The sequence below is a fragment of the Myodes glareolus genome, chromosome 7 (assembly GCF_982192425.1).
Source record: "Myodes glareolus chromosome 7, mMyoGla1.1, whole genome shotgun sequence".
Classification (NCBI taxonomy): Eukaryota; Metazoa; Chordata; class Mammalia; order Rodentia; family Cricetidae; genus Myodes; species Myodes glareolus.
Window position 1 is genome coordinate 23966688 of NC_142032.1, and position 115349 is coordinate 24082036.

Consider the following 115349-nt stretch of genomic DNA (forward strand, 5'->3'; position numbering starts at 1 on the left):
TGTCATTCCAATTGGTTTAATAAAACACTAATTGACAAATAGCCAGGCAGGAAGTATAGGTGGGGTGAGCAAACTAAGGATGATGGGAAGAAGGGCAGAGTCAGGACCTACCAGCAAGTCATAAGAAAGCAGGACATGTAGAAATGAGATAACAAACCTTGAGCCACATGGCAATATATAGATGAATAGAAATGGGTTAATATAAATGTAAGTGTTAGCTAGTAATAAGCCTGAGCTATTGGCTGAGCATTTATAATTCCCATTTTGCCTCTGAGTTGGTTATTTGGGACCTGGTGGTTTGGACAAGAAAGTTCTGTTTACATGGCATAGACTTCTGGTACCCCACCCAGACTCACATTCCCAGTTCACCCACACATTCCACAGATACTGGAGTCAATGATCAGTGACAGCTCATGGGTACCATTCTCGAAAAGACTATCCTTAGTTGAATGAAACCTCTTCTAAAGTTTCCTGTGAAGTGATACTCTGCAGTCTTGGGCTAGTGGTACATTCATGCTCTTGAGTCCCCATGGAATGCATCCCCATTGGGATGATGCTGATGTCAGATATCTATCTTTGCCCAACATCCTCTGCTTCTCTATATTGCTCCTCTCTCCCTCTTGGAAAGCCATTCTGTTTCTAGAAACCCTGATTTAGGATTATCACCTTGCATATTTGGTGCCTGTGCTAAAGGCCCTAGTCTCTGTTGTCCTGGTTCCAAACATCCAAGAGGTATACAGTTGCACACCTGGACAGAGAGTGCACCCAGGTCTCTGCCATCTGTGACCAGAGGGGCTTGTATAGGATACTGTAGACATGGAGCATGGGAAAAGCTGGCCTATGTCTATGAAAGACCTCAGTAGGGTCTTAATTTTATTTTCTCTGTCTCCCCACTCTTTTCTTGCCCTATCAATAGTACCATATTTAGGCTGGAGAGTGAATTTTTGAAAGATAACACCTTGCAACAGGAAGTATCTAGGCCTGGCTGGCAGTCTGGATTCGACCAGCTCACCTCCCAGCTCCATGTTTCAGGCTTTAAGGTAAATTACTAGTGGTCAGCAGACTGTGGAGGCACAGTCTTTGCATCCTGAAGCAATGCTCAGAACAAGGTGAGAACATCGGTGTGGTGTTGATAAAAGTAGCTGTCCTTTGAGAGGTAGAGTGGGATCCAGAAGTGTGCAATGTGCTACAAGTCAGAGCCTACCAGGCCTACTGTGCAGAGTGTGTTCACACAGGCCGTTCTGCTCCAAGTGTTTCATGTGTCCTCTGATGGCGGTCGTTGTACAACAAATCACCACAAACATATCCATTTAAAACAACCACTTTATTATGCTCATAGAGTCTGGGTCACGAATTTGGACAGGGATATCGTGGATGGTTTGCTGCTCTCTAATGACTGCCCTTCTGCTGGGAAGGCCTGATGTCGGGTAGTGACTTGATAGCAGGATCTGGAGTTTTAGGCTTCGCAGGACTTGTTCTTGATGATGGCTGTTGGCTGTGACACCAGCTGGGCCTGTTGACCAAAGCACCAGGAGGTGATTGCTCCACGGGGTTTGGTTTCCAACACAGAACCATGGCCCCTGGTTAGTAAGACTTCTTATGCAGTGATTCGGGGTTGTGCAGTCAAGTGTCCCAATTTACAAGGCAAGAAAGAGTTCATGGTTTTTACAGCCTAGCACGGAAGCCAACCTGTATCATTTTCACCGTAGTCAATGAATTACAAACAAGTCACCAACCATTCGGACAAAGGACAGGTCAGCTAAATGCTGCCTCTTAATGAATTTGGGGCAGGGTCTCACAGAGCATGGGGCGGGTGGTAGAGGCTGTATTTGGGAAATGCCGTCTGTTGCTCATGTGTTTTCTCATTTGACTCGCTTCACCTTGGAAGTAGGGATTATTGCCCATCTTTACAAATGAAGAAGTAGATTCAGATGGGTTAAGTCCCTTGCCTGTTGCAAATCTTATGCATGGCAGAGCTGAAGCTCCACCCGGACTGTACAAAGCAAGAATTCTCTAGAAGCATTTGATGTTTCATATCAGAACAGAGGAAGAGGTGTTCCACAGCCAGTTCTCCCAGGTGCAGGATCAGGAGTAGTTAAGCTATTTTCTCCTCTGTAACCCTGAAGCCAGACCTAATATCTTTCCTATATACGTAAGAAAATCTGGTTCTTATGGAGACTGTGTCATTAGTATGGAGATCCCTTATGACTCAGTCTACCAAACTTATACGGGTCCTGGGAAGCTGTTATCTACCCACCTCCACCCAGTGGGGAACATAAGCTAATTCATAATCCCCCCATAAAGGCAGCACACAGTTAGTGCCCACAATGTCTTCCCACACGATCTCCTTTGGAAATTCCATCTTCCCTTAAGTCAAAGAAAGAGTACAGCTTCTGCAAAGTCACACTGACTGTCCCGATGACACACCAAATCTAGACTGTCCTGATGAATCTACACACTCACTGCTTGATCTATAGGTCCTCCTGTACTTTGGCTCACTTCCATTCTTTTTCCAAGACTGCAGTGGACAAGCATCACACCCTGCTCCTGTATCAGTTTCCCACAACCACACTACACTCTCAACAAGTACTCGGAAAGTACCAGGTGGGTCGGAGGGGCTCATGGAGTTTATTATAAGAGAAGGAGCCACGTGTGTTTTCAAAACTGCTTTTGTTTGGTGCCAGGGACTGAACCCAGAGCTTGACACATGAGGCCACACAAGTAGTTTTCCATGAAACTGTATACCCGGTCTTTGACAAACAGTTTTTTGAGAACCTAGCATGTACACAACAGGCAGTGTGCAAGGTACTAATGACTCAAGTAATCCAGAAACAGAATCCTAGACAACCAAGCATGAGCCTGTAGGCACTGTGTGGCAGGCCAGTTACAGAAAATCCACTGTCTAGAAGCAAAAAGTTCTTCACCATAGAGGGGGAGAGGCCTCCAGAGCCAGCACGTCCTGTATGGAAAGCTACAACCTAGCAGCTGTCAGGCGATGCTAGTTAGATATCTAGAAAGTCCTGGATCAGGGGCTATTCAATCCTAAGTCTTAAGTTTCTTCTATAAGATGGCTGAGCGGCACTTTCAGCCAGGGCCATCAGATGGCAAAGGACGGCCCTCCTCCACATTACAGACTAGTTTAAACAGAGCAGGTAAACTCTCTTCCTCCCATTTAAATGTGTTAACCCTCTCATCTCAAAGTGTCCCTAAAAGTCGTGACTTCTGAGTGTTTAAAACCCACTAATAGAACCCGGATAAACATGTTTATAAATTATGGGAAATTATGTTCATTTTTTTAAAGTTTACTCAATATTCATACCATAAATCCTTGATCCAAATATAATCCTATTATATAAAACTATTTCCTCAACATACAATCAACAAGAATCAAACAGCTCTTGTAAATAATTACCTTTGGGATATGAAAGAAAATGTAAACATTTTATTTGGCAGTTGTTTCTGAACACGTGAATAAATAAATGGAAAAGTACATATGAATATTTCTTTTTCGGAGGAACGGATACCATTAAACGCTTATTTACACTTCTTCACTGCAAAGAACAGTTACATAAGGAAACTTTGTCTTAGAAAAGGTAACTTCCCACACCACTGGATTGGACAGTTAAGGACGGTGATACTGGTAGTATTGGCTTTAGCAGTCTCAATGTTGAAAGGCATTCATCTGCTAGCGTGGTAAGAAGAGTCATCATGCATTAAGTTCATCCAGGTCACATACTGTAGAAAGTTTCCGATGGCAGCCATGGAGTTTGGTGTCTCATGCGCTTAAGTCAACTATGACATGTTTATAAATCTGTGTGTTTCCCTTAAAACTGGAAGCAAAGAGGAAATTACGCTTATTGATGGACACGTGTGTGAATGATCTGGGGGCCTGAACATTCAATTCCTGAAACTTCACAAATCTGGCTTTCTCCGCGTCCCAGTTATACACTTGCGTAAAGGAGTAATCACTTCCGAGGATTGCATATTGGTAATTATTTATCTGCAGGGGCTGGAACACCATGGAGCCCCGTGATGGCATCCTCTGAATGTCCTGGAAAGAGGAGCCACCCCACTTCATGACTTTGGAGTCACCGATGAATCTGGTCAAGCAGATGTACACGTCACCTTTTACAGAAAAGTGCTTCACTGCGTACACGTCCTCCATGTTGGGAATGTCAGTTTGGTTAATGAATAACTGTGTTGCTTTGTTCCATTGGTAAATGACAGGGCGCTGGGAACTGCTGGACAGAATTAAGTGAGGTGTTCTGAGGGTCAGTGGTGGTCGGGCTATTTCTAGGTATTCCACATCAGTATCCCTGTACCAGGCATGTAAGGATTGGTGGGAGTAGAATCCATTTCCGTTCCATTTGTAAATGGTGGTAAACCCAGCTTTGGAACTGTCAGCAACGACAAAGTACCAGTTGTTTTCGATCTTGAATGTTTCGATGTCATTGGGTTTTCGGATTTTGAGAACTTCGATATCCTGGATTTTTATGAATTTGTTTGCAAAACCGTCTCGCTTATAGATATGAGAGCCACCAAAGAGCTGGGCCACAATGACGTAGAGCTGGGTGTCAATGACTATTGGCTTGCACACCACGGTGGACGTGCCTGGGGAAAGACAAGGGAAGTGTTAGTTGTATGGCCATCCTCTTTGGAACCTGTAAACACACAGGCTGGGGCTAGACAGCCTCCACAAAAATCAGCCTGAGAGGAGAGATCCCCTTGGTTTGTCAGAAAGGACCAATCTCCAGGGCCAAATAGTGATGTCTTCGAGTTCTGGGCCTTTACACCCATGGGCCTTGTTATAAATAATGAAGTTGTCATGTCACATCCAACCTGCTCTAGACTTTTAGGGTGCAGAGATACGACCTGAATACTTCCCTATCACTTCCTGTAGCATGTACTGTTCTCCCTGACATACCTGAATTAATTTTCCTAATTGTAATTAAAAACCACCATTTCTGAACTTCATCAGATCATTAAATTATCCCAACAACCTTGAGATAAATGTTATCTTCCCCTTTCTTATCTTTGATTTTGTGTATCTTTTTATTTTATTTTTTTAAAAAGGAAAAAAAAACTGTCTTTTTTTCACTTTACATATCAATCCCAGTTCTTACTCACTCCCCCTCCTCCCATTCCCTCCATATTTCCTCCTACCCCACCACCTATCCACTTCACAGAGAGGGTAGGGCACATTGCTTTGAGAAAAGACCAAGGCCCTCCCTACTATATATAGACTGAGCAAGGTATTCAAATAAAGAGAATGGATTCCAAAAAGGCAGTACAACAAGTACAAATCCTTAGCTATCAGGGAAATGCAAATCAAAATGACTCTGAGATACCATCTTACACAGGTCAGAATGGTTAAGATCAAAACCACCAATGATAACCTATGCTGGAGAGGATGTGGAGTAAGGGAAACACTCCTCCATTGTTAGTTGGGAATACCAACTTGTACAACCACTTTGGAAATCAGTATGGCGGTTTCTCAGAAAACTGGGAATCAACCTACCTCAGGACCCAGCAATACCACTCCTGGGCATAGACCCAAAGGATGCTCAATTATACTACAAGGACATTTGTTCAACTATGTTCATAGCAGCATTATTTGTAATAGCCAGAACTTGGAAACAATCTTTATGCCCCTCAATCAAAGAATGGATAAATAAAATGTGGTAGATTTACACAATGGAGTACTACTCAGTGGTAAAAAACAATGACATCTTGAAATTTGTTTGCAAATGTATGGAACAAGAAAAAGTGAGGTAACCCAGACCCAGAAAGGTGTTCACCACCATGCCTGCTCATTTTTCTTTTTTAGATAAGCAAACTCTTTTAGACTCAGAGGGACTATCTAATACCAAAAGACAGAGTTGGGATTCAAATATGGGCCTATCCAAATCTTTGGATTATTTATTTATTTAGACAAGTTCTCATTATATAGCCCTGGTTGGCCTGGAAACCTTTACTGTGTAGACCAGGTTGACCTGGAGCTTTAGAACACTGGCTGTAGGAGAAAATAAAAAGGCAGAGGAACCTTTGTGAAAAGTGAAAGAGAAGCAGGCACTGCCATGGGCAGATGCTCCTTAAAGTTATTTAGGGAAAACCTCAGATAAAAATAGGTCTGCCAGTGGCCTACGTTGGTGTCTGGGAAGTGACATTTAGAAATACAGTATTAACTCATAGAAGGAGTTCTGAACTTGGAACTCTAAAGACCTACAGAGTAAATCTACCCGAGACTTTTCTGACTACAGCTCTAGGGTATTGAGGGAAGAAGTCCTTCCAATAATTGAAAATAAATTTGAAGTGCCTATGTGTGTGTGTGTGTGTGTGTGCGCGCGCGCGCACGCGCGGCACACACACATGTGGAGGTCAGAAGACAAGCTCAGATGTCATTCCTCAAGTGTTGTCATCTTGGTTTTGGAAGCAGGGTCTCTCACTGGGACCTGGAGCTCCCTAATTAGAATAAATTGACTGGCCTATAGCCACAGGGATCCTTCTGTCCTCAATGCTGGGATTACAGGTGCACACCAACATGCCCAGGGTTGGGTTTTTTTTCGTTTGTTTGTTTTGTTTTTCTTATGGGTCCTGGGGATCAGACTCAGATTCTCTTACATACTCCCACAACAAACCTGTTATCAACTAAACTATCTCCCCTGCCCTTACTCGAGACATCTCTCATAGCTAACCTGATTGTGTAACCTACAGAAGATGACTTCTCTGGGATCAGTTTTCTCTACTGCACAGTGAGGGCTAAAATATGTGAGAAATGGCCCTCAGATTTCATCTTTGGTGCCCATACAGACTGATGGAGCGATTGTGACTGTTTGCATTGAGAAAAAGGAGGTTCTAGAAGAAGCTCAGTTTCGATAGATAGTTTCACCCAGGGGAACTTCAGTATCAAGCAAGGACTATCTATTTGGATGGTCACTGAGAAAATCTAATTAACAATTATGACCCATTGAACCTTGTCTAGTGGTAAGCCTTCTGCCCTCATTTGCTGGAGACAGAGTTTCACTCCTTATCCCAAACTGGCCTTAAATTCATAATCCCCTTGCTTCAGCCTCCCAAGTACTAGGATTACAAAAGTATGGGAGCCTGCCCAGCTAATGAAGGCAAGCGTGTGCCACCCTGCTTAGCCAATGGTGATCTCTCATGAGAAGATAGGCATGTTCTTAGGAGCAGGGTTCAAGTGTCAGAAAATAACAGTTTTCAGGGCTATTTGATTGGGATTTTACAATCTTAGAAACTGTTGAAATGGGAACAAAACTTAATAGAGCTCTCAAGTAGCATTTTTCATGGAGAAAAAATAGATTCTATAAATAAATTAAGAAAAACATTGACAATAGGTTTTCACACAGCAGGATTTCTCATAATTTCTAATATATTTATTATGCGCCTCCATGAGGCAGATATGGCTTATAGATTTATTGGACCACAAAACCCTTTTCGTTTCAAGGAATACATTAACATTTTATTAGAAATGTGCAGCAGAGTTTGAAGGTTGATCTAGAATAGTCTTCTTATTTAATTCACGTACTGTGAATTCAAGCAGATTTAATTATGATAACCATATTTTTGAGCTGTGTCTATTCGTTTATGTGTTTGTGCCGATCACAATTGTGTCCATACAAACTCTTTCTTAGAGCTAGAAACAGGAAACTGTTTATTTCCAGTTTTCTTTCTTTTTAAAAAAGTTCTCTCCCCCACCCCGTGTGTGTGTGTGTGTGTGTGTGTGTGTGTGTGTGTGTGTGTGTGTGTGTGTGGTTTGTGTATATATGTATTGGGAGTGCACTCACCCATCTGTACATGTGTGGAGGTCAGAGGCCCATGTTTGGTGTCTTTCTCAACTGCTTCTCCACTGATCTGAGATGGGGTCTCTCACTGAACCTGGAGCTCACTGATTTGGCCAGACTGGTTAGCTAGTGAACACCTGCCTGAGCTCTCGAGTGCTGAAGTTACAGATAGATATTTGCCACTATGCCAGGCTTTCTACCAGGATGCTAGGGACCCAAGCCCAGTTCTCCATACCTGTGCAGTCAGACAGTGACGCACACAGAGAGCCTTCTCCCCAGCGTGTACCCCCTTTGGTTTGTGGCATTTTGTTTGTTTGTATGTTTTGGGACAGGATCTTCCTATGTAGCTGGGCTCAGTCTCCTGGTCCCCCTGCCTCAGCTTTCAAGCGCTGGGATGAGCACCACCAGGCCCAGTTTATTTTATTCTCTTATTTTAAAGTCAGGGACAATGAGAATGCAGTGAAGGCGATGACCTTGTCTCGCTAAATGGTAGCAGAACCTCGATTAGAATGTAGCGCTGTGATTCAGAGCTTTTACTCTGAAGCAGAAGAATCCCCCTTTGAAGTATATTTAGTATGCTCAGTACTGTACTAAGTTTCTTAAATAAATGATCACATTTCATTATTAACAACCCTTGATTTAGGTACTGTTCTTATTTACAGATAAAGGAATGAAGGATTAGCTACAGTTTAGCAAGCAACCTCAAGTCAGGGTTAACACCGCGAAGACTAGTCAAGGCATTTCTTCATAAACTCCTCTGTTTCTGTTGTCTTGGTCAAGGCAGTTTAATGCTGTACTCAGTATTGTTAGGTTCATCATACCCGTAATGTTGTCATAATTCCGGAAGGTCTTCTCCACATGGTCCCATTCCAGGAAAATGCATTTTCCAGTAAAAGGCTGAGCAATGACCACATACTCATCATTCATGTAGGAAAAAGTGTCTATGGACAGCGACTGATAAGGTAGATCTTGGGATTTTGCAAATTCTGCAAAACAGGAAAGGAGGATGAACAAATGTGAGCTAATACTAGAGCCTCGTTCTTTGGCTAGATCCCAAACACTCACAAAAATACATTTATTTCAGAGAAATGGCATAATGGCAATTCTGCTATTTAAAAACATGTAAAGTTTTAAAGGTTCATAATGTTTTACACATTAAATTTCTCAGATGGTTCTTAACATATTTTAAAAAATCAATTTTTATACTTGCAAAAGAATGTAGCCCTTTAAACAACCTTCTGCTGTAAAATGGGTTTCAATACATTACCTGTAATGATACAGTCAAAATCCTTGGGGGAGAGGCTATTGATTTTGCGTTTCTTATATTCCGGGGGGCCTTCACAGAAGATGTCTTCCACCGTCGCATTGGTGTGGCCAAGCCATTCGACCAGCCACTTCAGTTTACAGTCACAATTAAACGAGTTCCCTCTCAGGTCCCTGAAAGAGAAACCTCGGCTGCATTTGCAGTACATGGGGTCCTGTCACGACCCACGCATGACTTCAACTTCAATATTAGCCTGTACATGTTCTATCATCTGTGTTGAACTTGCCGGACTGTTCGTCCACTTTGGGCTCTGAGAGATCACAGAGCATCCTTAAAGCCAGCCTAGTGCCTCATGACCTATTCATGTTTGGAAGCAATGGTGCCTTACACTAAAAGAGTGGACTCAAGGGAAATAATGTATGAGTCATATGTGTAAGTTGCATTTTTTCTATAAGAACCCTAAAGAAATGTAAAAAGAAACAGGTATAATTAATTGTAATGTTTTATTTATTCCAACACATTCAAAATTTCATCATCTGGCTGTGTATTCAATATAAACACTATAGAGATAGTGAATAGATTAATACTCATTTTCTCTTTTTCGGTATTATCTTTTAAGTTCTCTGCATAGTTTATACTTATATCTCAATTTGGATGCTAAATTTTCATCAGAAATTTCATCAGAAGTACATGATCTGTATTTAGAGTTCATAAAATTTAAAGTTCAAAAATAGATTCATATATCTAAGTTGTTGCAAATGTGATTATTTTCTAATATACTAAAATGAAGGGGAAAAAGTCAATTCAAATCTTTAAAAAATTAAGGCTCCTGAGTGTAGTTGTGTATGCTTAGCCTATTAAAAGGTCATGGCTCAATCCCTAGAACAAAATAAATAAATAGATAGATAAACATCAAACTTAAAACTTGGAGCCTCATTTGTACTACCAGGACATTCTGGGAACTTCATAGCTATGAGCGTCGAGCAGCTACATTATTGAGTCTAAAGGATAAAGCGTAGAGATTGCTGTATAATATTAAATTAAAACCAGTGAGCCACTGGCTTTTCTTCTTCATAGACATGGTTAATCTTGACCCTATTCTGGGGTCTACAAATTCCACTTTAATGAGAAACGACTTTGCCATAGGAGAGTTAATGCAGACATAATACCTACAACAGTCCATGCCTGTAATAAACTACATGGCAGAGTTTAAATTTCCACGCATGGCCTTGACTCTCGAAGCTCTCTGTTTATTTACTCTGCCTCTGTGCAGATCTTCCATTTCTTTTCTGGTCACACAGAACTCATAAGATAAGTGATGCCCATTCTTCACGAAGCACATAAATAATTTTAAATACATGTGTGTTTAAACATGTCTTAAAGAATATGCTCTTTTAAAAAATCAGCAAGAAATCCTCTAAAAGAGAAGCTATCATGAATCCTTGTACTTCTGAAATAATCCTTGATTTTGGTTAAGCTCATTCTGGGATTCCCTGGGAGACTGAGCCAAATTCTAAGTGTTGCATTGGCACAACATGAGCTAGAGGGCCCACCATGAACTAAGTAAGCGATGGGCATCATCTGATTTTCAAAACATTCCCAGAAGTGACCTCATCCCAGAGTACCAGCCCTTCTGGACTATTGTAAGCCAGAGCAGATAAGAAATTTGTCGGGCTCTCAAGGCAGGTTCTTGATTTGGGCACTCGCTTGGAAAGAAATCAGTTTCCAGGAACTGAGAAAGTAGGCATGTTAGAGGAAAGTAGGCATTGGGGAAAACTGCAAAGAACAAAGAGGATTTCATTAGCTTCTTCATTTGAAGTTAAATTCTGGGCTTAGGAGGAAATTCTTAACTCTGATTTTTTGTTGCTGTTATTAGAGAAAGCTGTTTTGAGATATCAGTATAGATATATATCCTCTCTGTGTTATTATTTTTACTTTCTCTATTGGTTCCATCAAAATCTTAAAAAGTTATTTAAGTTTCATAATACATTTATAGTTATTTAATTTTCTTTCTATATATTCAATAACAAAGTAAGTATAAAAAATGTTCTCATACATCTTTTCATTCATTTCTATATTCTGCTTTAGGGCAATGTAAATGCCCTGCTAATGTTCTGGAAGAGATTTAAGGACACTAAATTGCTTTGGGGAGGATCGGGTATATAGAACTTGCTTTGCTTACCACAAAGAATATACAAATTCCTTGCAAGATCTTTCACTCTGAAGCTTAAAAGTCAAAGTTTGAAAGCTCTTTTGTTTGAAAAGGGGTCAAAAATAATTAAGTTCATTCCCTTCCTGGGGCTTAAGCCAAATTCCTGGGGATTAAGCCTAGAGTTGTTGTTCAGGCTAATGAGTGAAAGGCAAGCTCTCCTCCCTCCCCCCACTTCCTGCTCCCTTTCTGTTGCCTGACCAACCCATGGGTGTAACCTTTCATCTTATTCTGTCAGTTTCCCAGACTCCTTTATGTTTTTTCTTTGTAGCCCTACTTCCTGGACCTCATGAGAAAAAAGAGATCTTGAAATTTTTGTGGAGGTCTCTACTTTCCCGGTTCCCCCAGTGACCTTATAATCACTCTTTACCGACCTGCACACACTTTTTCAAAGTAATGCCTGAGTACTTGAGTAGTTGGGATTTCCCATGCTGAATCATAAAGAATTCTAACATTTAATCTACATAGATTCAAGAGTGAAGTCAATTAAAACATTCTAATTTTAAAGCCAATTAAAAATATTAATCATCAATATCAGGTCTCACTAATAATTTTAAAGCAGTTAATTAGTTATTTCTTAGGTCCTCTTACACATTTGTTAGAGAATCCAGGCCTTTGAAAATGTCTTTTGGGAGTGTCTGGAGATTGTTGTTTGCGAGACTCCTGGAGAGACAAAAGTGATACAACAATGTGGTGAAAATTCTAATAAATGCCATTAATAATAAAGTTTCTTATAAGTTCCTTTTAGTAATCATTTTCAGTCTCTTAAATTATATGTAGTACTTTTCTTTTCCCAAGGTACTACTCAAATTTCTTTTGTTGAATTTTTCAATTTCTGACCTCTTTGCAACAACATCCACTTAGCATTGACATAGCACTTGGTACTGACTTGAGGCGAAAGCAACATTAAACCATCAGCAGAACGATGCTTGGGCATCTATCCCTCTTTGAATTTATAAGCCGAGGCTCACACAGGTCCAATCTAGAGGATGCTTCCCAAGTGATGACTGATGGACCACACTAACGTTCACCCCCCCAAATGCCCTCCCTCTTTTGGCTGGGACTTTGACTTCCTCTTGGCACCTCCTCTTGCTTCAGAGAACAGCTAGACTTCCAGTTCCTTTGTCTTCATGTCCTTCTTCTTTCTGAAGGACATCCCCTTGTTTCTGGCTTCCGCTTTTTCATTTCAATCTTTCCATCTTGGCAAAAAGCTTGCTCACTAATGTCCCCTCATCCATCCTCTTTAATTATTCCTGTCTTCTGATTCTTACCCCATTATCACAGAATTATTTTCTTTCTTTGCCTAGCTACTGTTTCACAGATGACCACAATGAGTGTGATAATAGTTAACAAATAGGAAATAGGTTTTTTTGGTAACAAGGTAAGAGAAATGTATACACACTACAGAAAACTGGATATGGCTGAGCACTGGAAAGGGTACCAGGTACCGACGCTTTCTAAGTTTTGCCAGTGCATTTTATATATTTTCCACAATAAGATTTAAAGCCAGAGCAGAAGAGCCTTGTGTTGGTCTCAAAGGTCTTTGAAAATTCTCTCAATGTCCTTTTAAAACATTCTTCAAGGTTCCATCTTTTACCTCCTCTACTTAAATATGAGCTCCTCCATATTTAAACATTCATGAGTTTTAGAACTTGCTTTAAAATTGATTATACTGTTTTGTTAGTTTTAGGAATTACTATTAGATGCCAAAATGTTTTTTCAGCCATGGGAATGTAAGAATGGGGAAATGTAACATGTTGGGCCTGCTTGTTTGTGTTCTCTGTCCCCACCTAGTACCCCACAGCTGGCAGGCCCCAGGGAAAATCAACCACACAGATCTCTATAAGTTATAATGCTGATTGGCCCATTAGGTCAGGCTTCTTACTGGCTAACTCTCACATCTTGATTAACCCATTTTTCTAATCTATGTTAGCCATGTGGCTCAGTACCTTTTTCAGTGGGGCAGCTCACATCCTGCTGCTTCGGTGATCTGGGCAGGAGTGGGAGGAATCAGCTTCCCCCTCCCCAGAATTCTCCTGCTCTCCTTGCATCATTTCCACTTCCTGTCTGGCTTTCCCACCTATTCCTCCTGCCTGGCCAATCAGTGTTTTATTTAAAACATGATTGACAGAATACAGACAATTCTCCCACACCAGGAAAAGAGTCAGAAAGTTCAAGTCCCCCTGACAATGGGTTTGGTAATGAAGGGCATGGTTTTGCAGTCAGCCTGAGCTGGGTAGAAATCAGTACTCTACAGGTCACCCAAAGGAAATTCTTAATTTCCAACCTTTATAACCTGCCAGAGTAGAACTCAGCCCTCAATAGATTTAATAAGAGGCCCGAGTCTCAGTAGTTTACCCTGAAGCAATACCTGGTAGCAGGAAGAACCATAAACGGAGATAACCCGACCCCCACCCAAGAGCAGACCATTCAAAGGAAACGCCTGGCATTCCAAGCACTGTAGGTAGAAACACCTGCCAGCACACATTCACCAGGACACCCTAGACAAATGTCAGCCAATCAGGGGTCCTGTACCTCAGAGACCCCTCACCCCCACCTTTACTACTATAAAAACCCAGTTCTAATTGAGCTCGGAGCCCTCCGGTTATTCCAGTACGTTGGACATGTGGAGAGACTGAGTTTGCAAACTTGATTAAAATAAAGGCTCTTGCTTTTACATATGTGACTCTGTTTCCTTGTTGGCCTTGAGGGGACTTCGCGGATATGGGCATAATAGTTCCAGGACAGGCTTCAAAGCTACAGAGAAACCGAGTCTCGAAAAACCAAAAAAAAAAAAAAACAAAAACAAAAAAAAACCAAAAAACAAAAATCAAAACAAAACAAAAAAAAGCCCCAAAATCAATTGTGCTACACCAGTGTAGAATATCTGCTCCAGGCCCATGTGTTAGAGGCTTGGTCCTCAGCCTCTGTTTTGTTACTGGGAAATGGTAGAATTGTTAAGAAGTGGGAGATGACTTGGGATGTGTCCTTGAAAGATCATTGAGTGAAATGACAAGGTGAAGGGTTAGCACAGAATAGGATGGTACCCCGTGTCTAGGTTTTATGAACAGTAAGAGTGAGAAAACTGCCTGGCTAAGAAACAGACTAAGAGGAGATATGGTGGAGACATGAAGAAGGCGTCATGAAGAAGACATGATGATTCCTGCGCCATCAGCCTTGGCCTGGAATTCAGACAGCTTCTCTGGGTCTGGGGGCAGCTCCAGTGCCATTAGGTCGCCTTTAGAGGAACAGAATGCCGGCAGGGGGTGTGAGAAGAGAATAACCAAGGGAGCAAAGCTGGCAGATCCTGGGAATACTCTCGGAACACTGAATGGGTTCTGAGAAAGGGCATGATTCTAGTGCAGGCTGACAGGCAGGTGTAGAAAATCCATCTGAGGCACAGGAGGGGATCGGGCAAGCTATAAATGTGAGGTGGGTTAGAATTAGGGCCATGGGCCAGTGAAGGGTGTTCAACGATTCTTGAATGAGGGGAATTGGAAATACTAGCATTCCCTTGTACAAGCAAGGGAGTGCTTTCATCTGCCATGGCCTGTGGCTGTGAAGAATTGGAAACAAGCAACAGCTCTGTTAATAAGCAACTATGAAAATAAGCAATGTTTCACAATTGACACAGAGATTTACAAAAGGGGGCAAATTCTGATGCATTATAAAATGCCTAAGTGAACGTAAACTCATAACATTACGGACTGAGCTTATCCCACTGAGACACTGAGACACTGCTGAGTCCTGTGCCGTGATAAAGCCGACAGTGAAGGGGGCTTGGGGCCTCCAGAATCCATCACAGGTACCCGAGGCCCACAAAAGAGAGATGCCTAGGGCACCAGACCAGGGTTACCAATGGGAAAAGGCTCTTTGCAGCTTGCTCAACATTTGCTTTTTACCAAAAGATGAAGAGAATGGGACCTGGGGCCCATCGGGCAGCTGGGACAAATGCACAGCTTGCCACAGCACTGTTGGCTTGAAGATTAGGGCTCCGCCAGGGTTGCTGGTGTTATAGCATCCTTCACGTTCCTCCACAGCATCAGGTTCTCCAATCTGCATTACTTTTCCTCAGCCTCCCATGCCCCCGCCTGCCAGCTTCACAGAGAAACAGTTTCATATTATTCTCCTCAGTAGAAGCTCAGCTGTCGCTTCAGCTCCCTGTATCCCTTAGTTCAGGACCAGTCTGACCTTATCAGAGTACACCCCTGCCAACCTACCCTCTCTAGGGGTCTGTTATCCCATCTGAAGAAACTGAGAAAAGAATGTAGGTCCCATTCACAGTGACAATTAACAAACATAGCTACCAATGGCCTTATACCTGCTCCATTGCAATGGATTCTGGGAAAACTGCTGTGTCTGCAGGTGAATTTTGAAGGCTTATGTGTGTCAAGACCCCAAAATGAACCTTTCCTTCTTGCCATAGAAACAAGTGATGCCTACTAGCTGCACACTTTCAGAGACGTACTTTTTATTTGTGTGTGTTGGCGTGCATGCCCACGTGTGTATGTGTCTCTCTGTGTGTGTATGCCTGTGCGTGTGTGTGTGTCTGTGTGTATATGTATGTGTGTGCCTATGCGTGTGCATCTGTGTGTGTCTCTGTATGCTCGTATGTGTGTGTGCCTGTGCACATGCCTATGTTTGCGTGTGTGTGTATCTGTGTGTATATGTATGTGTGTGCCTATGCGTGTGCATCTGTGTGTGTCTCTGTATGCTCGTATGTGTGTGTGCCTGTGCACATGCCTATGTTTGCGTGTGTGTGTGTCTGTGTGTAAGCCCTCTGAGGTCAGAAGAGTGTGTCAGATCCCCTTGGACCTAGAGTTACTGATGGTTGTAAGATAGTTACCCCAAGAGTGGTGGGAACGGCATTCCTGTTCTCCAGAAGAGCAACAGATGCTCTTAACTGTTGAGCCATCTCAACTTAGGAGGGTGAAACCATCTTTTCTCTCTTCCTTAGGAAGAAAACCCTGTGGCTTAGTAGTCTTAAAAATCTATTTTTTGCTTTTATTGACACATATACCAATACATAAATCTATATACTAATTATTCACCACATTAAGAAATTTTTGAAACTACAAAAGCTGTTTTTAAGAGAATGAAGGAGAAAAATAATCATCATGGTGAAGCTTTCTTCCCATCACTAATTCAGCCACCTGAAACAAGGGATTCTGGGAACCACATCACCGGTCCTGTGCTCCATTTTCCCATCACTAACACAGCCACCCAGAACAAGTGATTCTAGAAACCACATCACCATTCCTGTGCTCCAAGATCTCTAGTATCTGCTCTCTTTTAGAGCAATGGCTTGTAGGAATGGAACTATGAACTGGGGTCTAGACCTCCCTTCTCTCCAAAGGTCTCTTCATTGGGCTACTCTGGTAAGTGTAAGGGTTAAATCAGAGCCAAGTTTTAATATTAACCTGAGAACTCTTATTAGAAACAAGAGGAAGAAAACTTGAAAGTTTAAAAGAAAAAGTGGTCTGGGGACATAGGTGGCCTCTTGAGGTATCAGGTGGCTTTCAACTGGGGTGAGCTGAGGAAAAGCAGCACCTGGCCTTGACCCAAGCCAGCCTCTCTCAGACTCACTATCAGGTCCTACAAACTAGCTCCAGAGTGCACTGGGAACCGGTGTGAGCTAGGAATGGGAGGCAGGCTCAAGTTTTGGCAGTTTTCTATGAAGTCAGTTCTCTTAGGTAAGAAAGTTTTCCAAGTTCTAATCTTACTCTTAAATCACATCTTCATACTTTTCCCTATGAGAGGCTATGGCTTCATCTTTGATAATCAGATTATTCTGGAAGCAGTACCTTAAAGCCACATGGTTAAGAGCCATTGCCTCTGCCAAGGGGCTTTTCTAGGAAGTAGAGAGACGTGGACTATCAGCTGGGGCTAACGGAGGGTTGAAGATAGGGCAGCGAGAGATGAGAAGGCATTTCCTCGCTATTCACTACTCTGAAGACGGTTCTGCTTGGAGAATTTGAAGAATGTGTCAGTGCCCTCAGTATATACTTCCAAATGAACAAAGAATGTGAAAAGCTAGGGAGGAAAAGAGGGAGGGGCAGTGAGAGGGGACGGGGCAAGGAGAGGGAGAGAGGAAGGGAGACTGGGAAGGAGGAAGGGAGAAAGCAAGAAAGGGAGAGAGGGAGAAAGGGAAGAAGGGAGAGAGGCAGGCAGGGAGGGAGGAAGGCAGAGAGTCTGAAGTAGGTAGAGGAAGATCTCTTATCTAGACACAGAAAAAAGCAGGTGTCTCTTCTCCAGGAGTCAGTCATGGGAGCTTCAGCCCAAAGACATTATTTAAACTAAATCATTTCCCCAAGATACCACACTAAACATCAAAACCAGGCTAATTTTCCACCTTTTTAATACCCTTAGCATAGGACTTTGGGGATTAAACTACTGGTCGTTAGCTTTCTTGTTCCCAGATTACTCACATACATTACTCACATACAACTGATGATGAGGGTCAGTTCACAGCTCGGAAAACAGAGTGCTTGCCTAGGACATAGCTCAATAGCCAGAATGCACAGTTGACTAGCATGCACAAAGTCTTGGGTTTAAGCCCCAGCACTGCATTAACCAGACAGGGTGACACGCCTGTAGTCCCAGTACTTGGGAGGTAGAAGAAGCAAGATCAGAAGTCAAGATCATCCTTGGCCACATAGTGAATCTGAACCCAGCTGGGGCACATATGCCCTTGTCTTGAAAAGAGAGAAAGAAAGAAGGAAGGAAGGAAGGGAGAAAGGAAGGAAGGAAGGAAGGAAGGAAGGAAGGAAGGAAGGAAGGAAGGAAGGATTGGCTTGGTACCTGACTGATCACAGAGGATCTTGCTCCAGTGGAAGGGACAGTGAGCAACACTACAGTGGGTACTAAGTGACAATTGGCACTTCTCGGGTATGCCTAATCAAGAGGAAAGGAATCACCAAATCAAATGACGAGGGCTATTAAATCTCAGTTAACTGAGCTCGTAGAGAAAATCGTAATTGTTAAAAATGAGTTTATCTTAGCTGGGTGGTGGTGCCACAGGCCTTCAATCCCAGCACTTGGGAGGCAGCGGCAGGAGGATCTCTGGGAGTTCAAGGCCAGCCTGGTCTACCAGAGCTAGTTCCAAGACAGGCTCCAAAGCTACAAAGAAACCCTATCTCAAAAAAAAAAAAAAAAAAAAAAAAAACCCAAACAAATAAACAAATGAGTGTATCTGCACTGACAGTGACAGCAAGGTACTCGGGAACTCACAGCTCCCAAACTTGTTTGGAGATGAAATGAGTGGATAGCTACAAAGTGCTTGGAAGGGAGCCTGGAGGGCGCCAGTGCCCAGAGAAAAGCTAACCTCCGGTCGAAATCAGGATTGCAAATGCTGCAGTGTTCTCCTGCTCTCTCTCTCTCTCTCCAGTTCCTAGCAAAGCCCAGTGTCAGCCTGTGGAGCTGCAGGCTCCTAGAGACACAAGCCCAAAGTGAGGATGTTTGCGGGGTGGGGTGGGAGCACCCCAGATGGCTGTGGGTGTTGCTTTCGTAGCAGCACAGCCCCGCGGCACTGAAACAAATGAGCTGTCTGAGCCAGCCTAGTCTGCCATCGCGGCGATGTCCCAATGGGTTCCACTGCCATAATCAAAGGTTGTCTCAGGCAAACCACCAGAGCACCAAGGTGGATGCAGTGATGGGAAGAACGGCTGCCTGCCTTCGGAATGCCTGGCCCTAGCCACTAGTCTCCCAAGCAGGTGTTCCGTGTGGGCAACAGCCCAGGAGTCCTGGGGGATGAGCTTCAAGGAGCATCTGAGCCGAAGCTGCACTTTCAAGAGCCTCTGTTGTCACCATGGAGGAACTGGGAAGAGTGAGAGCAGGTCCCTAGGATGTGGAGGTGGTGGCCCCAGTTATGAAAATTCACAGTGCTGTGTGATTTTTCTCTAACTCTGTATCTTGGTGCACAGAAACATATACATGATGTCATATGCTGCTGCCTTAGAATTCTGACAATAAAAAGGCCATCACTAGAATTGAGCCTATCCCAGTACCCTACCCTAGGATTTCCGAAAACTGAACTAACTCTGCCAGTATTTAATTAGAGTTGTAAAAGTATGCCTGAATGATATCAGGGTACTCAGAATAAAGCAATTCAGAGAGAGTCTCGGTACTTAACAGCTTTTATAACGGCTGAATTGTAAGAGTAGGCCACTATGTCTGGCTTTGTTGTTTTTTGTTTGTTTGTTTTTAATGTGCTTTCTGGGGGCTTGAACTCAGAAACTCATGCATACAAGGCAAGCATCTTACTGAACTAAGTTATCTGTAGTGACTTTCAAATTGTCTGTAAATGCCCTTTAGGAAGTAAACCCAGCAAAACAAATCTATTTTAAGAAGTGATAAAAAATGCATTGTTTCTAAAGGAACAGACCTAGTCTTTACAGCAGATCTAATATCAAGCCAAAATGGAATGAGTTTGGTTTAACAGTGTGCATTCAATTCCAACTCTGCAACTGGAAAATGGGAGCAAAGGTGGGGCTCTTCAGAATCTCCTTCAGATTTTATTATGGGTATTTATTTGTGTGTATCTGTACAGAGCTTGTATGTGTGCATGCGCACACCACAGTATATGTGTGGAGGTTGGAGGATAATTTACAAAGAGCTAGTTCTCCCCTTCCACCATGTGGATCCTAGGATCCAATTCAGGTCATCAGATTTAGCAGCAAGCACCTTTACCCACTGATGCATCTTGCTGGCTCTAGGATCCCTTTCTTATCTCAAATCTACATCTTAAATCATGTGCCAGGATCTGTTCAGATTTGATGAGGGTTCTCTGGTTCTGCTTTAACTGACACAGTGGAGCCTTCTCTGGATGATTTCCTGAAGACCTGAGCAACTTCCGACTGTTGGCGATGAGAAGAGGAGTAGTGTCCTCTCTGGGCATAATTTACACATTCATTTTCATGCCTCTAGGAGAGCAAGGTCACTGCCCAGTCCTTCCATAAGGTCACCTGGAGACTACAGTGAGGTAAGGGTGTGGAACAGCTTTATAAATTCTTCCTGTGGTGTACACAGGCCCGAGAGCTTGCTGACAACTCCTCGCTGCTGGAATGCTTGCCTTTCAATTGGAAAGAACTGGTCAAAGGTGGAAAAAGTGCTCTTTGAAGCCTAAGACCTTAAAGAAAAAAAGCTTTAATGGTGAAAAAAATGCCAGGCTTATTTATAAGCAGTAAATATAGTGGGAAATGAACTAGATGTACTGAGCAGGCAGAGACATTGGGCTTCAAAGGCTGCCTGCTCCATCCCTAAAGGGAGCAGGAAGTACACCTTCATAAAGAGCGTTAATAGAAAGGAGAGCAAAACCTGAACACAGCACATGGAATGAGGAAATGTTTATTTTCCAATTCCTCTTCCTGTTTCTTCAAGGTGAGACGGATCTCACTCGTCTTCACGGCTCTTACTCCTTGTAATGCTTAAACTGCCCCCTAGCACTGACCTAGCAAGGCCCATGCATGGTTTCCACTTTTGTAGATCAAAGTAACAGTATCATGGATTAGGTAAAGATGCAAAAGACTAAGGGTTCCATTTGTTTGAACTAAGCCTTCCCTCAGAGACAAACCTCCTCCAATAAAGTCACACCTCCTAAGTCTCTCCAAACAGTCCCACCAACTAAGGACCAGGTATTCAAATGTATAAGCCTATGGGGGTTATTCTCGTTCAACCCACCACTACATAAGGTAGTAAATAGCCACTTTACTTTTTATGTGTTTATTTAGTTTATTTCATTTTGTCTGAAAAACATTCTGCAGAACTAGACTCTATGATAAACACTGCATAATATTAATTCTGCTCCAGAACCATCGTTATATCATAAACTGGAAGGGCATTGCAAATGGTGTATTATAATGTATTCTATGACCATAGACAAGCCTTGAAAGAATAGAATTGGATTATATAAAATACCTTTGACTTTCAGCTTCCTCTTGTTGCAATCCTAAAAGCAAGAGATAATGGGGCCTGGTAGGTATAGCAGGATGACCACATAGACACACTAGAAAGTAGGTTCTAAGAGCAAGTGTTACTCTGCTTCATCGGGGCTTAGAACAGAGCTGAGCACTTGTGAGGTTAGCTCAAGATCGACAGAATGAGTATGACACATAGATTTCTTACATCATCAGCACAGATGAGGCTCATTTTAGGTGTTTAAAAAATCGCCACTGATTGATTGAGTGGTCAATCCAATTCAGAGACTGAGATGGTATTTTTATAGTTACATAAGAAATCATTTCAATAATCATGTCTCCTGCTCAACATTCTGTTTTGGATCTGGGCCTGGTATTGCAGGCCTGTGATCCCAGATACTCAGGTATTTGAGGCAAGAAAATTGTAAATTCAAAGCTTATCTAGACTACAGAACAAGCTCAAGACCAGCCTGGACAACTTAGTAAGATGCTGTCTCCAAATAAATAATAAAGCTGGGTGGTGATGGTACACATCTTTGATCAGCATTAGGTGCTGGTCACGTTCCCACGTAACCAGAAAGCATGCTTATATTTCTTCATGTTTCCCAGGAGACAAAATTGTCTGTAGATGGAAGTTTCTCTCCCACCAGTTCCACAGTGGTTCAGTCCCAAAGAAACACACAGAGGCTTATATTAATTATAAACTCTTTGGCCTATTGGCTGAGGCTTATTATTAACTCTTATAACTTAAATTAGCCCATAATACTTGTCTATATTTAGCCACGTGACTTGGTACCTTTTCTCAGTGAGGCATTCTCATCTTGCTTCCTCTGCATCTGGCTGGTGACTCATTTTCTGCCTTTCCTCTTCCCAGAATTCTCTTAGTCTGGTTGCCCTGCCTATACTTTCTGCCTGGCTACTGGCCAATCAACATTTTATTAAACTAATATGAGTGATAAATCTTTACAGTGTACAAGAGTGTTTTCCCACAGTAATTGTCCCTTGTTTAGAATGACTGCTGTATCTTTAATCACCAACCAAATAATTAAGTTTTTCAGGTTATAAAATAGACCATCCAAGTACTACATAGACACTGCCTATGGCTACATCCTGTTTAAATACATATAAAGTCAGGACTTATACAGTGAAAAGATAACAGTGAATATCAAATTAAAGGATATAGTCAAACTCACAATTCTCCAATATAATTCTCCAATAAAACTTATTTCAGTCATCTTATTCCCCTACATTAGATTGCTTTTCTAATTATGCTCCATCTGGGCTAAAAATAGCAACCACAATCAGTTTCCTCAGTACTTGCTGACAGATGACAGAGAGGACGGCGAGTGTGCATGGAGAGAAAGAATTTGAGTTCTTAAACTTTCATGGGCACGTTTAACTGTCCCACGCTATCGTCTCGCCAGCAAGAACCATGCGGGACATTAGGATTCTTCTGCAGAAAAGCTTTAATGCGTCCTGAGAGAGAGAGCATCAGCTAACATGGCCGGGGACCCCTAAATGAGGGAACCCATCCTTTATATAGGAAACAGTCCTTGCTTCGGACATGTCACCCTTGGATTGGCCCGCTGCCCATTAGCCCAGGTGAAGCCTCGGGAATAGGCGGGGACAACAGTGAAAAGTTACCGAGCACATGTGCGTTCACCTGACGATGAAACCGGATGCCAGCGCCATCTTATAATGGAGAATATGGATGCGGCCCTTCACATTTAACCTTAGGAACCAAACTAAATTCATGGCTCAAAAGCAAAGGTAGGACTATGGCTCAGTGGTAGAGTGCTCACATAGCATGTACAAGGCCTCAGGCTTGATCCCAGCACTGCAGAATCACAAATAAACCCAAATCAGCCCAACAAACAAGGCTTGAAAAATGATAGCAACAGCTATACTTACAGGTGAATTAGAGACTTGAGTCCCCGGAAAGTATGTCTTGAAATGGACTTGATGTTGTTGTTTTCTATGAATCTGCAAAAGGTGACAACATTTTTGGTCAGACAGCCACAGGAGCCGAGGAGTGCCTGTCCTGAGTCAGCGCTGGGGCGGGGGGAGGGGGCGGCAGGTTGTCTTACTTACAAATATTCTAGATGTGGAAGACCAATGAAAGCGTCATCACTGATCACATCAAAGGAGTTGGATGTGAATAACCTGCCCAGAAAAAGTGCACAGTGAAAACCGTTAAACTGTCAGCCTATTGGTCTTTACTGCTTTCGTCCCTTAGAGAAACAGCTGGAAACAGCTGGAGCTTGACACAGATTAACGTCTGTTTTCTATAGTGTTGTTGATACAGAAAACCATGGCAGCTTTTCTCACTCCTAGCTGTCCCCTCCTGCGATGCTCACTGAAGGGGTGCTTGTAGCACCTCTCTTCAGGTCATAGGCGTCACATGTCCTAGGAAGCATTTGGAGACACAAGCCAAGCAAGTAGGTAGCAGGTACAGCCAAATCTATAGCAAAGACACTAGGGGTCATTTTCATGAGAAAACAAGCTCTGGAAACTTCTGGGATGTTTTGAAAGGCCAAAATAATGGAGCAGTGGGAGTTTAATGTTGTGAATTGTAGGAGAAATGTGGCCCCATTATGCTATGATAGCTCACGGCAGGTATAGTGAGTGGACAGTGGTCATGAATAGCAAACACCAGATAACCTTCTTTGAAAACACAAGAGGCTGAAGATGGAAAACAACAGCACTTAGGAGGCATTTGAGGCCATTTTATTACTAATTAATTAAAAGAAACACTTTTACTTGGACAAATTTATCAGCATTTTTTCAAAATCACTGAGGAAAAAGGACATCAACAAATCTATCACCACACCCTGTTGAACTCTTTAGAGAAGGTGCCAGGTTTCTAACCAAAAACCTAAAACCAGGCATTTTTAGGCTAAATAATTGAATTGTGTACCAGACAATTTAATAACAATGTAATAAGTCTGCTAGTAAATTTTGTAATATTTTTACTTTGAGAGTGTAGGTTAAATGTAACTGCCAGTAATTTGTTAAGCGACATCCCTCTGAGCCCGTTAACCAAGGAGATTAAACCAGGAGATTTTACTTTCTGGAGTACTTTGAAATGAGTAATTTATGTGATAGAATAATCAGGGGAGGGTTAGACATGAACTGAGGAACCAATAATTTTCAAAGCTGAAAGGATGGGAACACAGGTGTGAATTTTATGGTCAGCCCTATTTTTAGAGACTTGAGATTTTTTTCCACATAAAAAATGGAGGTGGAGGATGAACCAGCCAAGTGAAACAAAATGACCTCTTCTGCTTCTTTCCAAACTATCAGTCCTGGAACGGTGTTGAGTTCACTACTAATCCCTCTTCCCTCTAGCGTCATGACTTTTTCAAGTCACTCACCGGACTCTGCAAAGCCAAGAGCAACTAATCAAACACATACTACAGCCTGTTCTTATTAAAACGAAGCACGAGGTTCATGCCTCCCATCACGACTCTGGTAATTGTCTCCTCTCATTTTATGGTTTTGGAAAGCCACACGATGCTCAGCCTCACTCCTAGGTAAGCTGACATCCAAAGGCTTGAGCAGGCTTTGTTTTGGTCCTTAAGGGCAGCACAGCAGGGATGAGGGGGTAAAGTACAGCAGCGACAGATACTGTCGAGCCTCTTGGACTCGACAAGCCTCCAAGAGGCTCGACAGTTTGCAAACTGCCCTGCGGTTCACCAGGGACTTCCTCATCCCACACTCCAAGTTGCTGGAAGAAATAACTCTTTCATTAGTATCACCCCATTACATTAAAACAGAAGCAAGACAGACTGGGAATGGGTACCAGTGGGCTTCCCTTGTCTATGCATTGTCTATGCGTGGCACAGAGATGAAAGACGGGATTTCATCTAGAATTTCTGTTGGCCTGTGCAGTTCTTATTCTTAGTATAAGGATATGTGATAGTAACTGCTTCATTGTGAAGACTGGACAAATATTTGTCAAACAAAGTGGCTTTCACTTTATAGCACATTGCTAGATTACAACACTGGATGTAATCTTGGAGCCAGGACTTGCCTTTATTTGTTTTGGTGCCCCCCAACTCTATCCCATTTCCTGGTTTTGAAAAGAAAAATGTTTGCCAAACTAAATTTCAAAGATTAAAACCTCTGGCTAAAACTATAGCTACAAGCAAAATATCCTAAGAAAAGAGGTCAGAACTTGATAGAGCCCATGCTACGTGGTTAACAGAGAAAGGACAAAAGCCAGCTGAACAAATCTATACAGGTAGACATCAACACAGTGGTTGTTCTTGGAGGGTGTTCTAACTGAAAGCAAGCACAAAGGCTGTCTCTAGAGTGATAATAACATTTGATTTCTTAACCTGGGTGCTGGACCCAAGGGTGTTTATTTGTAAACAAACAAACAAAAAGCCATTGAGAAGTAGTGTACTTGTAATGGTGACCATGTCTTTATGTATAATTATACTTCAATTTAAATTTTTCTTAGAAAAGATGAAAAAGTTCCTCTGGCTGAGATAATAATGAATACCATAGTTTTTGGATTCTAAAATTCAATAGTGGTTTCTATGAACATGGGATTGTAAAATTGTATATATATATATTCTAAATCTACTTGAATGGTTTATTTATTTTATTGTTCAATATAAGCTCGAAAAGACTCATGAATAGATCACATTCTATGAGGAAAATAAAATTCAAATCCTTAATTTTTATAGAGTCTTAGAAATACATTTTATTTCACCCGATGATGGTGGTACACACCTTTGATCCCAGCACTAGAGAGGCAGAGGCAGGCGGATCTCTGTGAATTTGAGGTCAGCCTGTTCTACAAAGCTAGTTCTAGAACAGCCAGAACGAAACCCTGTCTTGAAAAAAGAAAGAGATATTTTATTTCAACATTATGATTTGTAATTAAATCAAATAAATCAAGTATTCCTCTAACTCTGTTAAAGGAACTAGTACCCGCTGTAGCCCGTGTTCACGCACAGCAGTTCTGAGGTAAAGCAGGATGGTTGTGTTCTATTTTACATAACCTCTGTCCTTTTCCATGGATGGTTAGGGTAAGAAAGACATAGTTTTTCCCCCTGACTAGCCAGTGCCTAGATTGGGTAGTGTTCCACCAGCCAAATGGCCTGGCTCAGAAAAGTATTGGCTAAGACAATAATACCCTTCTTCAGTCTGTGGAACTGACAGCTGAAACAAAGTCAGCCTGCAGAGGAGCTAAAGGGGAGCTCTTGGATCACTGACAATTAAGATGTGTGTGCAAGGACCACATAGGAATTGACCGCATATGGAGCCCTCACGAAGGGAAGAAGGCTGCACGGGGAGATGCCTGAATCTGTCAACTCCAAAAAGTGCTTTTCAATCTTGGACGCACTTGGAATCACCCAAGGAGCTTAAAAATACTGACAACTCATTCCCACTCTCACGGATTTTGGCTAAATTCTACACTTGGAGTGTGGCCCGAGCTATTTTAAAGCTGCCTGAGTGGTGTGTTCAGCCAGGATGCATAGGGAGAAGCTTCTGGGTCAGTTGTGATACCCCATGTATTCGTGGGGACCAAGAATCTTCCGATCCTTGTAGCAGTTGATGTGGGTCATGGAAGGGTTATGGGTTTTCCTGTCCCCCAAATACACATAATGTGAGTCCACAGTCATATGGATCAGATGGGACAAACGTCACCACAGGAGCCATGCCCTAGAGTTGTTTGTGGGGGGACACAAGTCTGAATGGCCTTGTTACCCCGAGCAGAATCAGAGGTCGATACCCCAGTCTGTAGAGGTCACCTGTGGTTTGCCTCTGTCACAGTTCCATGAGACCTCTGAAATCTCTGCCACTTCTCTCTTTCTGCGGAAGGGAAAAACCAGGCATGTTCCCACTAATCTTGGAGGGGATATATTAGGGTAGGCCTTGACCCCTCTAGTTCCCCTCAAGGGATAAGCATATTTTAATATGTCATGAAACAGGCTGTGGGAGGAGAGAGAACAATTTTTTAAGCCAAGGAGGTGTGTTTCCTTACCAGGAGGAAGACCTAGAAAGACTGCATAGAATGGACTGAGAAAAAAAATCAGAGAAACAATATCCTTTACAATAGCCACAAATAATACAAAATATCTTGGAGTAACCAATTAAACAAGTGAAAGACCCGTATGACAAGAATTTTAAGTCTTTAAAGAAAGAAATGGAAGAAAAGAAGAAAAGATATCAGAAAATGGAAAGATCGTCCATGCTCATTGAAAGGTAGGGTTAACCTAGTAATAATGGCAATCCCATCAAAAGTAATCTACAGACTCAAGGCAATTCCCATCAAAATCCCAACACAATTCTTCACAGAGCTTGAAAGAACAATACTCAACTTCATATGGAAAAACAAAAAACTCAGGATAGCTGAAACAATCCTGTACAATACAGGAACTTCGAGAGGCATCACCATCCTTTACTGCAAACTCTACTATAGAGCCATAGTAATAAAAGCAGATTGTTATTGGCATAAAAACAGACACATGGATCAATGGAATTGAATCAAAGAGGCTGACATAAATTCACACATCTATGAACACCTAATTTTTGACAAAGAAGTCAAAAGTATACAATGGAAAAAAGAAAGCTTCTTCAACACATGGTGCTGGTATAACTGAAGATCATGTAAAAGAATGTAAATAGATTCATGTCTATCTCCCTGCACAAAAATCAAGTTGAAGTGGATCAAAGACCTCAACATAAATCTAGTTACTCTGAACCTGATAGATGAGAAAATAGAAAGTAACCTTGACTGCTTGGGCACAGAAGACTATTTCCTGAATATAATATCAGTAGGACAGACACTGAGAGCAACAGTTAAATGGGACCTCCTGAAACTGAAAAACTTCTGCAAAGCAAATGACACCTGTCAATAAGACAAAATGGCAGCCTCCAGAGTAGGAAAAAATCCTCACCCATACCCTATCTGACAGGGGGCTGATATCCAAAATATATAAAAAAACTCAAGGAAGCTAAACATCAAAATACCAAATAATTCAATTAAAAAATGGAGTAAAGATCTAAACAGAGAATTCTCAACAGAAGAATCTCAAATGACCAAAAGACACTTAATAATTGCTCACCATCCTTAGTCATCAAGGAAATGCAAATCAAAAAGACTCTGAGATACCATATTACACCTGACAGGATGGGTAAGATCAAACACACTGGTGACAACTTATGTTGGAGAGGATGTGGAGTAAGGGGAATACTCCTCCACTGCTGCTGGGTGTTGACAGAGGTTTCTGTCCCATCAGGTCCCACATCTGTTTAGTCCCAAAGAAGTCACACAGAGGTCTACATTAATTATAAACTGATTGGCCTAGTATCGCAGGCTTTTTATTAACTCTTATAACTTATATTAGCCCAAAATTCTTGCCTGTGGCTTGGTACCTTTTTTGGCAAGGCAGTCACAACTGTGTCTGGCTTCCTCTGTGTCTGGATGATGACTGCAGACTGTAACTTTCCTCTTTCCAGAATTCCTGCTGCCCCACCTCTATTTCCTGCCTGGTTGCCCCGCCTATACTTCCTGCCTGGCTACTGGCCAATCAGCAATTATTTAAAATACAAGTGACAGGGTACAGAACATTGCCCCACAGCAGATGGGTGTGCAAAGTTGTACAGCCACTTTGGAAATTGATATGGCAGTTTCTTAGAAAATTGGGAATCAGTCTACCTCAAGACCTAGCTATACAAGTTTAGGCATATACCCAAAGGATGCACACTCATATATACTCAGTCACAGGTGGATATTAGAAGTAAAGTAGAGGATAATCAGCCCACAGTTCATAGCCCCAAAGAGGCTAGATAACAAGGAGGGCCCAAAGAGGGATGCATGGATTTCCCTAGGAGGGGGAAGTAGAAAAGATCTCCTGGGTAAACTGGGGTGGGGGTTGGGGGCTGGAGGGAAGGGAAAGAGAGCCTCCCAAGTGCTAGGATTACAGGTGTGCACAGCACCCCAACTTAATATAGTTTAATGGATGACTGGGTTTTGTATTGTGGCATGCTATAATGCAATTGTCTAATGAAAATTCCAGTTTTTAACTACACACCCCCTTTGGATACAAACACTTTTCCTGTCTCTATTTCCCTAGATGGATAAGAGTAGATTTCCACTGGATTAAGGACGTTTTTAAGTTCCTAGCTTTTATGCAAGCTTTGCCAATCACATGATCAACTCTGGAGTACAGGCCTCTTTCATCATCTCCTCACTAACATTTAATTTATCACTTTTTCCCTATGAAAAATGACTTCTTAATTCACTTGGGACTTAGTCCCATGTATAATGTAAAGTAGGTCATTTTCTTGGTTCTTTCCTAAACATTCTGTTTTTTGTTAATAATTAAAGAACCTCTAAATTGTGACTGTCGTTCTTTCCAAATGGCTACCATTTTCCTAGATTTTTTCCTTTCAATAGTGAATTTTGGGCTGTTTCTTAATATAAAAATTATTTTATTTTTCACTATTACTTATTTTATTTCCCTCTGTTATCTATTGAATTTAACACTCAATCATATTTTTATTCTTTCTCTATAAACATGAAAACATATAGACATATGACTTCACCACTGTGTAAAATATCAAGCAGGTTTTGATTAGTAATAAACTTTAGATTACATATTTTAGTTAACCATTATTTACAAGAATGCTTTCTTTCCTTTCTCTTTATTTCTTTATTTCATTCTTCTCTTTTCTTTCCTTTCTTCTTTCTTTCTTTCAAGACAAGTTCTCACTATATAACCCTGGCTGGCCTGGAACTCACAAAGATCCATCTGTCCCAACATCCTGAATATTATGATTAAAAGTGTGTACTACCATGCCCAATTTAGAATAATATTTTTGAAACTGCCTTTTTAAAAACAAGCTTTTGTAAATTTATTGACAATATGCACTGTGGCGAGAGGATATGATTTGATGTACTAAGGGCTGACCCCACCCTGCAGTCCTTTCTTCCACTTGCCTCTGGGTGGTTGTGTATTGAGCAAGGCACACTCTTCATCAACAGAACACTTTAGTGCCTTGGCTATAATGTTGTTGGTGGCTGGAGTCCCAGTTGGATGAAAGCTAAGATCAGCTTTCAAAAGAAGAGTAGGCAACGTCATCACCAGGGACCTTGGATTAAATAGAACCTGCGGTCAGCAGCCGAGAAGTAAATGAGGTGCAGGGGGTCTGAGAAGCAAGGACTGGCTGTAGGCATTCAAGGCTAAGGCTGCCCTAGGAGCAGCTGACAATACAGAGACAGAGATCCATTCAGAGAGAGGACAGGGCAGGCACAAAGAGTCCAGAAGTGACTTTTTGCCTGGTTTCTTCTTCCAAAGGCTAAGAAAGGAACAGCACAGAAGGACCAAGCTTACATCTTGATTTCCCATTTGGCCATAAATCGCCTGTGTATCCTAACGCATTCCAGTTCTCGGTCTTATTAAAGGAAGGGACTGGTTGAGATAGTTTCAGAGGTTACAATTAATTCTGAAGACTTATGAGTCTAGGTTTGTGACATTGCAGGCAGATAAGCTGGGATGGAGGTCTGTCTGCAGATGACAAAATAGGGGAGTGCCATGTCTGTGAGCAAATCTCATTGTCGCAAGACAGGCTGCTCACTTGGCCCTGTCCCGGGCCCCCTGGCCCATTGATACTCACTCAGAACCTCTGTACCGCCTGAACATCTTGACTGCCATCAGAACTGTCGCAGGCCCCTGAGAGGCCCGCCCCCACTTTTACTTAGAACAGGTTCTCCTGGCAACAGAGGAGAAAAAGACTTTCCTCGCCCATCCCTCTGCTGTAATGGATGAAGGAGAGCAGGACCAGCAGTGGCATCTGGTTGCCACCTGGATGTGGATACAGAACCAGACTTCAAAGCATGTTTCTGCCACTTATTATTGCATGTTAACAAATTAAGAATGAATATGCTCGCACTCTGTTAAAAACGAGAATTATAATAACAAAAGGACTCCCTGGATGAGCCTACAGAATCCTGGGAGAGAATGTAGATGAGCAAGCCTATCTCCGGGGCTTCTGCCAGGGAGCAGCTACACAAAGAAAACTGGGATGGGAGAAAGTCAGTTCCAGGGAAGTCATCCTTGCCAGATAAGATGGATGGTTTGGTCCAAGCTACTAGGCGCCCATGGGCAGTGTATGGAAACACACAGTACACATTCAGGTTCCTATGGGTCGCGGCATATGTGTACTATCCATGCATTAAGGAGAACAAACTGCATACGTTACAGCTGTTGGGGGCTATGACAGCCCTGCTGGTGGGACTCAACAAGGCCTTTAGAGCCCTGCTTAACCAATTCAGACTCTCTGGTTGTTGGTAACTTTCATTATCCAAAAAGAGCAGGGCTGACTGAAGAAAAATTAACAATAGGCCGGTGATTCACATCAGCTAAGCGCCCCTGCTCTGAGTGCATGTGTCATGTGAATAATTTACATTAGAATATTTTAAAATATGCTCTTAAGACAGAGAAGTGCTCACGTGGGAAGCATTGATGACGGGCACATTATTTGACAGTTATTTTTGACTCTCACCCTTGAAAAATATTTTCAGTGTAATTCAGCTGATCCTTAAGTCGTCTGCCACCTTTCCAATAAGGGTGTGTGTGTGTATGTGTGTGTGTGTGTGCTCTAAAGACATAAACTCTAATACCACTTTAGACAGGTGAAGAAACTGAGACTGGCAGAGGTTAAGCAATGTGACCAAGTTGTATTTTTTTTTTCTGTCACTCGTGGGCCAGGATTAGAATATAGATTTCAAATCTGTAAGAGTTCCCTGGGCACAGGCCCACCCCTTTGTGATATAGTTCATTAACTCTCACCGCAGTATATTCAAAATGCGTTCTTTCTAGAAACTGGCACAGCCAGCCAACAGCTCCCTCTCCCCGTGTTTATATGATGCCATCATCTTGCTCCCAGGAACACCAAGGAGTGATTTAAATTTTATCTAAAGTCGGATCTGTGCCAGGCCTCATCGTCAGCAGCTCAGCATCTCTTTTATCTTCAAATGCATTCAGCAATATGGGTTTTATAGTCTCCACTTAAAACCTAAAGAAAAACCGAGGTGAGAGGGAGTAAGATAATTTAAATCTTGTAAATGGTATAGGTACAATTCTGCAATTCCTGCATGATTGTCCCACGGGGACTGGTTAACGTCCACGAGCACAGCTAGCTTCCTCACCTTGGTCCCACCAGCTCTGTCCAGTAGCCCCAAACCGGAACAGCTGACCAATATTTCCCAGGCTGCATAAGAACTTCCAGGTACTGAGAGGGTCACACCCAGAAGAAATGGCAGCTGAGCTTAGTAGAGTGGGTTGGAGAAACTCATCCGGGTTTTTAGCTCTGCAAGTCCTTTCTTTCCTTAAGTAGAGCCTCTTCAAAGGGAAGTTAAACATGCAAGTTCCCAATCTCATTGGTAGCAGGACCTGTCAATCACGGAAATCTACACAAACTGAGTCTCCCATGGAATGTATCCAGGGCAGCTCTGGCTCAGAAAACTCACTTCAGTTAGAAACAATGCAGTGAGAGTACATCCAGGCTACGGAGCCTTTCACTTGACCATTGAGCTGCAAGTCATTATCCAAGTAGATGAGTTAGACCATCGACTTGGAGGTCCCTAAGGAAAAGACAGACATATGCCAAGCTGCTTGACCAGGTGGATAGGCTGGTGGTGAGGCACGACTCTAACAAAACCACTTGAGTCATCCCCTTATGGACCAGATGGCTTCATTTCTCCGTTAGAATGATAGACGTGACCTGTCCATGGTTTGCCACCATGACTCTTCAGAACAAAGTGAGATCTAAATAAGTGAGCTAATAACTGAGTTTTGTGTCTGGACATTTTCAAAAGACGTTCCATAGAACTTGTGTTCTAGGGGGAGGTTGAGAAGAATAGAACAACTTTAGTTACAGAGTCTCCTCTGAGTCAAGGTGCGCTGTGAGTAGTCAGTCAGGGATGGAGGTGCAGTTGTCCTTATTGGAGCATCCAACCCTCTCCTTGCAGAATAATGGTTCCCTTGGCCACAGGCTTGGATAGCACTGCATTAGGATGGAGCACCGTGCGAAGGAAAGAAGGGCCTTCTCTTTTACTGTTTTATTTCTTTTCCTGTCAACTTGCCAGCCTCTCTTTTCAAGCAGGGAGACCAGAGCTTAACCATACAAATGAGGGCTGAAACCTAGGCAAACTAGGAAGTCCCTGCCAGCGATGCTGCTGTTCTTTTGGAGAGCATTGGAATTCCTTTGCAGCCATTGTCCCCAGGAATCGGGGCCCATTTCCCCTGAATAACCTTGTTAATGGCAGAGGTTGACCCTTTGAGAGGGGGTTTGGTTTGGGGAACAAAGCTCCGCAAAGTCAAACCTGCCCGAGATTATTCATGTCAGAAGGAAGTAAACAGACGTGGTTAACAGCAAGGGCGAAGGTTTCAGCTCCATTTCTGCAGCTTATTAGGGTTCAGCAGACAGTGAAGGAGGCTACCTGGGCTTATACTCATTCTGTACCCCACAATACTTCCTCCAGAGAGAATTCTATGCACTTTGGAAGGTCATGATGATGAGATAAAAATTAAAATACAGAGTGAGCAGCACCAGGCAATGTAAAAGTCTCTAGTCAAAACTTGACCGGTTTTATTGTGTGGCTTGTAAACCTCCAGGGAGGCCTCTTAAAGAAGAGCAGAGACATTTAGCTGTGGAAGCATGGGATGAATCCGTTTGTTCTGACATTTTAGCTTCTGTGTTTTAGAGATTCATTTGATTCTTTTTTCAAAAAGTGTATATGGGTGTAAGCATGAGTGTGTATATGTGTGTGATTGAATGTATGTAGATGTATCTGTGCATGAGTGTGTATATGTGCATGTGTGTGTGCACATAAGCGTGTGTATGACTGTGTGTATGTATGTGTATGTGTGTATGTGAGTATATTAGTATGTGTATGTGCATGAGTATGTGTGCATGAGTGTGTGATTGAATGTGTGTGTATGTGTGTGCATGTATGTGTGTGTGCATGAGTGTGTGTATGTGTATGTGTGTGCATGAGTGTGTGCACAAGTGTGTATATGTGCATGAGCATGTGTACATTAGTGTCTGTGCACATGAGTGTGCATATGTGTGTATGTGCATGAGTATGTGTGCATGAGTGTGTGTGTATGCATGAGTGTGTATGTGTGTAGAGGTCAGATGTTGATATTGGGTGTCTTTCTTTATCTCTCCCCTCCTTTGTTTTTTGAGATAGGATTTCACATTGAATGCGGGACTCACTAATTCTAAAAGATTAGCTGGCCAGCAAAATTCCCAGGATCTCCCCGACCTTTTCCTTCCCAACACAGGTATAAACCACCATGCCTAGAACTTTTACCGATTGCTGGGGCTTAAACTCAGACCTTCATGCTTGAGTGACAAACATTTATAGACTGAGGCATCTCAGCAGCCCCCGTGCATGCTGTTTCATTGCACTTTACATAGGCAAACACCCGCCATCTTGTTGTGTAAGTGGATCCAACAATTCCTTCTTGATCTTAGACCCATGAGAGAGATACTAAAATACTGTTTCTTTTCAACTGCCACACAGAAGCCCAGTTAGGCCCCATTTCACTACTTAAGGGACTGGGAATTATATCATTTATTTTGACTTATTTTTGGTATAGATACTGGGGACTGAACCCAGGGTGTCATGAAATCAATACATTAGTACTATAAAGCCAAGTCTATATCAAGGGTTCTTTTCACTACCAATCTAATTTGCTGGTTTGTGAGAACTGATATAATAATTTTATGTTAACTTAACAAAGTGATTTTCTGTGATATTATAAATTGTTCATAGATTAGAATAGAATAGATTTTTTAAAATATATTTGAATTTGTATTTTTATTAGATGTATTTATTTTGTGTGGATGAGTATGTAGGTCCACCATGTGTGTGCATTGCCCGCAGAGGTCAGAGGAAGAAGGTGTTGGAGCCCCTAGAACTGGAGTTATAAGTGGCTGTGGACAAAAGGTGTGGGAATTGGGAACTGAACCTGGGTCTTCTGCAAGAGTGAGTCACCTTAACCACTGAGCCATCTCTCCAGCCCCACAGAAGAGAATAGAATTTGAAGACTGGATGACGCCTAAGTATTACCATGAAGGCCCCTAAATGCCGACTCATGCTCTGTTTTGTCCTGATCCTGATTAGAATCTGCTTCCAGGTTCCTGCTTTCCCCTAAAGGTTAGGAGGATAATGACCACATGTTCATGTACCACATTGCCATTAGCAATAATCCATGGGAGACAAGGAGGTCACTTTTAAGTAAGTCATATCTTCTCCGAGTTGCCTGTCCCTACTGCATTCTATTGTCTCATACCCAAGTGTTTTCTTCGTTTATCTCATCACCCCAAATAGCATTTGAGTTTTAAAGCCATAACTTATGTTTCTGTTGGTGTTTTATGCTTATGAAAACTGAGGCCCGGCAACATTGTGTGCCCTACCCAACGTGACACAGTCCCTTTATGGTCAAAGTGGACTTTAGACACCCATGTCCTAAATCCTAGTTTAGACCTCTTTGCATCCTACTTTGGGGGCACTCATCTGAAGAATAGCTCACATTCACTATTTTAAGCAAAATGGGGCATGTTTTACAAACTGTGGTTCTGCTTATTTATTCATGAGGAAGAAGTGAGAAGGTTAGACATTTTTTATAAATAAACAACATACATTTCTTATTTAAAAGAAATTGAAGGCAAGATTTTTCAGCACATCCTGAGAGAGACCTGTGCATAGTACCACAGAACCTTAAAGCTGGGGTTGTAGATTGACTGAGATAATACAACAGGATCGTAGTGGGAGGCTATGATAGGTTCAAAATAAGAAAAGAAAGAAACCAACCACAGTCATAAAGCTAGGTTTTGCTGATTTTAACCCCTACTGCTACCCAATGCAATAGTAGGTTCTATTGCATAGTACACATTTCATACTCATAGTATCAATGCCTTGCTGTTTACTCCAAATCATACAACTAGTAAGCATCGAAGAGGGGACTGGTAATCAAGAATATCTGACCACAAAGCTACCAATGCTTGCCTCATTGCCAGCTCACCAGGGAAGCAGTGGCGACTTCGTGGCTCCCACAGAGAAGCCCCTGCAACAGTACCACTGCCCATGTTGGCGTCTCTACTATCTGGCATCACCATCACCACCACTGCCAAATATGGTTCTGATCGCAGATGATCAGGGTGACCTTGCATGCAAAATGGTTCTGATCACAGACAACCAGGAAGACCTTGCGTGCCAATCCCTTTTGTGCCCCTCAAAATGTCCAGCCTTGTCCCTGCTGGACGGGAGGATCCCCAAACCCATTTACTCCAGTGAGAATCTCTTGTCCTGGCTTTGTTGCTGCTTGCAGCTACACAATAAATACTTATCTCCCCCGGTCCCCCGGTCGCCAATAAACACTGATTTTTCACTAAGCAGTTACAAATAAGCTAGAAAATTATGTGTTCGTGATTTTCTCATCTTAATAATGCATCTCTGCTGCTTCTGTTTGGGTGTCCCTCTGGACAGGGTAAATGGGCTATTTACCCTTCACAGAAGAGAGAAACGTTGGCACCTGCAGGCAAGCGAGGAACCCAGGAAGCTAAATGCGAAGCAAAATGAGGGGACAAAAAGAGGTTAAAGACAAAGTGGGTCTCAGAGAGGCTAGATGCTTTGTCCCGGAATGCTGGCGACCTCTTTAGAAGAATTTTGAATATCTCCTCGCATTAGTAGTGTGTGGGTGGAGGGGCGGGGTGGTTTGTTAGGTCACTTGTCAGTGACTACCATTTCCTGGTACTCTACTCCATTAATTTATGTCAAATTGGGGTATATAAAACTTTAGAAAGGCTGAAAACATGACCAAGGTAGGAAAACAAAATGCTTCCCCATTGGCTGTGGGAATTGGCCTCAACACATACATAGGAAGCAAAGTTTGGCCTCCTATAGTGCCAAGACTCTTCCCTAAGCATGGCTCACGGCCGACCCTGGAGGTCAGTCACAGGCTAGATATAAGCACAACTAAGAAACAAATTTCAGTCAGTACTAGAAGCATCCAGAATATGAGAAACCAGGCTAGGACCGAGACTCCTCATTCTCTCGCGTGGTAGTCCCTGGTGTATATGGGGAGGGAGAGGCTAGGGTCAGTGTTGTGACTGATGGTCCAGAACAACAGGAAAGAGCCAAGTGCTATTAGCATCAGCTCTGACACTCTGTTTTTCTCCTTTCTGAGGAACCATTAAAAGCTTCCAAGCACTTGGGTGGCACAATGAGAGCTATTGTTGCAAAGAAGGTAACACTAATGGAGAAGGCTCTGATCGAAAGCTGGGAGGTGGGGGTGGGGGCACAGTGCTGCAGAAGCCTGAAAGTCCCTAGGCAGGAAAAGTCTGGGTGAAGAGGAAGAGGCAGGTTCTCGGGTTGGGGTTGCTCAGAGGGGGATTTCCCAGGTGAAAGTGGGCATCAAGGGAGGAGGGGCAGGTCACCATCAGGCTTCCGGCCTGAGTGACTGGAAGGATAAAATGTGCTTTCAATGAAAGCACTCCTCCCTACAGAAGTGCTTTGCACAGACAGAAAGTCAGCTCATGGGGCTGGGGTGTGGTAATTTAGTTGGCAGAATGCTTTCAAAGCACGCATGAAGCCCTAGGTTTGATTTTCAGCACCACATGGTAACAGAGTGTTGTGACCCAGTGTAGTGGGGTGTGTGTGTGTGTGTGTGTGTGTGTGTGTGTGTGTGTGTGTGGTGTGCGGCAGGGTGTGGCGACAGATGCCTTTAATCCCTGCACTTGGGTTGCGAAGGCAGGAGGATCAGGAGTTCAAAAATCATCCTTGCTAGACTGAAGAGCCAGGAGTACATAAGACACTGTCTCAAAAAACAAAAACAAAAAACAAACAAAAAAACGAAAGAAAGAAAGAAAGAAAGAAAGAAAGAAAGAAAGAAAGAAAAAGAAAACATTGTTAAAAAGCTAAAGAAATCAGGGAAATTTAGGGTTAGCCAGGGGCGCTTCATAGACAGAGCTGCAACAATGGCTCCTGCTGGACACAGACCAAGACATGCTCATCCACATGTAACCAGCGAGGAAAGGGTCCTCATACTCTTGAAGCTGATTGGTCTAGCTTGAGTATGGCCACATTTTGTTCTTATTACCTGTAGTAGGGCCAGAGCCCCCATGGATATTTGCCTCATGAAGAACAGTGGTAAGAATAGGCTTATTTCTTGTTCACGATATTTGCTTTTCTATTTGTTTCGACTTTTTGATTTCTTATGGACTATGTATCCATGGGTTGATTGTGGAATAATTTTGTTAAATTTTAAATAATTTAAAAAAAAACAGAAAAACTTTTCTCTCTCTATCAAGGTAAATTATGTGTTCTACCCAAGACTAAATCTCATCAGGGAAAAAAATTGGTTATTTTTTTCTGGCCTTATCGAATTTGTACAGTTTTTGTTGTTGTTGCTGCTGCTGTTGTTCTGTATTTCTGGAATTCATTGCCAGAAAATAGGAGTGTCTTAGGAGTTGAAGGGCCTTAATTCATCAAAACATCATAAACAACTAGCAACGTGGCCACATTTTATTCTCTTAAATCTGAGTCTCCCATCGTGAGTCTTCATCCCTGGGGATTTCAGTCTACAGCTAAGAAGGAACAGGACCATAATGTGTAGAAACACATTTCTCCAAATTGCGTTCACTGAAAGTACCACTTCAGCACTGAGAGCAACCAGGAATGCATAATCATACTCATTGGTTATGCTTCAAAATTGGCCCTGTGAAAAATATGAAGAAAATGACATTTGCTTAGGAGCTTTTTCCCCCAGAAAGGATATTTAAAAAGAATGTTTTGTACAACTGATCTGATAAATTTTTATTGGATCATTTTAATTTTTCTCTCCTCCCTAGCAGAGTGTGGGTTTTATTTTCTTTTTCTCCAGCACAGCTTACTGCACAGTCAGCCACAGTTTACCAGCATATTTCCCCCAAATACTACATATAAGTTGGGGTACCTCATTTGTTTCTGGAAGCACCCGTGGGTGACATTTTAAAAAGAACTTCTCATCACCCCTCTTATGGAAGGTGTGAAGAAGCGTGTGGGACCAGGAGCGCACAATCAGATTATTTATGGTGGGTGCTAAGGATGGGACACCACATCACAGACACCCTTCTTTTTTTAGAGGGTCTCTCTGTGTACCCAGGATGGCCTCAAACTCCAGATCCTCCTGTCTCAACCCTCTCGAGCACTACTAGAATTGAAGGGGTGCATTACCACACCTAGCTGGAAGCAGACATTTCTTGTTCTATTCAAACAGCAAAGAAACCAACTGCCTTCAACAAAGATCAAACAGAATTGATTCTAAAATTTTTCTCCGCAGACATATATATGATTGATCTAGAGATCCATGGCCTAGAATTCATCGTCAAGCCCTCATGATGCTGGAGGCCCTGCGGTCTCCCTGTTCCAATGGCATGTTAGTAGCAGGTAGGGTTCTCAGGGCACAGGGCAACACTGTCCACAAGACAACTTCTGTCTGTGGTCAGGGCATTCCAGAGCCATTTATTTCTTCACTCAGTGAAATGATTTCATTTGGCCTTTTCTTGAGACAACAAGCAAGTTGCATGGGAAACAGTCCTTAGAAGCAAGGTCCTAGAGCTTATGGACAAACTTTGACTTTTGATGGTTTCGCGTAAGGCCAATGTGGCCAAATCTGCCCTGCTGAGGTCAGCTAGAATGAGGTAGCTGAGGGCATACAGGGCAGAGCTACCGGCTCCTTTGTTATTTCTGAAACCTGAACTGCTTTTAGAAAGAAAGGCTGGAATGTTCCATAGGAACTCAGAGCATGGGACGGAGGAGCATGGTGCACACTCGGTGTGGGCTATTTAAAACCAGTCCCCTGGCTTCCCTCTGTGATTCTAAATAGGTGAAATCACATTACCCCGCAGCAGCCGGTAACTATTTCCATGACACTGCCCAGAGTCTGTGCTCAGTGTGACTGGGTCCACCCAGTGAAAACAAAGTAGACTGTAGTCCGGGCGCTCAATGTCCAGCTAGTGTCTACCTAGTGTCAGAGTGACAGACACTGGGGGATCAGTGTCCAGCTAGTGTCTACCTAGTGTCAGAGTGACAGACACTGGGGTACTGAGAATGCTGGAAATTTAAAGGCTGATCTATTGAACTATCCCAGGAAGAGGCAGGTGCCTTAGCACATTAAAAACAAACAAACAAATATTTATTTACATGACCAATAAACAGCATAAGTAGAGCTGATCACTTTCTCAGGACCAGCACAGACTTATAGACATTGCCCCTCTGTGTCTTAAAAAGAAAAAAAAAACCCTCCTAAAATTATTTTCTTTGACATGTTAACACTTCCTTTAATCAAACAGAGAAACCCATAGGAATTCTGAACTTAACTGGCAATCGCTCAAAGGCACTAGCCAGGGCAAGGACATTAATGAACCTTGTTATATAATGTCAAAACACCCGATAAGTTTGTAAAGGTAATGGAACAGTCAGGCCAGTGTTGGGATTTCCTGCAGACCACACGAGATATTAAGGAACTTTTAACATTTTATCTTGATGCAAAAAATTTAAAGCTGTAGCACTTATAAAACATGCACGACTTTACCACATCTAAAGCTGCGTGTGGTGGTTCCCACCTTAGATCCCTGGCAGTGCAGAGGTAGAGGGAGGAAGAGCAGAAGCTGACAGCCAGCCAGTCAAAGTCGGCATGAATTATGTGAGACCCTTTCTTAAAAATAAAAAAAAAAGTTTTATATACTTAAATTTCTCGCCAATTACAGCACTACAAAATATGTCCTATAACTTCCATTTTGTAGCTAAGGAAGCTGAGGGAAGGGGACAGTCAGTCTGCACAAGACTACATAAAAGTTCCAAAGAATGGTGGGCTGAGATTAGTGGCATGAAATTTGAACCCAGGATTCTCGGATTTCAAATGTACACTGTTTGCCTACGTCTAAATAAGCTCAACGAAATGGCTAAGCAGGGAAACAAATACAAATCTAGAAAGCAAATAAATCAAAGTTTGCACAGTTAAGGTACCTCAAATTCAGTGTATTGACAACTGACTCTACCTTGGAAGTGTCTATCTGCCAACCCAAAATTGATTCTGCGGCATGGAAGACCCCTTGACCCTCATGTGATACCCTATTAAGAACTAGAGTCCAATTGCCAAACATTACACATCAGAACAAATTATACATATTTCATTACGCCTGTGAAGAGATCTGATTTCCTAGTCCAAGGCTATTTTTGAATATTTTCAGGCATGGACGGAATATGTGGTTCCCTTGTGGCCAACTCAAAACACAGAGCATGGAGTACTGCTGTATTAAGATCATCTTTCCCTCACTGTGAGGGGACTGGTGATAAATTAGATGAGATTAGAAAGCAGTCTCTGGAGAATTAGTATTTTAAGGAATTACCTAGAAGGAACCAATGGTGTTTTTCCCCCTTCTCGTTCTCCCCACATGGTAAATCATACAGAGGAGCAGGCTGCCCCAGATCCCCAGGAAACAACATCTTGAGTGCATATGTTATGGGCTCTGCATTGACAAATCCAAGAACTCCAGCGCAAAATGACCAAAGTTCCCAAGTTAAAAATGAAAGCAATTGCATGAAAATTGGTAATCTTGTGGCGACATCCCAACAACTTCATAAACAGCCATTAAAGAAGACAGTGTTACAGGTTAGAGAATTTAACCTGTGCGAGAATCAACCTGCATTGTGGGTGTGAAGTTACAAACAGCCCCATCTACCTCCCACCTCACTGATAGTCTCCCCCTTTTCAGAAGCATCACCACATTCAACAGAAATAATATTAAGCTTATTTAACGAGAAGGCTAATCCAACTATATGCCATATTAAAAAGAGTCGTGATATAAATATTTCTCACAAGAGCTGCAGCGATGGTGTGAATAAAAAACTCCCTTCTGAGATTTCAGTAAAGCCAGATCTCACAAAGGATCTGAAAGAAAACAGAACACACACACACAAACAAACAGACACACACACAAAGAGACACACACAGAGAGAACAGACCTTATGTTAATCCGATTGATCACAACAGTTGCTGTTTCCACAGTATTTTATAAAGTAGGATTCTCTTCCTTCCCAGATGAAGCAAGAGAGAGATCAGCTGCTCCAGGTACCTCAGAATGATGTTTAGGGTGGGGGCTAGCTAAGCGTGCTTGGTAGCAGCTTATGGAAATCACAAATTTTAAAGACAGCAAAATCTTAGTGCTGTCAAATGGCCAAGCATGCAAGAGGAATCTCTCGCTCGCTCGCTCCATGCCCCCCTCTCAGAATACATACAAACCCCCAAATCCGCCAGCTGGAATTTTTTTCAATTGTAAATTAGATATCAAAATGCTTACGGGCCTTACAGGGAGATAACGTCAGGAGGAACGGTGCGCGGAATGGACCTGGCATTCTCACATAGAGCGTTATCTTTGGTACAAGTACACACGGCAGGGCATTTTGGCTTCGCTGGTTTCTTCCCCTCAGTCAGCAACACCACAGAAAAGAGGCATAGGAAATAAGCAATTCTTTTCAGGGGGATGCAGGCATTTCCCATCCTTCTGCTTCTTTCTGATTCCATGCAGTCGAGAAAATCTCCCCACACATGAACAGGGCTTCTGGAATTCTGCTGCGGATTGTCTCGCTCTAGGAACAGGTCACACGGGAGTCCACCCTTCTCTGCCTCTGTATCTGCTTTTTCAAAACAGGGACCTCCAGCTGATTCGTGAGCTGTTCCTCGCTCAGGCAGAGCACTGCTCGGGGGAAGAGACCTGTGAGGTGCTGCGAGATGGGAGTGAGCCAACTGCTGGAGGAAGAGAGCCGGCTCGCATCACAGAAAACAGTCAGCACAGACCAGTCTTCGAAGGCAAATGAAGTGATGTAACAGAAAATAAACAGCTTTCTGCTTTCACCGGGAGGCCCTTTAATTGTTACCAAAAATAGGACAGCATTATGTCTTATTAGTGGGTGGGTGGGCGGGCGGTGGAGCAGTCATCCCAGCATAGGATGTGGGCAATCTGGGGAACCTCTGGGAATTTGCTTTTCACGTAGCAAACAACCTCGTAAGAAAACCTAGCTTGGGGGCCAGTCTTGGCTGGGGAAAGGGAGTTAAATGAAACTCCGTCTGCAGCTAAAACCGTTCCTCGCAGAGTCCACCTGGCTGATGCCACTGTTGAAAGATCAACCCGAACACATGGAGACTGTCACTTGCAGAGGAATGCATGTGAGTGCATACTTTCCTGACACTCATCAACTAGGATGAATTATTATTTTTTTTCATAATCCCCCACCACCATACACAGCCTGCTTCTCCTTGCATGGTGAGGGAGGTGACAGAATTGTAAACCATCTCTGTGTATAATCCATTCTCCTCCCTGCTTGCTCTGTCCTTTAGGCAGAGTTTGTTCCAAAAGGCTGGGACGAACTCCCTGCCAGCAGGAGGCAGCCAACTCCAGCTTCCTGGGGCTTTGAAAAGGGGCCTGGCTCACCCAGCCGACTGTGGTAAAGTGTGGGGAATGCAGGAGTAAGCAGGAAAGCAGGCTCTGAGAGCTCAGGTCATTTGGAAGCTAGCTGATGTCACAGATAGCAGAGCTAGCACGTCTGTGAAATGGGGATGCTAGGGTAGATGGGCTTGTCATGGCTAAGAATCAAACAAAACCACAGGCTCTTCCCAGCATACATCTCAGGAAAGAGGACACTCCCTTGGAAGAGGAAATTGGCTTAATGACAAAATTAGGATGACCTGGCCTTGATGTGGGGTTGTCCAATCCAAAAGGGTGAGAAGATCCTTAGGACAGCGGAAGAGAAGGTCTTCACCACTCTGATGACAGCCATCCCTCAAGGTGGCCACCCACTCTGGTATGTAAGGCATGGCTCTTCCTCTTCTGGCTTCTTTTTTGTTTGTTTGTTTGTTTTGTTTTAAGTTATTTTTGAGACAGGGTTTCTCTGTAGCTTTGAAGCCTGTCCTGAAACTAGCTCTTGTAGACCACCAGGTTGGCCTCGAACTCATAGAGATCCACCTGCCTCTGCCTCCTAAGTGCTAGGATTAAAGGTGTGTGCCACCACTGCCTGGCTCTTTTCTGGCTTCTTAAACCGAACATATGAAAAGGATTGTTCGTGTACCTGTACCATTATGAAACAAACTCCACCCTTACCAGAGGTCCATGTATTGCCGTTCTCTCCCATCTTGACCCTAGGCTAACTCCAGTGACTTCTTTTGTTTGTAGCCTGTGCTGATCTTGAACTTTCATTCTGTCTCCACCTCCCGAGATGTGGGCTTGCAGGTAGGTGCCACCACCCCGGGCTCAATTGTTCCTTTAACTCATTGGCTTTGTGAGAAGAGCGTGGCCGTCCTGCTCACTGTCTTGTTGGATTGCCGGGTGATGGTGGTGATGATGGTGATGATGATCCCATAGGATGGAAAGCTCCATGGAAAACACTCCAAACAGTGTTAGCACAGAGGGGACTGCATTGGTCAAACAATGAATGACAGGAGGGAGGAGGGACCCGTGTGGGCAAAGCCTGGGCTGCTCTGAACAGCTGGACGATGCTTATGTGGGTTTAAGCAGTAATTTTTTTCCTGGTGCATGTTTCCAAAAGACCATCTCAGAGAAGCCCTGGCTTTAAAATGGACTGTAGTACTGTTTCACTGTAGACTGCGCGGGAAAGGACGCAAGAGACTGTTCTTAGAAACCCGGGCCCGCGGGCGAGCCTCAATTAAGCAGTAATTGTCACTTAAACGTTGGCCACAGGTCGAATTTATTTTTTTAATTGAATTCTTCTGCAAGTGCATGATGGGATCTCTCTCTATAATGTGATTACACTGTGAAATTTTGTGCAGACTCATTTTATTCAGACAGCTGCCCTCTTGAGTCCCTAATTTCTAATAAGTGTGGTAACTCCAAAACAACGCCCTCAAAGACATTCAGGGATCTTGGATTCAATCCCTTGGATCTGGATGGGGACACTGAGGTACTGAGCCGCCATATAGACACCTATTGACAGAGCCACTACCCTGCATGGGGCAAAGCAAACGACAAATATTTGGGTCAAACAATCAAGGTAGCCAAACAGGATATCTGCTCCCTCACATTCGCTCTCAAATAAAACTGATTATCAAGACCGAAAAGCCTTTGGCTTGGGGCTGCTGGACAGCCACACAGTCTTTCTTGTTTGGTTATGGCAAAAAGCTAGGAGGATGATGAATGAAAGCAAGAAACTATATCCCTACCATTCACTTGCAGCTGCTCAGCTCAGTTTGCCAGTTCAAGCAGAGAAAGAAACATAGGGTGGGGGTTGGGGGGCGCACTAAGTACCATTTACAATGGATGTTTTGAAAAGACAGTAACTTTTTCTTTTTGGATGGCATTTAAAGCCCAGACTTGAATTCCTTATTCAATTAAAACGCCCACCAAGATCAGGCACAGTTTAAACCATGCTATGCAGGATGCTGACAGCCTTTCTGGGAATAGGCTCCAGAAATGAATCTGAGGAAGGGCTTAGCAAATCTGTAGAGACTTGAGGTCAGACAAGAGACCACACCGCTGGTGATGCCTCCCATCCTACCCTCCTGGGAAGCTCCCGGAGAGTGCAGAGCAGATGGCCACGTGGAAATGCGGTGCTAGAGAAGACTGGTAGCCCACCTGTGCACCGTGGTGGCCTTTGGGAGGGAGGTCTCCAAGAGGTGAAAGCAGAGCTGGCAGGTGGCCCGGGGAGGTGAAAGGCCCAGGTGAAACAGTCTGAGCTGCAGAGCAGCAACTGAGGAGAATCTAAGGCTGCCACTGCAACACAACAGCAGTGTGACCACGGACCTACTTGATGGGGACAGTCAGGGTACATAGCACAGAGAGTTACTGAGAGAACTGAGTGAGATCACATATCTAAATGCGTGGTGTTGATCTGATACATAAGTAGGATTCATCATCATCGAAACGAAACGTAACTTCTGATCATGTGACTCTCAGTACTTAGAAAGCAAGGTTTTCATATAAATCTGAGGCCAGTTGATGACGATAGTCACTCTAGGAAGCTGACACTTCTCTCAGATGGCAGGTTGATGACTCTTAATGGTGGCATTAAGAGTCTAATCACAGGAAGGAACCTGTGGAAGTCTAACCAAAAGGAACTAAAAGGAACCCACCAGTCTGGTGAGAGCTACCACACCTAGAGTTGACCTAGACAGGAGAAAGAGAAACTTGAGAAAGAGAAGGGTACAGAGAAGTGGTTGGGTGGGGGGGGTCTTCTTCCTAACCCATGCTCTTGAACATGTGTGGGCTGAAGGTGAGAGGGCTCTGTGCTGAGATACTTGTACCAAGGGGTTTCCTCTAGTCAGAGGCACCACAGTAGTGGATGTGAGCCCCTGAAACCACTGCACTGCGTGGAGGTGCCAGGCGGCTATGGAGACACGAGGCAAATAGCGTCTTTATCTGGGCCAAGGCTGAGGTGTCACCAGTCACCGGATTCTTTTCTCTGGGAGCAGCTAGGTCAGCCTTGGTGGCCCAAGCCCCACAGCCATGGGAGGAATTGGCAAACCAACCCAGCTGAAAGCCAGAGCCAAAGAGAAGGACGCCACAAAAGGTTTGGGAGCACGGGTGCGGCGTTCCCCGGCCATCCTCAGAATGACTGAAGTGGGTCCCGGGAGTGTGCTGGCGATCTAGAAGAGCTGACGAAAGCACAGCAGAAAGGAACAGCCTGTGCTGTGGGTAGGACCCCAGTTTTCCCCTCAGCCTGGCGTGGCCTAGGAAACCCCACATTAACTGGGGTAAACAAATCATTAGGAGCCTTCAAGAATCAGGCCTGGCCCCACCTCCTTCTGCAAACGCTGGACTAGCAAGTCAGTGTTATTTTAAACAGCTTCCTTACCGAACCAGGGGTTTTGAAGCTGAGCATCAGAAGCAGTAGTTAGCTGGGAAATCAACCTGATGCAGATTTTGAAAGTACATGATTCTGCATACAAATTGCAGTGAATAGCTCTCATAAGGGTAACTTGCCTCCTGAATTAGTGTGTGTGAGTCCATCATGCTAATATGAATTTTGTTTCTTATAAGTGGCTTAAAAGTGGAGAGAAAGAATGCGGGGAAGGAACGAGGGAAAGAGATACCCCCTTTCCCTCAACAACAACAACAACATATCAGAACATGCTAAGGATCTTTGGCCGCCCCAGGGTCTGTGAAGCAGCAGGAGCATGCCCCAGTAAGCTTCACTTGTGGACGGAAAGCAGAAATTGAACCTGATGAAGTATTGCTTCTAATACTTACTAGCTATGTGACTTTGAGCACATTGCTTATCTCCTCTGTGCCTCATTTTCTACATTGATCAGGTCAAAATAATACTATGTTTGCATGATTAGCATTAAAACAGACTATGATGTGTGTGTGATGAAGGCAGGCTTCTGCCAGAATTACATAGGAATTGGGGTAGTAAGGGTGGCTAGTGGACAGGCCAATCTCTGTGGGGATTTAGGAGTAGTACCATTTAGGACTCTTTGGTAGCAAGTGAGAGACTCAGCTGCCACCTCTGCCAACCTAAGCATACAGGAACCTGTTTCCATGGTGATAGAATGCCTCTAGAATCCAAGAAAGGGTTGGTCAAGCAGGGTTTTGAGATAGAAAAACTTGTGAGAGCTTAGGGACCGTGGTGGCATTTCAGATGAGTCCTTATTCTCATGCGTCTCCTCAAAGGAGTCTGAAGACCGAGCTAGTGTCAGGTACCCATCATCCATTTGTCATGAAAAAACAAGCCTCTTGACTGGCATTCCCACGGAGGTGTGTGATAGGAGAGGGAGGGGTTCTGATGGAAAGTTTGGTGCTGCCCCTAGAGGCACAGGAATGCACACCAGGCAGGCGAAACCAAGGAGCATGTACCATGGCGCCAGGGTCTGCTAGCTAATGTTCACCTTTTCTCTGTTCTGTCACACCACACCCAACTCCACCGTTTAACAGAAAAAAGATCAGAAGACAGTCTGGACAAACAGCTGTGGATCATTTCTCAAGGACAGCTAAGTTTGGTCTTCTAATGATAGAATCAGCGGAGTTTTGTTTCCTCTGGTCCAAGAGAATAAAGCTTGGCCCAAGAGGGGAGGTGAGAAACAATAAAAATGAAACCAGAGGCTTATATAATGCCCACTACATGGCAACTGGCATTCTAATGCACAGTCCACCTACGAACTCACAACAATTCCGTGCGCTGGGTGTTGCTGTTATTCCCATCCCCATTGTTTCCAGAAAGGACTATCATTGTTTACCCTATACTCACAGGAAAGAAGTACAGGAGGGAAGAAACTTGACTGGGGCCCTGTAGCTAGTGACACGGGTGTTGGGCTCTAACCTGGGATTTCCGACCCTGATATCCATGGTACTTGTTGCCTCTCTGATGAGCCATGGGGGAGTGGGATATACTGTGTACTGCTTTGGAGGAGTACAGTACCAGCACCTTAAGACATTGCCATGGAACTACAACTCCCAGCATGCAGCTGAGCTAGCTATTATTTTAACTCCTTCTTTACCAAAAGTTCCTCACTGTCTTGTGTAAAATTATTTATTTTTCAATGACAAGATCCAACCTCTTTATGGAATGATTGTGCAATTACATGGATGTAGACTAAGAGGCAGTAGATGGTGGAATGGGTGAGCTTCTAGGTTAAAGTACCTTCTGCATTTCTAGTGTCTAAAAGAGAAGATTGAAGACTTGACACAATAAAGATTCATAAGCTTAGACATCTACACTGTGAAAACTCAATGTGGTCCTCATACTCGGTTGATCTTTGAAGTTACAGGAGGAACTTTTAAAGCCCATGATGCATCTGCCACATAGAGGTTATGATTTATCTGTTATTATTGTTGTTTTGGGACAGGGTTTCTCTGTGTAGCCCTGACTGTCCTGGAACTCACTGTGTAGAGCAGGCTGGCCTTGAACTCGTGGAGATCTACTTATTTCTGCCTCCCAAGTACTGAGATAATAGGTGTGCAGCACCATACCCAGCTATAACTTAGGTGTTTTTTAAAAATTTCCCCCATGGAAATCTAAAGAATCATGCAGGAACATAAAACAGAAGGCATAGCTTAGTACCTAGGGAGGTGTCAGGGTTGGTAAAGAGTCCAACAGAGCAAGGAGAAAGTACCTCTTCTGAAGAAACAGGTGAGGCAGAATAAGGCTGTTCCTGGGTATCTAGGACTTGACTGGAGTGGTCAGCAGATGATGCCTGGAGTGTGAGAGCCCGACAGAGCAATGCTTGGTAAGGGGTGGAGTCTGGACTGATTGATTTGTGTGTGTGGAAGGCACAGCCACCTTGGTAAGTCAGCTGCTATCTCTGGGCACTGGCCAGAGAAAGGCACTCCCTCCAGGTCAGCCTGGACTCAGATGCCAAAACACTGGAGTCCAGGAAAGAGTACACCCTGACTTACAGTTTTCTGCCCACTCTTCAATGTGAAGTTTGTCAGGCCATGTAGAACCAGAGACAAGTTGGAGACTTGAAGATCACCCCCGTAGGAGTCATGGTCTCCAAGAAAAGGACAAGGAGAAAGTCAAGTGAGGGCTTCTGTCCAAGCTGGGACAGCCAATACCCCAAGGCCCCCCCGTCCAGTGAGAAGAAAGACAACAAATTTGACTGCTTCAAAATTCATCTTTGGATGCAGGCCACACAACTTACTTCTCTGTCCCTTTAAGTGAATGGTCAACAGCCAGGAAAAGAAGGTAAAATAGTTTTGTAGAAAAGGAAAGTCGGTTTAGAAGTGTGAGTTTAAACTTTTACTCAGAAAACGTTAAGTCACATTTTGCTAAATTTTATCACCTTATTTCTTTATTTTTGACTTTATACATTTTCATGTTCCTATTCAAGGCTGAACAGGAAGCAAATGGTGGTTCTTGCTTAGGTCTTCAAGAGGAGAGCTACTCCTAGCCCCTGCCAGCAAAAATCGATCTACCCTTGCTTTTTCTCTGATCCACTTCCTTCTCAGAGAAGGAAAAGGAGTGTTGTTCTCATGGGGATGAGAAATAGTGAGATAATGATTATGACAACCTATATCATTGCCATATAGTGTTCCAAACTGGTTATGTGCTTTAGAATCTTCTGATTCTAATGACTTAGTCATTTATAACACAGTTTGGTTATTGAGCTCCAGCTTCTAATACAGGAAACCGAGGCTCACCAAGGTTAGGCACCTTGCTCAACTTGTCTAGCTGGCTTTAAAATAAAACATACAGACCTTAGGTTCTATGAACTTGATAATCTCTCCATCTCCACAGACTCGACTCCTTGCATCACAGTGGCTTCCTGGAATAAAAGTGGTCCCTCTTCATTCACACAGGAGCAAACAAAAGCTGTGTAAGTGTAGGACCTCCATGAGATGGTGAGTGTATGGCCTATATGCTGGTCTAGTTGCTGGCCAAGATTGGGTCTTGAAAATACTGGCATATGGGAGGACTGACTCTGAGATATAGAAGAAAAGCAATGGACCACAGTCTGCCTCTGCCACGGGTGAACTGTATGATTTGGATACCACTCTTAACACTATGCTCTGACTTTTCAAGGAAACTCGTGGGCTGAGTAAGGTCTAACAATGTTCTCAATATGAATTGCCTGTGCCAGCAACCAAGGCAAGGACAGGGTGGAACAGGTTTTTGAATATTGAAAAACAACAATGAGCAGTTGCTTGAATGTTCTAGATCTCTGAAAACGTTAGGTCTAGTTGCCCTTCCTTCCTTCCTTCCTTCCTTCCTTCCTTCCTTCCTTCCTTCCTCCCTCCCTCCCTCCCTCCCTCCCTCCCTCCCTCCCTCCCTCCCTCCTTCCTTCCTTCCTTCCTTCCTTCCTTCCTTCCTTTCGGGGTTGGGGGGGCGGCTATGGACCTGAAGCTAGTGAACATTCAAACCCATTCATTTGTGGGTATTTCTGGATACTCAGGGAACTTTCAAAACAGACTAATGATTCTTTAGCAAGGATAGCACTACAGAATCTTATGGGAGCAGAGGATAAGGAGACATGTGAGGACTTATTTGTTTGGATTCTAGAATTCCCATCTTGTGTTTTCAGTTTCAATCCAGAGCACCACTGCCTTTCTAGGAAATCTCTGGAAACAAGTGAAGACAGTGTTGCCATCAACCTAGCTAGAGAATTCCATTTGTGAGTGTTGGATGGAGAATGCTGGGACTAAAATTTTGGCTCCTTCATACATAATGTCCTGTCCTAAATATTCTTAGATCTCTGGCCAAAAAGGAATAAAATAGAACTGCATGGTTGGAAACATAGCAAACCTTTTCGTATAGTTTTCTGAACATTGATTGATAAACTATCCATTAACTCGGGGAACCTGAGTAATGCTTATAGAAAATCTAAAACAATCTGATAAGAACTGTGGAGGGGCCATGTGACATTGGCCAAAACTTGTCGTTTTCTTAGGCGTCACTGTCCCCGTCTTTACAGTGCTAATATCTTTGACTTCTCTCTCTAGAAAAAAAAATGCTGTGTTAAAAAAGCCAAGGTCTAGAGGAAATGCACAGTATATGTGCACTCTTTTAACCAAAATGCGTAAGTTCAGACCAAAACCAGAGCAGGTCATATAAAAATGCCACAGTGAAACCCTTAACATATACAGGTTGCATGCAATAACAATTACGATAACCCATACAAGGTGACCCATGTCTATAATCTGACCTGTGGAAAGGGGAAGCAGGAGGAACATAAATCTGAGGCCAGCCTGAGCTACATAACAATTTCTAATTAGTTCAGCTTAGGCTACATGGAAAGACTGTTCAGAAAAACGACAACAGAGAACAAGAAGTAAACAGGACCAATTGATCTCAGGCAATAAATTATGATCTTAATTTTTAGTATTTTCTCAGAAATATGGATGAATATTTTAATTTTATCAGACTTGAGTACCTTACCCAAGGGCTATAGACATCTATGTCACAAAGGAAGGGTGTTTGGGAATAAAGCAAGGATAATTCTAAACCATGGGCAGAGTGAAAATAGCATATCTGAAATATATTTGGGGTGGTGTTATGGAAGAGTCATGGCCCTCAGAGGTGCTAGCTACCCCAGCATGAGGTTGGGTCACTGAAGTATGAAACAGAAAGCGCCATGCCTCTCCGCCCTGCCTGATGCCCGACTGAGTCACTCCGAAGATGGTTCTCAGCAGCCGAGAGAAAGCGTTAACTGTTCTTTGAATTTTCCTTTTTTAAAAATTTCATGTTTGTGCTTTGGTTAAGATTGTGAAATTAAGTGGAAAATCATACAACTAGACTGTGAAAGCTTCAGAAACTTGGCCTGTGCTGCTGGGTCTTGGGCTTTTGTCTTTTGTCTTATCCCTTTGGAAGGCTTCTGTTTCATTTTGTTTCACTTTATACTCTCATTCTGGAAGAACTAAGTGTGTTCTATTAAGGCTATGACTTGCGGCCTCTATTTTACCCCTTAGTTTCAGTATGAATGGTGACCCAAGAAGCAAAGAATTTGACCCCAGAAAATAGCAAGGGGATGAGAGAACTGGCTGCGACCATAGGATTAATGTCCTGTGGGTCCAGGGCAAGTGTGAGTTGAGGCAGAGACTGCTCATTTGTTTCCCTACCTCCCAGACCTGAAATAAACACACAGAAGCTATATTAATTAAAACACTGCTTGGCCTATTAGCTTAGCCTTCTTATAAACTAACTCTCACATCTTAAATTAACCCATTTCTATTATTCTATGTATCGCCACAAGGTTGTGGCTTACTCGGTAAAGTTCTATCTTCTGTCTCCTTCAGCAGCTACATGATGTCTCTTTGACTCCGTCTACTCTCTCTCTCTATCTCTGTTCGGGTTTCCCACCTGGCTTTATTCTGCCCTGCCATAGGCCCAAAGCAGATTCTTTATTAACCAATGTTAGTAAAACATATTCACAGAATAGAGAGGGAATCCCACATCAGTGAAGTTTCTGGGCCATGCTTTAGCTGGGCCTCACAGGCAGCAGTGCCATGCTGCTCTCAATCATGGAGACAGGAAGATGGAGAAAGCCAGACCTGGGGCCTCCTGCAGGCCTAGTGCTTCCCATAGGTAGTCTTGATGGCTGCTTCACCTACCTTGGACACAAGGCACTAATGTACTCATTGTACAGACGTGGAACCGGAATACAGGGGAGCTGCAACAGTAGGCCCAAGAACATATATATTTTTTCTGACTTTGGTCAATTTCCAAAGGGTTCATTGTGGAATTCCTAACTATGGGGTCTATGAAATCTTGGGCAGTTCTTTTCTGTGTGAGCTCTCCTGCCTCCAGAGGCTCTCAGAAGACACCTACTGGCTCCCAGGGCTCTGGGGATAGCTGAGGGATGCGTCTAGTGTGAGGGCTATGACTCAGACCTTGACTTTTCCGTTTAACAGCAGGCATCTGGTCAAGTTTGCTTGTTGTGGTTATTGTTAATTTTTGTTGCTTGGGGTTTTTTTTTGTTTGTTTGTTTAAGACAGGGTTTCTCTGAGTAACTGCTCTGGCTGTCCTGGAACTCACTTTGTAGGCCAGGTTGGCCTCGAACTCACAGAGATCCGCCTGCCTCTGCCCCTCCTGAGTGCTGGGATTAAAGGTGTCCGCCACCAGGATTGCTGTGACAAAAAAAATACACAACAGAGAGTTCTGCTCATGGTGAGTTGTTTTTGTTCTAAGCCTGCCTCCTGTTATCCAATGTCTCCTCACCTAACATGCACGCTTCCTCCTGAAGCTGTCAGAAGGTCCATGGAAGGAGAGGGTTAGAGAAAAAAAATGTCTTAGGAAGAGACCAGATCTGAAAGTCTATGATCTTGATCTGGATTAAGACCAGCCCCACCCCACACATACACACTGCTTCTCAGAATCTGACTAGCATCAAGTGAACATGGAACCCACTAAGCCTCCAGCCTGTGCTCCTGGGACTCTCCTTGCAGTGCAGGGGTAAATCTCAGAGCCGTGAAGAGGCATAGCACCAGCCTCTGTTTTGGAGTTTGATGTGTGAATCCCCTCTGTATGCTGTGACTATGTATTATTACCATTGGTTAATAAAGAAACTGCTTTGGCCTATGGCAGGGCAGAATAGGTAGGTGAAAAAAACCAAACTGAATGCAGGGAGAAACAAGGCAGAATCAGGCAGACGCCATGTAGTTGCCAAAGGGGAAAGATGCCGGAATTTTTCCAGTAAGCCGTAGCCTCGTGGTGATGCACAGATTAATAGAATTGGGTTAATTTAAGATATAGGAGCTAGCTAGGAATACGCCTGAGTCATCAGCCAGATAGTGTTGTAATTGATACAGTTTTTGTGTGATTATTCAGGTCTGGGCAGCCAGGAAACCACTGCACAGTCTCCTTTTACAGAAGCTGAGTCAGCTTTAAGAATGGTTATTTTAATGAATGAGCCAGGACTCTAAGATATTAACAGGAAACTAGGCCTTTTCATTCCTCTCCTAGGCTAATATTAGTGGTAGCACAGGACTCCAGTGAATGGTTGGTTGATACCCTGCCTAACATTCACTGCAATTATACTGCTTAGATCATAGCTACACAATACTGAATCTGTTTAGTAATTTTTACTATGAACAGATTTTATTCCTCCATCACCTCTTTCAAAAAATGTATGCCCTCCATGTGAAACAGTGTGTCACTAGACATTCAGATATAAAAAGACCTATAGCATTCCTGCCTTCAAGCCCTATATGATCCTGATGTAGAGGCAAGCAATTAAGCAAGAAGACACAAAGTATAGGGAAGGGCTGGACCATTGAGGGGGCAGCAACAGCCCCACAGGATCCTGACTAAGTTGGGACTGTTTATACTAAACTCAAGTCTCTGAGACTGTCTTAGTTCATCCAAGGGGCTCTATCAGGGGCTGTGGTCTTTCTGTGCACAATAGCTGTAGGCATCAGTTAGCTGCTGTGGCAGTAGACACACAGTCCCCTTTCAGACTTCTTACTCTAGAGAGAGCAGGTCCCCTTTCAGACATCTTGCTCTAGAGAAAGCAGGAGCAATCATTCCTGCTTCACCTTCCAGTCCTCACAAAGATGATATGAAGGGTTTCAAGTCACAGAAGGACAAGGAGAAGAATGACAAACAAGGGGGAAAGGGCAAGGAAAAGGTGCCATGCTCATTGCGTCTCCCACTGAGCGCTGAGTGAGAATCTCAGAACACCGTACACTCCATCATTTGTTTCTCACAACAGCCCTCTCGAGGCTGTGCCCAAGTTCACAGTCAGGAAAACAGAGGGGTCGTTCATAAACCTGGCAAGGGCAGAAATAAGATTGGAACCCAAGGATATATAATTGGACACTTCTTTTAAGACAACATATCTTTATTTCTTTGTATGTGCGTATGTGCACAGGTGTCACAGTGTATGTGGGAGGAGTCAGTTCTTTCTACCTTCTGCGTCCCAGAGATTGAGCCAAGGTTACCAGCCTTGGTGACAAGCACTGTTATCAGCTGAGCCATCTTGTCAGCCATGGTAATCCCTTATTAAGGCTATTTTTTTCTTCATTTTTTTCTTTTTTCTTATTAAATCTCCCCAAGGACAAGAGTGAGAGGCACTATTCCTGGAAAGGGTCCTTGGGTGAAATAAAGACAGAGATCATTGGTAGGAGTTCTCAATGACAAGAAGAACACAGGGAAATAAGCGGCTTGCTCTGGTCTCTCTCACCTTGTCAGAGCCTGTCCTGGCTTTTGTCCAGTCACAGGCCAGTGCCCATACCCCTGTGTCTTCCATCCTGCAGCTCCAGGACTTTGGGCCAATCTGCTCAATGGTTCATTTCTATCCCGTCTCTGTTTAGTGTGCTCAGAATTTTTAGTACTCCCGTTGTGACTGGGACTCAGCCTTGGTGATATTGCCTTAGAAAACAGTTCTCCAGGACCCATTTGTTGTAAGGAGTGCAACCATGAGCAAATAACAGGAAGCACAGAGATTGCAGAGCCTGTCAGTACCTCTACAAGATGGCCAGAGTCTTGTTGCTTGACTACCTCTGGGCATTTATCAGTTCTCCCCAATCACATCTGTGAAATGCATCTCAGGATGGGGTTGAGCATTCAAAATAGTTGTATGCTTAGAACCCTTCACCAGAGGAAAAGTTTATCCACTGAAGAAGACCTCTGATGACACTTTATTTGAAGACAGCATTTTAAAAAAGGTAATTAGTTCGAAATGAGGTCACAAGGGTAGGGCCTCATTCGGGAAGCTGTGTCCTTGAAAGATAAACCTTCACTGACTGGTGGTGGTTTAGTAGTTAAGAGTACCTAAACTCAAGTGGTGTGGTGGTAGCACAAACTTTTAATCCCAGCACTTGGGAGGCAGAGGCAGGTGGATCTCTGTGAGTTCGAGGCCAGCCTAGTCTACAAGAGCTAGTTCCAGAACAGGCTCCAAAGCTATAGAGAAATGTAGAAGGAAGGAGCAGGCCGCTTCCTGCCTGGATCCCAGCTAGCTTACCCCCGAAATAATTACACAGAAACTGTATTCATTTTAAACGCTGCTTGGCCCATTAGTTCCAGCCTCTTATTGGCTAACTCTCACATCTTGATTAACCCATATTTAGTAATCTGTGTAGCACCACGAGGTGGTGGCTTACCAAGAGGATTCTAACCCGTGTCTATCTTGGGCAGGAGAAGCATGGCGACTGCCTCACTTCCTTTCTTCCCAGCATTCTGTTGTGTCTACTCCACCTACCTGTGTTCTGACTTATCAGGCCAAGGCAGTTTCTTTATTGACCAATGAAAGCAACACATAGACAGATAACCCTCCTCCATCAGAGAAACCCTGTCTTGAAAACATAAAACAAAACAAAAACAACAAAAAAGAGCACCTAAGCTCTTGCTGAAGACCTGGGTTGAGTTCCCAGCATCAAACAGGGCAGTTTACAGCTACCTGTAATTGCAAGTCCAGGAGATTCGACGCCTCCTTCAGGCCACAATGGACACCAAGCATGCACATGCTCACACATGAAATAAAAACAAGTCTTCTTTATTTAAAGGAAAGAAAGAAAAAGAAAAAAAGAAGGAAGGAAGGAAGAAAGGAAGGAAAGGAGGGAGAGATGAAGGGAGGAAGGGAGGGAGGGAAGAAGGGAAGGAGGGAGGAAGGGGAGGGAGACATTTTCTCTTGCTACTTCTGGTTATTCTTTCTTCTTCCTGGAAAGCTGTGGATCAGCTAGAGGGCCCTGCTCTACCATGCCTTCACTGTGCACGGTCCTTCCCACGGGGCCAGAAACAACACAACCAGCCACCATGGACTAAAAACTCTGCAGCCAGGAACTAAGTAAACCTGTCGTCCTTTAGATTGTTTATACCACACGCTCAAAAGTTCAGGCCTGGAGGTCACGCCTCAACTTGATTACCTGAGTTCAGCACAGATATGCGTGGCTTTGGAAAGCTAACCGGTGACCTGAGGTTTGGTTCTGTTGCCCACATATGTATTAACTAGTCTTGGAGAGCTGTTGTTGTGATGGTTTTTTCTCCAGCTCCTGCATGATGCAGGTGCCTCTAACTCTCCTCTAAGCCACCTTTACTGTTTTGCACTAACCAAATAAATCCCTGACACTAACTTGCATTTGCATAAGGGTCAGACAGTTGACTTTTTTAAAAAGCATTCAAGGCTTTCTGGAATTTCTAGAGTATAAACACCCTTTAAGGGAAGATAAGGCCTCTTGGGTTGGGATTGACTTTTCTTGTGAATTCTAGATTATTTTTTCCCATTTCTACATTAACAAAGTTTAAAAGCATCCATGAACAGAACCATGAACTGCTCTAGCCAGAGATCTTGGATCTTTCCACAGCAGATCATGTTGTGCATGATTCTTCCTTTCCCCGTCCTTTCCATTTTATTTTATTCTGAGATGCTTAAGCTGTACCCGTTATTTCATCTCTTCCTCTCACATTTTAATCCCATAGGACACTACAGTGGCTCATTCTAGGCTATTTGCATTTAAGTAAAGGACTGATGTTTTAACCTCATTAGCTTCTGAACTTGATTTCTTGGACTTGCCTCTAAGTTCCTAAATCACTAATACCGGAAAGAACCCAGTTGTATGTTAAGATTTGGGAAGATTTTTGTTTGAATGATCAATGACTTAGCAAACATTTAATCCCAGGGAATGAAACCTTAACCGTGGTAGGCTCGAGTACAGTAGAAAGACAATGAACTCTGGCTATGTGGACAAGTTCTTGCTTTGCCCTTTCCTGACTATAAAATCTTGGACAGATCCCTTGATTTTATGGAGTCTCTTTGTCTGTGACTATGACTTTGCATTGCAGGAGAATTATGAGGGCTAAGAAACATCAGGTATATAATTTTAGCCTTTGGAAGAATGGGAGCATGGAAGATTGTTGAGTTCCAGGTCATCCTGGACTATATAGCAAGAACATATCTCAAAAAAAATTATAAAGTGGCATATGATTAGGGCTGCTGTGAAAAACTCCAGGCTTTGCCAACTTGCAGTGAAGGAGACATCTGAGGTCCTCCAGAAAGCAGCCCTGGAGCTGCTCTATTGTATTGACGAAGCGCCTCCATCACCCCCGGTTACTGGTTTTAACCTCAGTCTACGAACACTTGCTCCCTGGTTACCTTAAATTCCTCTTGCCACCCATCTGCGCCTCCTGTTTCTAATTAAAAGTTGGAAGTTGCACGAAAATTCGACAGGAACGGTTTCTATGAAATGTTTTCCCCGGAGGAGCAGATTGCGCTGCTCGTGGACTCAGCTCCCAAACTAATTTAACTCTCAGCCCTAGCCTGGGTACAGAACTGTGGAAAGCAGAAAAACCGGAGCCATCATGAACCGTGCCAGTTGGACCGCCTCATGCTTCTGACTCATTTCAGAATTATTATTGTGTCAATAGGAACAGCCCCTCTGCATCCTTCCCAGGTTTTTGCAAGGAGATGCAGTAAGAAACTCAAGGTCTGGAGGGAAGCTCTGCATTAAAATTGTGATCAGGCTAAAAGGCAAGGCAACACTGCCCATTCAGAGGCACCGTGGTCACGTGAGTGAGTGGAGGCACTGTGGTCACGTGAGTGAGTGGAGGCACTAGCAATGGGGAAAATCCATGTATCTCAAGTGAGATAGAATCGTGCTAAAAAAATCACCCTTGCTTATCAAACATTTAATATGTGTGATATAATTGTTACCTTAGTCAAGGTAGGTTATTGATATTAAAAAACCCAAAAATTCAAAATTTAGATGACTTACTATTATAGCAACTGATTATTTTGTTTTGTTTTTCAAGACAGAGTTTCTCTGTGTAGCTCTGGCTGTCCTGGAACTCGTTTTGTAGACCAGGCTGGCCTCAAACTCACAGAATATGCCGGCCTTTGCCTCCTGAGTGCTGGAATGAAAGGTGTGAGCCACCATTGCCCAGCTGAAGCTGATTTCTTCTTCCATAGTATGAACAACAGGAAGGAAGAAAAACTCAGGTTGCTTCTTGAGAAACTTCAACCTCTTTAAGGCCCCTGGAATCATTTGTATGTTGCTGGACAAATTTGCAAAGAAAGGAGGGAAGATGACAAAGACTCCAGAGGGGGTTTCATAAAATATAGGCCTGAAAGGCAGATTTCATCTCCATCCACATTCTAAGGGCCAGAACTCAGTCGTACAGTTGAGTTAGCTGCAAAAGAAGCTGGGAATGTCCACTGGAAATGACCAGAAGGAAGAGGAAACAGAGTTTGGAGAATGTATCATTTCTCCAAACTACTCACTCTTGCCCCCATACTGAAGACAAAACTGAGCTTCAGGCAGGTAAAGTAACTTGCCCAATAATCGTACACGGCAAACAAGTGGCAAAAGCAGGCCAAGTTCTGGTATGCTGAGTTCTTGGAGGGTGGGGACCAAAGAACCTGACTGCAGGTTATGGTGTCTTGCAGCTAAAGAAGAAACTGTCATTGCTCCTGAGCACACTCTCCAAACATGGGCGTTGTCTGACGTTTGAAAGATAACATGTGAATGTTACAGTCTTCAAGACCACAATAGAGAGACCAAAGTGGCAACAGTGTGAGGATAAGGCAATCCAGGAGTGTGCACCTCTAGAGATCTGATTCTCCCCACAGGCATCATCCTGGTTGCTGGCCGTCCTCCCTTAGCATTAGAAGGCAGGCTGAGCTCACCTTGCAGCATGGCTATATACTTAATTGTTGCGCCCTTCTTCTAGGTATCTTCGATTCTCCCTTTAACGCCATCTGGTGTTGTATAACTCCTAAGAACTCTACCACATTCTAGAAATGGGACATCTTCCTTGCCACGTGAATGCCCTACAGAGGAGCAGTGGCCCCCATGGATCATCTAAGACCTAAGAGTTTATATCCCAATTCTATGTTACAGCTATGTAGAACTGTGAATAGCTTTCTAAACAGCCTGCCTTCTTACCCCCAAGCTATTATATTCCTCTTTCCTCTATGTGGCTTTAGAATCGCTGGTGTGGATCTGACCATCCACTGATTTTTAGGAATTGGGAACTTATTTTTTAACCTCCCAGGTGGTTCTATTTTATGGACACAGTTGAAGACCGGGGCAAGATCAGCTTAAGCCAATCAGTTGCTCATATTCTTCTTGGTCAGATGGAAAAGTAAAAGGATTTGTTAGTAACCAAGACAGATGGGGCTTTAAGAGGGCCCACTCCCCTGATCTGTCATCTTCCTGATTATCTGGACCCACTCCAGTATGTTTTTCAGGCCTGCTAAAACATCTTTAGCCAGTTCCCAACATAAAACCAGTCCATGTTATGCCGATTTGCTTTGGAGATTCCCCTCTATGGATGTGAAAGACTGTCTATTCCATGTGCTATTTTAAGTCACTAGGGCCACTATGAGGCCATCACTGATCTGTCAGATACTGAAACCATGGCAGTGGATCTATTTTTCTTCCTGAGCTTAGAATTGATATAAAGAGTAACACTCTAGGGCTTTTTGGTCATACCCTGAGGCAGCGGAGACTGCTTTAGATTTCGATTCCTCTTTTTCTTATTTAGTCCATGATGATGTTAGAATCTCTGATGGCCCTGCCTTCCAGTAGCTCTTACCTGTCCACCACTGAGTGATATGTTCAGACAAACAAAGGCTGTGTATGGTCTGGGTCTCCGTTACTCTGACTTGGGTCAGTTTCCCTTCCCTACATGCTCTCCCTCTCTTTCCTTTTCATTTCCAACCTTCTGCTTTAGTGTTAGCCCCTTGAATTTGAGCACAGGAGCCGCAAGTTTTATAGGAGGGGGATTAATAAGAGGAATCTGAGCAGTCAGTAGTGTGGTAGTCTGAATTATTTTGTGTAACTGGCCCCCACAATCTCATAGGGAATGGCTCTATGAGGAGGTGTGGCTTTATTGGAAGGGGTATGGCCTTGTTGGAGGGAGCGTGTCACCGTGGGAGTGGGCTTTGAAGTTTCCTATCCTCAGGATACCACCAGTGCCTCAGTCGAGTTCCTACTGCCTATAAGATGTTGAATTCTCAGCACTACATTTGCCTGCACGCTGCCATGCTCCCCACCATGGTTATAACGGATTGAACCTCTGAAGCTGTGAGTCACCTCAATGAAGTGTTTTCCATATAAGGATTGCTGTGATCATGGTGTCTCTTCATAGCAATAGGAACCCCAAGACAGGTAGGCTAGATGTTGCATCGGCTAATCCAGCTGTCTAGGCACATTTGGGCATGCCTAGTTGTGCTTTGAGGACAAAGCAGCTCTGTGTTAGTGTGTGTGTGTGTGTGTGTGTGTGTGTGTGTGTGTGTGTGTGTTGGTGTGTTAACTCATACGCGTGTGTGTTCAAAGTTCTGTATTCCATGGGTGATACAACCAGAAGCTCACACCTGTTTGGTCCAGGCTTTCCAAGGGCAGCCAAAGAAGGAGGGAAAAGAAGGAGAAAGAGTTGGGGAGAGAAATGGGAAGAAAGAGGAGTGAGATGGAAGGAAAGAGGAAGAGAGGGGGAGAGAAAGTGAAAGTGTTTAAACCCTTAAGCCTTTAGACCCTAGGACTCTGGGCTGACCAGTCTTAATGGTTTCTTTTGCTAACTGTTAACTAACTATTAGTAAATTCACTATTCTAGATTCTGCTTCCAGAACTCTGGGTTTTAGCCACAAGACAAATACCTATTAAGAACAAGATAAAGTGTCCCCGTCAACAAATGAAAACTTCATAGCTCTTGTAAACAGCAAGAGAGACTGTGGCAGGTGAGCGCCCATAGGCAAGTGAGGGACAGACATACCATGCAAGAGAGCTTACGTGGGAGTTTTAGTGAGATAAAGGGAGTGGAGGAGGGAAGAGAGAAAAGGGGGAGAGGAAGAAGAGGCAAGGACCAGCCTGCCTCTTCAGAAGAACGGTGAGAAGAGAGCTTGGGGGTGGGCAGGGCTCATCTCTCATTTTTTTAACCCTTGTCATTTTTTGTAATTTTTAAAAATTATTTGTATTGAGGTATATAATTTTCTCCACTCTCCTCCCTTCCTCCCCCCTCCTTTTCTACTGTCTCCCATGTTCCCCATGCTCCCAATTTACTCAGGAGTTCTTGGTTTTTCTATTTCCCATGTAGATTAGATTCATCCATGTATGTCTCTCTTAGGGTCCTCTTTGTTGTCTAGGTTCTCTGGGATTGTGAATTGCAGGCTGGTTTTTCTTTGCTTCATGTCTAAAAGTCCCTTATGAGTGAGTACATGTCCTATGATTGTGCATCCTTTGGGTATATACCCAAAAGTGGTATTGCTGGGTCTTGAGGAAGGTTGTTTCCTAATTTTCTGAGAAATTGCCATACTGGTTTCCAAAGCAGCTGTATCAGCTTGCACTCCCACCAGCAATGCACAATCATAGGACATGTGCTCGACTATGTTCATGGCAGCATTATTTGTCGGAGCCTGTCTCTTAAAGGGACCTTTTGCACTGTGTACATAGTAGTGATAGCAGCCGCCATAGGACCCTGAGATGGCCAGGATACTGCCTGGGTGCATCCTGCCAGGTGACAGAGACCAGCATAATGCCTAAATCCTAATAATAGTCGCAATTTAAACAATAAGACAAATGTGACTCCATGTCACTCTCAAAGGTGTGTGAAGCAGGGCATGCCAATGAAGTTGGCATAATAAAACAACTTTAGTTCCCATCCTCAGCTCCTCCCTCCTAGCCCTGAAGCACTGGAATCAAGCAGTAATTGTACCCTGAATGCTACAATGTGGGGAGCATTCTGGAAGATGCTGGGAGATGGGGGGCAGGGCAGGTAGAGTGCTTCCTGTCCTCAGGGAACTGTGAGACTATAGCCAGGAGCTCTGGTTGTGTTCTCAGAATTTCTCCTGGCTGTGTTAGGAGGGGAGAAAAAGCATTAAAATAGTTCCCCGAGCCCCAGGGGACAGAGTAGTATGAATCTGAATGGAGAGAGCATTATTAATTTGACTTTTACTAAGGACAAATGTGTATTTGTCTCACATTTCCTTAGGGTTAGTTTTCTCCACGTGAGGAGCCGCCAGCACCACTGCTTGTCAACTGTGGATGGCAACCTTTCCATTTTTCTCTATTGAAAATGTGCGATTTAATGTGAAGTGTCTATTAGTGGACTATGAGCAGGAGGAATTCTCGGGATAATGAGCTTGATTTTCCATTTGAAAAGCAATTCACAGTCACAAAGTATCTTTTATAAAGGAAACTGGGAGCAAAGTGGCTCACATAGACTATCTCAACTGACCTCACAAACACCTCTGAAGTGAGCATCATTAGCTAGCTTTTATAGACAAGAGGAGGAAATGGCAGCTCGGGGTTCGTTCACTTCTGCTAGATGAATAACTTATTATCTTATTCCCTTGGGTTGAATTTTTATAAACATGTTAATATTAACGCCTTCCTTACCTGCTTACCATGTGCTGATAATATCTGCAAGCCCAAATCTCTGCAGCCCAACTTGCTTTTGTTCTAGACTAAGTCAATAGCAACCTAGCCTCCAGAAGGCTAGCCTATTTCTTCATTTGCAGGGTATCGCTGGAGGTGACGCCGCTTGGTCAGACATGGGGCACTCTCATGTCGAAAGAATTACTGTGGTTACAGCAGCCTCAGGCTTCTCTGAAGACTCAAGGGTTTAGGATGTAGGTGCCTTTACCACCTGCCTTGCCTGGAGCTGCCTGCTGCTCTGTCGTTGGAGACAACGATAGACAAGAGAACCTAAGAAACATAAAGAAGGGATTTTCAGATCTGTATGCCTGCACAGTGAGTTGCAAATATTTTCAAAATCCTCAGGAAGCAGCCCAAAGGGACCAGGGAGGCGGGGGCAGTAGATGAAGCTGGAAGCAGGTGCTTATTTAATTGCTCCAGCTGCTGCCAAGTGTTTGGCACAATTTCCCCCTCGTTTTTCAGTTATTGGCACGGGCACTTGTTTCATTTTTCAGCTGAAGCATCTAGGAGCCCTCCCCTCTCTTCCTCTCTCTCTTTTTTTTTCTTCCGGAAAGCAAGCAGGCAGTTTTTCTTTCAAAAACTGCAAATAAACCCAGTTCCTTAGATGTATTATTATTATTTGCCTCAAAACAACACATTGACTATAGAAAGGGGAATTAGCTTAAATGTAATTTGATTTGATTTCGTCAGTGTTGCTACGGTTGAGATTTTAATTTCCCTCAGCAGGTTTGATTCAGCGCTTCCGACTAAGCTTGTGATCTTGATTTCTGAATTGTGGAGCTGAGCTCACTGCCTCCTCCTCTTTTATCTCTCTAAGATGCAGTTATTCCCCCACTGATGTGGCACATTCGTTTTGCTGTCTGGCTTCCCTTTAAATCTGGAAAGCGAACATTGCAAAAATATTGGCTTCAGGTTCTTTTATGTCTTATCATCCTGCAAATATTTATGAAAAGGAAAAGCCGTGTCGAAACCTTAGTAGGAACTATGTGCCAAAATCAGGCCAAGCAACCAGGAGGAATGCAGAAATATGTAAGATGTGGTCTTTCCCTTTCAGCAGATTTGGTCCCTAAAGGAATGTAAACTGGGAATGAGGGAAGCATGGCACAGTTCAGAAAGAAGAACCATGCCCACGCATGTTGATTGCTGTTGATAGCAGAAATAACGTAAAGAATATAAAAACTCTTCATTGTCTTCCCTTTCTAAAATAATTTTCCTTGGAGAATGCTATTCAATTATTGAACTGATGGAGATGTTTGGATTGTGGTGCATCTTGGGTACTTTTAATCTGATGGGGGGTGGGGGAGTTGAGTGAAAAATATTTTAGTTTTGGTCTTCTGTTTGACTCTCTTCCAAGAGGGAAGGAGGAAGCTGGTGTGAGGGCATTAGGAGACCTGAGTCTGGTTTTGTTTTCATGGGTGCCACTTAAGGTTTTGGTTCCCCATGGCCTAGCCTAATTGATTCCCCTGGTTCCCTTCAGTATGAATGACCTGAGTGTAGTGTCTCAAACTTTGTCCTCAATGGGTTTAGTGCTCCCCCACAGGGAGCAATAGAAACCCAAAGCCTGAGGAAGTGTTCCAGGCACTAGGAAGAGTGAGGGAAGAAAGAATATTTGGGCTTTTGAGTTCTCAGCTGTAAATCCCAAGCCCTCTGTAGAAGGTATGGAGGTCAAAGCCACTCAAATTTGAATACCTTCAAATTCCCAGTGGGTGTGGCATTGGCTTTGAAAAATATTAATGCACTACCTGGGCAAAAAATGCACCTATATTGAAAAGATCGACAAGCTGGTTCAAGTTTGTGCACAACTGTCCACACATATGTCTTGAAGGTGAAGGGAAGCACATGCTAAGGAGCTACCTGGAGAAGGAAGTGGCACAGGATGCTGAGGGAGGAGGGCTCTGTTTCCCTCTACGGTTCTTTGCTGTGGGTATTTGTCTTGGTATTTAGAGGACGTTTCCCTCGATATCTGACTCCTGAGTTTTATTAATAATAGAACAATATAGGTAAATGCTTCAGTTCTCTCGTGTTCTGTTTCATATAACTCTTATAACCTATATTAGCCCATTATCCTTGTCTATGTTAGCCATGTGGCTTGGTATCTTATTCAGCAAGGCAGTCACATCTTGCTTCTTCTGTGGCTGGGTCACGACTGCAGAATGTGCTTCCCTCTTCCCAGAATTCTCGTTGCCCCACCTCTACTTCCTGCCTGGTCACCCCGCCTATACTTCCTGCCTGGCTACTGGCCAATCAGCATTTATTTAAAATATAAGTGACAGGGTACCGACCATGGTCCCACAGCATTCACCGATCTTGGTATCTAGCAGATTTTTCCCTCGATATCTGACTCCTGAGTTTTATTAATAATAGAACAATATAGGTAAATGCTTCAGTTCTCTTGTGTTCTGTTTCATAGGCAGCAGTGATCCAGGCCCTGATTAAACACAAGCCCATAGGTTGCAGCTGGTCCCCCAATCATACCCTCCCTTCTAAATCTTCTTGTCTAGCTGAGGCATCCTACCTCTTCCACAAATCCTGCTGTCACCTTGCTGGTTCCCTAGGAAGTCATTTACCGTGTATCTCTGTCGCCTGTCACTTTCCATCACAACGCTATTTTTTGTTTGTTTGTTTTTTTGAGAAAGGGTTTCTGTGTAGCTTTGGGGTCAGTCCTAGAACTACCTCTTGTAGACCAGGCTGGCTTCAAACTCACAGAGATTCGCCTGCTTCTGCCTCCTGAGTGCTGGATTAAAGGTGTGTGCCACCACAGCCTGACCCCAACGCTAATTTTATTTATACATATATAGTTTATGTTTTGTATGTGTGTATTGTGTGTGTGTGTATGTGTGTGTGTGTATGTGCAATGCACAGGATGTTTTGTTGTAATTATAAATAATTAGCCAAAGTTAAGAAAATTCACACGTTCACACCTGCAGTTATATTTTTATGTGTGAGTTCATATGTATACACCAGAAGAAAGTACCTAAAAACTGCATTTTTACCCAATTTTCAACATACAGTAGAATATAATTGGTACTATAAGATCTGTAAGATCAAGACAATCTAAAATCTTGAGACTTAGAAAGTGAAAGATTTCTGCTTTCGCAGCTGTCCCCTAGCCCAGTAGGTAGTTCTCAGACTTAAGGTAGCCAGGGATCACCTAGGAGGCTAGGGCAACTACTCACTATATAAAGTGCAAGCTGCACAAGTGTGTGGATGTGAGCCAGGCATGGCAGCGCACGTCTGTGATCCCAATATCTGAGGGGGAGAAGCAGGCCAGAAGCAAGCAGAATCCCTGAGCTTGCTGGCCAGAAAGTCTACTCAGTGGGCTCTGGGTTCATTGAGAGACCCTGTCTCAAACAATGAGATGGGCTTCTAGACTCACATGTGTACATATGCATGGGCACACACATGAACATATATATACATATACAAAACCCCCAAACAGTCTCCCCTACACAAATTGCTAGACACGCCCTCCAGGATTTCTGATGCAGTAAGATTGGGGTGCTGCCTTAAGTGCATATCTAACACCTTCCAGGGTGGGGTTTGCTCTGGGGTCACACTGTGGGGGCTTTTGCAACAGCTCCTTCCTGGATTCTCAAGGACAGAGCAGCTAGCTTCTCAGAAGCAATCTAGTGTCCATTCCTAAAACTTCCCTCTCATCCCCTCTGTGAGCTAGCTCTCAGTCCCATTTGCTTCCTTCTGGTGTCTGCACCACAGAATCTTTACTGGTACTTCTGCCAATCACCCCCTAGTCCTTGCTATTTAATTAAACTTCCTCTTACAAGTGTAACCTTCTCTATCAACCTAGCCACCTTTTCTCTGATTGCAAATTTTCCCTTTGAATTGATAATCTTCATCTGCTCTTTTGAGTATTTATTCATATTATTTTCATTTTAATTCCTAGAAAATCTCCTCTTCTTCTCATCCCCAATGGGATTTCTTTTTTAATTAAAAAAGTGTGTGTGTGTGTGTGTGTGTGTGTGTGTGTGTGTGTGTGTGTGAGAGAGAGAGAGAGAGAGAGAGAGAGAGAGAGAGAGAGGGAGGGAGGGAGGGAGGGAGGGAGCATGGTATCACGGCACATGTATGGACGTCAGAGGACAGTTTTATGTGGGCAGTTTTCTCCTGCTCTCTCCCACCTTTACCTGGGTTCCAGGGATCAAACTCAGACTCCAAAGCTAGCACAGCAAGCTGCCTTACCTGTTGAGCCCTCTCACTAGCTCCCAGGGAATTTCTTTACTATATAATAACTTTTAGTTCTCTGACTCCCAGGTATGTTGCAGGCATGTGCTAAGCACTGCATAGATTGTATACAAAAATATTATATGTGAAGAGTTTGTAAGTCAACCTTCTGAATGAATTAGGTATTGCTTTATGGATGAAAAAAAATAAACCAGGTTTAGGGAAAATAAATAATTTACCTAATATCCCAGTGTTTTAAAACATTTCAGTGGCATGAATTTTCCATATCCATGGAAGATGGGTGCCAAACCTCCTGTCAGTGACTAAAACTGTACATAAGTCTCAACCTTATGTTTGCTGTGGTTTTGCCTCCTATATACACACTATGGTAAAGGTGAATTTAAAGACTGACCCATTAAGAGACTGACAATAAATAATAAAATAGAGTAACCACAGCCATCCTGTGGAAGAAGAGATACGCTTATAAACTGAGGGTTTCAGCACCAGAGATATAAACTGACAAAACGGCAATGTCAAGTTATGATTGAGCAGAAGGGTTTTTGTTTGTTTGTCTGGTTTTTTTTTTTTTATTGTAGATAGGAAAGAGGGTACAGCCAGAGTCGTCTGGAAGAGTCCAGAACAGAGACAGAAAGCAATAGACTGGACATGGCCAGCAGACTAGACCTGAGAGACAGAGAGAGGGAGAGAGAGGCAGGGAGAATGAGAGAGGAAGACAGAGAAAGTGTGGGCGAAGGAGACCAAGAAGAGAACATAGCTGAAATAGCAGGGTTAAAAGGAGAAATGAGCACAGGAGGCTGGGAGGAGGGAAGCCCAGGAGCTGGAGGTGTTAAGGTAAGGGACAGGGTGAGAAGAGCCAGGATGCCAATATAGACTCTGAACTGTGTAACAGGTACTTAAAATACTGAGGAAGCCTAGAGGCCAGCATAAGCTTTCATATGCAAACAGAGAGCCATTTGTCCCTTTTGCCAGTGGTCAGGTAGAGGGCGAACCAGCTTTACAAATTCCGGAAATATGGCTTTTGTTTAACTGCCAAAATTTGGACCTGACAATGGAATATAGTCTCTCATTTTCAAAAACTCTTTTTTTGACTTCAGTATACATTTTCCTTACTTTATTAAGAATTTTTACCTTTTTACTTAAAAGAATCACTTTCCCGCGTCCTGTTGGAGTGTCTGTATTGCCAGCATCAATATTATTGCACTTTGGGGACTTTTTTGTTTTGTTTTGTTTTTCGAGACAGAGTTTCTCTGTAGCTTTAGCTGTCCTAGAACTTGCTCTGTAGACCAGGTTGGCCTTGAACTCACAGAGATCAGCCTTCCTCTGTCTCCCAAGAGCTGGGATTAAAGGCGTGAGCACCACCACCCAGCCATTTTGGGGACTTTTGAAGTAAAGCAAGGTTACTTGAACATAAAACACTCTGATCTAATATTTCATCTGATAATGAGGGCCAGGGCTCCACTCAGTGATTTAACATATACAGTGTGCACACACTGGATGTAGGAACAGCTCATGCAACCGGTCTAGATGGAGCCTGTGAATGAAATGAGGACGTGGCAGCTCCAAGGTACGTCTGAGGAGAAGTATTTTATTGTAGATAGAGGGAAAGCACAGCTAGAGGCATCTGGAAGAGTCCAGACTGCACTGGGCCACCAGGTAGGGGAAACTAGGGAGAAAGAGAAGGAGGGTGGGAGCAAGTGGACCAAGAGTGAGCAGAGAGAGAGTAACCGAGAGAGTTTGTGGCCAAAATGGCAGAGAATCTGGGGGGAAGAAAGCAAAGTCCCTGGGCTGAAGATGTGTATGTAGGGTAGGGGCCTTGGCGAGAAGAGCCGAAAGGAGCCAGGACCCTGTAACCAGAACGTGTGTTGTCATGGAGCCTGGAAGTCAGAACATACTCTGGCATGCTAATAGGCACCCTAGCCATTTTTCCTGAATTTTTGGGGGACCTGATAGCCAGGTAGACTGAGATTTGGATACTTAACACGACACACATTTTAGGACTCATTTTCATTATTTGTTTCTGGGGGGTTTCCATTTAACATTTGCACGGAAGCTGATGGAGGTTAGTAAAACCATCAACCGCAGAGCGCTAGGGGCAGCAGGAGAGCAGAACTCCTCCGTACCTATTACATGGCTCAGTTCTGGTTCCAAGGGCAGAGGTGCTGAAGCAGGCATTGCCAGCACCCACTGAATTCTTACCAGCCCCGAGTGGCTCTACTGGGGGCGTTCTCAGAACCACATTTTGAGAAACAGTCCTCTGTATTGACATAATTGGCAGCATCCTCTCTTTAAACACTTCCCTTCGGTTGCTATGATACAGCCCCCCTCCCGAGTTCTGTGGGCTCTCCAATTCTGTTCTCCATCTCCCACTTCCTTTCCTGCCTATACCACTGCCCCCAGACTCTCCTGCTCCTTCCTCTGTTGTCTGTCCCCTGGGGCAACGCTCCAACTTGGGCAGATGGTTCCCAACCTTGGCCTTCTAGTGCCAACCTTCTGGTGAGATCCGTGGAGCCGCACGGACTGGTTTTGGACCCGAGCTGCGCTTCATTCAGGTCCAGGACTTAGCTGTGAGGCAGGTGACATTGACCCTGCTGCTCCCTCACCCCCACCCTGTTCTTGGTCTTTCCTCTTCCACTAAGTCCTTGTGCCTCGCAGTTTTCTGATGGAAGTTCAGCGGGGGAGAGCTAATCATTTCACACCGTTACACTAATGTGCCAACTCTCCCGGTTATTTGCATTTGTAAAGCCTTTTATGGTCTTTGCGGTTTCAACCCTGCAATTTCAGGATTCCCTTAGCAGATAGGGGGTCCAAAAGGTCACTGACCTAAGGGAAAGGGAAAGGGAAAGGGAAGCTGGCTTGAGAAGGGTTGGCTCTTCTCTTTGACATTTTTTAGGAGCATAGACTGAAAACCAGACAGTCAACGTGCCGGGAGGGCAGGACTTGGCCCTTCTGGGTCTTGGACCCAGATAAGGATAAGCAGTATGGGCAGCCTCTGCGGGCCTGTCCCTAGAAGTATAGAGGGTGAGGACAGACTATAGCGTTGGCTGCCGGCTTGACTTCCTGCCACGCCTACCCAAACGCCTCTACTGGCTCCTCTTCACCTCTCCCGTCTCAGCTTCAGTGTTCTCTCCTGGAAGCAGCCTGTCTGGCAGCCAGTTAGAGGTCCCTTTCGTTGCGATTCCGTGTTGGCAACTGCTTGCCTTCGTTGCATTTATCACAGCTTGTAATTATTTGATTTACTTCTTCCTGTCTCCATCTGGAGAGTAAGGCTCACAGAGATGAGACCAAGCTGCCTCACAACCCTTCTCGGGCAGCGCTGGTTCTCAAAAGCTATCGAAAGCAGCCGGAAGGACTGCAGGATCAAACTCCACCCCCTCCCACACCCACCTCCTCCCCCGCTGTCGCTACGCTGAAGCCAAGAGTCCCCAGTAGCTATCCTGGTGCTGAACGGCAGAAGCCATGGAGAGCAGTGTGTTCCTGCTGTGTGAGGTGTGGAAAGCGCACTGGAGGGCATAGGGTAAACTATGAAAGACTTTGGAGTAGTCCTCCCCCTACCCTACCACACTCCCCCTCCCTCCCCCCCCAAAAAAGAAAAGAAAAACCTGTTTCTCTGATACACTGTTGAGTTGTTCCGATTTTTTCTGTCTTCGAACCATTTTACAATGCTGTAGAAAACTGAGAGTCCTACAAACGATCCACGTGTGTACAGATGCCAGGACACTGCCCACCAGAGAGGCCGTGTCACTTTCCCTGTGACTGCCAACCAGTTTGGCATCGGTGTCTGAATGCACAGTAGCTTTTCTGACTGCCTGCGTGTGTGCTCTTAGAATTCTCCTTTGAGCCAGTCCTAACAGCTTACTGACGGCCTCATTCGCTAGCAAAATAAAATCTCTGACACGTTAGTTTCATATTTGTACATGAGCCACAATTCTAGATTCTTGAAAGTATTTTTGTCATCTGAGCTTCATGAAAATCACGTATTTTGTGTATTAAAAGGCGCTATCAAGAAAATGAAAAGTCCTCCTACAAAATGGAAGGACAATATGCAAATCACATCTAGAATGTGTCCAGAATTCATAAACAGCTAAACTTCAACAGTACCAACAACAGCGGTGGCAGGAACCAACTAAAAATGGTAAGGTTTGACTAGACAGCTCTCCAAAGAAAATGCAAAAGCCTGTGGAAATGTAAGGGTCTTAAGGGTCAAAGCCAGTGCTCTCCTGGCAGAGTAAGGACTGGGGACCACAAGAAAAAAGCAAGCCGACAGAGGACGGAAACCCTTCCCCGTATGGCTTCACAACCAAACATCAGACTGGAGAAAAGCCCTTGGCATATAAACCAGAGGCAGATGTTATGTAGATGTCCCACAAAGGGGTGCACACCTTGTAGCCCAGAGCTTTGCTTTGCCCCTCCCACACCCCCATATCCTAGCCACTCCCATCCTCAGGAGTGCTTTTCCTTCTGTCTGTTTCTGCCTCTGCCCATGTGCCCCAGGTGGACTCCTCTGACGGAGAACACAAAAGCCTGGGATGGGTGCCCTCTGAACTCAGATCTACAGTCTGGCATGCAATGCATCCCTTCCCTTCTTTTCCGATTTGTTTCTAACTAGCCAAAAGTCTAAGCAGGCATTCCCTGACACCTTGGGCTTCCCCGCTCTTTCTCTGAAGCCCCCTCCTGCCTGCCACACAGCTGCTTGCTGACCGACTGGTTTTCTGGGACCCTAACTCAAGAAAGCATGCCTTTTCCTTTTCCTCTTCTCACCTCCTTCCTCTCCGAAGCTACTGAGATTCACAGACTACCTGCTTGTTTTTCTCTCAAACCCTAAAAAAAATCATTCCTGAGCCTCCTCCTGATTGTTTTAATATTAACTTATTAGCAAACTATGAAGCCAGAAGAAAATACCATACTCTGCGGACACCCAGGCAGTCCTCACATACTCAACCACAGACTCTTCTCCTACAGGCCAATTAGAAAGTCAACCCCTAGGAGAGGCCCAGGTAGGATTTACTGGATGTAGCTACAAAGGCCATCTTAAGAGTCCTGATTGCAGAGAGTAAAATATGCAGAGCTAAGCAGTTCTGATGGAGTCAGAGTTTCACCCTTCACTGACCCGGCTTCTCCTGCAAGGTGTTTTGAAAAGTTCTTCTGACAAACCAAATTCCTCCTCTGGCTAGCAACAGGCTTCAGCAAGTTCCTGTCTCAGCACAAGATTCCAGAGGAAATTCCAATTCCCTTTTCAGTGTCGTATAGTCAAGAGGAGGAGTATGAATGTACTGTGTCTTAGCTAGGGCTTCTGTTGCTGTGAAGAGACACTATCACCACAGCAACTCTTAGAAATGAAAAAACAATGATATTTTCAGAGATTTAGTCCATTATCATTATGGTGCGGCATGGTGGCATGCAGGCAGACATGGTGTTGGAAAAGTAACTGAGCGTCTTACATCTTGATTTGCTGGCAACAGGAAGTGGTCTCAGTCAGTGGCCCCTGGCTTGATCATATATGAGACCTCAAAGCCTACCTCCACAGTAACACACTTCCCCCAACAAGACCACACCTACTGCAACATAGTCATACCTCCTAATAGTGCCACTCCCTTTGGGGGATATTTTCTTCCAAACCACCACATACTTATCTAGAATATACTTCTCCTTCAGAATGATCTCAATAACATGTTTGGTATGTATGTAGTAATCAAAACTGTGGTGAGAAACCTCTTACACCTGCTAGGATGTCTATAATGGTCATTTTAAAAATGAGGAATAAATGTTGGTGAGGGTGTAGAGGATGTGGGGCTGTAAAATGGTTCTGCTGCTATTGTAAACAAGTTGGTAGTTTCTCAGAATATCAAACCTACAAGTCCCATATGACTGCAGAGATTTGACCAGATATTTGATGACCATACCCATAACAGTGTTACTAACTAAAGCCAAAGGTAAAGTCATGTGAAGCCCAGGTGAGGTGGTGTATACCTAAGATCTCTTTACTCGGGAGGCTGAGGGAGGAAGATCATGTGTCAAGGACAGCCTGGAAATACTGTCACAAAATAAAAGAAAGAAAGAAAGAAAGAAAGAAAGAAAGAAAGAAAGAAAGGAAGGAAGGAAGGAAGGAAGGAAGGAAGGAAGAGAAAGAGAGAGAGAGAAAGAAGGAAGGAAAAAGAAAGAAGGAAAAAGAAAGAGAAAGAAATAGGGAAGGAAGGAGAAAAGAAAAAAGAAAGAAACGTTTGGAGATAATCTTTGTGTGTGCTGTAAAGATATGTCTCTGCCTAAGATACCTTCTGATTGGTTTGAAAAAGAGCTGAATGGCCAGTAGCTAGGCAAGGGAGAGTAGGTGGGACTTCTAAAGAGAGAGAGGAACTCAAAAAGAATCTGAGGCATTTGGATTTTGCCAGCCAGAAATGGAGGAGTCAGAAGTACAGTATGGAGGAGATGTAGGAAGCCTTGTGGCAGAACATGAGTTAATATAAATGGTTGAATTTAAGTTATAAGAGTTTGTTGTGAACATGCCTGTGGTAATACCAAGCATTCGTAATGAATAAGAAGTCTCTGTGTCATTATTTGTGTCTGTCTGTCTAAGAATTTCTGATGAGAAAGTTGACTACCTAGGCACCCAATGTGAGACCTTGCATATCCACATAAGGCCTGAGACAACTGAAAGAAGAAAAGAATCCAGAGCCAGACATAGCTGTGTCATACAGAGGTGCTGTTCCTTTAAGTGATGCTGCTGTGTAGCCTAACACTAGGTAGAAATGCCTGCTACAGCATGGGGCCCTACATCTTCTCAATGAGGATTAGGTGTTGCTGAAATTGTTGTTTTTGCCGCTGCCTGCAAACCCGAGAGGGGTGAAGTCAGCAGGGTGTGTTAACTGGAGTCATTTGCCAGATGACCTGGCCATCTAAGGTTTGACTCACATGGTCAGAGAAGGCTGTAGATGCACAGAAAGTCAGATCCAGACTAAGAAAACGTATGTACAGGTACAGGATGCTCTTGGAAATGTGCTTAGATGCTGAAGAAAGAAAAGAATATGGGTATAGACAGTAATAGAAAAAATAAATAGTTAAACATAATAAAGTCTTTAGAGAGAGAGTACAGTATTATATATAATATTTTATATAGGCATGGGGAATATTATGATGCAGGAGGTCTGTATCCTATATAGTAACTCACTAACTTTAATTTTTTTTAAAATTCTAATGAACAAAAAAAAACCAGCTACTGAGACACTGGATTGTGGGAAACTGCTAAATTATACCAACCTATATGTTTAAGGATATCTTAACTTCAGAATGAAATCTGGAAATGTGTTGCATTGGGGGAAAGATTAAGCTTTTGTTTCCACAGGAAACAAAAAGCTATAGATCTCGTCAAAATTAATAAAGATCAGATTTGACCAGGGGAGATCTCTTGGAAATCTTGGCTGAATGGACTTTGTCTTAGAGTTTCTGGTTCTGTGATGAAACACAATAGCCAAAAACAACTGGGGAGGAAAGGATTTATTCTTCTTACACTTTCAGGTAACCGTCCATTATAATCAGGGAAGAAACTCAAGCGCTGAAGGCAGAAGCTGATGCAGAGGCCATAAAGGGGTGTTTCTTGCTGGCTTTTCTATAGCATCCAGGACCATAAGCCAGGGTTGGCACTACTCACAGTGGGCTTGGCCTTCCCCCATTAATCCCTAAATAAGAAAACTCCCTACAATCCTGCCTAAAACAATATCTTGTTGAGGCATTGTCTCAACTGAGGTTCTCTCCTCTCAGATAAATATAACTTGTGTCAAGTTGACATAAAACTGGTCAGCACAATTGACCCCATGTCAATTTGACACACAAATACATCACTTTAAAGCCATAACCTTACCTTTCTTGTTCTTCCCCAAGATCACATATTAATATCAATATCTCAATATAAAACATTTTACAAACTAAAAAGTCCCACAGCCTTACAAAACCAAATGCTTTGAAATTTGTCTGCTTAAAAATATCCAGTCTCTTAAAATCCAAAGTCTCTATAAAACTCCTAAAAAGTTCACAGTCTCTCAACTGTGGGCCCCTGTAAAATAAATATTGTCTTACTTCAAGAAGGAGGAACCAGGGCACAGTCACAATCTAAATGAAGCAAAATCAAACTCCAACTGTGTCAATATCTCAGTGTCCAATAGCTGGATCCATTCAGGAGCTTCTGGGCTCCTCTAAGAGCTTGGACAGCCATCCACAGCACACGAGTTGTATCTTTTAGGCTACCGACTCTGCTCCATGGTGCTGTGGTCCTTGGTGGTTGTATTAGTCGGGGTTCTCGAGAGTCACAGAGTTTATGGAATCTCTCTCTCTCTCTCTCTCTCTCTCTCTCTCTCTCTCTCCATATGAAATTTATTGGAATGACTTACAGGCCGCAGTCCAACAATGACTAACTGTGAACGAAAAGTCCAAGAATCTAGTAGTTGCTCAGTCCCATGAGGCTGGGTGTCTCAGCTGGTCATCTGTGGATGCTGCAGTCCCTGAGAAATAGACTCCAAGGGCAGTGAAGGAGTGGATGTGCTGGCAAGCTGAGGGCAAGCAGGCGAAGAACAAGTGAACCCTTCCTTTTTCCATTGTCCTTATAAAGGCTTCCGGCAGACTGTATGGCCCAGATTAAAGGCGTGTGTCATCCCACCTCAAGGTCTGGATCAAACTTCCAAAGCCTTTCAGCAATCCTCCCGTAAACAACATAGTCAGGTGTGCCACAGCAGTACTCTGGTCCTGGTACCAGGTTCTGTCTTGCCATGAAGTTGGAGGTAGCTGCAGAGAGATGCTGCATGTCGAGGTGATTGTGTGGGTCCGGAGCTCAGTTCTGAACTAGAGAGATGCACCAGGTCCTTTGGGCCACAGGAGTGGCTAAAAGACAGAATATCTACCTCACCCCAATCCCAAGAAACAGGGTCCCCAGATGACATAGACTCCAAGGAAGTGGGGGAACTGGCTGTGGTGTTGTGGAAGCTACCGCTACACAGGGAACAACAATGATCATACTCTTGACTGCTACTAACTCTCCAGTGGGGTCAACCCAGTGGATGCTTGATTCCCACTGAGATAGTAGACACCCTAGCTATGATCTGTGTCCTGAAACAGAACTTTCTCAATAACACACTGTATGTCCGGAACATACAGATTAGCACACATAAAGACACTGCTAAGAAATATGTCAATCTGACCTTAACAGGGGAGACTTAATTTAAAAAGATTACAGCCGGGGCAGGAGGACTGTTGCAAAGCGGAGGAGGAGGGTTGCAACAGAGAGAACACTGCTCCGGTAGGATCTATGAGGAGCTGGGCGGAAAGGGGATTCTCTTACAAAGATGAAGAAACAAAGCTGGAAGGGCAGGGTGTGGAGAAATAGGACAAAGGGTTTGTTGGGATAGTATATCAGAATGTCTCACTCAGAGATCAGCCTGCTCTCAGGAGAGACTGTGTGCTGCCTAGCCCGAGGGTGGTCCACATGTGTGTGGGGGGGTCTAACGACAGGAGAAATGCTAACCGAAGTCTGGCTAACAAGCACTTTAGTTTTTCAGTGGGGCAGAGGTATAAACAGTTCCACCCGTTATTTATAAGAGCAAGCGAGAGAATTTGCTGAGTCTGGGTGGATTTGCTTTTATATTGCTTTTTCTCACTTTTGTGACAAATGCCTGATATAATCAATTTAAGGAAGGAAGGATTTGTTCTGGTTCAAAGTTTGAGGGCAGTCCATCTCATCAGGGAGGGCATGGGGCAGGAGTATGCGGAGGCTGGTCACACTGTGTCCACTATCAGGAAGCTCAGAGGAACTGGGACGCTAATATTCATCCAGTCACGTTCTCTGCTTTGTTTGACCCGGGACACCCAGCTCACTGAATGGTGCCATCCATATGCAGGATAGATCTTTCCACTGCAGCTGAATCTCTGGAAAGGCACTGACAGGCATGTCCCTGGGTTTGTCTCCTAGATTGACACCCAAACACATCACTTTTATTCCAGTCAAGCTGACAATCAAAATTGTCTATCACAGTTTTTCTGTTGTCTTCTTTAAGTTCAATAGGAAAGAGAGATTCTTTATGGTAAACTGTTTTCCAGAGCACAAGAAAAGATAGGGTAAGGAAGAGGATTCCTTTAACGCTTACTCTGTCTTACAGCATCCAAGGATGTGGCTAAACCCTAATGTCAATGCTCAGAGATGTGAATTGTATCTCTTCAATCTGGGAGACAGCTTTATCTTCTGAGGCAGTACAGGCTTTAGACCAGGATTTAAGGACCACCCTCTTTTTCTTGAATGCTTAAAACTTTAGATTTTTATTTTATGTGTGTGGGTGTTTTGTGTATATACACATCTACACACCACATCCAAACTAGGAAGAAGAGGACATCAGGACCCCTAGAAGTAGAGTTACAGATGGTTGTGAGTTGCCATGTGGATGCTGGGAATTGAATCTTGATCCTCTGGTAAAATAGCCAGTGCTCTTCTCTGTTAAGTTATCTCTCCAGTCTTTTTGAGTCTTCCCTTGAAGGGATCCCCATACCTGGTTCACCAGGCAGGCCTTACACTCAAAGTCTACCTTAAAGGCCCAGTCCTGGACTGAGGGCAACGGATTGGCCATTTGGCGGGAGAGTTGTGTCCTATGGATAGAACTCAGTTTACCTTAGTGTTCTGTTCCCATAGGACTTTGCTTTGATTTGTAAACTTGTGTTGAAAAGTCCATATCAAGAGTATTGATATGGACAATATCCAATATCAAGGATACTGAATCTAAAAATCCAGATTTCTAGCTTTTCTAGAAAAATGGATTCTCTAGCAGTTCTTGCCTGTGTGTATTGTATGTTTTCTACCTGGTTAACAAAATGCCAGACAATGAAGTATGATACTGAACACTTGCTCATGAAAACAGTCATTACTTTGAATGCTGTTGTTTTTATATGGTCAATGCGAAGAGAAGCAGGGGCCCACCCTCTCCTTTCTATGCATCTCTTCAATCTCTTCCCCGACCTGTTTGTCCTTCATGTTTTCTGCATGTATATCCATTTCCTGCAGCCAGCTGCTTCCTCTGGTACCTCCATCATGAGGCAAAGGAAATTTGCTTCAGAGACTTTGCTAGTCAAGACACCGGTAGGGGGGAATTGCATACCGTTTATGATGACTCATCTCATAACTTGATGCCATTAACTTAAGGTCTTCTGTGTCCTTAAAGGCTTACCTGGTCCTCTTGTTCGTTTGGACAAGTGCACTGCCTCATGGCCAACTTAGAGCTCATAAAATGTGAAGGTGAATGCTAGTGGTGCTTACTGTCTCCTGTACAGCAGGAGGGGCTGCTGGGAATCCTTTGTGGATGTGAGAACATTCCCATACTCCTTTTCTTTAGGACACAAAGCTAACTTAACTTGGGGGCACAGACTTAATTCCAGTAGTTTAAGCATTTCCAACATGAAGTATTTGATCTCTGAGGTATTTCTGGTTTCTCCTCTTTCAGGATAGGCACCTTCCTAGCATCTCCATAACTTTCTGGGTCTGTTCCTGTTCTTGCTCACCATAGGGTACTAAATAACCTGCTACTGTGCTCCCCTTAGAGGAGACCCATGTCCAGAGCCCCAAGCCTAGTCAGCCTTTGAAGAAAGGGCCAGAACCCAGCACACATCCGCATCTCCCTCCATCCCCACATTAGCCTTTCCCAGAGCAGTTCCTGGGTGAGGCTTGAAACCTTGATAACCTTAGTAATCTTGTAACAGAACTCAGCTCATCAATTTTCCAGTGACATTTAGTGTTCCTGGGCTCTGCCTTCTGTCTCATCTGTACACTGAGTAGCCTCCTATCTCTTGATCACAAGGTCCCTCAACCACTACTGCCTCACAAAAGGGTTTTATAGACAGCCTGTCTCTTCTCTCGTCTCCTGGGAACAGACCTTAGTTAGTTGTGTGCAGCTGTCTCCCAGTGCACATTGAGATTGCAGTATTTACTCACCCCAGCCTGAATGGCTGCTTCCTCCAGGCTTTTAGAGAAGTGAACACAAAACCTTTGACCAGCTGGCAAAGGGTATGGTTGCACCCTTTCTCTCTAACCAAGGGCTGAGTTTTACTGCCGAGGTTCCCTAGATACCTTCAAGATCTGGGCTTGTGAAGTCCAAGCCGACTCTGCCAAGTTGAAGGTCCTCTGGGTACTGGCTGTGTCGTCTCAGCATTCACAGAGCTCCCCACCCCACCCCGCTTCGTCTTGGTGACCACAGGATGTTTGTTTTTGATTATGTGAGCATTTGTGTGGCATGATTTCTGAGGACACTAAATTCTAAATTCTACCTATCCATTCTCCAATCTGTGTATTCATCCTTGAAATTGCTTTGACAAAATTTTCATTTTCAATTAAGTTGTTAAGAGCCATAGATAGACATATACATACATTATGATATATATCATATATTATTACAAACATATTATATAAGTTTTCCACTGGCTACAATACATATACATGGAAGTATATCAATCTCATCTGTAACAGAGACCCTCATATCATGAGCACCAGGGAGGATAGACCATTCCAATTCTCAGAGCTCTCACCTCCTGTCTTCCCTTTTTAGTCTTGTTCCTTAGACCTCACCAGTGACTGTCAGCAAGACTGTAGATGCATTTCCCTTTTTTTTCAGTTTGGTGGATAAAATTTCTTTCTACTTACCTTCACAATATATTGCTTTGAAATATATTTACAACGTGGAAGAACTAGATATAACTAATTAACACGAGCATTACTTTACATAATCATCATATTTGTTGCTTTTGCTCTTTATGTAGATAGAAGCATATATGTATCATCTGACATTTGCAATTTTTCTGCTGTACATTACATTTTTTTAGACTCATCCACTCATGCTGTATTTAGTTGTAGTTTCTTCATGGTTTTTGCTGTATAGTATTCTGTTGTGCACTTAATCCAAAACTTATCCAACTACCTTAGTTGGGTTGCTTCTTCTAGCTTCCTTCCTTCCTTCCTTCCTTCCTTCCTTCCTTCCTTCCTTCCTTCCTTCCTTCCTAATAGATTGTTATGAATATTCTAGTTCAGGTTTTTTAATGACTGTGAACATTCTGTTGTTAAAGAATCAAATGGAACATTCTATGTTTATCCAACATTAGTCAGTGTCATTCAGCACTGTTTCCAACGCTCAGCACCAGTGTGTAGAAGCTGAGGTCAGGGCCCCTCTTCACCATCACTAGGTCAGCTGCTTTCTCCTTGTCCACTGTGGTGTGCATTCACGTGTTCTGTGCTCACAACCTGCATTTGTCCAGTAACAGTAAAAATGAGTGTGTTCCTGTCTATGCACCAGCATTTGTTATCTTCTGTGAATGATTCCTTCAAGTCCTTTGCCATTTTTTTCCTACAAGACTTCTACTTTTAATGTAATACGTTTTTCAGTGTTTTTAAAAGCAAGTTATTTCTTTTTACTTTTATCTGTATGACTGTTTTGTCTGCATGTTTGTACGTACATCACATATGTGAAGTGCCTGTGGAGGCAGAAGAGAGCATTAGGTACACTGGAGCTGGAGTTACAGATGATTGTGGGCAACATGTGTGGTGCAGGTGAATTGTCTGTATTCTGTCAATCATGTTTTAAATAAACGCTGATTGGCCAGGCAGGAGGCGTAGGCGGGAAAACCAGACAGGAAGTGGAAATGATGCAAGGAGAGCAGGAGAATTCTGAGGAGGAGGAAGTTGATTCCCCCTACTCCTGCCCAGATCACCGAAGCAGCATGATGTGATCTGCCAGCTGAAAAAGGTACAGAGCCACATGGCTAACATAGATTAAAAAAATGGGTTAATCAAGATATGAGAGTTAGCCAATGAGAGGCTAGAGCTAATGGGCCAATCAGCTTATAATTTATGGAGACTTTTGTGTGATTTTTCTTTGGGGCTAAACAGCTGGGGGAACTGGGCAGGACAAAAACCCCAACAAGCAGGCCTGGCCTTCTCATGTTACACATGTGCATGTTGGGAACTAAACCTGAGTTCTCTGCAAGTTGTGCAAGTGCTTGTAACCTCTGAGCCATCTCTCCAGCACCTAGTATAATAGTATATATATAATATGTGTGTATACATGTATATATTTCTCTAATTTATTGTCTATGTATACTTATTCATATATGTGTGTATGTATGCATTTGTGAATACATATGTGACTTTTTCTCCCAAACTGTAACTTAACTTTTCAGTTTCTTAATAAAAGATTTTAAGTGAACAGATGTCTTAACTTATTTATGTTTCCTTATGGTTAATTCCTTGTGCGTTCTATTTAAGAAAGTCTTTCTGGCTCTAAGAAAAATATTTTAAAATACCATGAAGATGTTTTCCTGTTTTATTTAAAACTAACTTGTATATCATTTAAGGCAGGAATCAGGCTTAACTTTTTAAACCATATGTTGTGCAGCACTTTCTTCCAAATTGAAAGATTTATTTTCTTCTTAATTATGTCTATAAATATCTGGGCATGTGCATGTGGACCAGGTGTTGGAGGAGGCCAGAAGGGGGCCCTGGATCCCTTGGAGCTGTAGTCACAAGTGGTTGGCAGTTGCCTAAAGTGAGTGGGGGGAACTGAACTCGGGCCCATTGTAAAAGCAGCATGCATTTACCAAACAATCTCTGCAGCCCCAATTTCCTCCAAATTGAAATATTCCACCCAGGAGGGAACTCAAGTATCTGTAAGTTCTGAAGGAAGACTCCTTAAGATTCAGGCAGTAAACAAGTCACAAGTCTCAAAAAGTCCCTGAAACTTATCAGATTCACAAGGCATCTCCCTCCTCAAGGCTATATACTGTCCATAACAGGAGATACTGACCTCCTGAGTTGTCTGTAAGTTGTGCAGAGAGCTCCAGGAGTTATGGGGTGAACTTTTGGCATTGTAGCTGTCTTTGGGTTGTCTGTGTTCCTGTAAGTGATTACTTACCCATGCTCCTCTGACTCCAGAAACTCACTGGTTTGCTGATTTGGACTTTGGTGGTATTGTTATTTTGGTCTGTTGCTAGTTCCCTATCTGGAATGAGTAACAGGGTTGAGTATCATGCTTCCCCCAAGAAAAAAGGTCTCACACAATATTATTTTATTCCATTGACCCAGAATTATCTATTGAACAGACCATACTAAATCTTCTGCTGTTAACCACAGAACTGGGTATATATTCATCTATTTCTGGGGGTATACTGGAGAAGCAGTTAGTAGTTAAACTTATTCTTTGTTTGTATTTGGGTTCTTTTTTCAAAGAGCGCTTATTATAGTCATTATTGGCAAGGCATCCTTTGGTCTGAATCACTCCTTTTAAACTTCATCAATCCCTGTAACACAGATACACATATAGTCCCATTTTATCAGTGAGGAAATTAAGATTTAGGCAATAAAATCGTTTGCTATGGTTGCCTAACTTGTGTGTGGCAGGAACATGACATCAGGGAAATTCTAATTGACTCTGAAGTCAGAGACGTTTTTGATAGGGGACAACAGTGGTGATATTATGTTCTCAGGAGAAAGATGGAGAGGAGAAAGGCTCTACAGGAAAATGAGCAGGAGAGATGGTTCAGTGGTAAAGAGCATACAGCGCTCTCACAGGGCATCTTAGTTTGGTTTCTAGTATGCACATGGCAGATCACAACTGTCTGTAAGTCCTGTTCCAAATGTTCTGATTCCCTCTTCTGGCTTTTCTGGGCACTGTATGCATGTGATGTATAAACATACATGGAGGCAAAACAATCATACACATAAAATAAGAATGAGTTAAAAATCTTCAGAAAAGAAAAAGTAGTAGATAATGTCTAAACCAAAATGCGCAAATATCAAAGTTTTTCACAGAAGAGATAGTTTAATATTTTTGTGAGCTTTGCTAGTTTCCAGTCCCCCCCAAAGCAAATTTATTATTTCACCAAGGACATATTGTTTTTTTAAATAACTCTCCTGGCTTCATTAAAATGCTTACAATCCTTCAATCTTTTCAACTTTAGATACACCTTTCATTCTTCTATCCCTCATCTTGTGCACTCAACTGGCCACAACATCTACCATTATTCCTTCAACTATTAAATTATTTCTCTCAGTTCCCAACACTGCCTGCCATCTGTCCTGATGAACTCCCCACTGCCCCTCCTGCCTCCAGCCATTCTTGTCTTTCTACTTTCCACTAAACAGAAAATATATCACTAAAACACTATACAAACTATCTCTTTTTCAAACAACAGCGAACATGTATTAAACCTTACTATGAGCCAGGAATGACTCTGAACCTTTTAAACACCATCTACACTGATTTTCATATCCTTCCCGAGCCAAAATACCACCATGTATTTTAGAACTCTCCTTTAGCACTAACCAAACACCAAAGCCTAGCTTCCAAGAACATTGTCAGTCTACCCTCAGGTTCTCTCAGCAACCTTTCCCTCACTACTCATTTTTTAAAATTCTGAATTCATAGTAGGTATTAAAAACACAACTTTGGTATTTTACCACCACCATAATCCATATTCTCCCACCATTATCTCATATTTACCATAGCATTTTGTTGCTTTGGGTTATATAATATCAATGCATATTTACATTTTTGCAAATATCAATAACAGATCTTAAAGCCTGGGTATTTCCAGATATCTTCTACTTATGGTGTATGATAAAATGCATTAGAGCTATTATTTTACATGCTCTATCTTTCCAACTAGCTAGTCTTTGAGATAGGGAAGCAGTTTTTACATATCTGTTTTCCTAATGACTGCCCAGCTCCAAGCCCTCATCGACTTGCAGAGTCTCAGTCCATGCTTCTCTCTCTCATGTGTAAAACAAAGCATGTGTTGGAAAGATGGGGTCTTACACTTCCATTGCTGTGCAGAGACACCATGAGCAAGGAAACTTATAACCTCATATTTAACTGGGGGCTTACTTACAGTTGTGGAGAGTGAGTTCACGACGATTATGGCAAGAAGCTTGGCAGCAGACAGGCATAGTTCTGGACCAGTAGCTGAGAGTTCACATCTGATCTACAAGTTACAGGTAGCAAGTAGTGGAGAGATAGAAATGATAGGTAGATGATAGATAGATAGATAGATAGATAGATAGATAGATAGATAGATAGATAGATAGACCAACCACATATCTTAATCCTTACCAAACATTTCAATAAATGGGGACTAAGCATTCAAATATATCAGTCTATGGACGCCATTCTCATTCAAAACTACCACAGTTGGCAAAGCTGTTGAAAGACTTGCTGTTCTTTTAGAGGACCAGTGCCCACAACAGATGGCCCACACCACTCCAACTACTGTTCCAAGGGCTTCCTACACAGTGTTCTGTCCTCAACATGTAATGGAACACAGAGAAGCAGACACACATATGTACGCCTAAACAAAAAATTTTTAAAATTTAAATGCAGGTCCTATAATAGCGGTACAGAGTTGTTAGGCAAAACGAAGTTAACAGATAAAAGATGCCTAAGAAGAAACAAGAATTCTAATATATGTCAAACATTGATATAAAGGAGTTGGATATAAGGTACAGATGTTTTTGACTTTATTAGCAATATATATTAAAAAACAAAGTCTTTGGTATTTAGATATTTATCAAAAATAACTGCTCCACAAAATAACTCAATATGTTATAATAGTAAAGTATGAGGCTTCCTGTTGTCTTTAGTTTCTTAAGGAAATATTTTTATCACAGTATAGTTCAAATGCATCTTGAAATACATGAATTTATAATCATGTAGCTAACAAGATCACACTTACTGCTCCGGGTAAATCAGGATGTATCTATAATTTACTGCCAGGAATGAAAAGAAGTCTTATACTGATTGACAGAGATATTGTTATCTACTGTTTAGAATGAAAGATGTAAAAACAAAAGAGTATTATTATATGCTAGAAATGTTCTTAAAATGGGCCTGCTGTGAAAGCCAGAGGCACGCCAGTCCTATTCAAGGAATGCTTTTGTAGCTCCTGTGATTTCAAAGACACTGTGGGTGCGAAGGATGAGATGGATCTCCTGGAGGGAGACAAGATCTGAATCCAGTGGAAAGCAGAATGAGACGTCACGGTGTACGAGCACAATGCAGAAAGAACTGGTGGGGGTTAGAATAATTTAATTTTGCCCCTCCCATTCTAAATTCTATTTTGGATGCCCTTTCGCACGTGCCAGGTCCCTTATTGGCCGAGAATCCACCACCCTGTGAAACCTCTCCCATTCCTCATGTCTTCCTTTCCTTGCCAATTCGATTTCTTCAGCCGCCAGCACTGCATTTGGAACAGTATCTATTGTGTGGGTGGCAGAACGCGGAGAAGCTATTTTTGTTCTAATTATGAGCACTGTTTCTCTGGGGGAAGAGGAGGGTAATAAGGCAGATCTGAGGCTGAGCCGTTTTCTGGGCAAGAATGCTCAGTGGAGGCGTTACTAAGGTTACTAGAGAGAGGACCGCAGGCGACAGGCTATTTCTATAGCGAGATATCTTTTCCAGTGAAGGACGTGGGCAGAGCTGCGGGCAGTGCCACATTGTACTACATGTTGGATTCCCCAGAAGGAAAGGGAGGTGGCCCAGGAGGTAATGGAAGACCACAGACTCCGCTTCCTCTCCGGGCCTTTACTCCCGCCGTCCTTGTTTCCCCCGAGCCGTTCTGACTGCCGCACCAGGTCAGAGCGCCGGAGATCGGTGCTTTGTAGCTGTGACACGCCTCTGAGCCGGCCGGAAGCTGCTCCCAGCCGGTACCCGTAGGGACGGGTTCGCGGCGGGCGCTGGCGGCGTCGCTGCGCGGCTCGGTAGGACCGGCGCGGAGCTGCAGCGGCTCGCTGAGGCCGTGGGTCGTCGCTGCAACTGCCACGACTTGGGACGAACTTGCCAGACAGAGAGGAGCGGAAGGGAAGGGGTGTGTAAGGAGGGCCATGGGCGTATTGCTTGTTAGAAGGGACTTTGAAACTGGTTCCTCATAGTTGTTGGTTGTAATTTTTATTTTGACAGATTCTAGGGGCAGCCCCCCCCCATTCTCTTTGCTTAACTCTAGTCAATTGATAGCATGATTTGAGTGAGAGGATTTTAATGAAGCTACTGAGTTAAGGTAAATTGGGATTGGTGAAGCTGCCAGAGGAAAGATCAATAGGGGAGTCGGAGCAGGGAAGTGGTGTCGGGGACGGGGGTCAAGATGATCTACTAGTTCATATTTACAGGGTTTACCGTGCCAGATACCATTCCCAAACCCTTTAAGCTTGGTGGCTCATTTACTCCTGCGAGGTCCGGACTTATGTTAACCTTTATGTAAGTGGGGAAGCCTAGGCTCAGAGAGATTAAGGACTACTCTCTTTGAAAAAGATAAGATAAATGAAAAGCATCTGCCAGACCTTGAATTCGGCTAAAGCCCCAGGCTCCACACTATGGTTTGTCCACCATCAAAATATGAAGAAAGTGAGGATGTAGGATTAGAGGAACAGCTGTGATATTATGTTGATCTGCTAAAAATTGTGAAGTTTCGATGTATAAGGCAGTGATAGATGTCATTCAGGGAAGGTGGAAAACCATGGCATGCAAACCTGTGCCTCCGAGCTTGACTGTGGTCTTTAGCAATTGGTGGGATAGGGAAGAGAGGTGTGTATTCACACATCCAAGTTTGGAAGTGGAATTACAGACTCAGACTTCAGCAACTGGACACAGCTACCTCATTTAACAAATGAATGAAGTCCCAAGAGATGCAGTCACATAAGGAAGGTCGTCAAGATTGGAAGCATTGTCCTAGCTATACTTGCCTACACACAGGCTAAAGTTAATGTCAGTTTGATTGCTCTGGTTCCTTTCAGCTGTAGAGATTGCAACCCACCCATACCCTATTAATGTGTATCCCAAGTTCTGTGCACTTGCTGACACAAATGCTGGCTTCCTTCAGGTGTAGGAATTGAATATTGATGACACCCAATAGTGAGGCAACCCATCTGTACCCCTGCTCATGTGTGTTCCAGGTTCTATGGAATGCTGGAATCAGATGTCTTTTCAGACATGATTGACAGCTGAGGTTTCTCACCAACTCCAAGAATGTCCATCTAAAAATAAGCAATAAAACTGACTAAGCAAAGGGGTAAGGTAATTAATTTTGAAGAAACCTCAAGTAAAACAAAACTCATGTTTACAAAATTAAGGGGAGATTTTTAATCATTTGATAGTGTACTGTTTGCAAACACTGATTCTGGTTAGTTGTGACTAGTCTTATTCCTGAGACATGGTTTAAACTGGGGCCGTAAGAATCAAGTAGATCAGGTTAGCTACTTGCTTTGTAAAATTGGTTTTGCCCCTTGACCCTTCTCATTCCTGAAATGTAAGTACTTGTTTTTATCTTGAAAAATCATAAGCATTGTTTATAAAGACATTGTCATAGAACAATGTCTATGACATAGTGATTAATTATGTAGTTAGTTCTCTGTCTAATAAGAGACACTTGAGAAGTACATCTTCTGGCAATTTCTTCAGTGGTCAACCATCACAGAGCATGTTTACTCAGTGGTACAGCCATCACACACCCACACCACAGACAGCCTGGAAACTAGTTTCTTCCTAAGCTATAACCCTATATGTCATGTTGTAATTATTACTGTAGATAACTGTAATATAATGCTATTTGCACAGTTAGCATAGCTACACATGTAAAATGTGTAGTTGAAGTGCTGGGCAGTAATGCCTCAACTTTATAAAAATTTTCAGGGGTCTGTCAGTGACTGAGACATCATTGGGGGTGCACACTAGACAGTAACTTGCCATTGTGAATCAGATGAAGGTGACACCTACAGCCGTTTTGCAGCATCCAGTCTTAGGTTTCACCGGAAAGGCCAGCGGCTAATTTTCTTAACAGCAGTTAAAGGTGGAAAACGTTTGTGCATTTCTGAACTCTCAGTCTGTTATTTCAAAGGCAATGAAAGGTTTAGATAGCTACATGGCCATAGACAGCGATCTGCCTACCTCGTCTGATAAATCTTGTGGCTGTTTGAGATCACTTACTTTTTACGCTTGTGTTTCCTGAATATTTGGCAGCTGAGGGTCTACACAGCTGACTTTGTAATCTTTTGCAGATGCACGGGCATGGAGGTTACGACTCGGATTTTAGTGATGATGAGCAAGGTGGAGAATCCAAGAAAAAGAAGAAGTAAGTCTTTATTGGTCTGTAGTTCACATTATTTCTGGACTGACATGAAGTATACATAAGTAAGTAATATTGAAAGGTTTAGGACTGAGGTGCGTCTGGAAATAACTGCTGTAGCAAGTGGGCTTTATTCATTACACTGTAATAGATGGATTTACATTTGGAGGTAGTTGTGGGAAAAATAAAGTTTTGTTGTAAAGGGGTTTATTGAAAGGGATGGCGGGAAAAGGAAAGATTTCACTATTGCATGTGTTTTGTTTTATTTTGTTTTTCGGTTGTTAAGACTGTGTGCCTGAAAATGTCACAGCTTAAAGGGGGTTTAGTTGCTAGCGCTTGCCTTCCAAGTGAGGTCCGTGTGGAGGATGAATTGTAATTCACAATAGTTGTGATGCTTTCTTGAATGAGCAGGTCAATGGAGGGAACTCCTGGGGAGCTTTATTGAATTGGAGGGACCAAGATCCAGCACACAAGCCTGGCTATCACAAGCAGGACATGTTCTTTTGTTGTCATTTTTGTTTTCTGGGGCAGTGTTTATGTAGTTGAGACTGGCCTGGAATTCCTTATATGGCCCAGGCTATCCTAAACTCACAGTCTTGCCTTAGCTTCCCAAGTGCTAGGATTCCAGATATGAGCTGCCGTGTCTAGCTAAAGGCTATGTCTTCAAGTTGCTGTGTTTAGGGGCATTGTTCTTAGCTTTTGGTGCTTAGAAACTTAATGACATTGACATTGGAGTGCTTGATTCATACTAATGGAGCTTAGAGAAGTTGGTTTATTATTCCACAGCGAGATTAATATGTTAGGTTCACTAACTAGGACTGAATGTTTTTATATGATTGTCAATCTTCATGAATTACCAAAAGAAAAGTAATAATTATGAAATATTATAACAATGTATGTTTTTTAGATTTTCATTAAGAAACATTACATTTTGGTCTGAGGAGGTAATTAAGTTGGTAGAATGCTTGCCTCAGATACATGAAGCCCCAGCTGCAGTATACGAGAATAGAATTTGACCAAATTTAGTTGGATACTATGGTCTAGGGTTCCATTTATCTGTATCAATAAGGCTGCTCATTTGTGGTTAGTGTCCTTTATAGTTAACCTTTCTTTTCCATAATTTTTTTTTAATTGTTAAATCATCTTTATTCCTACTTTACAGTTAAGTAGCCTAATAATTAGATTAGGTGGTAAAATGATTGAGTCAGGAACTGTACTAGGAACCTGCTAGTTCAAACCAGCCATTTTGCTTTGTCTTTTCCATTTTACAAGTATTAAGTAGAAATAAGATGCAAAATATCTTGTTAAAGATCAGCGAATCATTTAAAGTTAAATCTTTAATTCTTTGAATTGATGTGTTAAGTTACTTTTCTTGTTGTGAACCAGAGCATGATGAGAAGCAACTGAGAGGGGTACAGTCAGAGAGGGAAACTCCTGGAGGTGGGAGCATGAAGGGGTACAGTCAGGGAGAGGAACACCTGGAGGCAGGCGCATGAGACCCAGGTTATAAAACCGCTGTCCTTCTGCCTTGTTCCACTACCCAGCAAGGCTCCACCTTCCTAAAACAGCGCTGCCAGCTGTAGTTCAGGTGTTCAGCTGTGGTTACAGGAAATTTTCCTTCAAGCTGCCATGGCTGAGATGCAGGTCACTAATGGAACACTTGCTGTGCAGTCATGAACGTGCAAAGAACTGGTGTGTATCCTTCAAGGAAAACTAACTCTTTGGATATTTTTTTTAATACACTAGGACAGTTGAAGATGAGTTGCTGCTTACAAAACCATTTCAGAAAGAAAACCATGGGAAGGTCCACAAGCAAGTTGCCGCGGACCTGCTGGACAGGTGTGGTGTTCTGGTGTTAGGACTTTCCTTGGTTTAAGATGTTTTATAATCTTGGGACAATAGGATTTTGTTATGTTAATAAAATATGGATAATTGAGTTAAACTTTTTTTAAAAACAGGGAAGAAGCAAGAAATAGAAGGTTTCATCTCATAGCTATGGATGCTGTATCCTTTTTATAGTCCTGTTTTTATAACCAATAGAATATTTCAAAATCTGCTTATTAACCGTGTTTTCTAATTTTTAAAAATCAAAATCTTGTCAAGTCAAAAGGACCAGTTTTATATTTACATGCTAGTAATTATTGATATAGATATTTGCCATTTATTTTCAGGTATAATTCTCTATTGCTAATATATAGGAAAAATTTAGAGGTAAAAATAATGAATAATATTAGTTTTGTTCTATAAATAGACTTTAAAAAGTCCATGAACTTACAGATGTTCCAGCCTGTTCTTATTAATCTTTCAAAATTTCCCTTCTCTGTTCTTGTCTTCTGTAGTATCATTTTAATGTATTCCCTTCATACCTGGTTCTTGGCTGTTTTAAACTTTCTGCAAAACTTCTGTTTTAAAATTAAATCTGCCTGAGTGCCATTCATAGACCTGCTGTCACTCTGTTCCTCAGGTGGAACTGGAGGCCGTCTGGTCTGAGTTCATGGCACTGCTACACTGATGTCACACTGCTGTGGGGAAAGTAGAGAACAGGAGAGGTCAAGCAAGCCCCAAGGTGTTCTGGGTCTGCTCCAGGAGACTGAGAAAGGAGGCATCACTCTAGAGTCATCTGACTCACTTTGTGTCATTCTCTTCCTTTAAGTTACTATGTCCTAGATTTTTTTTTCTCTCTTACCTCCTAACCCATTGGAAGCTTGGCTTAGCCTCCAAATGGGTCTTACCTCCCATAAGCTTTAAACGTATGTTCTCCCTTCTCTGACACCTTCATTGTGCGTGTTAGGGCACCTAGCAAGAATGAAAGTATAGGTGCTGTTTTTCTGGCATGGATGGTAGAGTTGTTGCCAGGGGTCTCTGTTGACAGAGATTTCTGTCCTGCCTGATCCTGCAGCCATTTAGTCCCAAAGAAACACACAGAGGTCTATATTAATTATAAACTGATTGGTCTATTAGCTCAGGCTTCTTATTACTTTTATAACTTATATTAGCCCATGTTCTGATTAAGTGTTCTATTAGAATACATCATGGCCAGTGAAATAACTGTGTCTTTAAGAATGTGGTCACAGGAGTTGAGACAGCTTAGTTTGCATGTGCTTGAGTGTGGAGGGTGCTGCCAAGGCTTCACAAACACACATTAAATGTTCATGTATCTTGTTACAGTGCGTGGAAAATATACATGGTTTTGTGGATTCTTTGAATTTAAAAAAAAATACTGTGATTTATTTATTTCGTTTCTTTTCTTCTTGAGACACTGTCTCACTCTGTAGCCTAGGCTGGCCAGTGTTGTAGGAGGCTGCTTGTTTGTTTCCCAACCACCCAGACTCCTGAAGAGCAGGCTGAAACTGTATTAATCATCTTGGCCTATTAATTCTAGCTTATTCTAGAATTAACTCTATTATTCTAGAATTAACTCTGGCTAACTCTTACATATTAATTTAACCCATTTCTATTAGTCTGTATATTGCCATGAGGTCATGGCCTACCAGCAAAGTTTCAGCGCATCTTTCTTCCAGCATTCAGTTTAGTTTTCCCAGGATAGTTCTGCTCTACCCTATGACAGGCCCAGAGCAGCTTCTTTGTTAACCAGTGATATTTACAACATGCAGAGGGGAATCCCACGTCAGACCAGGAACTCTTGTTGCTCCTCCTGCCTCAGTCTCCTAAACACTGGCATTATAGGTGTTAGACACCATGCCTGCCTTCTGATTTCTTGTTTGCTTTTTGAAACCTTAATGTTGGTGCGACTTAATTTTATGAACATTATATCCCATTTTTATATACTTTATCATTAATTATTACATTGTGTAATAATGGACAATAGATTCTACTTCTTACCTATAATTTAGAAGCCACAGTTTCTTTATTTGTAATATTATTAGACTGGATAAGAGAATGGGGTTATGTGCAGTCTAGGACCAGAACGGAAAGCTCCCTCTTCTCCCTGATAGTTGTACATTTTTATGACAATAATGTATGCATGAAGATTCCAGTTACAAGTAATACACACTTGAGCTGTTTTCAGCAGAAAGTGAAAGTCTGTCATACAGTTGTCTGCCTGACATTTGAAAATGCTGGATAGACTCTTGCCATTCTGTCTTTTCATTTAGTAATGTATCTCTCATTTAGTAATGTATCTCTCATTTAGTAATATATTGCAATGGAACAATTCTTGAACAGTTATTAAAATCCTTAATGTTTTGCGTTTCAGTATCAAAGGCACACAAAGTTTGTAAATGACTATATTTTGTACTATGGTGGCAAAAGAGAGGACTTCAAGCGCTTAGGGTAAGTGTTGTGAAGCTTACGTAGGAGGTAGGGCAAGTATGGATGGTTTTCTAGGCCCTCTGTTATATCCTCCTTGGCAGCAGGCCTGTCGAGGCAAGAGTGCTGTGGGAAGTACCAGTGTGTGAGAGAAATACACTTGTGTCTTCTTGATAAGGAAACTGTAGTGTCCAGGATTGCTTTTGCAAAAATAAGGCAATGTCCAAGAGACTCTCCAAACACTAAGGCTATTTCTGTTGTTCTTGGTTGCTCTCTGGAGGCTAAAGGTAAGTCCCTACTGAAGACATCAGACACTTAGGACACACAATTCATAGAGGGATCTGAAAGGGTCCTTCCCAAATCAGAAAGTGTATGCAAGTGTCCAAAAGGATGAATGCAACCAATAATTATATACATCTGTGTGTGTGTGTGTGTGTGTTTATGTGTGTGTGTGTGTGTGTGTGTGTGTGTAACAATTGAAAAGGTGGCCATGAATTTGAATAAGAGCAGTCGGGAGGGCATCTGAGGGGGGCTGGAGGGAGGAAAGGGAAGAATAGAAATGATGTAATTATAATCTCAAAAAAGTAAAAACATTAATAAAAAAGTAAGACAAACTAGAAACTTCACTCTAGAATTTCCACACAGAAAATTTTTCCTGTGTCGAGGCTCTTGTTCTTGCGTGAATTTCCTCCTGAGTAGTAGGCCCTAGACTTCAGCACGCTCTCTTAGCTGTCCCACTCTGACCCCTATCCACTGAGCACACACTGCTCAAGTGTTTCTTCTGCTTCCATGCTGAGCATCTATTTCTCTTTCTCCTTTTGTAACATTGCATGTTACCGAGGGCTAGTCTCTTGGGTCTGTTCTCACTTGTTATTCCCATTTCCTCACTTAGAGTCTGTTCAACTTTCTCGTCCTTGCTTTGGCGACATAGCACCATTTGTATATTTAGACCCCTTATGTATAATTAGACCCCTTAGAGATGATTGGATTTGTTTCTCTACTGAACTTGCTCCTTTCTTGCATTTTTCTTAGTTTCTGAAAACATTGAAGTAGTTGTTTTATGTAAAAATTTCCAAATAGAACTATACTTTTATCTATATTTTTATTCAAGGTTTCAAAAATTTTAGCACTATTTAATCTAAATCTGACTTATTTTTGTACTAAATGAAAATTTTTGTTTCCTAGGGAGAATGATAAGACAGACCTGGATGTTATACGAGAAAACCATAGATTCCTATGGAATGAAGAGGATGAAACAGATATGACTTGGTAACTCTATTACATTTTATTTATTTATTTTGTGTGTATATGTGGATGGAGGTCAAATGACCACTTGAAAGAGTTGGTTCTCTTCTTGATTTGTGGTTCCAGTGTTCAGACTCAGGTCAGCAGGATTGGCAGGAGCTGTCACTGACTGAACTGTCTTGCCATTCTGATGGCTTAGAAATTTCAACCATTAGCTTCTAGTGAAGCAGATGTTTTAGTCTTGTCTTTCTTATTCTGTTTTCTCATTACTTATTAAAGATGTTATTATTTTTATTTGTGTGTGTGTGTGTGTGTCTGTCTGTCTGTCTGTCTGTCTGTCTGTGTGTATATACCACATGTGTGTGGGAATATACTGTGGAGGCCAGAAGATGCTGATTCCCTGAATCTGGAATTACAGGTGGTTGTGAGCTACCCAACATGGTGCTGGAAATTGAACTAAGGTCTCTTGAAGAATAGCAGTGCATTCTCTTAGTCTCTGAGCCGTCTCTCTGGCACCAGTCTACGTTGTCTTAGTCATCACTGATTCAAGGCATTCAGCTCTTTATAGGACAGTTTCTAAGTCAAAAACTTAACATTTAAGACTCTTGACTCTGGTTTGCTTCCTTCGGTAATCTTTGGCGATATTAATTCTAATTGTTTGACCCCCATCTTCAAAAATAATTATTTTATTGTTGTCTTATAATAAGTTATTGTGTTTCTTATAAAATGTTTTGAATACTTTGGGAGAAAGAAATCATGAAAGTGATTTTCAAAGTCCAGATATCCCAAAGGGTAATGAATGAAGAGTAATTCTCTTTCTCATTTCCCCAAGTCCTTCAGTTTCCGAGAGACCTGCCATTAGCAGTTCATCTCCAGATAGTCAGCACATCTGTCTGCGTTAGGCCTCTTTTAACATTAATATTTATATCATATGCTATCTATTTGATAATGTTTCAAAGCAGCAAATTGTGGTTGGATTTCTAAATGTATGCTACATACTTTTTATGGATTTAGGGAGAAGAGACTTGCAAAGAAATACTATGATAAGTTATTCAAGGAATACTGCATAGCAGATCTCAGTAGATACAAAGAAAATAAGGTATGTCCTGTGAATATTTATAGCTAGAGCTCTTGTTCAAGTACAGCATTAATTTTTATTAACCACTATGACCCACATTATTCTTTCATGGCACTGATTTGAATCTGTTATCTTGCACTTTGGAATATCATTTTGACTGCTTAACTTGTGTAATCATGGGACTTACAAAGAATCTATGGAATTTATGAAGGGTGGGGTGCTTTTTGTTTGTGAGATAACCATAAAAAATCTAAAGTTACACACAGCTGGCAATTGGATCCCACATGGGATCTCATCTCGAGCCTCTAGTGACTAAACTGCTGAATGATGTCTCATTCACAGTTCATGTTTAAAATGAATGGTTTGATTGACTGACATTTATGGAGTAGCAGATGCACTTTTATTACATAAATATTTCTATTTTGGTAAAATTCACTTTCAGTCAGTGCTAATTAGTAGTTACAGATTCCCATTTCTACTTTCCATTTTTAATTAATTTTAAAGCTATTTTTATTTCTAGCTCCACTTCCACAGGAACTAGAAAAGGTATTCCAGGAACGGTAATCCCAGTCGGAAATGCAAAAAGAAGGAATGCATGTTGGGTAGTGCATATTTCTGTCTACTAAGAAAACAACCATTGATAAACAGCTATCTTAAAAGAAACTCTAAGGAGTTCTTTCTCATTTAGTTTGATCTCTTCAGTGTTTTTAGTTTGTAAGTTGTTTTCTAGTTCTGTACAGACAGTAGCAACAATTATTTGCATAATCCTATTCCAGACCTGTGGTTGCTGTAGCCCAGAGGCTGCTGGGTTTCTTGTGTGTTAGTTGTGGGTGCTGTTGCAGAGCTCTCGTCTGTGCCAGCCAATCACGGTAACTAATCTGGAATCCCCACAGCACTGCAAGTCAAGTCTGAGGCACCTTCTTTCTAGGAATGTATGGCAGTGGCTTTTCAGCCATGGGCTTTTTATGAACCACTCCAGTGTTTGTAGAAATTGAACTGGAAGCAGTATATAGTGACTGCCCCTCACGCAGAGCTGCAGTCTAGTCAGATGTGATAGTGGAGGACATAATCCCAGCATTCAGGAGGCAGTGGCAGGGTTTTGAGTTCAAGGCGAGCTTAGCTGCAAAGCAGATGTGAGGGAGATCCTCCCTCAAAACAAACAAATAAGAAAATGAACTTGTGGTGTAGTTGAAAACAGATATACACAAATAAAAGTTAAGTGTTTAAGGTCTCTATTTAAAAATTATTATGAGATGTATCCTGGCATACTATGTTTGAAGTGTCTTCTCTCCCCGCTCCTGTATGTGTATATGTCTACACATACATATACATGTCACTAGAAGTGCCTACTCTCTTACTCTGTGTGTGCACACACACGTATGTATGTGTGTGTGTATATATATACACATATATATATGTGGGTGTGTGTGTATATATATATATATATATATATATATATAGAGAGAGAGAGAGAGAGAGAGAGAGAGAGAGAGGAGGCACTTCTACTGACTTCCTTTGTTCCACATTCCTACACCTTTCTTTGAAAAAAATTTTCATACCTTGTGGCGTGCGCATGCCTTTTATTCCAGCACTCAGGAGTCAGAGGCAGGCAGATCTCTGTGCATCTGAAGCCAGCCTGGTCTACATAGCAGGTTCCAGGACAAGATAGAGTTTCTGTCTCAAAAAAAGAAAAAGAAAGGAAAACTTCATAATTCAGAATATATTTGGATTAGTCTGTCATTTAGAATTAGATTCAGACCCAAGAAAAAGAGAACTTTTTTTTTAAGGAAAACATTCTTTTCCTTAAAAAAAAAATAAAAGGAAAGAAGAACAGTGCCCTAAATGAGCCAAATGCTATTTTTCTTTCACAAAAATTTCAAGTGTACAGAATCTGTGTTGCAGGAAGCAGGATTCAGGACCAACCCTTTAGTAACTGCAGCTTGAATCCAGCAAGAACTGGTGTCAGCAAAGGGTATGAGGATACAGAAGTTACCTCATGATAGTGTGGTTCCTCATTCCCCATAGATTATAATTTTCCTGATGACAGATATTGCTTTGTAAAGACTTACTTGTTTTTATCTTATGTGTATGAATGTTTGCCTGCACATATGTGTACTATGTGGGTGCCTGTGGATACCAGAAGAGGGTGCCAGCTCCCCGGGACTGGAGGAACAGATGGTTGTGATCCACTCTGGATGCTGGCAACCAGACTTGGGTCTTCTGCAGCAGTGCTAAGCACTCTAAACAGCCGAGCCATTTCTTCAGCCCCCTCCCCCAGTTTTTAAAAAATAAGATTTAACAGACATTATTTTTAGAATTACCTGTTATCCTCATTTGAATACCAAGTCCAATAAATGGGTGCTTAATAAGTATATTTGTTAAATAAATTAACTTAAGGAAAGGTTTGGGAAACCCTTGCTAGTAATGCATTTGATTTTGTGCTTTAGCAGACAGTCCAAGAGTGTTGAATGGCACACAATCTCTGCACACATATATAAGCTTAAGCATAAAGTGAAAGGGGGTTATCCTAAAATTGTTACTTTGTTTTTCTCTGCAGAGGATTTTATTTTTATTTGGGGTTTAACTAGAATGTTTTGACGTTCTTTTGAGTCTTCATTTGCATTTAAGATATAAATTTGGCAAAAAAGATTAAATCTTAATTGTTCCTTTTTCCTTTTTTTTAAATGTGTATGACTGTTTTGCCTGCATGTATATCTGTGCAGCACATGTGTTCTGTACTCGAGACCAGAAGATGTCAGATCCCCTAAGCTGGAATTGCAAGCAGTTATGAGCTACCGCATGGGTGTTGGGAGTTGAACTTGGTTCTCTGTAATTGCAGCCAGTGCTCTTAAGCGCTGAGCCATCTCTTGAGCCCCTGGATTCTTTCTCAGTACATGATCCTACAGGGTCAACATGTTAAAATACTGTCCTTTGCCGTAATCACAACCTCTTATATAAATTAGTGTTTTCCTGCCTTGACACCTGTAACTTGTAGTGTATTTTAAAAGTCGTTTTTAACAGAGGTTGGTGATTGTTCAGAGGTATTTTCAAATTCCTGTAAAAAGATAAAAAGCCATCACCTTGAGAATTAGGTTTATTTTTCAGGCTGAAATGTCGTCATCCTTGGCTTTATGTTTAGAGTGAATAGATATGCAATTTAAATTTTATGCTTGCGTTTATTTTCATGCCAGTTTGGATTCAGGTGGAGAATAGAGAAAGAAGTCATTTCAGGAAAAGGTAACTTTTTTAAAATTACTTTTTAATATAACACAGCTTATTTTGTTATCATTGAAATCATTGGGTCAGATTTTCCCTGTTATAGACAATAAACTATTATCTATAAAATAAAATTATGGAATATATATTTCTGATAAATACATTATTAGCAAAGATCAAAATTTAATGCTTTCATGACTTTTCCTTTAGAATTTGACCTTGAGAATATGTAGAAAATGTTATGAAAATTAAAGACTTAATAACAGGGAGCAAGTGAGTGTTTGATTACCAATTATTATAATAAAATATTGACAGTACTCTATTCCAACAGAAATCAACATTCTGAAAGTAGAAATTAAGTATAAAATGTGAACCCAATAGAAGTTTTGTACAGACTGGTTCTAGATTGAGCCCAAATGTTTAGTCTAGTATCAAAAGATGAGACGTTCAGAGCAGTTGAAGAGCACCGTAGTTCCCGGAGACAGCCCTTCTCTGACGTCTCCCAGGCAAGCCTGGGGTGCACACGTATAAATGGCAGGGATGTTTTCTGTAGAAGAGAAGGAAAAACAATTCAACAGCTCAGTGAGTGGCCGGTGGGTAAAGACACTTGCCACACCAGACTAGCAACTTCAGTTCAGTTCCTGGAACCTGGAGTGAAAGGAGAGAACAGACTCAACCGAGTTGTCCTCTGACCTCCACGTGTATCACACACCACACACAGGCACCACGCTCGCACACATACACAATACTAACAAACATTTAAAAATAAGGTAGTGTAGATGTTTTCTGAAGATTACATTTTCTTTTCTAGTTTTACCTAACGTAATGAGAGATCCTGAAATGTCTTTCACTAATAAAATGTCTGTGTTAATTTTGTCAAGTATAATTTTTAGGAGAGTAGATAAAACTGCCTTTTAAAAAGTTGGTGGGCATTCTCTAAGGTCATAAGTGAGTGTAGGACTAGTTGGGGTGGAGGGCAAGCTGTTGCTCTGTTGAGATAGAATGTTGTGGTTGTTTAACAGCCATTACTAAACATACTAAGTAAACATGTGCATGTTTAATTTGAAATGAATTTTAAAGTCGTGCTGTGACACCCTTATATATGCCATGGCATAACATGTACACACACACACACACACACACACACACACACATACACACATACACACACACGATAAATAGGTAGGTAGATAAACTAAATAAAAAATGTGTATTAAGTTCATCATCCTCTGCTGCACAGTAAGTTTGAGGTTAGTCTGGGCTACATGCAATAGATTATGTTTCAAAAAGCTGAGTTATAAATTAGCCTTTTAGATGTTAATGTTATAAATTCACTTTGGCAGTCTTGCATTTTATAAAAAGGATTTTGTGGTTTCTGTTTGTTGCTTAATGTAAATTATTGTGGTGGGAATTGTTTGTTGTATAAATCATTTTTAGTTTTTTTCTGACAAAATATATAATTTTGAGTTGTCCCTCCACCTCCAGATCATCAGCCTCTGTCCTGGTTTAAAAGTCTCAGATATATGATAGAGCCATCAGGTGTTAAAATTTAGTATGTCGGGTTTAAGTTTTTAAAATGTTTTTCATGAACATTTTTGCTAGAACTTTAAGTAAAGAATGTAATAATACTTGAAAACATTAATTTTAATATTGCCATTAAAGACTATAAGGACTCAGATCTAAGAAAAAACATTTTGGGAATGATTTCTCCTTCCAGGGTTTTAGTGAGCACACTTCGTGTTTTCACTTTTCCGAGTGCAAGATTTTCTAATATGAACTCACTACATTTCTACCTAAATAAACAGTTTTCATCAGAAGTTCTGTGACTGTGTTTTGTTTGTTTATTTTTTTGTTTTTTTCTTTCTTTCTTTTAAGAGTTCAGCTCTTGAGGTCTGGTGACACAGTCTGGTGGTTCCAGCTACCATTTGGGTGATAAGACAAGATGTCTATAAGTTCAGTTTTGACCTATAGAACAAGTTCTAGGTCAGCTAAGGCAATGTCACAAGCAAACAAGCAAGAAAAAAGAAAGAGCTGGGATGTGGCTTAATGGCTGGGATGTGGCACATGCTTAGCTGGCACAAGACCCTGGGTTCACCATTGCAAAAGGAAAAACCCAAATCATCTCTTTGATTTCATTATGGTCACTTATGTTTAATAATAAACTTGTGTTACAATTGATTATATATTCTTGAATATTTATTTTGCATCCTATTATATTTATTATTTATTTCCCAAATTTTAAAAGAAGGTTTTAGAGGTAATGGGTCTGTAGGGTTAAAGTTCAGAGGTCATAGGTTTGCATGCCAATAGGTCACGTGTCCTAGCTGATAGTCCTTTCCTTTTTGCAGGTCAGTTTTTTTGTGGAAATAAACGCTGTGATGAGAAAGAAGGCTTGAGGAGCTGGGAAGTTAACTTTGGGTATATTGAGCACGGTGAGAAGAGAAATGCACTTGTTAAATTAAGTAAGTTGAGTTTAGTGAAGATGTGGGGGATTTCTTCCAAGATAATCTTTAATTTAGAATTGGAAAATGTGTAGATTATTTACAGTTCAATCTTAAAAGATTCAATGTTTTTTTTCCCCCTGAAAGTACTCTTTTTCCATGTAGTTTCCCCAAACCTCAGAGAAATTTTGAGTCTAAAATTTTTAGCATTTTGGTAGCACTTTGATAAAAACAATTCTAATGTCAGATTCCAGCAGGTAACTTGTAGAGTGAGGATCTCACGAAGTTGAGAATGTCACTGGATTGTGTGTCTGCGTGACAGTGTCCGAAAGGTGGTGTAGGCCCTGTGGCTGAATGTGTAGCTGTCATGTGGCTCGGACAGAAAATAAGCTCGCTCTTTGACAGTGAGTCGAGATTTTTAGGAAAGAATCCTTTTAAAGAAGTTTTCACCTCACATACAGTAATTTTACTTAATAATAGGTCTCACAATGACATTTTCATGCCTGTATATAGTAATATATGTTGCTCATCCCCAAACCACTCACTCTCTCTTACCCCTCACCTATTGGCTGTCCCTTCTTCATTAGTCCTCCTACGTGTCTTTTTGTTTTGTTTTTTGGTTTTGTTGGTGGTCCAGTGAGTGTAATTGTGGTTACTTGCAGTGAGGGATTATTTATAGGTGCATGGGCAACACTTAGAAATCTTGAGGAAGGTAAGAGCCTCATGTGTCTCCCCCACCCTCACAATGATGGAATGTTCACTTACCTGGGGCAGGTTTTCAAGTAATCACGACTGCTGAGCATTCAAGAGTATAGTAGCCATGCCATGCTCAGAGGACAGAGTTACACAACATACCATGCAGCCTCTGGATCTTAATCTTTCCTCCGCTTTCTTGTTGGAGATGTTCCCTGGGCCTTGGAGGGGGTAAGATAGGTGCCCTGTGCAGAGCTGAGCACTCACAGCTGGTTACTCTCAGCACTTTGACCAGTTTGTCTCTGCAGTCATTGTCTCTCACTGCAAAAAAAAAGTTGACCACAGCACCATTCTATTAGTGTTATTGTATGCATATTAATGACATCATGTTATTATGTTAGGAGCTATCTTTGATGTCGGATCCTAATTCTGCCTGTGAGACACAATGGATGACACTTTTTCTAAAGTCCTTTTTAAACAGCTTTTCCAGACACAGCAGGGCTGATACACTGTGAACTTACAGAGACTGTGACAGCATACGTAAGACCAGCACAGGTTCACACTAGACAGAATCCCAGCAGCAATAAGGGGAAATGGGTACAGAGTCCTCATCCTAAGCTATTTGTGATTGAGAACCGAGTACAGAGAGTGGGTCAGTTCATCAGGCACAGGGTCCCTCACCTGCTCTTCTGACTGGTGTGGCCTGCACCCGAGCAGTGGAAGTCTGCCAAAGTTGGGGGCAGGGCCCAGCATTGGGACAGAAGGTGAGGTGGGCACTATATGTCATTGAGAGCTGCTGTGGCGGGGAAAAATCATTGTCTTTAGTGAGTCATACTTTTTCTCTAAGAGAGAAAGAATATGAAGTGGGGTGAGTGGAGGGGGGGTCTCTTAGAGGAGCTGAAGGAGGGGGAATAATATAACCAAAAAACATTGTATGAAAAAATTTAAAAACAAAGCATTGTTAAAATATTTTCAACCCTCAAACATTTTAATATAATTTGAAGTATAATGTTAGATTATTTTCTTCATATTATTTCCTATATATAGCAAGGGGTATACAGAACATGAGAAATCATAATTAAAATAGAGTAACAATATAGTCACACAGATTCAGAAGCTCAGTGATATATGTTTTTCTCTTTTAGGATTATGCCAAGAATGTTCCTTTAAATTAAATTTTCATCACAGGTAATTTTTCCTTTTAAAATACTATTTTTAATATTTAGTAATTTAGACCATACTCATTTTATTGTTCTGCCTAATCTCAATTTGGAAAGTGGATTTAGTTCATTGTTTAGAAAATAGAACATTATTGTGTGATTCATGGAACCGGACATTCACTCTACCTTGATCCAGCCAAGCAGTTTTGTATGTGAACATCTATGTGGGGCAAAGATGCCCTTTAGGAGAGTTATTAGTTTGGAGCCAATGGCCAGACACTGTAATATTCTTAGAAATGATATTATAAAGCAGACTACATAGAATGGTTCTTAAAATGTTTAAAGCTCAAAAGTAAGTGCGTGCATGCATGTGTGTTCTGAAGCCAGAGGCAGACATTGATAGTTGTGTTGTTCGACTTTCTTAGCATTGCTCACTTAAGACAAGGCTTCTCACTGAACCTGGAGATTGCCATTTTTGACTAGTTTGACTGGCAGGCCATGGTGATTCTCCAGTCTCCGGTCTCAGCCTTCCTGCCTCTTAACCCCAAGATTATTAGTGGACATGATCGCATATTATTACTGACATTTACATGGATTATTGGGATTCAAATTCAGATCCTCAAGTTTGTAATGAAGACTCTTTTACGCTCTGAACCATCTCTCCAATCCTCCTTGTTACTTTTAAACAGTCTTTTAAATAGAGTTTCTCAGTGATACAAACGTCATTGGTAAAGTCAGGCTCCTGTTAAGTCATCCGGACTGTGTCTACCGTGCTGAGTTACATAGGAGCACCACTGGCCTGTACCATGCGTACATAGGAAATCATTGACCTTGGTTTTATTGGTTTTTATATCGTTGTTATTTCTTTATTGTTGTTGTTTTGTTTGTTTTGTTTTTGAGGCAGTCTAGCCTTCAATAATAATGTATCTGAGGCTAGCTTCAAATTTGTGATTCTCCTGTCTCAGACTCTTGTATGCTGGGGTTACAGGTATATACCCCCACACCTGGCTTAAAATAGGTTTTATTATAAGCATGTCTATATGGTGTTTTAGCTGCTACAAATGAGTAATAAATTTTTAAAGTCAGCAGGATGTTTTGTTACATGGGCAGCCAGCCCTAACCTTAATTTCCTTTCTGTTAGCGATGCTAAGACTGAAAGTCTTTTTTGATTCTCCCTTTTGTGTCATTTCAAATTTGAAATGACTTCGATAAAAGAAAAACTATGATTAACTACATGCCAGCATGACAGCGTCAGCACGGATGTCTCAGTCAGAAGTCTGTGGAGAAATGTTTGAGAGCTTTTTTATCGTGTTTCCTTTCTTAAGCAATTAAAATTAATTGCTTTTCACCTATTGTACTGACTAAATTGTAAGTCTGGCCAGAACAATAAGAAGGCAAATTATAAATTGTCTTATGCTTAGAGGTGAGTTAAAAATAAGCACTTTGTATCTCCGTTCCCAGTCCTTTTCCTCTAGTGTGATTCTGAGAGGGGAGTTCTCTCACTGTGTCACAGCCGTCACAGCGCTTGCTTCTCACTTGTGTTTTCTCTGCTCGGGGGTCTGGGTCACGTGCTGACAGAGGGCTGAGTAAACTGTCTTATTAGTTGTGTGGAGACTCACGAAATGGTTCCCTATCTCTGTTTAGACTTTATTATCTTACAGAATTATCTTAACTTATATATTGACCTAAAATATTTACATACTTATTTAAGGTTCTTTAACTTTTTTAATTTGTTGAATTTTATTTTTTATAAAATCAGTTGAAAAAATTAACTCCAGTATTGTGTTGTTTAACATAAAGGAGAAAAGAAATCAAGTCAAAAAAAAGGAAGGCTAAAATCAAGATTGAATGTGACGATTCACCACATAAGAAATCCAGATCATCTTCTTCAGAGGCCTCCAAGGGGACGGATGAAGGTAAAGGGGTTTAGGAACTCCTCATTCTGAGTTTGAAATGCAGTCTGTGCGGTGCTGATCAGAGTCTCTCTGGTGGTGCAGTAGAGCTGTGTTTTGTAGCAAGTACAGGAAAGCAGTTGAGAAATCAGATTAAATTTATCGTCACTTACAGTTTAAGACCAAACTTGGCTTTGATTCCTTTTGGGCAGGCAAAACAGATCACATGATCCTGCAAGCAGTGTCAGTTCCTGATGTTTCCAAGCTGCGTTACCTGGATGAGACACCGACTCTTTGAGCTTATTTTGTCCCTGTATGTTGGGTGATGTGAACACCCACCTCCATATTTGTCAAGCTCAAGCAGAGTCCAAATGAGAATGCGAAGGCACCCAGAACTGTAAAGCAGCTTTACAGCGTGTCACGCTGTCTAAAGTCATGATTGTATACCTATCATACGGGATTATGAGAAAAACTGAGATAATTTGTTAAAGAATTTAACTAATGCCTGCCATGTAATTAGCTATTATAAAGGTTACTTCTAATTGCTATTTCAGTATCACTAGTTAATTGGCTATAACTTCTACTGCATCAAACTAGGTGGGCAATGCAAGATTCAACTAAATTTAAACTAATGTTAATATAAGATTTGGACAGGAGAGGGCTCCCTTGCTCTAGATAGGAAGATAGTTGGCTGAGGTGCATTCTTAAATGCATTTTTCCTTCTTGCATATATAGTACATAGTATTGCTGAGTTGGAGTGGATGGTTAGTAGAAGAACTGTTATCCTGTTTTGTATTGAGAGTTGACATTTGAACCTGAAAGTCTTTTCATGTCTTTCTTAATTATTTCCTAACTCCAAAGTAAATCTTAATTAATAAATGTGAAAATCTCATTTGAATTTAAAATTTTTTTATTTATTGTAATATGCTAATATACCATTTGAAAATTTGGTTATATTCATTATTGCATTAATAATATTGTTACTTTTTGCTGTAATCATATCATGTAATCATTCAATTAAGGAAGAGCTACCTAGACCTTCTTAATATGGCGTAAGCTTTAATAATATTTAAACATCACAGTTGCATATGGCATTGGCACTGCTTATTTATTCAAACCTAGACATCATTTCCCCGCTATGTGAGACTGCATTCTTTATAGCTTCATGTTAGCATCATAGAGAGTGATAATTAAGTGAGTGGCTGGGCGGACAGCTGAAGCCCACATGGATGGATGTGTAGAATAATGAATGTGTAGAGAGGGAAGTAAGACAATAGCTTGTGTGTGAAGAGCTGTTGCTTTTACAAATAAGGAAGAACAAAAATCCTTAGATATAGATTCACTCTCTTGGCCAAAGATTCAAGATCGTCTCTCCCCGTTTCCCTTTCTCTCAGCTGCCTCCCCCTTCAGTTTCAGTCCAGCTCAGCTGGAAAGGCCCTCTGTCTCACTTCCCCAGACTAGGAGTGCACAGAACCCTTGAAATAATTCGTTTCTGTGAGACGGGGTTGTGTGACTGTTTATCTCACCCCCATTTCTAACACTGTAGGCATTTAGTAGATGTTAGGTGAGGGAGTCCTTCAATGAATTCATAGTCGGAGAAACTCCAGAAATCAGTCCCAGATTCATAATCAAAATGATGTTCTGGAGTTCTTGCTTTTCGAACTACAGTGCTCTGACCAGCGGTGTTGATCAGTTGTATGTTGGTCTGAAGTCACTGTCTGAGAGCTCTGCCCTGCGACCTGTGTTGGTTCTGGCTTTACTTTAGTGTCTCAGGGAAGAGGAACCCAGCCCACCTACAGTAGCCCTTCACATTTCAGATGGTCGTGTTTGCTAGAGCTTCCCCTTGACGTGTGGCCCCAGCCTACACTTCCCAGTTTGGTTCTACTGATGTCAGGAGGCCCACAGAGTTAGCCTAACCTTTCTACCTACATTGGGCACATTTCCATGCCTTTACTCTGCACTCTTGGACCCCTTTTGCCTCTGAAAGACAAACACTTAGGCTTCTTAGCCCTCTGCATTTTGTTAGGGTGTCATTCTGTCACCTCTGCTTTTCATTTCATCACCCTCCAGAAATGTCTCCCAGAGGATTCTGTAGAGTGGTCGTTTAAGATATAGATAGGTGGTGGTGGTGGAGCACACCTTTAGTCCCAGCACTCGGGAGGCAGAGGCAAAGGGATCTCTGTGAGTTCAAGGGCAGCCTGGTCTACAGTTGAGCATAGGACAGCCAAGGCTACACAAAGAAACCCTATCTCCAAAACCAAAAATACACACACACACACACACACACACACACACACACACGTACTTTTCACTTCTTGTCTCCCTCAGTAGTTACTGCTGGACAAGGTTGGCTGCGTGCGGCTCAGTGGTGGAACACTTGCTTTGCAGCTCCAACCCTTCACCTCCCCTTCCGACTTGTCTGTGACCTTGGAAAAAATTCTGTGGAAATGTATATTTGTGCACTGTTCAGTGGAAGGGCTGAACATCTCCACAAGGAAAAAGGAATATTATTATTATCAAATTGCAACCTGTGAAGTATTTTTAAGTCATGTGAGACTTTTCCTAGGTTCTCAGATTTTAAGTTTCATGTTAGCTATCCCAGGCTTTATGAACACATAAGGCGATCTGTCTAAAAGGACCTAACATTTTAATTGAGGAGATAAGGCTAGGGACCTGAAAGATTAGAAAGTAGTAAGGGTTTGTTTGTTTGTTTGTTTTTGAGCATAAGAAAACCAAATTTGTGAAGAATTTATGGTTTTATGTACAACTGTCAACACCACCCAAAGATGATGCTTGGTAAAATGATGCTGTTTTCCTTTCAGGACATTCATCCTCACACAAGCCAGAAGATTCTAGAAGCAGTAAGTATCAAGCTTTTCTTTCTCAAATAGCAATATGTAGATTCAAAGCATTTGTGATTTGTGTTTTTTGTTTGTTTCCTACTCTGATGGGAATTATATTTGTTTTTGTACAACATGAGAAGAATCATAAGGGACAAAAAGTGAACATTAATTCTTCAGTTAAAAACAATTTGAAGTTTATTATTTTAATTATAGAAAGCACCAGAATCTTTTCAATAAATATCATTCATAAACATTTCAGTTTCACACTGCAGAGTGTGCAGGAAGAGACATAGGGATACAGTTGGAGTGGGGAAGGACAGGCAGTTGAGACTTCAGGAGATTTCTCACTGTGCCGGAGTCTGAGCGGCCCTGTGGCTCTGGACTGGAGGAGCTGCTGCTGTGGATAGTGCTTCAGTTTTTACCACTTACAGTGAAGCAGTGATTTTACCAGATGACTGCTACAGATCCTTTATTTCCCTTGAAATACACCCCAAGTGTATACAATGACTTACAAAAAGTGTATAAGGTTGTTTAAAATTAGTGATGCAGGAATAATGGGAAACAAGAATAGCAGAGTAAAGGTAGAGGCAAAAATGTATGCTTTACCAATTGTTTAAAATTAGTGATGCAGGAATAATGGGAAACAAGAATAGCAGAGTAAAGGTAGAGGCAAAAATGTATGCTTTACCAAAGCACATCACATGACTGCAAAGGCCGACCACAGCTCTGTCACTGTTCTACCCATAACTAAAGCAAGTAATGAAATCGCCCGCAGAATAACAGTGCCATTGTGAAGTAATAGAGACCTCAGTGCTATTCAGCTTTTTCCTGGAAGCTTTGGGGGAAGAGTCTCCTGTAGGATCATAAAAGGGAACATATATTTGTAGGTTTTTTTTTTTAAATCTTCTATCTGTGATAGAGAAAACTAGTTTTATTTTTTAAATTCTAAAGGTTTATTTTTATTATTTCTTAACTTATATGTGTGAGTATATCCATCTGAGTGCAGGAGTCATTGAAGTGCAGAAGAGGGCATTGGCCCCCTTGGAGCTGGAGTTCTACATGGTGGTGAGCTGCTGAGTGTGGGTACTGGGACCCACACTCAGGACCTCTGAAAGAGCAGCACTCTTTACCTCTGAACCGCCTCTCCAGTGTTGTCCCTTTCCCTGCATCTTTAAAATATTTCTTTTTATTGCTTAAAATTTTTAATGTGAGTATTTGTTTTGAGACAAGGTCAAGCTATTCTTGAATTCATGATTCTTCTGTCTTAGTCTTCCAAATTTCTAGAATTATAAGCATATGCCACTGTGTTCAGTTAGAAGACATCCATTTGTGGTGAGTTAAGCTCTAGGCTATTCACTAGGTCCCCTGGGAACCAGAGAACTCAAGGAAATTATTCAAGGCTAAGTAGTTACTGTCAAAGATAGGGTTATATTCAAGTCTGTAGTCTCTAACACAGTACCTTTTTGCTCTTTGGTCCATTATTGGTGAGTCAGTATAGGTGTAGCCCTATTATTTACCTTGTAATTTTGACAGAGTGTTTAGATAGGGAGGTAGATAGATAGACAGACAGATCCATCTTAAATGGTTGATCTGTCCATGTCTTGCTTCTTTTGTAGAATGGATGTGTAAACAGGCCAGCTTCATTGAATTATTGTGAAGAGAAGACACCCACGCACAAGGCCTGTGCCGTACACAAAGGAAGTCCTTGATACCCTGTAGTTCTGTTGCAATGCCAGCAAAAAGAAAAATGCCAGACATTAAACAGAGTCTGTATTTGCTCTCTAGAATTGATCAGATGAAAAGTTAATACCTGTCCGTTTATTATAGTTACTATAGACATTCACCATTTCATCAGTGGAGTGAGTTTTTAGTTACCATATATATCCACAAAATGCAAGCATTCAGGAAAACCCAAAGTATTTAAGCACAGTACACTAAGGAGAACATGAGAGGTTTAAGTAGATCAAACACAGAGCAGCCAGTGTGTTAGGAGAACTGAAATTGTGCTCTGGGAAGAATGCTGGCGCAACTGCAGATGTTTAGTTTGGAGGAAGGTGAAGGAGTGAGAGGAGGGGAGGGCAAGGGTGAGGTTGTAGAAATTGGAGGCGTTTGGAGGCTGTTACTATATGGGAGATTTATTTTTGGTGATTGGTCACAGAACTAGAGTCTATAGATAAAAATGGCCTGAAAACACATTTTTGCCTCAGTTTAAGAAAAACTGCCATTTGGAATTGTCTGACAAAAGGAATAGAGGAAGTGAGCTGTCTCAGGAGACAGACTGCACGCTGCATGTTATCAGAAGTGTTACAATGAATGGGTTCATTTTGGAGGTAGAGTTGAATGAAAATACTCACAGAAACCAATAAAGGCTGTTGCTGCCAAGCCTGATGACCTGGGTTCGATCCTCGGAACTCACATGTCCTCTGACCTGATTACTGCAGAGACTCAACAGTGATGCTGTAAGGATGTTATTGTGTGTCAGCCTTCTACTTGTCAGTCCTGAGCAGTACTCTTTGTCACCCCTGCTGGTTGGTGTTTGTAGTGACTGTCACCCTCAGGGAACCAGGAAGTTTTAGATTCATAGGGTAGAAGGGACTTTACAAATCATTTAGTCTAGTCTATACATTTGTTTCCTGAGACATTTTAAGGTGAGTTAACTTTTTAAAAGTAAAATTGCATTATCTGGTATCAGGAAATTGATGTACAGGGCCGGATCAGTAGTCCAGTTGGTACAGTGCTTCCATGAAACAAGAGAAACTAAATTCAGTCCTCAGAGCCCACTTTAAAAACTGGGCTAAGGTCAGCTCAGTAGGCAAAGGTGCTTGCCACCAACCTGACAGTTTTAATCCCTGGAACCTGCATGGCAGTGGGAGAGAACTGACGGCCACTGCTTGTTGTCTGCTCTCCAAACTGTGTCCTGCATGTGCACACCTGCATGCACATGTGCATAAACAAGTGTAAAGAGAAATGCTCAGGTGTGGTCCCATACACTTTCAGTCTTCCTGCTGGGGAGGTGGGGACAGGCAGATCTCTGGGTCCTTGTCAGCCAGACTTACCTGCTTAGTGAATTGAAGGCCAATAAAAGACCCTTACCCAAAAACAAGGTGGACAACACCCAAGGAACAGCACTGACCTCTGGCCTCCATGCATTTTCATGCATGCACACACACATAGACAAATATACTCACACAAAGGAAACTGGTGAGTGGAAGCTGACTTGTGGAAAGTATTCTTGGAAGGGAACAAGAGGAAGCAACAGCAGTTTGTAGGGTAAAACTTTTTTAAATCAGCTGCTAGGTTTGGAAGGCCCTGTAGATTCTGTTCTCGGACATCTTAACAGTAATGCCAGAGAGATGACTCTTATCTCAGTGAGTGGAAGATTTTATTCTTTCTTCTTGTGTGATCTGTTTAGGACACTGGGAATTGTAGTGATGGCTGCCACGGAACAGAAATCTTCCTCCAAGACTTTTTAGTTTCATCATAGCTCATTAGACTGCACCCTCCCCCTGCTATTTGTTAAAATCGGTGCTACAACAAACTCAGTTAGGATCAAAGTTCAGGCATACACATTGATTCAAGGATCAGAGTTCAGCAGGTAAAAGGCTAGCACCACCGTGGCAAATCAATGCTGCTTTATTTTTGTGCCGTGCTGTGCTGAGCTGAGGGACATTCTGTACTGGCAAGCCAAATCTGGGTTAAGTCAGAACTGCAGTGTTAACTCCTCCAAGGGGATTATCTCTTGCAATGTCCTTCTTGACTTAGTGTCTGTTAGTCATCGAAGTCGTGGAAGTTAAGGTCTGTAAAGAGCACGTTGTGTTAGGGTGAGCACATGAGAGACCCAGCCTCTGTTTAAAACTGCAGTTACCTTACGAAAAAGCATGTGCCAGACATGTATAAAAATGATGCTAATTACTTTAATTATAACAGCTGTTCAAAAGAGTGGACACTGAGTAACCTTTCTTCTGGAGGAAAGCCCAGCCCTATAGCTGCTTTGGAGCGCATGTTTGGTGGCCAGTGGTGCTGCTTTTAGAACTTGATATTTTATATGGAATAGGTCGGCGCCTAGATAAATGCAGACAGAAATGTGCACCGTGCAACAAGAGAAACAATTCAGCTGGGCTGTGGTCGCACTGTGGAGCCCTCGCTGCACTTTTTAAGACTCTGGGTTTAATCACTGTCACTGTCCCCTTCGATAAAAATAAAAAAAAAGAAAACAGCCTAAATTCCCACCATTCAGGAATTGAAGATTGGTTAATCAAAATTTATATAGCTGTTTTTATTTATTTTTGTTTGTTTGTTTGCTTAAAGCTTTCATGGGACTAGAGAAATGGCTCTGTCCTTGATTCATATAGTGGTCTACAGAGGACCCAAGTTCAATTTCCAGGACCTTTGTTGAGAGATCTGACACGTCAGGCTTCTGTAGGAACCTGTGCACACATGTGCATCATTAAAAATAAAAATAAATTCTTTTTAAAAATCTTCATTATGAAGAACCTTTGATATATTTATATCTAGTCAAGGAAAACTGTGCTATCTCAAATCTTTTATAGTTACAGAAAGTATACATAGTACAATCCAATTTATTTAAAAATGTGTATGTTATGTATCATAAATTTGTAAGGGCCAACCAGACTTAAATAATGATCGTACTACCTGTAAGCTCGGAATAACTTTTCCTCTGTACTTTAAACATTTCCACATCGCTCTTATTTTAGACAGTGAGCACTTATTACTTCAAAAATAGTAAAAATAATATATTCCTCTTTAAAAATACTAAAAAGTAGGCCTCAAATGAATCACCTAATAATATTCAACTAAAATTTACTCAGTGTTGGATAATGTACAGACAAACTACCCATGATTAAATCAGTCAGTGACTCCTCTTCAGTGACAACTGTTGGTCCTAATCCAGATATGGTCTCTATGTAAATCTTAATCTCATTTTTGTTATATGACCAAGGAAATAACTAAATAAGCTGTTACTTTTGTTCAGTGTAACATGGGGAAGATATTCATAAGATGCGCCCTTTTTGCTAAGACTCTGATATTTCTTGTATTGTTTAAGATTTAAATTATTATATCTGGAGGGATATAATAATTTAAATTTCCAGGGAATTGTAAAAATTGCTGTTAAATTGATAGTTAATTTAATTGCACTGGTAAATGATTCAAAATGTGTTATGTTAAAACAAAACACAAACATTTTCTTCTAAATGAGCAGGAAACACTGATGAGGAAGACAGTGCTTCAGAGTCCGAGCTCTGGAAGGGTCCCCTGCCAGAGACAGATGGAAAGTCACAGTAAGTGCTAGACTTGTAGATGCTCCCTTCTGCGTCAGCGCAGGGCTGTGCATGCAGCTCTTCTTGTATCAGCTAACGAAAATATTTAATGCCGTGAAAGTTTATTTAGTGCCAAAGACTCCCTTCCCTGGCAAGGTGAAGTTTTTTACCAGCCATTGTTGTTGGCCGCAGAGAGCCAGTGGGCCCAGCGTCAGTTCACTGGAACAGACAGCCTCTGTTCTTGCTTGGACTCCCTCTGAGGTGGCTGCTCACTTGCATCTAGGACAGCCTGTCCCATGATGTTCCATTCTCAGGACCCATGCTGAGGAGCCCCATGAAGGTTTACACAGGTGTGAAAATCCTTGCCAACACTCATCCCAGCCTCCCAGCAACAGATAACTCAGAGCACTTGCTCTCTGCCGCTGCTTGAAGCCGGCTGCAAACACTGCCTGGTTCTACTCAAAGTTCTCTTCTTTCTCTTAGACATAACCCTTACGAGCTACAAATACATATTTACTATTCTCAAATGTCCTCACATCCCGAGAGTAAGACTTGTGTTTTTTATAAACATTCTTTCTGTTTCATGCATTTCTTAAACAGATTAGAATTTGAAATAGTGAACAGAGAAGGTATAAAGTCAACGAAAAAAGCAAAGACAAGCAATGTTGTTTCACAAAGTATTTAAAAAAAAACTTGAGGGCTTTTGAGAGAGGCACCAGCATGTGAGATATTCCAATTTTAACAATTTTGAGAATAGATGATTGTTTAGAAACTCAGAATTATTTGAATTATAAAAACATATTGATATATAGAATGGTCAGCTTTATACTGAAAGTATTTTTATTAATCTCATATAATGTATCTTAACTTTTCATGCTATTTTTTAATTTATTTTTATTATTTTGAGTACTCTTGAGTATAATCCACATTCGTACTTTTTTTAATAGGGAAGAAGAATTTGATGATTATTTTCAGGACTTGTTTCTGTGAGCTGGGAGAGAGCATCATTCCATGGTGAGGAAGTGTACCGTGATACTCCTTGAGCTTGTCCATGCTGTTGAGTCTGGACAGCCACCGGAACAGACTGTTTCAGACACTTCCTCCTTCACTCGTGTAGCGTCTCAGTTGCTTTTCTACAAATCTGTTTTGTTCAAAACTCTCCAGTACATGATATGCTGTTTTAAGTGACGTTAGAACACAAGTGATTGGCAGTAAACTGTAAATAAATTATTTTGTGTCTAATTTTAAATGGTTAGTGTCAGAGTTTTTCCTTTTATCGGACAGTTGTTCATTTGCTCTATAACTGCTGGCCAGGCTTCTGTTACGCATGAAGCACTGTGCTGAGCCATTTCGGAAGTCATTTTGCAATCCTTTCTGAACTGTCAGAAAATAGTAAATTAGTGTCAGGTGTGCTGATGTTAAATATTGTGTAAAAGTTCCTCATTTCTTAAAGGTGTTCTTCAGCTTACCACTTAAGGTGAGTAAAAAGGAATTTTGATTTCTGAGGGAAATTATCTGAAATGTCCAACACCAAAGTTATTAGTACTGGAATTCCTATAGCTAAGCATTCTTACAGTGAAGGTATTTTCATCATCCTGTGATCATCAGAAGATAGAGTTCTGCACAATGAAATGCTGGGAAGACTATAGAACAGTAGAACAGTATATTTTGGAATAAATACAGTTGATGATATGAAGTTCAAGTATGAATTCAGATAATTATATAAAAATCACAGCAATCTGTTGTATGTTGGGTGTGGTTCTCGGGTCTATGGGAAGGAGACACAGGCACTCTGAGGATGGTGTCTAGCCTCTCCAGCTGGAGGGGATCAGCCTCTGGCAGACTGATTCTCTGGAGCTTAGCAAAGGGCGTTTTTATTGTTAATCCAATTTATACCTTTAGCAAGCT

The 115349-nt window shown here is 42.2% G+C and overlaps 2 protein-coding genes across 4 annotated transcripts; one reads left to right on the forward strand and one right to left on the reverse strand.

Moving 5' to 3' along the window:
• Positions 1 to 1305: 1305 nt before the first annotated feature.
• Positions 1306 to 43097, reverse strand: Lgi1 (leucine rich glioma inactivated 1). Its single transcript, XM_087907937.1, has 8 exons — positions 42574 to 43097; positions 42084 to 42155; positions 23281 to 23352; positions 23101 to 23172; positions 11867 to 11938; positions 9070 to 9239; positions 8624 to 8788; positions 1306 to 4611 (listed from the first exon to the last, which is right to left on the reverse strand). Exons 1-8 carry the CDS (start codon positions 42786 to 42788, stop codon positions 3776 to 3778), a joined length of 1674 nt encoding a protein of 557 aa, XP_087764063.1. The 5' UTR covers positions 42789 to 43097; the 3' UTR covers positions 1306 to 3775.
• A 626-nt stretch (positions 43098 to 43723) lies between these two features.
• LOC125403531 (protein FRA10AC1 homolog) lies at positions 43724 to 114690 on the forward strand. 3 transcript variants are annotated; one of them, XM_048438946.3, is made up of 14 exons: positions 43724 to 44065; positions 89258 to 89331; positions 91072 to 91164; positions 91284 to 91329; positions 93542 to 93618; positions 94780 to 94863; positions 95854 to 95938; positions 99109 to 99154; positions 101482 to 101595; positions 103413 to 103455; positions 105228 to 105343; positions 108142 to 108180; positions 113384 to 113462; positions 114389 to 114690. In XM_048438946.3, the coding sequence occupies exons 2-14, from the start codon at positions 89258 to 89260 to the stop codon at positions 114429 to 114431; spliced, it is 939 nt and encodes a 312-aa protein (XP_048294903.3). In that variant the 5' UTR covers positions 43724 to 44065; the 3' UTR covers positions 114432 to 114690. The 3 variants fall into 3 exon arrangements, with proteins under 3 accessions (XP_048294903.3, XP_048294902.3, XP_085549965.2); XM_048438945.3 differs by lacking the exon at positions 43724 to 44065 and adding an exon at positions 86916 to 87075; XM_085693839.2 differs by lacking the exon at positions 43724 to 44065 and having other exon boundaries at positions 101482 to 101565.
• Positions 114691 to 115349: the final 659 nt, after the last annotated feature.

Coding starts and splice junctions, on each gene's coding strand:
- Lgi1 (XM_087907937.1), bottom strand. CDS start 42,788: ATGGAATCAGAAAGAAGCAGAAGGATGGGAAATGCCTGCATCCCCCTG. Junction 11,939..23,100: donor CTCAAGTCTCTAATTCACCT/GTAAGTATAGCT, acceptor TTGTCTCTCCAG/GAGTCTCGCAAACAACAATC. Junction 8,789..9,069: donor TTTTGACTGTATCATTACAG/GTAATGTATTGA, acceptor CCTGTTTTGCAG/AATTTGCAAAATCCCAAGAT.
- LOC125403531 (XM_048438946.3), top strand. CDS start 89,258: ATGCACGGGCATGGAGGTTACGACTCGGATTTTAGTGATGATGAGCAA. Junction 95,939..99,108: donor GTAGATACAAAGAAAATAAG/GTATGTCCTGTG, acceptor TTTTCATGCCAG/TTTGGATTCAGGTGGAGAAT. Junction 99,155..101,481: donor AGAAGTCATTTCAGGAAAAG/GTAACTTTTTTA, acceptor TCCTTTTTGCAG/GTCAGTTTTTTTGTGGAAAT.